General features: G+C 52.8%; 9 protein-coding genes and 1 long non-coding RNA gene across 50 annotated transcripts; 3 read left to right on the top strand and 7 right to left on the bottom strand.

Annotated features, from left to right (window-relative positions):
- Positions 1-8,449: 8,449 nt before the first annotated feature.
- On the bottom strand, positions 8,450-12,436 carry LAT (linker for activation of T cells). The gene is given in 12 exon segments (XM_037504550.2): positions 8,450-8,715; positions 8,871-8,957; positions 9,050-9,112; positions 9,312-9,374; positions 10,732-10,826; positions 10,902-10,978; positions 10,981-11,069; positions 11,151-11,215; positions 11,359-11,446; positions 11,686-11,717; positions 11,819-11,846; positions 12,030-12,436. Coding segments are annotated over 11 exon segments (783 nt in total). The 5' UTR covers positions 12,133-12,436; the 3' UTR covers positions 8,450-8,715; positions 8,871-8,877.
- A 583-nt stretch (positions 12,437-13,019) lies between these two features.
- SPNS1 (SPNS lysolipid transporter 1, lysophospholipid) lies at positions 13,020-20,983 on the bottom strand. 4 transcript variants are annotated; one of them, XM_037507377.2, is made up of 13 exons: positions 20,898-20,983; positions 20,373-20,664; positions 20,213-20,278; positions 18,175-18,311; positions 16,919-17,070; positions 16,754-16,820; positions 15,821-15,966; positions 15,368-15,523; positions 14,865-15,054; positions 14,457-14,522; positions 14,110-14,208; positions 13,635-13,806; positions 13,020-13,356 (listed from the first exon to the last, which is right to left on the bottom strand). In XM_037507377.2, exons 2-13 carry the CDS (start codon positions 20,611-20,613, stop codon positions 13,262-13,264), a joined length of 1,587 nt encoding a protein of 528 aa, XP_037363274.1. In that variant the 5' UTR covers positions 20,614-20,664; positions 20,898-20,983; the 3' UTR covers positions 13,020-13,261. The 4 variants fall into 4 exon arrangements, with proteins under 4 accessions (XP_037363274.1, XP_037363275.1, XP_054549752.1 ...); XM_037507378.2 differs by having other exon boundaries at positions 20,373-20,577; positions 20,898-20,970; XM_054693777.1 differs by lacking the exon at positions 20,898-20,983 and adding an exon at positions 20,665-20,867 and having other exon boundaries at positions 20,373-20,581.
- Positions 20,984-24,353: 3,370 nt separating this feature from the next.
- NFATC2IP (nuclear factor of activated T cells 2 interacting protein) lies at positions 24,354-34,130 on the bottom strand. Of its 5 annotated transcripts, XM_054693773.1 has the most exons (9): positions 33,744-34,130; positions 33,045-33,117; positions 30,359-30,473; positions 29,664-29,744; positions 29,397-29,583; positions 28,438-28,551; positions 28,284-28,317; positions 28,044-28,188; positions 27,889-27,927 (listed from the first exon to the last, which is right to left on the bottom strand). In XM_054693773.1, the coding sequence occupies exons 1-8, from the start codon at positions 34,128-34,130 to the stop codon at positions 28,052-28,054; spliced, it is 1,128 nt and encodes a 375-aa protein (XP_054549748.1). In that variant the 3' UTR covers positions 27,889-27,927; positions 28,044-28,051. The 5 variants fall into 5 exon arrangements, with proteins under 5 accessions (XP_037363272.1, XP_054549750.1, XP_054549751.1 ...); XM_037507375.2 differs by lacking the exons at positions 28,284-28,317; positions 28,438-28,551 and adding an exon at positions 24,354-26,683 and having other exon boundaries at positions 27,818-27,927; XM_054693774.1 differs by lacking the exon at positions 28,438-28,551.
- Positions 34,131-43,838: 9,708 nt separating this feature from the next.
- On the bottom strand, positions 43,839-50,054 carry CD19 (CD19 molecule). Its single transcript, XM_037507374.2, has 15 exons — positions 49,925-50,054; positions 49,427-49,684; positions 48,939-49,121; positions 48,514-48,807; positions 47,216-47,323; positions 46,903-46,951; positions 46,549-46,637; positions 45,904-46,017; positions 45,671-45,775; positions 45,523-45,591; positions 45,383-45,442; positions 45,158-45,214; positions 44,553-44,645; positions 44,360-44,460; positions 43,839-44,164 (listed from the first exon to the last, which is right to left on the bottom strand). The coding sequence occupies exons 1-14, from the start codon at positions 50,010-50,012 to the stop codon at positions 44,369-44,371; spliced, it is 1,659 nt and encodes a 552-aa protein (XP_037363271.1). The 5' UTR covers positions 50,013-50,054; the 3' UTR covers positions 43,839-44,164; positions 44,360-44,368.
- Positions 50,055-52,853: 2,799 nt separating this feature from the next.
- Positions 52,854-64,078, top strand: RABEP2 (rabaptin, RAB GTPase binding effector protein 2). Of its 2 annotated transcripts, XM_037507372.2 has the most exons (13): positions 52,858-53,511; positions 53,996-54,205; positions 56,289-56,446; positions 58,224-58,334; positions 58,421-58,771; positions 59,999-60,094; positions 60,190-60,288; positions 61,064-61,219; positions 62,219-62,396; positions 62,539-62,550; positions 62,647-62,702; positions 62,940-63,056; positions 63,422-64,078. In XM_037507372.2, exons 1-13 carry the CDS (start codon positions 53,451-53,453, stop codon positions 63,521-63,523), a joined length of 1,707 nt encoding a protein of 568 aa, XP_037363269.1. In that variant the 5' UTR covers positions 52,858-53,450; the 3' UTR covers positions 63,524-64,078. The 2 variants fall into 2 exon arrangements, with proteins under 2 accessions (XP_037363270.1, XP_037363269.1); XM_037507373.2 differs by lacking the exons at positions 62,940-63,056; positions 63,422-64,078 and adding an exon at positions 62,802-62,933 and having other exon boundaries at positions 52,854-53,511.
- On the bottom strand, positions 63,995-80,213 carry ATP2A1 (ATPase sarcoplasmic/endoplasmic reticulum Ca2+ transporting 1). 5 transcript variants are annotated; one of them, XM_037507359.2, is made up of 22 exons: positions 79,510-80,213; positions 79,172-79,189; positions 78,756-78,838; positions 77,410-77,514; positions 76,627-76,765; positions 74,939-75,019; positions 74,000-74,085; positions 73,548-73,845; positions 73,251-73,417; positions 70,505-70,593; positions 70,137-70,239; positions 69,764-69,895; positions 67,893-68,018; positions 67,578-67,796; positions 66,624-66,959; positions 66,200-66,420; positions 65,892-66,094; positions 65,687-65,772; positions 65,468-65,601; positions 65,236-65,353; positions 65,024-65,141; positions 63,995-64,277 (listed from the first exon to the last, which is right to left on the bottom strand). In XM_037507359.2, exons 1-22 carry the CDS (start codon positions 79,625-79,627, stop codon positions 64,252-64,254), a joined length of 3,006 nt encoding a protein of 1,001 aa, XP_037363256.1. In that variant the 5' UTR covers positions 79,628-80,213; the 3' UTR covers positions 63,995-64,251. The 5 variants fall into 5 exon arrangements, 4 of the variants coding, with proteins under 4 accessions (XP_037363256.1, XP_054549743.1, XP_037363255.1 ...); XR_005124370.2 differs by having other exon boundaries at positions 64,247-64,277; positions 64,708-65,141; XM_054693768.1 differs by lacking the exon at positions 63,995-64,277 and adding an exon at positions 64,541-64,751.
- A 2,013-nt stretch (positions 80,214-82,226) lies between these two features.
- Positions 82,227-83,828, top strand: LOC129145531 (uncharacterized). The gene is made up of 3 exons (XR_008551237.1): positions 82,227-82,762; positions 82,988-83,194; positions 83,352-83,828. It is a non-coding gene; the product is annotated as an uncharacterized LOC129145531 (long non-coding RNA).
- Positions 83,664-92,012, bottom strand: SH2B1 (SH2B adaptor protein 1). 9 transcript variants are annotated; one of them, XM_054693772.1, is made up of 10 exons: positions 91,227-91,633; positions 88,568-89,595; positions 88,215-88,316; positions 87,886-87,977; positions 87,600-87,775; positions 85,910-86,113; positions 85,497-85,708; positions 85,192-85,363; positions 84,636-84,735; positions 83,664-84,456 (listed from the first exon to the last, which is right to left on the bottom strand). In XM_054693772.1, exons 2-10 carry the CDS (start codon positions 89,504-89,506, stop codon positions 84,438-84,440), a joined length of 2,016 nt encoding a protein of 671 aa, XP_054549747.1. In that variant the 5' UTR covers positions 89,507-89,595; positions 91,227-91,633; the 3' UTR covers positions 83,664-84,437. The 9 variants fall into 9 exon arrangements, with proteins under 9 accessions (XP_054549747.1, XP_054549744.1, XP_037363261.1 ...); XM_054693769.1 differs by lacking the exons at positions 84,636-84,735; positions 91,227-91,633 and adding an exon at positions 91,909-92,012 and having other exon boundaries at positions 85,901-86,113; XM_037507364.2 differs by lacking the exon at positions 84,636-84,735 and having other exon boundaries at positions 85,901-86,113; positions 91,541-91,581.
- Positions 92,013-101,414: 9,402 nt separating this feature from the next.
- Positions 101,415-105,386, top strand: TUFM (Tu translation elongation factor, mitochondrial). The gene is made up of 10 exons (XM_037507357.2): positions 101,415-101,719; positions 101,816-102,010; positions 102,471-102,637; positions 102,900-103,004; positions 103,086-103,250; positions 103,381-103,513; positions 103,595-103,699; positions 103,818-103,969; positions 104,072-104,191; positions 105,028-105,386. The coding sequence occupies exons 1-10, from the start codon at positions 101,677-101,679 to the stop codon at positions 105,199-105,201; spliced, it is 1,359 nt and encodes a 452-aa protein (XP_037363254.1). The 5' UTR covers positions 101,415-101,676; the 3' UTR covers positions 105,202-105,386.
- Positions 105,387-107,315: 1,929 nt separating this feature from the next.
- ATXN2L (ataxin 2 like) lies at positions 107,316-120,401 on the bottom strand. Of its 21 annotated transcripts, none has more exons than XM_037507332.2 (24): positions 119,841-120,316; positions 118,285-118,315; positions 118,020-118,076; positions 117,855-117,926; positions 117,360-117,510; positions 116,842-116,966; positions 114,684-114,775; positions 114,226-114,426; positions 113,023-113,198; positions 112,762-112,872; positions 112,073-112,285; positions 111,915-111,986; positions 111,605-111,675; positions 111,120-111,415; positions 110,964-111,033; positions 110,497-110,640; positions 110,296-110,368; positions 110,007-110,197; positions 109,356-109,485; positions 109,148-109,269; positions 108,780-108,992; positions 108,378-108,621; positions 108,069-108,228; positions 107,771-107,800 (listed from the first exon to the last, which is right to left on the bottom strand). In XM_037507332.2, the coding sequence occupies exons 1-23, from the start codon at positions 120,134-120,136 to the stop codon at positions 108,074-108,076; spliced, it is 3,306 nt and encodes a 1,101-aa protein (XP_037363229.1). In that variant the 5' UTR covers positions 120,137-120,316; the 3' UTR covers positions 107,771-107,800; positions 108,069-108,073. The 21 variants fall into 21 exon arrangements, with proteins under 21 accessions (XP_037363240.1, XP_037363241.1, XP_037363244.1 ...); XM_037507331.2 differs by having other exon boundaries at positions 107,785-107,823; XM_037507343.2 differs by lacking the exon at positions 108,069-108,228 and having other exon boundaries at positions 107,316-107,823; positions 119,841-120,401.
- Between the last annotated feature and the right edge of the window lie 14,844 nt (positions 120,402-135,245).

Here is a 135,245-nt window from a genome sequence, read left to right as displayed (position 1 = left end):
GATACCAAGATTAACACGGCCCCGCACGAGGTGCCACGCAAATCTGTGCAAAGTTGTGAAGCGTTCAGTATTTTTAAATTAAGGCACCGCAGCCTGGAAAGAGGCTAAGGAAACGGAGCGAGGCTGGCTGTGGGGAGCTGCTCACCGCGGGTACACCTGTCCAGTGACTACGTCATATACCTGCAACTAAAATAACGTTCTATGTCAACTACACTTCAAAAATAAAAAAGGAATCCTAAAAAACAACTCAGCCAAAACAAAGCAAGTCATTAAATCTCAAATTGCCACCTGCACTGGGCTCTGGGCCTGCTGCATCTGTCGTCTGGGTGAAAAGGGAGGTGAGCGAGGGCCCTACACCCAAAAGCACCTCTCTCCAGCACCAGAATCACGAGTGAGGAAAATGACTGTTTCCCAGAAGCTTAGGTGAGTTGATGCTGCCTGTTTCAAATGGGTTGCCCCACCGGGACTGGGCCAATGACAATACAACCAACATCCTCTGAGTGCCGAGCTGTGTGGGCCTGGGCAGGTTACTCAACTTCTCTGGTTTCCCCATCGGTGAAGGAAAGTTAATAACCGTACCCGCTTCACAGGGCTGTTGCCAGGATTAAACCGGGGTCTAGTACACAGGTCTAGACTGAGAGGCGCTGAGCTCCTGTTAAATGAATAAGCCAGGGAAGGGCAGTGGGCCCGTGGGGCGGAAGGGCCCTGCGGTTCCTGGAGCACCCTGCTCTCCACCCCTCAGCAGCCCCAGCCAGCCTCTCTCTCAGACACCCCAGCGTGTGCCCTCCCTCCTGAGCCCCTGCTCCAGCCTGGCTGCTTGATTAAACCCTCAGGCAGCTCCGGGAAGTGGGGTCTTCACCCCAGTGCCCAGAGGGCAAGACTGGAGCCCAAAGAGGCTGCTCCGATTCCTCTGCCTGTCTCTGTGTGTGACAGGGTGAGGAGGAAGACGCAGAGGATGCTGGGCTTCCCCCACCCCATATATTATCTCTAGGCAGCAGCAGCTGAGCCTCCCGGTATCTCTCTGATCCCTCAAATTTCCGGTTCCCCAAAGACAACTCAGGATGTGGGGAGGGAGGGGCAGGGAGAGGAGGAGGGAGTCGGAGGACAAGAGAGATCACAGATAGAGACACAGATGAGAGAGCGGGAGGAAGGGAGAGACTCCAAAACAGAGAGACACACAAGACAAAGAGACCAACGAGAGACAGAACTTCCCAAGCCCAGAAGGCGCAGACTGAGGCTGGCAGAGGGGGAGAAACAGAAGCCCACGGACAGTACAGGAGACAAGAGGGCGAGGCCCAGGGACTGACCCAGGCAAAGACGAGGCAGCAAGTAGGATCAAAAGAGTCAGGGTTGGGGTGTGGGGGGGTACCCAGAAACAGAAAGGAAATCGGTGAATGTGAGAGCCAGGTGGGATGTGTGAGAAATGCTCAGCGGCCCACGCAGGTGGGGGGTGGGGGCGCAGGACAGGCACCCAGAGAGGGATGCCAAAGGGGGACGCCAGAGGCTCCTCTTTCTCAGACCTCCAGGGAGCCCTCATGCACCACAGATGGCCCAAGTGTCCATCCCTCACTGGGGCTCACACAGCCCCTGTATCCCCAAGGACTCAGCTTAGGCCCAGCCATGGGGACTCAGCTGCCACCCCTCTCAGGGAAAGAGGTGGACAGAGAGGCCCAAGAAGGCACTTGATGGACCCAGAAGGAGCCACTCAGAGGCAGGAACAGCGTTGGACCACACCAGGAGGGGCACCAGTGCCCTGCTTGGTCTGCCCACCCACACCTCTCCAAGCCTCAGTTTCCTCACTTGTGAGAACAACTAATGAGAACAACTTAGTCCGGGTCACAGGCAGGACCGAATGTATGCTAAGTGTGAGGCAGGGCTCACACATTCACACACGCTCCTGCACCCCCTCACAGCAAGCGCCTGAAGGTGGGCCCTGCTGAAGGTCGTTGCTCCACAGCATCCTGTCTAGATGAGTCAGGGCCCCTTCATTTGCAAATGACAGAAACGCAGCTGGAGCTGAGCCAAGGAAGGAAGGGTGCTAATTAACTTACATACCTGAAGAGCTCACGGGTGGATCCAGTTTCAGGAGCAAATGGATCCAGGACTTCACCCAGTTCTCAGGAGCCCTTCTCACTTCCATGCTGCTGTCTTTCTCCACAGTACCCTTCCCGTGGAGCCCTACAGCTTCAGACACATCCTCCTTGTTGAACGGTCCCAGAAGAGAGATCCTTATTCTCAAGAATTCTTGCAAAATTCCCCGTGCAAAGCACAGTTTGCTTTCTGTGGAATTTCTCTTTTGCTTTGCCTCTGTTTTGTCCTTTGTCCTTAGCCCCCCATCCCCTACCCCATAAGTAACTTTTTTTTTAAGATTTTTATTTATTTATATAAGAACCAGGGTACAGGCCAGATGTGCAGGAGGGTGAGAGGATTCACCAAAACAGAGCAGGGAACAGAACAGGCAGACTGACTGAAATACACTGCTGAGGGGAGCAGCGGGCGAGGCAGGAGAGGTCTGCTGCGCCATGTGGGTATCTCCATGGCCAACGGGGATCGATCCAGCACTGCAGAGGCTGCAGACAGATTCACAGCGCTGCGCTCAACCACCTGCGCCATCAGGGAGGCCCCATAAGTAACTTTCGAATTTGCTTTGTGACATTAAGCAAATTGCCTAAACTCTCTGAGTCTGTCTCCCCTCACACCTCATTGACAGGAGTGCTGGGAGACTCAGTGATGAGCCTGGCACCCAACCAGCGCACAGTATATGCGTCTCAGTGGTCACCTCCTTTCTGTCAGCAACAGCCCAGAATTTCCCCTGGGTGCCTTCCTGCTTCCAGTCCCTTAGGGGTGGAGATGAGGCATATGACACAGGCCTACATCAGCATATGGTGTTCTCCTGCCCGGGGACTGGCATGGGGAGTCATGTACCCCAAGACAGAGCAATTAGAGATGTGTAGGAGCTTTGCTGGAGATGCTGGGACATTTTGCCCCCCAGGATGGAAAGCTGGAAGGATGAGGTCCCCGGAGCTGCTAGCCCCGTGGCGTGGTCACACAGGGAGAGGCCGTGTGGAAATGGAGTCAGTGAGAAAGGAGGAAGGAAGAGAAACTAGAAGCTCTGATAACATTTAGGCCTCTGATTCCAGAAGATTTCCAGCCTTCTCAGCAACAAGGGAGCCTATTCTTTTCTTTTCACGAACAACTTTTGGGGGCCAGAAAACCAGAATGAGGTTTTAAAATGTAAGTCCAACATCTTCAAAGCCCAGAATGTAGTGGCAGGGTTAGGACTTCGTCTCCTCACTTGAACCCCAGTGTCCTTGCCACCAAATTCAGTTCCCTTTAGGAACCTTTACTCTTCAGCCTCGAGACTGGCAATACTAAGCACAGGGAGCAAAGGAAGGGAGGCTTTCCCTGCAGGATGAAGGCGGAAGCTGGGACACTGGGAGGTGTGTGGACAGAACCCTGTGGAGGGATGGATGGGTTACCTGCCAGCACATGCTCGCCCAGGTGGGTGTCTTTTTTTTTTTTTTTTTTTAAAGATTGATTTATTTATTTATACAAGCACTGGGTACAGTCAGAAGCGCGGAAGGTGAGAGAATTCACCAGAGCCAGAGCGGGGAGCAGAGCAGGCAGAAGGACCGAAGTACACTGCTGAGGGGAGCAGCGGGCAGCAGGAGAGGTCTGCGCGCCATGTGGGACCCTCCTCCGGTGGCCGGGGAGCAGCCGGGGATCGAACCAGCGCTGCAGAAGCTGCGCAGCTTTCGCAACCCAGCGCTCAACAGCTGCGCCACGGGGGGAGGCCCCAGGTGGGTGTCTTCATGGGCACTTAGAAGAGTTGTAGGGCGAGGGAAAGGTGAGTCTGGAAGTTTCTCACATTGGTTACCAAGGGCTCCTCACCAGCCCGGGCTGGCCTGAATGTAGTTGGGGCTTTGGTGGAAATGAGAGCAGCCATGATTATTGATTATTCACCAACAATCTTTTTGCTGCATGCGACAAAAAGCTTGGTTCAAACTGACCTAAACTTTAAAAAAAAAAAAAATTAACTCATCAAGGAGTCATCGCCCCAGGCACTGATCTGGGTGCTTGCACAGGCTTTCGGGACTCAGTTTCTCTATTTCCATTTCTGTGTACTTTGCTTTCCTCAGTGATGCTCTCGAGCTCAGGCAGGCTCTCTCTGAGCCGAAGAGTGAGAAATCACCACGTCTTTCTCAGCAGCTCAGGACCTGTGTGCCCGATGGCTAAAAAGCTTCTTTCCCTGTTAGTCCCAAAGAAACTCAGGAATGTGACTGATTGGCTTGATGGGGTCACGTGCCATAATCGACCAGTCAGATGGCCGGGGAGGAGGCTATACTGATTGGCCAATCCTGAGTCAGGTGTGCACTTAGCTGTAGGGCTGTCTGAGCTACCTACACTTTTCCAAAAGGAAATCTGATGGCATCATGGAAGAAGGAGGACTGAGTGTGGATGCTGGCATGGCGAAACGAGATGTCTTCTCTAGGTGTGAGAAAGTGTTCTGCAAAAATGCCAGTAATAGTGTTTTTTAAAGTCAAGTGTAGGGCCTCCCTGGTGGCGCAGGTGGTTGAGCGCAGCGCTGTGAAGCTGTCAGCAGCGCTGTTCGATCCAGGCCAGTGGGGGAGATACTCACATGGCACAGCAGACCTCTCCTGTCTTGCCTGCTGCTCCCCTCAGCAGTGCATTTCAGTCATTCTGCCTGCTCTGTGCCCCACTCTGTCTCTGGTGAATCCTCTTACCCCCCACACATCTGGCCTGTACCCTGGTTCTTGTATGCATGAATAAATAAATCTTTTAAAATAAATAAAGTCAAGTGTGTTTGGGAACTATAGGATGGGCAAAGGAGGAAAGTTATTTATCACAGGATCTCTCAGAGCCATTGACTTAATAACGCCCATCTCAACTCTTCAGGGGGCTCTTAGTGAAAACTGCTTTCCCCAAACTCTCCTGACCCCAGAATTCTCCCAGCACTCACGGACCACACAGTGCTGTTTGACAAAAATCACACTGAATACCACAAAGAGACCGAGCTCTTACAGTAGTCCTGTGCAGCCCTCCCTCCAGCGCCCCTCCCCAGCCCCTCTCTCCACTGCAGCAGCACTGCCTGTCCCAGCTGCGGGCACCTGGCTGCCTTTGCTCAGGGTGTTAGGGGGAAAAGGCGGTCCCAAAGCTAATTCCATACAGGCTTTGTGGACTCCACCCCCACCCCAGGTCAAAGCCAAAGACACTGGGAACTCCAAATCCCATCACCACAAAAGGGAAGGTGGCTGGGACCTGAGGGTGGGGTTAAGCAGCCAGGTGGATACAAAAGGCAGACACGTGGGCTTTGGGGGCTCTCTCCATTTTGGGGCGCTCGGCCAGCGCGGAGCCTCCGGCCAGCTCTGGGAGTGACTTTGGGTTTCCAGGTCGTCGGATCGGGTAGGACGCATTAAAGACTTTATTTCCCTATTTTCTCCCTGAGTTGTACATTTTCCTTATTTCCTTTCCTCTTGTAAATAAACCTTTTATTAACCCTTTTGTGTGTGTCTGTAGTAGAGTATTCATAAGTCCCTTTAAAGCGCGCGGGTGAGGACCCACAGCCAGGAACCCGTTTAATATCGGGGTTGCTCTATAACAAGGGCTTGTCTGGCTACCAGACTCACGGTGCCCTTATGAGTAGCAGGCCAGAAATTCTGGAGAATAACAGCACCCAGCATGCACGCGTGCCCTTCAGGTGGTATGGATAAATACCCCAGCTGCCCCCCCAGGCAGGATGGCCTAGGCTGGGCCCCAGGGTGCTGTCTATGCCCCACCTGTTGCAGAGGTGACCAGCTTCAGAACACCCCCTTTGTTGCCTGATCTCTCTTTGTCTCACTTCCCCACTCCCACCCCCCCAACCAGTGTTTTTCTGGGACCACCTCCCAAATAAACTACGGGCACTAGGATCCTGCTTTCAAGGATTGCTTCTGAAAGGACCCAAATCCAGAGAGCCTTGACCTCTAATCACCCAGATGTCTCCTCTTGCAACTCCAGAAAATGTTCAGATGTCCTCACTCAGCAGTAAATCCATCTTTCCTTCAACAGATTTCAAGAAAAAATCAATTTCTGCTCCCCAGTTTCCAATGAAACGGTTGTGCTAAGAAGCCCCATTCCCAGGCCCATAGGCCTCATTGAATTGCCTCTTTCTGTCTGTTCCCCCTTCCCCTATGCCCCCTCCCCTTCCTCGTCCTGGCTCACTCACCGAAGGAAGCAAAGCCTCATCCTCTTACTTGGTCCACGAAACCCAAATGGGAAGTTGCTCAGTGGCTCAGAGAATGCCCCTTCCCCACAGCTCATGGCCCCACGGCTCACGGCCAGCCCATCACCTTGTCTCCTGACTCTGCCGTCCAAACATTTCATTTGTCCACCTAGCCCCATCCACTTCTCCAACCAGCCTGCCGCCATTTCTCACCTGCCTGATGCCAACAGCCTCCTCACTGTTTCCCACCTCAGGGCCTTTGCATGTGCTGTTGCTAAGATCTAGATCACCAAATGTAATTCACCCACTTGGCACAGACAGACAAGCGACTCGGCCTCCTGTTTACCTGTCCTCCTGCCCCCGCCATTCCCTCCTTGGTCTCTCTTCTTGTTACAAGGGCCTTCAAAATTGCAAGTACGTTGAAGAATCCCATATCAAACACTTTTGTACCCTGCTGAAGAATAAGATGTTACACATGTCACTGAGGCCTTCCTGAGCTCCTTCCCGATATTTCACCCTCTGCCCTGCGATTACCACTCTCTTGAGACCCTTACATACATTTGTATTCCCCATTTTTTTTATATTTTAAACTTTATATAAATAAAGCACCTTGTGTTCCTTTTCTCGCTCCACTTCTGAGTAGTGCTTATCCGTGCTGGCAGGTGTAGCTTCAGGCCACTCACTTCTACGCGCTGGCGGGCAGCCGAGGTGTGGCTGGGATCCTGTGTCCCGTTGTCCTGGTGACCCGTCTGTGGCTCCCAGCCATGGGCCGTTGAACGCTAACCCGAGCCTTCCCGTGCCACCTCCTTGCCCGTGTGCTGGACTCGTCAGGCTTTATACCCACACGCTTGCTGAGTAAAAGGCCACGCCATCTTCAGCTGTACTGATCTTGCTAGATTATTCTTGCTGTTAAACCACTCTCTGCGCCTCAGCCCAGGCCTCTGCTTATATCTATTTCCTTCAAATAAAGTGATTAAACCCCACCTGTTGGCACCCAGCCTGTCGGGCACTGTCCCAACCTCCCTCTCCACTTCTCCAGCCGGGCCTCCCGCCACAGGGGGAATGCTGCGGCAGCGTGTGGAGGCCGACAGCCACAGAGCTAATTCCAGATTTGCCTCGGATTGTGGGCCTTTGGGCAAACCGTTTCTTCCTGAGCTGTGTTCTCTCATCTGCGAAATGGGGCCAGTCGACCACAGGGGCGTGCCCACGGCTAAGTGAGGTGAGGATGGAAATGCGGCAGCAGCTCCAGGAAGAGGAGCCGCTCCCATCACGTCTGGGACGCCACATAAGGGACACCAACCACTTGGGGTGTCAGTCAGGACTGCGCTGGTTGTGTGTGACAGAAACCCCAAGACAAGTTGATTGAAGGAAAATGGGAATTTATTGGCCATGTAAATGGGAAGCTGAGGGGGGTCCGTTTCGGGATGACTGGCTCCAGGAGTTCTGGCATCAAGAAGGTAGCCTTCCCATCTCCAGGCCACACTCCCCTCTTTGCTGGCGACATTCTCCAGCAGGCTCTCCAAGTGGGGGCTCCAGGGTACGTGGGCACATCCTTCCAGGCAAGCCACCGCCGTGAACAAAGAGCTTCTGTTCCCCGACACTTCCCACCCGATCCCCAGCCAGCCTCACTGGCCCAGGCAAGGCCCCATGCTGACAGGGCACCCACCAGGCCTGACTACTCAGCGTGCACTTCATGAGACAGCAGGGTCGGTGTCATCTGGGTGCACCTCTAAAATGCAGATCCCAGGCCCCACCCCAGGCCCACCAAGTCACACCTGCCTTGTAGGAAGACCTCCAGGGGAGCCGTCCACACATGGGACTTGGAAGAGTTCGGAGCTGCACATTCACTTTTTGGATGCTTAGACGATTTTTAAGTTTGGTTTTATCGAGAGCCACAAAAAGTCCTTTGAGGTCATCAAGCCCACCCCCTTGTTTTAAAGATTGAGAAACTGAAGGGCAAAGGCCTTGCCCCAGATATCCACTCCCCACCCTGTGCTCCCCCACGCCCTGCTCTCCCCTCATCACAGTCGGCCTGCACTGTCTCGTGGGGAGATACAGCTGAGTCCCAGAAGCACCGGCCTGGCTCAGATGTGCCACGTGCCAGCCACCCTTCAGTCACACGCGCAGCACCTGGAGCAGGGGCCCCTGTGGGGGATGGAGACCCACAGACACACAGGCCCTCAGGACAGCCCACCCCACCCTGACTCCGGCCCAAAGGCCCCCTCCCCAAGGCAAGAGCACTTACAGACCACACCAGCCTTTATTCTAACAGAGTAGGGCTGGGGTCAGAGTAGTTCATTCTCAGGCTGCATCAGAAGGTGCAGTGTTGGGGGAACACTGACTGTACCCCAAAGTGAAAATAAGTTAGGGGAAATTCTCAGGCTGTTGTCAGGCTAAGGCCAGGACGGGTGCCACGTGGAGCAGAGCCATTACATGGCTTCCGGCTTAGCTCTCTCAGGCGAGGCTGGTTCCAGGTCAGGCTTGGCCTTGCACTGAAACACAGCAGGGTGGGGAGAGAAGAAGGGACTATGGGATCAGGTGGACAATAGGAGACCCCAGAGTCAGAGAGGGTAGGGCTGAGACAGTGGGGAGGGAGGGTTAAGAGCCCACAGGCCCAGGACAAGGCTGGGCTGGTCAGGCCTCTTACCAGGCCCTCAGTTTAGCTCCTGCAGGTTCTCATAGTCTGGAAGTTCCTCTTCCTCCTCATCCTCCAGCTCCTGGGAATTCTTGGTGGCTATGAGGGGAGAGGGGGGCTGGTCTTTAGATCACTGATCACTGCCAACAGGCCACTCACCCAGCCATGCTCCCCCTGCACCAGGTACACACCACGCTCAGTCCTCGCTGGGGGCTGTAGCTCCTCAGACACATTCACATACTCCCGGCTCCCATCTGTGGGGACAAGTCAGAAAGAGGGATGGCCAGACAGAAAGGGGGGCAGGCCACCTCAGGGTGAGAGAGCAGGAGGACACCAGAGGGCAAGGGAGCCCCGAAAGGGGTGTGGGCTCCCAACTGAGAGCAGGAGTGGAGGCTGAGGGTGAGGAAGGGAGGGTGGGCACTCAGAGACACCAGGGGGGCACCAGCCACTCACCCAGAGACGCATTGCCACTCTCCTCACTCTCTTGAACGTTCACATAATCTTCTCCTGACTCCACTGCTGGAGAATTGGGAAACCAGAGAGCCCAGCATGGTTACCCAGCACCCTCAGGTGGAGCCCCAGAGCCCCACCACCACTGACATAACCAGCCTGAGTGTCTGCACAGACGCCCAGAGGTCGTGTCCACGGTCAGCTGGCCCCACAGGGAGGCAGAGCAGGTGCCCAGACTGCAGTGTGGGTGGCCTGGGCAAGGGCAAAGGGCAAAGTGACAGGGACGCCAGTGGGAAAGTAGGAGCAGAAAGAGCAGAGCCCAGCGTGGCCCAGGTTGGCGGGAGCTGAGTGACAGGGGCGGGGGGTGCCACTTGTTTCTCCACGAAGACGCGGGCAAGGCAGGCTCTGGAGCCCGGCCACCCGGCCGCCAACCTAGCTGCAGCCCTCACTAACCCGCCACCTCTGACAAGCTGCCTCGCTCGGTTTTCTCCACTGTGAAACAGGGTGAGGACCAACCACCTCACGGGGGTTGCGAGGATTAAAGCAGGGGCTAGTACAGCTGTGCCTGTCCTGCCCAAGCGCTGCCAGGCGTACGTCTGCCATTGCGCCGACGGGACAACTGAGGTGAGGAGGGAAGGGACAGGCAGACACCTGCGGGTTGCGAGCTCTCACACGTTAATGTTTGTCAAACTCTAAGGGGGGTATCGTCAGCCCTCCATAAACGAGGGCTCCTTTCTCAACTCTGGCTCCTTAGGTGTGTGTGCCGAGCCCCAGCCCAGCTGCGGCCTGGTCACCATGTTGAAAGAGCGAGGGAGGGGATGAAAAGAAGCAACAGACAGACCACCTGGAGGTCGGGCCAGAGGTGGTGAGCGGGAAACCAGATGGCAAATGAGGCCAGGCGCGCAAGCGCCGGCCCAGGCAAGTGCGCAGAGGAGAGCAACGGAAAACAGAGGCTCTCCAGGCCCTGCGATGCCTCTATGAGGAAGGATGAGGCCAAACAGGGAGGAAAGCAGCTCACAGGAAGCTGAGACAATGCAGGAAGAAGAAAATTTGCCCCAGGCTTTTTAAAAGACAGCCTATGAGCGACATCCTTTGAGGTGCCCTGGCTACGCTGCATGAAATGCAAACAGGAGGCGATGAGAAAGGCCCCCCCCCCAGACCAAGAAGGCATTTGGGGATAGGATAGGAGAGAGGACATTTCAGTGCACGGGTGGGAGGAAAAGAGTCGAGGCAACCTCACACAAAGAAAAGGGACAAAGAAAAGAGGAGAGAAAACGTAAGAACAGCAGATCAGAGCAGGAAGGATGGGAATCTGAAGGACAGGATTCTAGAAAGAGAAGAGGGACAGGCGACCTCAAAGCAATAATGCCAGGGGGAAGGGGGGGTGCAGCAGAGCGGGGGTGGGGTCAGAAGCGGGACTCACTGGAGAAGTTGCTGTCGCGGAGGCCGGTGTTGTTGGGCCCAGGAGCTGGCGGGACGGCGCTGACTGTGGCAGGGGTATTGTCAGGAAGCACCACCCTGAGGGGGGGTCAAGAATGGGTGAGCCAGACACCCGGGCCCCAGCCACGTCCCACCTCCTGCCTGGCTACTCACAAGTAGCCCTCGTTGTGCTCATCCTCCTCATCTTCATCCTTGTCCTCACAGACTGGCCCTGGGCAACAACACCAGGGTCAGCACAGCGGGTCAGGCCCCAGCCCTCCCCTCCCCCAGCACCCCGGGGCCTGGACGCACCCTGGTTCTCGTAGCTCGCCACACTGTTGGCTGGGGAGAGAGAAGGGGAGACTGGGTCAGCTCAGGCGGGGCCCATCCTCACTAGCAGCCTGGCTCCCACTCCCTGCTTACCACCATCTGAGTCCTGCCGGGGGGCTGGCATGCGGTGGGAGCTCCCAGAGGGCTGCGGGGATCTCCTGGGAGTCAGGGGTCAAAGGTCATTCCTAGGACTGAGTTCTGGGGCCAGGGGGGATTACAACAGGGAAAGAAGCCCCCGATACAAGGAGGTGAGGGAGTAAAGAGTAGGACTTGGAGGGCGAGGGACAAAAGGGCTACTCACGGGATGGGAAGCAGGTCTGGCTGGCTCAGGGGTGGATAGGAGGTAACAGGCGGGTAGGAAGTGACTGGTAGCCAGGGGCTGAGCGTGGCTGAGGACACAGGACCAACCTGAAGGAGCAGCTCCAGACACACACCCCTACCTCCACCTAACCCTCAAAGGCAGATGAATCCCCTCAACCCCCGTGCCCAGGAGGCACCCATTTCTCTCCCCACCCCCAGCTCAGGCCACAGCCATGTGGGAAGTCAGAAAGGGAGACACTGAGCAAAGGCACACGCTGTCTCAACAAGGCAGCCCCTACCCCCAATGGGGGTCCCTCCATGTACTCACCAGATGGTTTTATCAAGCCACCTGTAGTCAAACTGGCAGGAGAGACACAGCTTGGGTGGGGGGCCAGGAAAGGCTCCAACCCAGCCCAGGCGAGAGGTTGAGGGAGAGGCCGGGGCTGGGGGAGCAGACTTACCTATCCGAGGTAGCGCTGTCGTAGGAGCCTGGGGAGAGAGGGCCCATGAAACAGGAGTGCGGGTGACGGAAGGAGACGGGGATGGAGTCTGGGCACTGTGTGTCCGTTTGCAGGACAGAATTAGGGACGGTTCTAGACGGACTAAGGGGTTGGGGAAGGCGGTGAGGAGGCTGCTCAGCGTGTCCAGCTTCTGGTGATCCCCCCAGCTCACCTGGCAGGTCTCGGCAGCGCACACACAGTGCCATCAGCAACACGGCCAGGAGCGGCAGCAGCAGGAGGCCCAGCTCGTAGGAGAGCAGGGTGGCCGCCTCCATCGGCAGCGGAGGGCTGGGACCAGGCCTGGCTGCTAGCCGCTTGCCCCTCTAGCCCAGAGCTGCAGCAGGGCGAGGGCTGGGCCAGCAGGGGTATAAGGTCCAAGCGGACACCAGCTGGTGTTGGTGCTATGCCCTCCTGGGGGGCTCCCTGGGTCCCCTCCCCTTACAGGGCTAAATGGGGGCCAGCGTGGGTTCTGGATGACCTTTATCCCTGGGCGATCTGGGCAGGGCCCAGGCTGGAGTCTGGGGCACCAGCCACCCCTGCTCGGGCCCTGCGCCCCAGCCCTACCTGCCCCTGGGCTAGACGCCTGCCTCTCCTCAGCGCCTGCCCGCCTGTGGCAGGAAGCTGTGGTGAGCGCCGGGTGAGGGCAGGAAATCATCGGGCTCCTCAGGCTGCTGCACCCGCCCCCTTCCCACCCCCACCCAGCCAGTGGGGAGGGAGAGGAGACCTGAGACGGTACCTCAGGCCCCCCCAAGGACATGCTGGCCTCTAGGACCAGGGGCAATCCTATCCAGATAAGAGGAAGGACACCCCAGGCCAACCAGCAGCCAGAAAGCCAGTCACATCTGTGGGTCCGAAGAGGCAGCAAGGAGGCCCCAACACAGGAATTCCAAGGAGCCCAGGGCAGTGCCTTCCCCCACCTCACCCTGGCTGGCCTGTCCGGCTGAGGGGGGCTGGCTCCCAGGAAACACGTGTGACTCACAGTCACACCGAGCCAGCTCACTCCACTCTGGTTCGCCCAGCCCAGAGGGCAGGGATTTTACCAAGGCCCTACAGAAGTGACCCAACCATCCCCAGGGAACCCTGGTGCTGAGAGGAGCTCTCCCCTGCAGTCCAGGGGTCGGAAGTCATTAGCATGCAAAGAGACTCAAGCAGGCTCTTGGGGTCTGGCTACAAATTTTATTTAGTTACAAATAGCACCGAGCCCCTGGGGCTGCTCCGGGGGAGGAGCCCCCTCGTGGATCCCCGCTTCCTGCGCGCTTGGTTGCCCGTGTAGTGTTTGGGAGCTGGAACACAGCCCAGTGGTCCTCCTAGAAGTGGGGCCAGGCTGGGGGTTTGGGCCCAGCACCCACCGGGGTCAACCCAGAGTCAGCTATGGTGGGTGTGCAGACAGGTGAAGAGGGCCTCTCAGATGAGCACACTGGACACAGGGACCCTGGTGGAGCGGCCTCGCTGGGGCACCACAATCCGGTCATCTGCCGGCCTTGCCTCATGCAGCAGACCTGTAGGGGGAGGGGTCAGAACCAGGCTGGGTGCACAGACAGATGTGAGGGCAGGAAGGCGACAAACAGGCAACGGGAAACGGACAGGCAGCAGAGGCTGAGCTGTGGACACACAGGAGCACCAGCTTTTCAGACAGGAAGACCTGAAGCAGACGAGGGTAAGCTGGGGACTGAGACGGGTCAGGTACACAGGCCCGGGAAAGGCAGATGGGGTCCAGCAGAGGCATCATGAAGTGGGGCAAGGAGCTGTGGGCAGACCAACATAAGGCCCAACTGACCCTGTACATGCAGCTGGGCCCGCCGGCGGTCGTCCTCAATGACGATGGCGGTGCCCAGGAAGGCCGCGCCGCCCAGTGCCCCAACGAAGGCGCAGAGCATGAGTGAGAACTGCAATGCCCGGAACTCAGACAAGAAGGAGGGGGGCCAGCTCCGGCGAAGGCGATCGGAGATCTGCAGGGAGGGCAGGGAGGAGGCAGGACAAAGTCAGGCAGAGTAGACCCACCCTCCAGAAAAATTAAAAAACGCCAGTACCGCCAATGTGAGGTCCGTGCCTTCACTGTTGAGATCTGCAAAGACCTCCTTCTAGTCCAGCTGAGACGCCAAGGCCAAGGTCCTCTGGCACAGAGGACGTAGATGTCTAACTGGGGCCAGACCTTCCAGTTCTGCTCAGGCTCAGACCCTGGCCACTGGCCTGTATTGGGCATGCAGAACCCCCTGATCCCACCCCTGGCCTAGTCAAGGGGTAGTGCTTACCAGGCCGATGAGGTAGGGGCTCCCAGCATCACCCAACAGGTGGGACAGCACAATCTGGAAGGCCTCAGCAGTGGAGCGACGAGTGGGGATCACCACATACTGGGGGAGAAGAGGCAGGAGGCAGAGGGTGAGGACAGGGCCAAGGCTAAGGTCAGAGGTGGACCCCACTGCAGAAGTGGGACTGGGGGGCAGGGCAAGACAGGACCACAGGCCCATGACAAGACTCTGAAGTCAGTCTGGGCTGGGTTTTGAGGAAGGGGTAAGGGCTATCATTCAACGGCAAAGCAAGGGAGGCCTCCTGCCCCCATCCGCCTCTGGGCTAGCCCTGGAGCAGTCCCCCTACTCACCAGCAGAATGTCAGCCACAATGGCCCAGTTCATGGACAGCAAGGTCTCGCCAATAAAGATGAAAATCTGAGGAAAGGGGGGCCAGGCCTGTTGCTCTCATCACAAGAGCAAAGGTGAGCATTTCCCACAGGCCAGGCCTACCTAGTAACTCCCTCAATCCACACGACACCTCGATGAAATGGCCAATATTATGATTCCCATTTTACAGATGATAAAACAGCACAGAACAGTTCAGTCACTTGCCTAATGTCACACAGTTGGGAAAGGACAGAGATGAGATTCCAAACTGGGTATTCCTGTCCCAGAGTTGGCTCCAAATCACAACGCTGGCTGATCCCAGTCCTGCCCCCCGGTACCTTTACTCCACTCTGGAGCCAGAACACCCTCCTCAACCCGCCAGCTACTCACATAGGTGGCCACGATGCTACCACGAGCACAGGCGAGGGCCAGGAAGAGGAAAGGTGCGGAGCCTAGGAGGCCAGCAGCGCAGACCAGTGGGTCAGCCCGGGGGTTGGAGCGGCGGAGGCGGCGACTGATCTCCACGCCCAGGCCCACTCCTAGGACCCCCGTCAGGCAGGTGATGAGGCCGAAGATGAGGCTGAGGGAGGAGGGGTGAAGGGACTAGTCACTGTGCCTGCAAAGCCCCCAAGCCTTGTCCCGAAGGCCTGGAGAGAAAGATGGTTCATCCCAGCCACCCTCATAACGCAGGCCTATCCAGACACAGCACGCCATGGTTCACAAAGCTCCAAGAGAAGGCACTGTCTTATTTCTATTTCTCAGACCAGGAGTGAGACTCTGGGAGAGGAAGTATTTCTCGAAATTCAAACTCTTCTTGCCTGAGTTGAATCACTGTGTCTCCGCTCCAATCCCTTGCCACCAGCAGGCCACCCAGTCCCACCCCTTCCAAGCACCTGTCAGAGGAAGAACAGGAGTCTCCAGGAAGGCATGGCGGGGTCTCCCCCAAGACCACACGGGAACGCAGCAAGAATGCAGGAGCCCAAAGAGCCAGGGAGCCCGTGACAAAGGCTACCGCAGTGAAGCCAAGGGAAGACAGGATGAAACTAGGACTGTTGGACAGTTAAAAGGAAGGATGTCAGACTCCCCTGAGTGTCAGGGGAGGGGACATCCCTTGTTGGCTTATTTTATAAGGTCAGGGCACTGGATAAAGGGACTGTCTTGGGTCCCAGGACTTGGGCCTGTAATTCAGTCAGAAGTCACCAGGGAGCAGTCACAGCTGAATTCCTGGCCTGAGGTAGGTTTAGCAGGTGGGAAGGCAAAGACCAGACCCACTTAAAAATCTGAACCTAGATATCAGGTCTTCACTATGAGCCTCACAGATAGGGTTATGATGGAACTAAACTTACTTTCTAGCCAGAGCCCTCAGATCTGCCCACCACGAGGTGGGGGTCAGCGGTGGAGAGTCTGAGTGGCGCTCCACAGCTCCCCTTGGGGGCTCCCGTACTACCAAGAACAGCAACAGAACAGCCACCACTCCCAGACCTGGTGTTACCTGGGGAAAGAGTGGATTTCAGGACAGGCAGAAGCAGGGACACACCCAACCCATAGGGCTAGGAGAAAGTGAGGGTGGTAAAGGCAACTCAGGTCTAAGAGATCACACAGCCAGGTAAGGGCCTGCTCAAGGAAGCTGAACCTGCAGTCTTGGAGAGGGGCAACCATCACTTGGGGCCCCCATTTGTTAAGCCAAACTGCTACCTCTTTGGTAACAGCACCCTAAGTTTCTTTCAGGAAACCATTCCGTCCACTTCTCTCAATCCATGTGATTCAAATAGGGGAGGGCTTGTAACCCAGACTTGGCCAAGAGAGCAGAGCTAACCTCCTCAGCCTGTGACTAAATCCGTGGTAGGCATGTGATCCTCGTCCATCTAATCATTAACACATCATTCAGACCTATTGCTCAAGGAGCCAGGATGCCAATGTTTTTTAACAGAAAATGTCTGAAGCTTTCACTTGCTTGAGAATGAAGTTAACACAAAGGAAAGTAGAATTGAGGAAAGAATGATCAAATTCCTGTGACAGTGTGAAAGCCCTGGATCCAGCTCTACCTGGAGCTCACTAGAAACTTCCCATTTTGAGAACCAATACAGTACCATCTGGGGGCTTAGTTTTGCACTAGGTTTCTGTTACCTTTACGTTCTGTCTAGCACATAACTTTGAGGGGAGAGCAGTAAAGCTGCAGGTTTGGAAGAGTGCGTGCTGACTAAAAGCGGGGTGTCTAAGGGTAACAAGAGCACCTGTGAGAAGGTTGATGTCCTTTCCCCGGGCATGACCAGACTCACCCTCAGTGCCCAGTGCCAGTCCCCGGCCACATCCTTCACTTTGGAGCCTGCAATGTAACCCAGACCACTGGGGAGGAGGAGTAGGGAAGGAGAGGGGACAGCCAGTCAGTTATGTCCCCCACACCAGGCCCTTCTGCCTCGCCACCAAGTCCAAGGCCCGCTCACCTGCCCACTGGGATAGCAAAGTAGAAGACGCTGAGCATCCGGCTCCGCTGGTCAGCCACAAAGAGGTCAGCAATGAGCGTGGGTGCGATAGTGGAGTAACTGGCCTCTCCAACTCCCACCAGGCCCCGGGTCAGGAGCAGCAGCCAGAATCGCTGAGGAATAAGACATGGCGAGGGTGGCACCAACCCTGCGGCCAGCCCCCCTGCCTACCTCACCAGCTGGCTCTGGAGAGGCGGCAGGGATGGCAGGAGAAGTCTAGATTTTAGAAGCAGACAGACCTGAGCTTGAATCCTGGCTCCACTACTTACTTACTAGCTGTGACTTTGGAAAAGCAACTTAACCTCTCTGAGCCTCAGTTTCCTCATCTGCAAAAGGGGATAATAACAACTGTTCACACAACTATTGTGAGGTTTGGACAATATAAGGTTTACCCCATTACCTTGTACCAGCAAGTGCTTAATTTTTATCTTACCCACCTACCCAACACACCCCAATGTTGAATAATGATCCCAGGTGGGGGTTCATTTGTCGATCAAAGACACCTGAAGCTAAGGACAAGGTGTAATCACCTGAGGAGAGTCTGGAGTGCCTGGGACAGAGGACAGAGTTTCAGGGCAGGGAGTGAGGCACAGAGGATATTTCAAAGGGGCAAAGAAGAAACGGGCAGGGAGGCAGAAGGAAAAGCAGGAGTGGTGTCACAGACGTTCAAAGAGAATTTCCGGAAGAAAGTGGGTCAACTGAGCCAGAGGCTCACAGGAGATCTAGTGAGAACAGGACTAGGAAGTAGGAGCTACATTTAGCACCCAAAAGGTCACTGTTGACTTTGGCACTGGAGTGGTGGGGGAGGTCAGCTGGCAGTGCTCAACAGGCAAGAGGGGAGAGGAAGTGCAGGCACAGTGAGAGCCTCTCCTGGCTGCTCTTTCACCCAGACTGGAGGCGGGTCAAGGGGGCCTTGCGGGAAATCTGACTAGGAAGCAGGGGAGAGGCCATCCAGGTATGGTCTTTTCCACAGTCGAGAAATGTTTTCGTGTGAGTGGAAAGAGTCAGTGCTCAGCGGGAACAGGGATGATGGCTAGAAGGTGATTCTGGAAGATGGGAAGAGGACTGGGTGGGCAGATCAACTCAGGCAAGCAACAGGTATAAGATGCACAGGTTCCCCGGGCCCAGGCTGTAAAGACCCCAAGGGGCAACAGTAAAGATCAGTGGTTGAGTCGGGGGTGGGGTGGGAAGAAGCAGGAGCCAGCTTGAGGTCTCACCTCTCTGGGGATGTAAGATGACCCCAGTGTCACCAGGGACCAGAAGGCAATACCCCCGCACATGAGGTACTTCCGATTGTACCGGTCACCCAGGTAGCCAAACACAGGTGCCAACACCATGTAACTGGAGATGAACACTAGGAGGAAGCAGAGAGTCACAGCCCAGCCCTGGCACCATCATCCCACCTGGGAGACAGGGGAGAATGGATTGGGCAGGAATAATTCTAACTCGATTAGATCTTCCTGCCAGAGGACAGTCCAGCCCCATCTTCAATGCATTTCAAACTTGCCATTGTAGAATGGATGATCCAGATGACTCTTCACTTCCGCCGACCCAACCAAGAACAAAACCCAAACTGCATACTATGGCCCATAGTGAGCTACCAGAGCCAGTACCCCCGCCCCAACCTTATGCTCCCTACTTTCTCTTCCCTGCACCCCAACAGCCCAATTGCCAAGCCCAATACCATCTTAGGGGTTCTGAGACCTGCTGTCCCCACTATCTGGAACATTTTCTCAGCTCCCTGAGCATAACAGAGTTTAGTTTCTTCAGGTTCCAGCTCAGATACCATCACAACCCCCACACATCCAGCCCCCTTCTCTCACTGCACTGTTTTCTTTCATTTAACATTTAGTTTATGCGGAGTAGAATACCAGCTCCCAGAAGCCAAGGTCTGTACTGGCCACGACTATGTTTCCATCACCTAACACATGGCTTAGCATGAAACATGCTCGATAAACACACGTTGAATGAAAAAAGGAAGAAATGGGTTTGCTAATGAAGTCTTAGTGCTTCTCGAATTCAACAACTCTTTAGGGCTTTGCAGACTTTGACCTATGATCCCATTCTCATTCCCCCAGACAACCCTAACTATCTCCAGTTCCTTTTTGGCCTGAAGTCGCATAAGGAACACTGCAAGACCTGGTTTCAAATCCTTGTTTTGCCTCTAAGTTGTGTGACTCCGGGTGAGACGTCACTCATTTTCAAGACTGTTTCTTTATGAAATGTAGGTCATCCTACCTCTTTTCTCTATAAACTAAGAATAAGAACACCTAGTCCTTGGCTGATGGAACACAACAGTCATTAAAGTGTTGGGGCCTCCTTGGGCCTCCCCTGGTGACGCAGCGGTTGAGAGCTGGGCTGCAAGGCTGCCCGCAGCCTCTGCAGCGCCAGTTGGTTCCCTGGCCGCCGGCAAGGGTCCCACAAAAAAAAAATAAAATGTTGGGGCCTCCATGGTGGCACAAAGATGCAGCACTATGAAGCAATGCGCAGCCACTGCAGCACAAGTTCAATCCCCAGCCAGGTAGCTACCCACATAGCAAAGCAGACCTCTCCTGACTCGCCCGCTGCTTCCCTCAGCAGTGTATTCTCATCAATCCGCCTGCTCTGTTCCCCACTCTGTCTCTGGTGAATCCTCTCATCCCCCACATCTCTGGCCTGTACCCCAGTTCTTGTATGCATAAATATTTTTTTAAAGATAAAATAAAATGTTATCAACACCTTTTCCAGAAAGTGCTCATAATGGCTGCTCAGAAACATTCAAGAAATGACTGAAAGAGGGGAGGGAGGATTTGGCCCTCCTTTGACTTCTCCCACAAATCCAATGTTCTCAACAAGTGAAATGCAGTTCTCCCCATTCCAGACATCCTCTCCTACCATGTTCCCAACACTGCACTCTGCATGTCACAAGCCTTATGTCACCTACTCATACTGTCCAGGTGATCTGGGTTATTACTAGTTCAAGTCTCATCGACAAAGAAATGGGCTTAGAGAGGCGGAGGGTCGTGCCCACCATCACACATTGCGTACGTGGAAAACTGAGACTTCAAACCAGGCCTGTCTTAACCATTACACTAAAGCAACTCCCCTTTAAATTTGCTATCCCAACTGAACACGGCTGCCCCAGAGTGGAATCAGTCTTTTGCTCCCCTCGCTGCAGCTGCTAGATCATTTGGGACGCCCCAGACACTCCAGCAGGCGGCCCGCGACTAGAAAGGGAAGAAGGGCTGCTGTGTGCCTGGAAGGGCCCCTACTCACCGGTCTGGATGAGGCCGGAGCTACTATCTCCGATGCCAAAGAACTGCTCGATGTCCGGAAGGACACCTGGGAAGGAGAAGATTCAGGGTGCGCTCCTCAACGAAGCTCCACCCCCGGGACCCCGCTCCCTTCCCCGCGTCTTCTTCCCAGAAGTCGGTACCAGCCACGGTGAAGCGGTCCATGTAGTTGAGGAGGTTGATGTAGCACAGCACAGCCACTATGAGAGCGGAACGGCTCGCGGACAAGCCCGTGATGCGCTGCAGCCCCTCCCGGTCCGGGATCTCCGGATCCTCGGACTTCGGTTTCCCCATGATCCCCGGCAACCCTGGGGTGCCAGGCACCGGCCCGTCGTCCGTGTCATCCGCCTGGCTGAGGAAGGGCGCGGTGTCGGACCCGGCCATGGTCCCCGGGGACCGCGCCCGCCCGCGCTGCGGTCCCACCGACGATCCCACCTGCGAGGGGAGGAGGCTGGAGAAACGAGGATGGAGGGAACCCAGGCGAGGGCGGTGCGCCCAGACACGGGAAGGAGCTTGCCCCCGAGCACAGAGCACGGCTGGGATGAAACCCGGGCCCCGTCACGCCTCCCCGTCCTGCGGTGGGGAATTCGGGTGATGTCGGGGAGCTGCGGGTTGAGGAGGGCCCGAACCGCCCTGCGCCCCCGCCCCAGGTTAAGGCCGCCCCTCACCCCGGGTAGAAGCCACTACACTGGCTGTCGCTCAGCCCCGGCGCTGCACCACGGCCGCCGCCATGTTGGCTTGGGGCCGGTCATGTGACGCTGGAGCCGGGCGGTGGGCGCCTGGGCCCACAAGCCCTCCACACGTGACCCGCGCCCGGGTACGGAAGCCGCGGCGCCCGGCCGAGCCCGCCCCTTGGGCTCCTCCGCCTGCTCCCCCATCACGTGACCGGCGGCCGGTCGCTGAGTAACCCGGACCAGCGCGTCAGCCTGCGGCTGCGTTCCGTCGGGGACTGCCCCCCGAGAGGCCGTCTCGGAGAAGCAGTAAGTCCCCTCGGGCCCCGATCTCGGCTTCCTAATGTGCGACACTGACCCTCCTGGCCGGCTTCTTCCCAAACGAGATCGTGGGACTTCACAAGGTCCTGGAAGTGGTCTCTAGAAATGTCAGCGAACAGATCTGGCTCCCGGTAACCGTTCCCTTCCTCACGCCTGGTGTGGGTTTCCACCGCTCAGTGTTGAATGAATGAATGTTGAGCAGCGGCCCCCAGCCTCGGCCTGGCACTGCCCCCTGCCCTACAATTTGGATTCCTCTACCCAGCCAACCCCTTGAGCGCTCCCTGTAGACACTGAAGCATCCCCAGAACCCCGCCAGCCACGTCTGGAGTTGGCTTTTCCTCCCCACCAACTCAAGTCCTTGCGCCCTCTCGTGGTGTCCCTGCGGGCAGGCGGAGGCAGGTGAGGTGCTTTGGGCATGGAGATGCTATGGGATGAAGGAGGTGTCATTAAGAATAAAACTAAGTTTCTGGGGCCTCCCCGGTGGCGCAGGGGTTGAACGCTGGGTTGCGAAGCTGCCCGCGGCCTCTGAGGCGCCGGTTCGATCCCCGGCTGCTCCCCCGCCACCGGAGGAGGGTCCCACATGGCGCGCAGGCCTCTCCTGCCGCCCGCTGCTCCCCTCAGCAGTGTACTTCGGTCCTTCTGCCTGCTCTGCTCCCAGTTCTGGCTCTGGTGAATTCTCTCACCCTCCCGCGCTTCTGACTGTACCCAATGCATGCATAAACAAAAATAAATAAATAAAATAAATAAATAAATAAATAAATAAATAAAACATACCTCTATTTAAAAAAAAAAAGAAAAGTAGTAAAACTAAGTTTTGGACGGTGATACTTTGGGATTCTTGGGACAAGGAACTTAATGTATTCATTCAACAAACATGTTAGGTAACCACTATTTGTCATACACAAAGAGTAGGGATCTTTGAGAACAAGATACAAAGAATGACACAGATCAATGAATGTATGGGTGTACTGAGCTCGACTCCATTCCCAGCTGAGATGGGACCCACAAGAACATGTCGTCAGTCACACGGACTCTGTGGAGGAAGTTGGAGCATTGGAATGGCAGGGCTGGGCAGACACAAGGCTTTAAAGGTGCAAAGCTGCAAGAAAAATGCAAAAATAGCATCTTGCTAAAAAGCGTGGTCAGGGACCTCCCCGGTGGCGCAGCGGTTGAGCGCTGGGTTGCGAAGCTGCCCGCAGCCTCCGCGGCGCCGGTTCGATCCCCGGCTGCTCCCCGGCCACCGGAGGAGGGTCCCACATGGCGCGCAGGCCTCTCCTGCCGCCCGCTGCTCCCCTCAGCAGTGTACTTCGGTCCTTCTGCCTGCTCTGCTCCCCGCTCTGGCTCTGGTGGATTCTCTCACCCTCCCGCATTTCTGACTGTACCCAGTGCTTGTATAAATAAATAAATAATAAATCTTTAAATAAAAAAAAAAAGAATTATGTCAGGCTACCTGGTTCCACATCCAGCTTTACATTAGGTGGCTGTGTGGTCTGGGGCAGGTTAATAAATCTTTCTAAGCTTCTTTCTCTTCTGTAAGATGGGAATAATTCTTCTACCTACCTCAGTTCTTGTATGCATAAATAAATAAATCTAAAAAAAAAAAACAAAAAACGGGTTCTGTTACCTACCCTAGAAAGAAGAATGGATAAGGGACAACTAATTGTCTCAGGGGACATGGTGGGGGGGGGGGTCCTCATGAGGGTCACAAAGACAGAAGTCCTCAAGTATACACAAGTTGCTCCAAGGAGGAATGATATGATGAAAATTTCCAAGCTTAGTATACAGCACTGAGTCAGGGCTTATTATAGTTTCCAAGATTTCTAATCAAGGGAGTTTGTGATAAATCACATGATAGGTGATCAATCTCCTTGATCAAAAGGAAGAGTAATCTCTTATCATGGAAGAAATGTAAATTATTTTACAGTAAAGTCTTTCCCATATCCTATCCAGATTGTTGGGGGAGATCAGAGGAAAGTGGAACCTTCCAGCTCTTGGTAATGGACTTATAGAGGTCCAAGTCCTTTGACGAGTAATTTGATAGAACAGTTAGTCCCTGGTTTCTACAAGGGACTGGTTCTAGCACCCCAGGGAATACCAAAATCAAGGTGCTCAAGTTCCTTATATATAGTATTTTCATATAATCTATATACATCTACACTTTAAATCATCTCTAGATTACTTATAACCCCTTGTATGCTGTAAAAGCTATGTAAATAGTTGTTATACTATATTGTGTAAGGAGTAATGACAAGAAAAAAGACAGTACATGTTCAGTACAGATGCAACCATTACAGACCTAACCGTATAGCACTCATTTTTGACCCACAGAAATCCACCCATGGGGGACCCACAGATGTAGAGAGTGACTGTACTCAAGACTGGCTAGGACATGTTCAACATGCATTGATTCCACGCCTGGAAATAAACCTGAGAAAATCTCACCTAGGTGTCCAGACAGATCACTATATTATCATTGGGAATACCAATCTCCCAGGGCTAGAACCAGGTTTGGTTAGAAGGGACAGAAATCCTCAAATAGCAGTGATTTAAAGATACTGGTTCCCCATTCCCAGAAGAGCCCAGAGGTCAGCAATGTGGGGCCACTAAGACACATGGTGGCTGAAACCTAGGCTTTCCTCTCCCTTGTCCTCTCCTACGTGGCTTCCTTCCCAGGGTCACCTCATGTCAGTGGGGTTGTTCCACTTCCAGTCAGCAGCAGGAAGACAGCAAAGGAGAGGGGGACATGTGTCACTAACAGACACATCCTTTTCCCTCCCACAGACTCTCCTCATTCTGAACTCTCTGTGCTTTGCTAATAACCAGGGTTTCTAGGGGCCTCCCTGGTGACGCAAGGGGTTGAGATGCAGCCTATGAAGCTATCGGCAGCCACAGCAGCATGAGTTCGATCCCCAGGCAGGGAGCAACCAACATGGTGCAGCAGACCTCTCCTGACTCGCCCGCTGCTCCCCTCAGCAGTGTATTTCAGTCAGTCTGCCTGTTCTGTTCCCCGTTCTGTCTTGGGTGAATCCTCTCACCTCCTCCCAACACTTCTGGCCTGTACCCCAGTTCTTGTATGCATAAATAAATAAATCTTTAAAAAAAAAAAACAGGGGTTCTGTTACCTACCCTAGAAAAAAGAATGGATGAGGGACAACTAATTGTCTCAGGGGACATGGGGAGGGGGTCCTCGTGAGGGTCACAAAGACAGAAGTCCTCAAGTATACACAAGTTGAATGTATTTCCATTTATTCTGTTGAGACAGAATACATTAATGTATTCAAACAACGAACATAAGAAATCTGAAGGAAAAAAAAAGGGTTACACCATATCATGGACTATTTAAATGTGATAAAGCTCTCTATTTTTTCCCCCGCATTATAAGTACAAAGGAATGCCACATTCCAACAAAAAAAAATTTTAGGAAGGTAACATACTTTTGCCAAAATTATACATCAGTGGAAAATTAATGGCTTTATTAGTAGACAGCACTCAGAAAACTGGCTCATCATATGGCAAAAATAAAACCTGGCTCCCGCAAAGGTATAAATGATCAATAATTTAGAAGTCATAGGTCAATTTTTAGCAGCCAATACAGCTTGGCATCAACCAATGAGAATAGTTGTTTGACCGTGCAGACCAGATGGCAGCCAGCACACGCACCAGCACACACACCAGCACACCCACCAGCACACACACCAGCACACGCACCAGCACATGCTGGACTTCAGCCCTCATGAGCGCGTGAATATGAAAGGAGAAACTAGTAAGCTAACAGGAAAAAATGTAAAATAACTACTTTTTTTGTGTGTGTGGTCATATTATATATTCTACATTACTCTTTTTATAAGACAAATTCCTATTAGCTTTTAATTACCTTATCCTGATAATTACTTTTAAATAAGAAATCCAAAAGCAACAAATGACAAAATAACTAATTCATCTACATTAAAAATTTCTGTGCAATGAAGGATACCCCTAGGTATACAAGGACAAGTACCAACTGCCCAGAAACATAAGAGCAACTCTTGAGAATAAACTAAAAAAATAACAGGAAGCCCCTATAAGAAAATAAGCAAAGATAAATGAGCAGTTTAGAGAAAGGGAAACCAGAAGATTGATAGATGAAGAAATTCCCAAAATTACCAGTTATTAGAGGAATGTACATTAAAACACCGTACCACTTTATACCCATTAAACTGGCAAAAATTAGGAAGTGGGGCAATAGCAAGTGCTAGAGAGGATGAGATGTGGGGTGTCTCAGTGGGGATGAGGGGTGTCAATGATCATGCTAAAAAGAAATTAGAAACTAACCAGTATGGCCCACCATTCCCTCCTGGGTACCTGGGCCAGAGAACTTTTCACACTAGCACAGGAGGCAACACATGACAGGGTGGCCTTGCATATGTGTCGGGGATTTGGAAGCCGCAGGGGTCCACAACCTAGCAAAGGTGCAAGTACAACACAGGGACCCCACTGTAGAAACACCACAGGGCAGTTCAAAGCAACAAAGCAGATGCAAAATAAGCAACAGCGTAATGTCTACAAAATGATGAAACATGTAAAAAGTAGTCACACTAATAACACATTTTACAAGGATACATTCATATTCAAAAGCCTGTAATTAACACTCTAGAATGGGTGCTTATGGGTGAGGACGGTGTGAAGAAAGCAAAGCCATAAAAGTGGAAAAGCTTTGCATGGACCATAATCCTGAGACTTAAAACAAAAAGGTGGAATGTGTTGATATGCCTTAAAGAATGTGTGTGTACCAGGAAGGCAGCTGAGAAAGATAACCAAGACTGAGGGCCACAGAGTAGCCCACTGTCTGCCTATGCTTAAGCTAACGCACATGTGAGCAGGACCATGGATTTTCTGCAAGCTAAGGACCCACATCTGTACATGCACTGCAAGCAAACTTCACCCTCTGCCCCCAAACAACACTAAGGCCGTGGCCTGGAACCCCATACCCAACCCTCATATATTTCAGTTCACTCTTTAAATATGAGCAGCTTCATAGGACAGACGTTTCAATGAAGGAAAGGGTGACGGTAGACATGAAAAGTGAGGGAAGACATCTCTGTGTCCCAAGAGGCTGCAAAGCTCAGTACATCATGGCTGGAGCCACAGTCCACCCAGAGTAACAACCCCACAATAAACCAGGGAACTAATGGCTTAAAGCCAGGGTCAGAGGAGAGGAGGCCAAAGATCACTCCTGCTGCATCAGCTTATGTCAGCCCTTATAGGGCCATAGAGGGAGAGTCCCCCCCAAGTCCAGGCTGGGCCTGCAAACAGGGAGTGGGGTTTCAGCCCCAGACCTCAATGAGGTCCCCAGATTCCATGCCCAGATCAGTTGGCCGCTCCTTGCCTGAGAGCTTTGTCCCATCAAAGAAGAAGGAGAGCTTGTGGCCTGAGAGTCCCATGGCCTCCTCGTAGCGGCACATGAGGGTCTTGAGAGGAGAATCCTGAAGAGGAAAAAGTGGATGTTAAGAATTGGAAAAGAGGAGTTGGGGAACATGTAGGGACAGAGGACTGGGGACAGGGAGGACAAGGACTGAGTCAAGTCAGTCCACCAAAGGGAAGGCAAGTAGGCAGAGAAGCCAGTAGTTGGTTTCCTCTAGAAAATGGGTCATAGAGCACCAAGCTTAGAAGTGGGGGCTCTGGGTCAAACAGCTCCTCCAGGGCCCAGCTCCTGACTCACCAATGGAGACTCGCATTACAGTGAGAAGCGGCTCCATCTGAGCTCGATCTACACTGGAGGCTGGGCTCTCCGGCTTTACTAGATGTGACCTTAGTTACGGGTTTGAATTACTTCCCCACAAAAAGATACCTGTGGTCCTATCTAACCTCTGGTGCCTCTAAATGTGACTTTTTGGGAAGCAGGGCCTTTGCTGATATAATTCAGTTACTATAAGGTCACACTCATAGGTGGATATTAAGTCACGAGGAGAGGCCACCAGGTAGTGACAGAGGTAGAGACTAGCATGATGAGGGCAACAAGTCAAGGAAACTCCAGACACCACCAGAAGCTACAAAAGGCAAGAAAGGATTCCACCCAGAGTCCAGGAAGCATGTCCCTGTGATGCCTCAATTTTAGGCCTCTGGCCTGAAAATTGTAAAGAATAAATTTCTGCTTTATGCCACCTAGTCTGCATTTTTTACAGCAGCTCTGGGAAGCAAACATAGCAAGTCACTCTACCTCTCTAGACCTCAGTTTTCTAATTTGTTAAATGGGGTAACAACAGTGCTTTCCTGTAAGACTGCTGTGAACTTAAACAACACCCTGAATGTAGCTATTCTCACTTAGCACAGAGACGGTCTTGCAGAAATGTAGCTGTGTTATCTTCACCGGGCTTATTTGTTCCTGTGCATTTTAATCAGAAGAAGAGTTAGGAAACAGAGAATGCACAGACCAGAGCAGAGTTTCTCCTCAAAGCGGGGAAGGAAGCTGAACCATGGGATTTTTCCACTATCCAGGATGAGAGCTGGAACACCCAGACCACCGAGGCATTAGGATTAGGAGGCATCTATCCAAGTCCTGTCTGACAAGAAACAGTGCAGAAAGGAGGAAGTGCATGGACAAAGTCCCTCCCACTCACTGGAGACAGCGAGACTTCCAGCATCTGGTGTTTCTCCTTCCCCTGCACCCGCAGCTGGAGCACCTGGGATGTCTCTGTAGCCTCCGGAGAACTTGCTAGCACCACACAGTCTGTGGAAGGTGGATGAGGAGGCCAAGTCTCAGTCTGGGGGTGGGGAGGGGGAACCCCCTTCTGGGCCTTCCCCAAATTTTCCCCCTGTGGTTCCACCTCCTTGTCATCCTCTCACCGATGATGTCAGCCACTCCAAGCTTTAGGGTCCTGGGAGTGGCAGTAGGGGGCAGCTCTGTCTCTCCAAAGAGCAAGAGGATCCTGCTTGGGGACACCCCAAGGTGGGCAGCCATGTGGTCCACCACACTCTGTAGGGGCTCCGACTGGGAAGGGGGAGAAGAAACAATGAGGGCTTTCTGCCTAATGTGCCCTACCCCACCCCACTCCCCAAAACAAGTTTCTGGCCTTTGCTACTTGCTCAGCTCCTGAGGTGTGAAGTTCATCATATTTACCTGGCAAGAGAGAGAATAAAATGTCAGTAAAGGGGTTCAGGCAAGTAACACAAAGAGATGAAGCAGCTGTGGATTAGGAGAAAAAGAGAGAGTGGCGGGGACTGTAGCAAACGAACTCACATGCCCCCCCTGAACAGGCAGCTGTTCTGCAGCGCCCGCGGATTGGCACCACATGGGAACACGGGCTGGGATGACTACATCTTCCTCCTGAAGAGAAGTCAGACGGCTGGACCTCTGTATGAAACCCCCCACTGTAAAGGTTGGCCACGAACTCCTATACTTTAAAAGCACTCTACAGAGCAAAACAAGATATGCCTCCAATGAGGCTACAGGGTCACAGCTTGCCACCCTGGCTCAGCTGTGTGCCCAATGCAGGGTTACTGCTCAACAAATGGTCATTTGTTGTTCTTGGTTTGGAATCAGGGTGTTCCCTACTGTAACAATAGTCTCCACCAGGAATGTGGGGGAGCTCAGAATGACTGAGTGACATCAGTGCCTGTAATGCAGCAAGAGCAAGCACAGGTCCCAGGGAAGGGAAGCGGGAGAGGACGCACCCCTCAGGAGGGAACGACCAAGCAAAGCTCTTAGGATGCTTAAGCAGAGCCTTGATGAATGGACAGGATGTTTGTCAGAAAGAGTTGGGGTGAGGAACACCCCGACAAAGGGAAGAGCAAGCTCACAGGCAAGAGAACAGGAAGGGGCAAGAAAGCAGCCTCTGCTGCCCAGACACCACAGTGCCACCTCAGGCAGCTCCCAGGACCTCCTCCCACAGGCCCTTCAGGCACTTACCATTCTTTTTTTTTTTTTTTAAAAAGATTTATTTATTTATGCATACAAGAACCGCGGTACAGGCCAGAGGTGCTGGGGGTGAGAAGATTCACTAGAGACAGTGTGGAACAGAACAGGCAGACTGACTGAAGTACACTGCTGAGGGGAGCAGCAGGCAAGACAGGAGAGGTCTGCTGTGCCATGTGGGTAGCTCCCAGGCCAGGGATCAAACTTGTGCTGCAGAGGCTGCGGATAACTTCATAGTGCTGTGCTTACCCCTTGCGCCACGAGGGAGGCCCCAAGGCACTTACCATTCTGACAGGCAATCTGACCACGTCAGTCCGGCAACGGATTTTGAGGGGGAAGAGGCGGGGATTCTCGGGAAGGGTGGGCCCCTCCACTAGGACCACCTCGTCCTCTTGGCTCAGGAGGTCCTGGCCCCGGCGCTGCTTAGGACTCAGGCAGGATCGGAGATCTTGGAGGCGCTTGTTCACCTCCCTAAGTGTACAAGGACTTTGGGTCAGCACTCCCCAGACTGCCGCGTTCCAACCCAGCCAGCGTCCCCCTGCCCTTGGCACCTTAGCTTCTGGAGTGCCCGAGTATGTTTTCTGCTTTTGGTCCTTGACAAAGGTGTGGGCAGTGGCGAGACATCTTGAGACCTGCAGAGAGAAGAGAAGGGGGATGGAAGAAGAGGTTATGAGTTGTAGGCCCCTGGGCGCTAGAGCTAGACATCAGAGGAAGCACTTCTGGCAACATTCTTCCTACTGGAAGACAGCAGGTGGGGAAGCCAAGGAAAATCTGAGTCATCATTTTTATACTTATATGACCCAACTATTAGGAAGGAAAATAAATCCAGCTTTTATGATACATCACTTCTTGGGTGAGAGATAACATCCAACACACCCCAGCACTCTCATATGCCCAGTAAACTCTGGAACCACTCAGAACCTCTCTGACACAGCTGCTAATCCCACCCCCAGGTACACAAGAGGAAAGGGAAGCATGGAGAGCACAGGCGAGGGCAGGTAAGAGACAGCTGGCCACCGGGACAGCATACCCTTAACCCCACACTGCCCAGGGGGCCCTGAAGGAGCGCTGTCATCCTCCGGAGATGTCAACCCCACCTCCTCTCCCCAGAGCTTTCCCTCACCTGAGCCTCAGGCTCCTTCCAACCTTTCACCTTACCCTTTCAGGAGCCACCCACAGGTCCTGCCCACCTCAGCCTACTTCCAACTCCCTTTATGCTCCTATGGCCCTGCGCCCCCGTACTCACAGAAATATTGTTTTCTTCTCTTCTTCATCCTCGTTCCTTAGCTGCTTCTTCCAGGGATAATCTAGCAAAGGGGGCTCCTCAGCACGGGAACTATTAGACTCTGCCATGTCTGTGTCTGGAGGCAGAGGAGAAAGTGGAAAGGGTAAGCCAAGGAGGGGAAAGGGAGCTGAGGAGAAACAAGTCAGGGGATTCCAAAGGTCCTGAAAAAGGAGACAGCAGGACCCCCTGATACACAGAGACGAATACTGGAGGGAGGTTCAAGAGATGTCAGTCAAGAGGGAAACAGCTAACTCAGAGAAAGGGATGAGCTGGAGTTTGTCAGGTCAGAGCTGCGAGTGTCCTAGCCTCATGCTAAGGTGGGAGATGGCATGCTGAACAGGAGCAGTCAGCAAGAGGCCTGCTCCAGCTGAAGCAGGGTGCTCTCTCTCACTTGTTTGGTCACATGCACCCCACCAATAAAAACTACTGAGCACACAACCCAGAAACTAGATCTGTACTATACTACTATGTGTGTTATGGGACATACAGTAAAACAGGTTTTGTCAAAGGATGATTTTTTTTAATGTTTAATTTTCTTCCCGTGCTCAATTTGGTGAGTATAGAGAGATTATGTGAGTCTAGGGTGGGTGGGGAGGCTGAAGCAGGGAGGGAGTAAGGTGTAGAGATAAGTACAGGCCCTGAAACCCATGTTTCTCAAATTTCATCTGTGTGAGTGTTATTATCACATTCTGCTATATCTCTGTATTGTTACTCAATGCTTTGCTTTAAATCACTCCTTTTTTTTTTAAAGTTTTTTTTTTTTTTTTTTATAGAGGCATGCTTTTTATTTATTTGTTTGCTGGTTTGTTTGTTTGTTTTTGTTTATACATGCACTGGGTACAGTCAGAAGCGCGGGAGGGCGAGAGAATTCACCAGAGCCAGAGCGGGGAGCAGAGCAGGCAGAAGGACCGAAGTACACTGCTGAGGGGAGCAGCGGGCGGCAGGAGAGGTCTGCGCGCCATGTGGGACCCTCCTCTGGTGGCCGGGGAGCAGCCGGGGATCGAACCGGCGCCGCAGAGGCCGCGCGCAGCTTCGCAACCCAGCGCTCAACCGCTGCGCCACCGGGGAGGCCCTAAATCACTCCTTTTAACTTAAAATTCTTATAAAAGAAAATCAAGTTTTATTCTCAAATATAGAAGCTCTTTCTATTTGCTTGCCATCCATAAAGATCATCACTAACCATAAAAATAAATACTGTGAAAATAAATCCTAGATGAGAGGTTTGCAACCAGCGGCAATTTTGCCTCCCAGGAGACATGTGGCAAGGTCTGGAGAATATTCTGGTTGTCACAATGAGGGGGAGGGGTTTGGAATCTAGCTGGTAGAGGCAGGATGCTGTTAAACTCCCTGCAATACACAAGTCCCACACAACAAAGAACTCTCCAGTGCAAAATGTTAGTACTGAAGCTAAGAAATTCTGTCCTAGCCAAATATGGCATTTGCCAGAGGCCTGAGATTCTGCATCACTGACAAGCTCTAGGGAGATACCCAACACTACTAAACCCAAATAGCAAAAACAGAGGAATCTTTTCAGTAATGCTTCTCCATTTCAGTTACCATCCTAAACCAAATAAGGAGCCCAAAAGAAAGTTCTCTATATATTCTCTTTAATTACTGCTCATCAAAATTGACATAGGTCTAAGATTACTCCCATTTTCCAGTTGAGGAATTGAAGCACCAAGAGAGTAATAACCTTGACTAACTTCACACAGCTATGAAGGAGGTAGAGCTGAGATCCAATTCCAGACCAACTGGTTCCTAAATCTGTTATTCATCATCCCACCATTCTCCCTCATGGCACAGAAATCTTGGTCCAAGTCTGCATCTGCCCACTGGATCACCTTATTATACTTGATTCCCATTCACTGCTTTTTTTTTTTTTAAAGGTTTTTTTTTTTTTTAAGATTTAAATTTATTTTTATATAAGAGCTGGGGTATAGGCCAGAGGCACAGAAGGGTGAGAGGATTCACCAGAGACAGAGCAGGGAGCAGAACAGGCAGATGGACCGAAACACACTGTTGAGAGGAGCAGTGGGCGAGACAGAAGAGGTCTGTCACACCATGTGGGAATCTCCCTGGCCGGGCAGGAATCGAACTGGCAATGCAAAGGCTGCAGATAGCTTCACAGTGCTGGGCTCAACCCACTGTGCCACTGGGGTGGCTCCCCCATTCACTGCTTTGAAAGATTTGCAAAAATCACACCACTGGGGTTGGGGGGACAATACCGGGGAGCCCTGATAGGATTAAAAGAACACCCTGGTGGCTCCTGAACATTCCCAAGGAACCTGCGCAGATGTGATAAGATGCTACAGATTCTTAGCAACCTCCCCCCTTCCATGCCCGCCCACCACCACCACCACCACCAAAGGATTACAGAATCAGAATCTCAGAATCTCAGTGGCACTTGGAAATCCATGTATTAGCACACGCTTATGCCTGTGAAAGTTGGGAAAGGCATTTCCTGTACCTTTTCGGTTAAAAGCCAACTCCTTTCAAGAGCTTTTTTCTGGCTAGGAAGCAGAAGTCACCTCTCCTGTGCCCTTCCCCTGAGTCTCAGGAAACAACTAAATGCAGGGACGTAAACTCCAGAAGGTCACACCTCAGAGAGGCCAGCTCTGGGTGCCTCTCCCAGAAAGTCCTCCCTTACCTTCCTCAGTCCCTGGGGGGCAGAGTTTCAGGAGGGGCAGGTGATCTGGGATGAGATGGAGGCTGCTTTTCACCTGCAAAGACAAAGGTGGGACAATGTGCCTGGGTGCTTCTCTCTCACAAGGGTTTCTCCCAACTCCCAAGATCTCCCTGAGGATGCAAACACCACAGCCCCCTCCTGGGGATTCGGGAGCACAGCTTCCCAGGAGGCAAAATTGGAATACCCCCCCACCCCCCCACCCCCCCACACACACACTCCCTTTCCCTGAAGTACTCTGAGGATGCAGCTTAGTTCTTTTTTACCAGGCTGCTGGCCATGTCTTTATCTCGCACCCTGGGGAACCCAGCCCCACAGCTCACCCTACCACCGCAGGACCCCAACCTCTTGGTCCTCTCCGAGCCTCCGGCACCCAATACCCCAGCTTCGTGGACCTCCTGCGATGGTTCCCTAACTAGAAATCCAACACGCCCCAAACCCCAGTCCCAGCTCCCCTCAGCCCCCTTAGTCCCGACGCTCCCCGGAGTCCCAAACTCTCAACACACGACAAACCCCTGAATCACCCCGGAATCCTACACCTCTCTACCCTCAAGACCCTAGACCCTGCTTCTGTTTAGTCCCCCGAGACCTACCTCCGAACCCTCTCCTCAGCACCCCTAGCCCCAGCCCTCCCGCGCTCGCCCTCCCGGGACTTGGCAGCACCTTCCCCGAGTACACCGGAACCGCCGGCGCCTCCCCGGGATCCAGCAGCAGCCGTCGCCGCCGCCGCACCGGGGCCCGGGGGGCGTCATCCGGCCGTGCGTCCGCCCCTTCGCTGTCGCTGTCGCTGTCGCCCCGAGGCGCGGCCGGCACCGGGGGCTCCGGGAGCGGGACCTCGGGCGGGTCCGCGGCGCCGCGCGCCGCTTCGACCTCCACGATATCCTCATCGCTCTCGCTGACCAAGTCCACCAGCACCGAGTCCAAGGTGCGCCGGGCCGGAGACCGCTGCGTGCGAGGACGCCGGCCCCGGCCGCCCCGGGCCCCGCGAGCACCGCGGCCGGCCCCGCCGGCTCGGGGCCGCCGCCCGCGCTTCCTCAGGGGCTCCGCCATGGCACACACCCGTCCTCCACAGTTGCCCGCCTCTACTCCTCTCGCCCGGCCCCCTCCAGCGGCTTCTGCCCCTTATTGGGCGAACGAGCTGCTAATCAACATGTCTCCCCGCCCACACTATCTAGATTCGCCTCCCGCCTTTCCATTGGCCGCTAGACCCGCCCATCACGCAGCCACCACTGAGACCAAGGCGCCAAAGATTCTAATCGGCCTCCGCGCAATCAGTGGAGGTGTGGGCTCCGCCGGGCTCCCCATTGGCCGGGCGGCCGCTCTTCTTGACAGACTTGCTCCCAGGCCCGCCCAACTGGAGAGATCCGTTTTCGTGGTTGGTGGAAAAACCGAGCATCCTGGGAATTGTAGTCCTCAAGCCCTAGAGCCACAAAGGGCGAAAGCGGGGTGGGAATTGCTTTTGGAAGCTGTGGAGTTGGGCGGCAGACGTCACGAGCTGCCACTTTCTTGTGCCTCCCAACCGCGTCGTGGGCCTGAGTGACTCCTCTGAACCCCGCCCCCTCCTGCACGCCCCCGCTCACGTGCAGAATCCTCGCGTGCACACCCCAGACCAAGTCTTCGCTCACCAGGGAGAAGTACCTACAGCAACACACTGACCCTCCCTCACACCAGACCACCGGCCGGACACATGTGAGCCACAAAGTCAGCACACAAGCCTCACAGACAACATCTGGAAGGACAAACACAAATGAAAAATGAGAAGCTTAATCCCCCTTAACCTCCTGAGGTGCCTCCCCGGTGGCACAGCAGGTTGAGCGCAGCGCTGTGAGTCTGGCCGCAGCCTCTGCAACGCCGGTTCGATTCCCAGCCGGCCAGGGAGAGACCCGGTTCGAGTCCCGACCCGAGTCCCGGCCGGCCAGGGGGATACCCACGTGGTGTGGCAGACCTCTCCTGCTCTGCCCGCTGCTCCCCTCAGCAGTGTCTTTGGTCCGTCTGCCTGTTCTGCTCCCCGCTCTTTCTCTGGTGAATCCTCTTACCCTTCCTGCCTCTAACCTGTACCCCAGTTCTTGTATAAATAAATAAATCTTAAAAAAAAAAAAAAAGAAAAGAAGTTATGAGACTTCTCTCCCCAACCGACTTGCCAGCCCTTTTCTTTCCCTGTCCTTTTCAAATGTATCATCAGCCTACAATTTAAAAAACTAGGATGAGGGGCACCAAACATTTATTTATTATTTGGAGTCAAAAAGTTGCAATTCAGGGAGCACAGATTCCTGGAGATACCCAAATAGTGTCCTATGGAGGAACCGAAGTCAAGAATTTTTATGGGATAAAAAAAAGTGGGAGAAGATGAGGTAAATGGTTAAAAGAAGAATTCTTTCGTACTAACAGGCATAAGCTATTCTTGGCTAATCGTAACTGGTTACTGACGCAATCCACTGGCAACAAGTCCACAGTCACCACCAGTCCTTGTGCTCCTGGTGACCAAGATCTCTATTTAAACAATTGCTTGATGGTTTCTTAAAACAGTTGTACTTTGACACAGTGCAAACATCTGGCCTATTCCAACAAGCCAAACAAAGCTGCTTCTCTGTAATGGCACGGTCCTACTCCCTTTAAAAATGGCTCCACTTAGGTAAGATTTTACATTTCTCTTTCTGATAGAGAGTTTTCTATGAAAGCATCACTGATCAATAACTAGAAAGCATTGCTAATTTTTTTTTTTCACTATGAGATTCCTCCTTGCCAGGAAGACACATTCCACATATGGCATGACCTTGTTGGAGGGAAAGTCTGTGGGCCACATTTGAGCAAAAAGAGTGCTGCAGCAGAGAGAGGCCTTACCTCCGTGATCCTTGAAGTTCCTCACGTGTGGTCTCATAAGCCTTAGCAATCATTTCAAAGTTCTGGGCAACCATTACCTAATGGCGGTTTTTATGACCCCAAGTCACAAAAAAGAAACAAAATTTTACAAAAAATATCTTTTTTAAGATTTGTTTTTATTTATTTATGCATACAAGAACTGGGGTACAGGCCAGAGGTGCGAGAGGAGTAGCGGGTGAAAGGATCACCAGAGACAGAGTGGGGAGCAGAACAGGCAGAGCTACGGAAAAACACTGCTGAGGGGATCAGCGGGCGAGACAGGAGAGGACTTCTGTGCCATGTGGGTCAACTCCCTGGCTGGGGATTGAACTCATGATGCAGTGGCTGGTGATAGCTTGATAGCACTGAGACTTTAACTCCTGAATCACCAGGGAGGCCCCAAATAATATTTCTATAATAAACAGAATCCTAAATCCAACTTGAAGAATAAACCTAAACAAGGAGTCTGAACAGGGCAGCCCATTAAAGAGGTCAAAGAGCCAGTGGGCACCACAATTAACCATTTAATCTGTGCCCATTTTTTGTTTGGTTGTGTCTGCATCACCAAAGATATTTTCTTACATACCCTAAGAGGTATTTACGATAGAACAAACTCCATGTTTACAGAATACAAGCATAATTCTGTTGTCTAATACAATTCTTGCAAGGGAATTCAAACATTTGGGTGTCGGGGGAGTGGCTATTACTTTAGCATCAGACTCAGCAATATCCCATAACGTTAGGTGAGTTTCTGATCATATGCCTAGGCAAGGGAAAAATAGTCCGTCCAATATGGCAGCTTCACTGATATTGAGACTGCGAGGTTTGCCAAACTTCAATCGTTTCTACAGGGGTTAGTCTGTTAGGGAGAAGTTTGGCATCCAGTTCCTACCATATCCTGTGATAGGAATCCCCTAAGTTGTCATTTAGTCTGTAACTATGGGAAGTTTAAAATGTTCTGAGACCTTTCGTGCCGCAGACCAGCCCCAGTGAACAGGGTTGAGGTGAGGGATCAGAAAGAAATTAGAAACAAAGAATTGACAGACACAAAATAGAGTTTAAGAGAAGCGGGACCCAGGGGACGCAAGGCTTCTCAGTACAAGGGCAAGCGTCGCGAGTGTCAGGAGCAACTCCTATTTCTTGAGACAGACCGCCCCCTAGGTTAGTTACAATACAATGGTTTATTCTGTTATTTCTTAGTATTCAGCATTATTCAGGCACACATATACCGCCAAGGTTCTGCTTTCTAATCTAGTTTGTTTCCCAGTCTCCCGACCTGTGCTGGCCAGTCTTAGCCATGGCCAGTCTCCCAGTCATGACCTTGTCTCAGCACTTTCCGCCTTAGGGGTCTCCAACACTGTCAGGGGCCAGAAAGAGTAACTCATCTGAAATCAAATGTCCTAAGGACTTTATTTGAGTATGAAAAATAGAAGTTTTTTTCTTTAGAGACCCTTTGACCTTTGTTAATAATCTGAGGAGGTGAACACTGTGCTCTTTATGTGCTTCCCTGGAAGTAGAACAAAGGAGATCATCCACATACTGTAAACAAGTTGAACCACTTGAAAAGGTTAAATGTGCCTTCAAAATCTGTGGAAAGTAGAAAGGGCTCTCAGTGTGGCATGTGGCATCACAGTTCAAGTTCATTGTTGACCTTCTCATTTAAAAGGCAAATAAAATGTGGCACTCAGGGTCTATAGGTATGCTGAAGGAAGCACTGCAGGGGTCAGTGACAGTAAAGAATGTGCCCTCCCTCCATGGGAATAGAAGTCAAGAGAGTAAGCAGGTTAGGGATAAAAGGGTGTTGGGAAATGACAGTATTATTTATGGCCCTGGATGACTATCCATCCTCATCCATCAGATGTCTTTACTGGGAGAATGATTATATTGCCGACACTAGTGCAGGGAATTATAATACCTTGAGTCTTAATTCCTGCAAGGGCTTTAGGATTCAAAAGATACTGTCTGATGTTAGGGAGAGATTTGCTAGAATTAACCTGAATTTTTATGAGGGGAGCTGAATGAATCTGCCTGACATCTGATATGATTTCATCCAGGTTCTTGGGAACTGCTCTAAGAGGGCTGAGCTCTTGTAATTCCTGTTGATCGGTTGAAGGACAAAAACAGAGGTGCTGAAGGACTTTTGATGCTCCCAGCAAAACTGGGGGTTGAGTCAATCTTGAGAATTTTCCCCCTTTTTTAGAAAAGAAGACGGTAGCCTGTTATTACTGTAAACCTATCTCTCCCTAATAAATGAACATGAGATGGGGCGGGGTGGGGGGGGTTGGTAAGGGGACACATCTGGAGGGATGGTTGTCCTATAGAGGGCCTAATGGAAAATGCAGTCCTTTCCCTAAAGGACTTGGAGGCACTTGGGGTTTACTAGAGATACCCACCATCTGGATTTTTCAGTACTCTGAGAAAGGGGCTATTTGGAGCACAGATAGAGTTGCCCCAGTTGTTACAGGGCAGGCCCAATACAAAACCGGTTGCCTGACTGTGGGTCCTCACCCGCGCGCTTAAAAGGACTTATCATCCTTTCCCCCAACACAGTGTCCGTCAAAATGGTGAGATCAGGCCTCCCTGGTGACGCAGGGGTTAAGATGCAACCTATGAAGCTAACCGCAGCCACTGTAGCACAAGTTTGATCCCCAGCCAGGGAGCAAGCCACATGGCACAGCAGACCTCACCCACTGCTCCCCTCAGCAGTGTATTTCAGTCAATCTACCTGTTCTGTTTCCCACTCTGTCTCTGGTGAATCTTCTCACCCCCACAACCCCCGTACTCCTGGCCTGTACCCCAGTTCTTGTAAACATAAATAAATCTTAAAAAAAAAAATGGTGAGATCTCATTTCCAGTCGCAGAAACGTTTATCCTCGTTGATTCAGAGGTTACGTAACATTGGAAAAAAAACCCTTGTTTATCCTCGGAGCAGCCTCAGGCTGCTTGGAGAGGCTGAGGGCTGGGTTTTTTTGGGCTGCTTCAGAAAGTTTAGTTTAGGGCAGCCCTCCCCATGGCCAGGTCCTTTGCAGAAATGATAAGTGTTCCTAGGATTACTAGTTGGTCTGGATTTAGGTTGCCATGGCTGATTGGAAGAGGTAGACAACTGTTGCAGATTTCTTCTGCTGTCCTTTTAGATATAGCAACAAATCTCCAGGCTATAATTGGTTAATTAGGCTGATCAGATCAGAGGTGGAAGATGTTTCCCATTCCATTCTAGTTCTTTTAAGAAGAAGGTAAAGGTCACGGTTTTTTACAGGCAGAGTTCAAGGCAAATGCAAACAGGAAGAGACATAGCTCCCTACCTCCCAGCTCCTGGAGGAGAATAACAGCCTAGCCTCTATGGAGGCCTTGCTGCAGTCTACAAAACTACCTCAAGTCATAAAAACAAGTTTGTCCCTCAGGTAAAAGGCAGTTGGCTAACACAGTGGTGCCTCCATTATATTGACTGGTAGGGTGCACTGTGGATGATTTGTCAAGTCTCTTGCTTGAGTCCTTGTTGTTCTTCTAGACAACAAGACATGGGTCTTGAGATTTTATCTTGAAAACAAGATAACAGGTTGTATCGGCTTGACTATATAAAAGGGTGTGATCTCTTTCTGCCTTTGCAATGTCTTGGTGGATTTTGTGTGTGGTCACATCCCATGCTGATGCAATGCTTACGCAATAACAAAACTGTTTTCTGTCTCTGCTATCTCCTTGGAGAGATTTTCTGGCATGGGGAGAAGATTTTGGTTTTAATTGTATTTATTTCCCTCACACACCCACCACCAACATAGAGCACCTCAGAGGCTACATCTACCTCATTTGACACTCCTGCACAATATACACCTCAATGCAGCACAGACACACACTTTCAGCACTTTTAGCCTCCAACTACATGTGTCCTGACACCTCACAACTTATAGCACCCCACGCTTCACACACAAGACCCACACAGCCTCCCCCCAACACCACATGTCTCTCACATTCATGTTCACATAACCCATACCTCACACATCCAACTAGCACAACACATCCACCATCACTGGCATCCCATCCGCCCCATCACACTGATATCCCCCATACAAACAATCCAACTCAAATCCTTCAGGCTGACTCAGCCCAGCACAGACTGAGGTGAGAACCCCCAGTAGGTGGGGCTGTTTCCCAAGGAACAATGGCTCCCAAACTCTAGTCCAGGGGACTTCAAGGCCTTCCCAGCCCCAGGAAATCTTCAGCCTCTCTTTGTAACCAGTTGGAAGCAGAGAGATGGCAACAAAGGCCCTCCTCCTCCCAGCTGTGAACCCCACTGGGAAGGTTGCTGCCAACTGGGGACACAGAGAGTGACCCAGAAGGCTTCCCTCCAGCCTCCTCCTCGCCCTACCCCCTGCCAAAAAAAATGGGTCCTACCCCCTGCCAAAAAAACAGGTCTTGGGTGGGAAATTGAGACGCTTGGGAGCGTGGCTTCCTTCCATGTGGGTCTTGCCCAGGAGGAAGCCCAAATCTAATGGTGTCAATGGCTTTGGTGTGCTTTACTTTTCATTAAAGTAGTTTTTCTTATTATTGCTAATGTCACAGACCAGGAGAATGCAGTCAGTTAGAAGGAGAGGAAGCTAGCAATCACACCCAAATAGATTCCAGCACTGCGCTGGAGCTAATACACCTCTGTTCCTCAACCTCCCCAAGACTTCCCTGACTGGCCAAGTTCCAGGACTGGCTCCATTCTCTGTACCCTAAATCGCGAGACCTTCACAATCCTTCCTTCACTGCTTCCCCCACTCATTTCCTGAGCTCCTGATCTTGGTCATGAGTTCCTGGTCAATCCCTAGCTGGGGCAGAGAAGACCCAGGCACAGATTAATTCTCAAGAAAGCAGGATGTCTTCACCAGGTACCACATACTCAAATGTTTCAGGGGAGGAGGAATCAAACAAAGCTTCCCTGGAGATATCACCATGGGAGAATTCACCCCACTCTAGGCCCGAGTGACCATTCTACACCTCCTCCCTAACGCTATTTTACAATTGGGGAAACAGAGGGTCATTGAATGAGTGGCCTGGAAAAAAGGTAATAGGGAATGGTGGGGACTATTTTCTTTTTTTTTTTTTTTTTTTTTTAAGATTTTTTTTTTTTTTAATAGAGGCATGTTTATTTATTTATTTATTTGTTTGTTTGTTTGTTTTGTTTATACATGCACTGGGTACAGTCAGAAGCGCAGGAGGGTGAAAGAATTCACCAGGCCAGAGTAGGGAGCAGAGCAGGCAGAAGGACTGAAGTACACTGCTGAGGGGAGCAGTGGGCGGCAGGAGAGGTCTGCGCGCCATGTGGGACCCTCCTCCGGTGGCCGGGGAGCAGCCAGGGATCGAACCGGCGCCGCAGAGGCCGCGGGCAGCTTTGCAACCCAGCACTCTACCGCTGCACCACCTGGGAGGCCCTGGTGGGGACTATTTTAACTGAATGTGGAGAGCTTATTTTTTTAAAGATTTGTTTTTATTTACTTATGCATACAAGAACTGGGGTGTAGGCCAGAGGTGTCAGGGGTAAGGGGATTCACCAGAGACAGAGTGGGAAACAGAACAGGCAGATGTACTGAAATACACCGCTGAGGGGAGCAGCAGGCAAGACAGGAGAGGTCTGCTGTGCCATGTGGGCCAGCTCCTCAGCTGGGGATCAAACTCATGGTTGAGTGGCTGCCGAAAGCTTGATAGCACTGAGACTTTAACACCTGTGCCACCAGGGAGGCCCTGGAGAGCTTATTTTAACTGAAGGGAAAATGGGGAGTAAATCCTGGGCTGGATGTGGTTTGTTTTGTTGTGTTTGTCTTTTGTTTTTTGCCATAATGACCTGTCCAAGGAAATGCTGGCGATTCACGTCCCACCTCCTGCACCCCCAACATACACAAAGCAAAATAAAAAAAAGGAGCATTGCTTCTTATGTGCTTTTCTTTTTAATAGCTGGGCTCCAAAGCAAAGATCTTTCTGGTGCTAGAAATAAAGAAGGAAATCAAAGCCACAGTAGTGGAAGGGGCTGAAGTCAAGCAGCCCAGGGTGGGGTTGGAGGGGAAGATTCTCGGGACTGGAGTTTTAACACCCACCCGGGAACAATGGTTAAGACAGAGGCCCAAGAACAATAGAGAGCTGTGACTGAGTGTCCTGCACAGAGCAGGGAGGGGGGCATCTCTGCTGGGCATAGAAAACCAAGGAAAAAATCCATCTGCAGGCCCTGGGACAGCATGGAAGCAAGTCCCCCAAGAGGCAGCAGATACAGAAAGTCGCTGAGGGAAATCAGAATCACCAGGCTCAGCCACCTGTCGGCTTGGATTCAGACCAAACCTCTGGGGCCAGAACCTGCTCTGGAAAACTCATGAATAAAATGGTTAGAAACCTGTGCAACCTGTAAGACTGGGGCAGAAGCCAAAGCACGCTGCCCCCAGGGGGTATCAGTGGGGCTCAGGGAACTCATGGGACTCCTGCAGGCAGAGGAACAAAGAATCAAACAAACCTTCCCTGGAGATATCACCATGGGAGAATTCACCCCACTCCAGGCCCCAGTGACCATTCCACACCTCCTCCCTAACGCTATTTTACAGTTGGGGAAACAGAGGGTCATTGAGCTTTAGGTCAGTTAGCAGTTGAAGGAGTGAACTTCTCGGGGCTCAGTCTCCTCAGCTGTTCGACTTTCCTCACAGGCCTCTGGTAAAGCTGAGGGAGGCACTGCTCAGGGAGCACTTAGAGCCATTCCTGATCCATAATGACAGTGTTAATACTAAATAAGTTCCAAAGATTCAGGGGTGGGGCCTCCCTGGTGGCGCAGCAGGTTGAGCGCAACGCCGTGAGGCTGTCCATAGCCTCTGTGGCGTGGTTCGATTCCCAGTCGACCAGGCCGGCCAGGGAGATTCCCATATGGCGCGACTGACCTCTCCTGTCACGCCTGCTGCTCCCTTCAGCAGTGCTTTCAGTCTGTCTGCCTGTCTTGCTCCCCATTCTGTCTCTGGTGAATTCTCTCACCCTCCCGCACCTCTGGCCTGTGCCCCAGCTCTTGTATAAATTAAATAAATAAATAAATCTTAAAACAAACAAACAAAAAGATTCAGAGATGAAAAAAGAACAGTCTTCAAAACAAAAACAGGGTGTTCTGAAGAGTTGACACATTAAGAAATTCCAGAAATAAAAATGTAGATACTGAAAAAAATCTCGTCAGTCTAGAAAGTCCTGACTCTTCCCGAGCAGATGAGGGACCAGGTTTCAGAGGATCCCTGGAGGGGAAGACAGCCTTAGGCACCCAGCAGAGACACCAGATCAGTCACTGATCCCGCCTGTGCCTGAGACAAGAATGTGGGTGTAGTAGCGATTGCTGCCTGACATTTCCAGGGCCCGGGGACTTGTAACTCTGCAATGTTTGTGTTCAGGGTTTTTGGCAGGAGTGGGCACAGTTTGTCAGGTGCTGGCACAGTGGCTACAGCTGCTGTCAGATTTCTGGAGCCACATCCAGCTTGACGTAGTGCTAGCCGTGTGCACTTGGACATGTGCCTCGGCCTCTGGCCCTGAAGCCCATCCTCCTAAGAAGGGAGGGTGGCGATGGTGAGTCCAGGCTCTGGAATTAGACTGCCAGAGTCCGAGTACTGGTCCCACGAGGCGAGCGTTAGCTTCTCGAACTCAGTCTTCTCACACAAAAAAAGAGTCTTCGTGAAGACAAAATGAGCTAATACACATGTACATAAAATACTGTGCTGCCATCCCAGCCCATAAGTGCCCAAGGATTAGGTGAGTTAATTGACGTGAGAGCATAGTAGATCCTCGATAAATGTCAGCAGCAGCTTCTAACTCCTGGATGGCTTCTGCCCTGGGCACCCAGCACGCAAGTGCTGAATGAGCAATGACTGAATAACTGGACGCTAGGAATGGCGGGCAAGTGAGGAAATGGGTCAGGTCAAGGCCCAGGAGGGAAAGTCTTTTGTGCCCTGGATGCAGCTCTCCCTCCTCATCTTGCCTTCCCCTCACACACAGGCCGCTATGTCACAGGATTAGAAGAGCTCATTGAGTTTATTTGGGTAGTGCCAAGGGGGTATTTATATACACACAGGTCCATTTATATACACACACGAGTGTGCACACACACATACACGTACACACACATGCAGAGATATGCGCATCCTGAGTCATGCTGCTCAGAGATTGACATGGTCTACTTGGGGTCCCAAGATTTCAGAGTTAGGTGTGGATCTCAGGGGTCTGAGGAGGACCAGGCTCTGTAGAAGAAATGGTGATGGATTGGGGTTCAGGAGCCCTCTTCCTGCCCAGCAGGCCTTGGGAACCCCTTCCCCTCTGCCCCTTGAGAGCTGTACTCTACTTCTATCCCTGCACATCTCCTTTCTTTTTTTTTTTTTTTTTTTTTTCACATCTCCTTTCTTGTCCCCTTCCTTACAGGGTATTTCCTAGCTCACCTGAAGGAATCACCTTGTGCTCCAGGTGCCCATGCTGCTCCCTCCTCCCCAGACTGGTTCTGGCCCATCTGGGTTATCCATGTTCTCATAAGAGTCTGCATCTGGTTAGGACAAGGAAGAAGGTAAAGCTGGAAGTAGACTGGGAAGGGCTCAGCCTCAGAGGACCTCAGGAGACAACAAGAGAAACACCCACCTTCCTCATGATTGGCACCAGGCTGGGCCCGAAGGGAGCGAAGCTGTGGGGCTGCATACAGGATCCCTCTCATGTCTTCATAGGACTGGGACCCTGCTTGGGCAGGGGATGGAGAGTTGGAGGCCTGGGAGCCATGCTTGGGGCACAGGGAAGGGAAGTACAGCTTAAGAAATGGAGGGAGCACCCATGTGGCACTAGGAAGGAGTGATTAGGGTTAGCATCTGGTTCCGGGTCCTTGTTAGTTGTAAGACTAGGTCAAGCGTGAGTCAGTTTATGGCCATGAGCAGAAAAAGGGCAAGAACAGACTGAAGGAGTCAAAGTCATGGTTATAAGGCGTTATAGAGAGAGCTAGAGTCAAAGCAGAGGTCTGCACTGGGCCTGGGGTGAGATGGAGGTCAAAGCCAAGGTTGGAACCGGAATGGGATCTGTAATGACGTTCCCAGTTTGGGATGGGTAAATACTGGGGTAAGGAATGGGGCTGGGTGGGTACTGAGGTTAAGATCAGGCTTGGGGTCAAAGTTAAGGTAAAGGTTGAGCCTGGAGTCAGAGCTGAGGCCAGGTCAGCCCAATCTGGGCAAAGCAGAGATTTTCCTAGCATTTCTTACCAAGGGAGGTTGCCTCCTGGCTGGGGTCCCAGCCTTGCCGGTAGGGGCTCAGGAAGTCTGGAGCAAGGGGAAGGAAGTCACTGTTCCTTCTGGCTTCCAAGTTTCTCTCTCTCTCTTTCTTTCTCTCTCTCTCTCTCTCTCTCTCTCTCTCTCTCTCTCTCACACACACACACACACACACACACACACCCTGCCCCATGGGAATGTAACCGTCCTCACACACACCTATTTTCCTGGTGACTGGCTGAGTGGGCGCTTCATCCTCATTCTCATAAGACTCAGCTGCTGCAGAAAGAAGAGAACTCCAAAGACTACTCCTGCTTTGCAGGGGCTCCCCTGCCCAGTTCCACAAGGAACCCAATTACCGTTGGAGAAGGAATCATCATCCTCAGGATCCAAGGTCCCATCCTCAGGGTTCTCGTAGCCGCTGCCATCTGGTGGACAACAGGGTTCCAGCGAGGGCCCCAAGCCCCCCTCAGAAGGTGGGGAAGCCCTGGAGGAAGGCGGTCTTACCCTGGGAGAGTTGGTCCTGTTCAAGGTTGGAGTCGTTCTCGTAGAACTGGGAGCCCTCCTCACTGTCCGGCTCCTCATAAGCCTCTCCTTCCTCTTCTTCTGGGCCTGGGGTTTTGGGGATGGGGCTGGGAACCGAGTCACCAGCCCCCTCTTCCTGGACCCAGACTACTATTCCTGCCACAGAGCGCTCCAACACCCTCCTCCCGTGTAAGTAACAACCACCCCCAAATTACCCGCTCCCAGGGGGCTGCGGGAGGCTGCGGCTCCGGCCTCCTGGACGTCGCTGAGCTGGTGTCCGTTGGACTGCATGGCTGCCCCCAGGGCCGCAGCCCAGCGCTGGGTGCGTCCTGGCGAGAGGGGCGTCGCAGGGGGGCAGGTGAGAAGAGATGGGGACCGTCATGAGTAAGGCTCTGCGCAAGGCAGGGCAAGAGCAGAGTGCTCCGGGCAGTGCGGGAGGACTCGGGGTTTGGGCACCGGGCTCTGAGCCAAGTGACTGGGCTTCAATCTTGGGGGGCAGACGTCTCAGGTGAGGTTCTGCTTGCAGAACACTGCAGCGCAGGGGGACCCGCGCCTGGGGGCGGAGCTATGTACCCGGAGGGCGGGGCTATGTGTCATGGGGCGGGGCTTGATCTGGGCGGGACTTCGCACCCAGGGGCGGGGTCTCTCCAAAAGACGGAAGCCTCGGGGATTGGGGAGGCGGGGCGGGGCGGGGCGGGGCGGGGGGGGGGGGGCGGGGGACGGGGGGGACGGGGGCGGGGGCGGGGCGGGGGCGGGGGCGGGGCGGGCGGGGCGGGGGGACGGGGGGACGGGGGGACGGGGGGACGGGGGGGGGACGGGGGTGGGGCTGCGCGGCAGGGAGAGCCGGCGGTGCCTCCTACCGGTGCCGGCGCTGGGCCCGGGAAGGGACAGCACGTTCCCGTACTGGTTCTGGGCCCCGCTTCCCGGGGGAGGCGTCACCTTGAAGAACCTGGCGGAGAAGGGGGAGACGCACTGTGAGGCCAGTCCTGGGGGGTACTGGCGGACACCCCAGAGTCAGGCCCGGCTGCAGGGCCTAGATTACTCTGAGGGGGTTCAGGGGAGGTAGTTAGGAGCTGAGCTTTGAAGGGTGGGCCCTATTTCAGCCTCAGAGATGGAGAAAAAGACACTCTGAGGAGAAGAAACTAAGCGCGAAGCATAAAGTAAAAGTGCAGGAGTGAGAGACAGAGGGGGTGGGGGCGTCATTGCAGCTTTACCTTCTGGCGGGGTCAGTCATGCGCTTTCTTTTCCTCCTCCGAATCAGGGCTGGTGGGATTTAAGGGGGGGGGCGGTGATTAGAGGAGGGGCCTCTTGGCAGATTTAGGGGATGCTGGGGAAGTCACTTGGTTCATTGGAGGAGATGGGAGTTGGAGTTCAAATTCCAAAGGACTCAGGAAGGTTATGGGATGAGAGGAGTGAGGGGCAGGTTCCGAGGTCTGTGGGGGTAGTAGGGTAGGAGAGAAAGATGAGGGTCAAACTGAGGGTTCTACCAAGGAAGATGAGATTGGGTTTGGGCAGAACATAACTCACTTCTTCGAAGTTGAAGAAAGCACAGCAGGGAAGCCAGGCAGAAGATCAGATAAATTAAAGTCACAGCAGGGACTTTCCAGCTACCAGTCTCCAGCAGCCAATGCCATACTGCCAGGGGGAAGAAGCTGTGAGATGAGGCCCCTGGCTGGCTTCTTATGTTCCAATCTCAGAACCGCCAAGGGCCTTAAGTGTGGGGGACAGGAGCAAGACACAGGTCTTCCAAGTCTCAAGCCACAAGGAAGGCTCGCCTCTCTCCTCTGAGGACAGGTACTGTGTACCACTGAGCCCAACATGGGACCTGGGACAGACTCTGTTGAGCAACCCATGACCATAGCAACCCATGACCATGGTCAGAGGCAATGTTAGGAGTAAGGGGAACAAAACAATCAGCTTCCTGCTGCAGGAAACAGAGTTGACCTGCTACGGTCCAAGTGAAGGTGAGTGGTTAGGATGCAACAGTGTGCCGAGATCAGGTGTGGAGTGACAGCTGAGGCTGAGTGTGATAACTCTGGTTAGGGTAGGATTGTATTAAGGAAGACAGAATGGGCAGAATGTTGTAACCAATTTGATGGACGGAGGAAAAGGAAGGCTGCCCAGGTTCCTGACTTCAGTTCGTGCCAATTGGTCATGCCCTTGACTTATACAGAGCCACCCAGAATACTATGCTTGGGGAAGATGTTGAGTCAGAGTTTATATATGTTGAGCCCATATGTTGCACACGAGACATCAAATGGCAGTTCCAGGAGATGAAAAGTTGGGGGGGGGGGCATGGAGCCTGGAACTGAGCCACCAAGGCACTGTAGCCCAAGGAGCCATGGAGTAATGGAGGTCCAGTAGGAAGGGTGTGTAGACAAGGATGAGTATAGACAGGGTAAGAAGAGGGTGGTTCTGAATAAGTGAAGGGCTTGATCACCTGCCCACATACCCAAGTCAGGACCTGGACATCCATCTTTCCTTTCCCTGTCCATCAAATTGGTTACAATATCCTGCCCAGTCTGTCTTCTTTAGTCCAACCCTACCATACTACCCTAGCCACAGTTCTTAAACATAAGTTCCACTTGCATTCCACGAGTGAGGAGTCAGGGAGAAGTGGGGAAGGAAGAGATTGATGGGAAGAGCAGCCAGTGGTAAGAGAAAACCCAGAAAAGTAATATGTTAGAAGCCATGGAGGGAAGAGTTGAAGTCTGTATTCATTCTAGAGGTTGGGGGTTCAGGATGAGGCTGGTACTAGCCCTCAGGTTGGAGGGTGCCAAGTTTGACTGGCTTCCTATTCTTCCCACAATTGGGAGAAACCCTACCTGACTGGGCAGTGACCTCCAGCTGCATCTTGATGGTCCTGTTGCCAAGGTGACATTGATAGATGCCTGCACTTTGAGCAGTAACCTGGGGCAATAACAGAGTAGCCCCTCCCTTGAGGACGCTCAGGACCCACTTCTGTGTGTCTGGGTGATTCTCCCACAGTTCTAGGTGCAGCAATGTGTTGTTAGGCTTCTCAGGGCGCACATGAGTCCAGAAGATGGGGTATCTGGCGCCAGAGTCAGGGGGCATCTTACAGGGCAGCCAGAGTGTGGAGCCAGGGACCACGGTGAGCTCTGGGACAGGGAGAGCCAAGGCTAAGAAAGCATAATCCTTGGGATCTCATCTCCTCCCCCCAAATCTGCCAGTTCCCAACACCAACCCCTGGCCCTGGCCCCCCTATGCTGGCATTTCCCCAGCACCTTACCATGTTTGAGGGTTTGGTTTCTCCTGTCCCTTTTTGGAGTACATGCAGGGCCCCAGTCTTCAGCGTGGTCTTGGCCCCACACATACAGCTTGGGGTTTATGGCCCCGGGACCCTCTGAGGACCTGTTTCCCAAGCCACAGTCTAGATCATGTGGGTCTAAAGCGTCCCACAAGAACAGCTCCCCTGGGAAGAGACATAGTTCCAGATCCAGAGATATCCAGGAGAGAAAGAGACAACCTAAAACCCAGACAGGCAGAGACAAAGACAGAAGGAGGGGGGATGGGAGGGGGAGAAAGAGGAAGGGGAGGAGAAACAAAGGTGGGTAGAATGTGGTGAGACAGAAATGGGGTGGAAGACAAAGCCGCAGGAATTTTTAGGAATAGCCGTTCCAGCCCCCTCTCCTGATCCCTTTTAGCTACTGGTCTTCCTCCACCCGCAGCAGGCCGCCCTCTTCTCATCAGCCCTCCCTACCCCAGCTTGCACCTCACCGCTGCCCTCCACGCTGACTGCCCAGCCAGACTGCTCTGAAGGATGCCCCAGCTCGCACAGGTGGAAGCCCCCCATCTGCCTAGAGATATTGAGGAAGAACAGCCAGGAGATCTGGGGCCCCTTCTCGATGCCCAAGCCTGGTGATCCTTGGTTCAATGCCAAGAAGGATTCTTCCTGGGACATCCGAGACCAGTTCAGCTGCTTGGAGCCATCATCTGGGGGGTCTTTGAGGCACTGCAACAGAGCATTATCTCCCTCTGTGGAGAGAGGGGGGGAGCAAGAGGAGCCCCTAGCCCCTTCACTCCTCACACTGGATTTTAAACCTAAGGACCCCACCAGCTGGGAATGGACAAGTCCGCAGAGCCCTTCCAACTCCTCCCTGAATTTTACAAGCAAGAAAATGGAGGCTCAGAGAGGGTATGTTACTTGGCCAAGGGCACCCAGCCAGACCCAGATTTCCAGCCCCAATTCCTTCCATCTGTGCCCTTCGCACATACCTGTAACCTTCACCAGCCGTGCTTCCTGAGGCCTGATTCCCACAGGGGCAAGGAAGAGGAGGGAGAAGAGCAAGAGAGGAGCTGGCATGGTGGCCAGACTCCCCAGGGCACAGCCTCACTCGCAAGGGATGCTGGGGCAGGCAGGGGGCCTCCTGAGCACTGAACCATGAGCATCTGTGGGGGCGGGCGTGCGGGCAGTCCCCTCGGGAAGGAAGGGGTGGTTATGCCTCAGGCCTCCTCCATGCACCCCTCCAGACCCACAAAACTCACCTCCTCCCTGCTATGCTGTTTTATTTTCATCCTAGGCCTTACCACCCTGTGAAATTATCTTATTTGTGTGTCTACTTGCTCACTTTCTGTTCCCCCCTGCGGCAGAGACGGCCTTGCTCGCCACTGGATACACAGCGCCCCAGAACAGTGCTGGGCACATTGTAGGCGCCCAGTTTGTTGAATGAGTGGATCCAGTTCTCCAGGTGTTCCCTCCTCCCTCCTTCAACTTCAGGCTCTACATCCGTTTCCCTTGGCACACTTGCCCCTTCCTTCTCTCAACCCACCTCTTTTGGACCGCCTCCCACCTCCATACAAGCAGCCCTGTCCCCTACTCTGGGGCCTGGCAGACCTGGATTTCAATTCTCCCCCTCCACCCCTTGCCTAAATTTCTCTCTAAGTGTCGGCTTCTTTCCCTATAAACTGGGGGCACTAGTAGTACTATTACAACAGTGTTTGTGCCGATTAAACAGGGCCATATAGATACGGCACTTTTAGCCCAGCACCCAGCTCCGGGTCGGCCAGCCGCTCATGAGACAGCCTCGAGCAACAGCTTAGGCCCCAGGCAGATGCAGTGCTCTTGAGAAATGACAAATACTCTGCCCCTCTCTCTCCCATTTCTTCCCAGGGAAGCCCCCGCTTCGCTCTTGGAAAGCACCCATTTGGATATGGGGACACTGAGGTCCCCAAAGGCAGGGTGTTGCCTGAGATCACATGTTGAGTGGATGTGAAAGGAGCGTAGCCTTTTAAATGTGTTCTTCTGGACCCTTGCGCCCCCTTCATGTGTATATATGTATATATATGGGGCCAGGGGACCCAGGAGACCTGCTTTCTCGGTTGCTGGTTCCCAGGCCCTTCTCACTTGGCTGTGCTTCCTGTTTGCCTCAGGCAAACCCCAGGGGACCCTTCAGCTGCCCGGGCCCTCACTTCCCTTTGGTCGGGTTGGGGTGGCTAGGAGGCGGAAGAGTGGGCACTGGAGAATGGAGAGGATGAGGCGGCAGGATCCCCATTTGCCTTTCACTCAACCAAATCTCTCTAATACCCTTCATTAGCTTCCCTGCTGCTTCATGTGCTAGAGCCTTCACGGGCCCATCCCCTGCGCAGAACATTAAGAACATTATTTCATTGACCTAAAATAAACACTGCAAACCATGCCTCGGAGGCCTGAGTGATGCAGCCCCATCTACATTTTCTACCCCTACCTTCCCACTGTCCCCCTCGCTGGGGGTAGGGCTTTGCCCTCACTGCTCTTCCTTCTGGATCTCTCTGCTATGCGTTTGGCTCCTTTCCATCGCTCAGGTCTCAGTTCAAATGTGACTTCCTCAGAGAGATTTCCCTGAGTCCCCAGGTACTTTTGATCTCACACCTCTGTTTCCTGTACTTCCCAGCAAATGCCCAAATCTCACAGCATGCTTGTTTATTTCTTGGTCTTCTCCTTGGCCTCTTGCCCCAGAATGTTCACTCTGCACCAACAGGGATCTTGACTGTTGCTCAAAGGTAGCAGGTGTATTTGTTGTATGAAGAAAGAAAGTTAGAAAGAGGGAAAGAAATCTTTTCTCGTTACAGTCACCAACAGTAGTCCATTTTCTATCCTTTCTAGAATCAACTCTCCTCTTTTTTGGACTCTTCCCTTCAAGCAGAACCATTTCAGCAGCCTCTGCCCTGTGTCTCTTTTAATTCCATCCACACTCCGCACAACAGCTTCCTTGACATTAGTCGTGTGCTGCCCTGTTCAACAGCCCTCAATGGCTCCTAGGGCTGGCAGAACAAAATCCAAGCCTGAGAGTTGATCAGACCCCTGATATAGTCATCATTTCATCCCCTTCTTGAGAAATCCTGCCAAAGATTCAAGGAATCTGGACTTAGTTCTGAAGGCAGGGACCTTTTGGGATTTATGAACCAGGAGTTGACCGGACCAGATTTGTGTTTTCTGAAACTTCCTTCCCCCTTTTGTGGTGGAGGGGGGAGGTGGAGAAAGGAAATAAGGAAAATGCTCACATTTACTATTATATTTATCCACCAGGCACTGTGCTAGCCGGGGGAAATAGGTGAAAAGAAAGATAAGATTCCTAATCTCCTAGAGCTTCCATTCGAGTTTCTGAGGCCATGGAAGGGTAGAGGGAGACTGGTAATAAAGAACTTAGACAATCAACAAAACACCAAGCAAGATGGTGAGAAGTCTCCCATGTAATCTAATGGTGGACAGATGTAGAGGGGCTACTTTAGACAGGGTGGTCAGGGAAGACCTGGAGAAGGAGGTAACATTTGAGTGGAGACTTGGTGTGTTCAAGTAAGGACATGTTTAGTTTGTTAGAAGCATTGTGGATGTTCAGGAGAGTACTGGGGCTGGTGTTGGCGCAGGAGAAGAAAATGACATTCTGGAATACTCAGTTCATTGTAGGTAGAGCTTGTAGAACTTTCAGGAGGACACTAAGAATAAGGACTTCCAAATTCCTGGAGTTAGTTATTTTAAAGAGGGAGAAACGGGTTTGGGAAAGCGGAATTGAGAGTCTGGACTTTGAGTTGCTTGTCGTCCAAGGTCAGGTTGGAGGGAGAGGTCACTGATAATTATTTGACTAGGCCAGTGGCCTAGGGAGGTGAAGGGGGATTTAAGAGGCACTGGAAGGGGAGGGGGGATTAGAAGGAAGCGGTGACTGGTTGAATAGCAAAGTGGGGGTGGGAACATGGAAGTTCCTGATTTCTATGACCGCCAACGCTGGGAAGTCAGACGCCCCAAAAGAGGCGAAGCCGACCCAGCCCTGCCCAGGCCTCTCCACGAGGGCGGAGGCGCAGGAAAACCTGGCCACAACTCGCTGTAATGTGAGCCTGGCTCCCGCGAAGGGCGACAGGGGTAGAGCAAGGAACTGGCTCCGGAGCTGGGGAGAGACTGGGGGCGCTTCTCCCTTCGTGGGCTGAGGCCGGCGGGCGTCCCGGAGGAGGTGTAATTTGAGCAGAGCATCCAAGGTCACGCGGAGACGTCAGGGGGGCTCTGATGAAAGAACTTCTTAGGGGTTTTGAAGAACAGGCGTCCCTCTCACACAGCGCAGCCCAACACAGACGGAGAGGGGCGGGTCCCGAGGCCGCGGCCGGGTGTCCGCTCGGGAATCTTCGGCTCGGCAGTGCCCCCATCTCCGGCCTCGGCCTCGAGCCCAGGGCCGATCCGGAAACAGCCGAGCGGATCCGGAAACAGCCGAGCGGACCCGGAAGCGGTGAGCGCCGTCACTAGGGAGTGCGGGAATCCGCCGTTTGCGCGGAGGCAATGGCGGCTGCTGCGCCGGCGGCCGCGGGCGAGGATGGCCGGGGACGACGGCTGGGGGCCGGTACGTGAGGGCGCGCCCGTGCACGCGAGGGGCAACGAAGCTGGAGGCGGAGCTGAGCTCGGCAGCCGGCGGATGGGGGATGGTGGGGGGGGGGACTGAGGAAAGGGGCGGGGCCACCCCGCCGAGAAAGAGAGGGCGGGGCCCGGCGCCACCGGCGAAGGGGGCGTGGCCCGACATTCCCGGGGTAGGCCAGGGACAGGTGAGGGGGCGGGGCCAGGTGCGCAGGGGGCGGGGCCCTTGGAAGGGAGGGGTCGTGTCAGGAAAAGGATTGGGTGAACCAGGGAACGGGAAAGGGGCGGGGCTACAGGCGACAACCCGCGCTGGGTGAGAAGGGGCGGGGTAAGGGGCGTGGCCAGGTGAGCGGGTCGGGCTAGGTGAAGGTTGGGGTGCTGCTGTGCTAGCTTGCAGGTCTTGCAGATTTGATGACCTGGGGTATTGGGTATCCGAGTGTGATGGGAAGAGAGCTGATACCTGTCCCCCACAGCACTGGACCCTCAGCCTCAGGAGGGGCCCAAGGTGGAGGCTGAGTCAGGGGAGCTCGGCCGGCTTCGGGCTGAGCTGGCAGGTGCCCTGGCGGAAATGGAGACCATGAAGGCGGTGGCAGAGGTGAGCGAGAGCACGAAGGCAGAGGCTGTGGCTGCAGTTCGGCGGCAATGCCAAGAGGAGGTGGCCTCGCTGCAGGCCATTTTGAAAGGTGAGACGGGGACTCCAAGACTCCCACTCATAAGGGGAGTGGGAGGCACTCCCACATAAGTGGGTGGGAGGAATGATAAGCTATAGAGTGGGTTAGCAGGGCTACCAGCACAGGGCAGGCCCGTGGGCCCAGAGAAAGGGGCACCCTTTTGGTACTGACATGGAGGTGCCGCAAGTGCTAGCCCCACTCCATCCCTTTCAGCTAAGTTTCACTCCAGACTTCTACCTGTTCCCTTGCTCAGTGTCATTTCTAGTCACTCACTGGCGACTGGTCAACCCTGAAGATGAGCAACTTCTGTTTTCTGAACCAGCATCATTTGAGCCTCTGGGTTACAGACTCAGCCCCAGGCCCAGTCACAGAGTCTAATGCTCTGGTTTCCTTCCTTCCCCAGCCACTTCTACACACACACACACGCACGTGCACTGACTTCCCTCTGTCCAGCTCCCATTCTTTGTATTGGGATGCATCAGCTCGTGTTGCCTCAGATTCCCTGGCTTTTCTTCTTTCTGCCTTCTCCTTTGGGAGAACAGCCTCTGAAATAGCCTCGAGATCTTCTCACCCCTCTGCTGCTGATGATGTCATGCTCTGGTGGGGTCCTCAACTTCCCGGGACTGTTTCCTTCTCACAGGTCTCCCTCTCGAGTCTGGTCTGGCCTTGGTGTTGGCTTCCAGAGGAAACTTCCCAAAATCCCATCCCACCATGTTACTTTTGTAACAGCCACTCCTGGCTCCAGATCTCTCCCCAACCCTGTCTCCCACATTTCAGGATCCCCATTCCACCTGTCTCCTCCTGCAGCTCACCCAGTTATCTACTTCATGTTTGTTCTTTAAATAGATCTTTGTTATTTTTTGGTGTTAAATAGATCTTTTTAAAAAAAACTCATAGTGGTGTAATATGGGTTAAGTTGGGGGTGGGTACACTATGGTGTTGTACCCTTACATTACCTCAAAAATATAATAAAAAATAAATTAAAAAAAATCTTTGTATGTAATCTCTAAAATAAAAACGTAAACTCACATAGAGTTATTTTAAAGGATATGTTATGTCTCTAAGAGAAACTGTGTCCTAAATAGCTCACATTTATTGAGTTACTTATTATATGGCACTGAGCTAAATGCTTTATGAATATTTAATCTTCATAACAAACTCTGTAGGATAGGAACTATTATCCATTTCCATTTTACAGAGGAAGCTCTAAGGCCCAGAAAAGTGAGCTAACTTGCCCAAGGTCACACAGCTAGAAAGCAGCAAAAGATTTTAACACAGCTGCTCTGGCAGCAAAATCTTTATATGTAATGCTGGTACATGTTAAAATAACTATGCAAGTAAAAAATGCTACTGCTCCACCCAACACCACCTCCATCTCTCACTGACCAGCAGAATAAATACCAAACTCCTTGGCGTGGCATTCAAGGCCTGAGGGGCCATTCACTGCCATCCTCCCCTTTTCCACCATCTCCCCACCATGCCCCAGACTTGCCATCCACTTTCTCACCTCTGAGCCTTTGCTCCTGCTGGTCCTGCTGAGGTATCCTTACCCTCCTCTACACCTGCTCGTGGCCTCTTCTGGCCAGGCCGACAGAGTGAGGGACTCTTTCCTCTGGCTCTGCATGCCCAGGCATGAGCCTCTCTCGGCTTCTCACGCTGCTTCCCCACCACTTCCACGGCTGCCTTCCCCACTGTACGATGGGTTTTTGGAGTCAGGGTCTCTGTTTGGTTAACTTTTCTATATCCAGAACCCAGCAGGCAGTCTGGTCTACAGTAAATATCTATTATTAGTGATTGGTATTGGTGCATAGTAACAAGAATAGGTCTCATATCTTCAGCATTTGTTATGTACCAGCAAGAAAGCTGAACCCCTTTTTAGATATCAGCTCTTTGATCCTCCAACAAACCAGTGGGTTATCATTAGTGTCCCCACTTTGCAGCTGAGGACACTGATGCAGGAGGCTACTTGATTGTCCAGGACCAGCTTGCCACTAAGTCCGCTGTCTTAGCCGCTGTGGTAAACTCCCTGGCAGAGAGCATTAATGATGGAGAGCGCATTGACCCTCCCTCTCCTCCGCCCATTCTGCCCCACCAGACTCCATCAGCAGCTACGAAGCCCAGATCACTTCTCTGAAGCAGGAGCGGCAGCAGCAGCAGCAGGACTGTGAGGAGAAGGAGCGGGAGCTGGGTCGCCTGAAGCAGCTGCTGTCCCGGGCTCACCCCCTGGATTCCTTGGAGAAGCAGATGGAAAAGGTTGGGGGTGGGGATGGCCTGCCCCTCCACATTTGGAAAGATTTTGAGGCAGCCAAAGGTGACCAGAGAGGGGTTTGGTGTCCCATTTCCAGATCAGGGGGAGCAGGGAACCCAGAAATCATGCTGGCTCTAGCACGCAATTACCATGACTTACTGAATGCTTGGCTCCATACTGGGCGAGGTCTAGCCCTTTGTGTACCTCCAAAATTAAGGGAGGGCATGTAGGGGAAGGGAGCTGACACTTGAGGATACCTCTCCTGCACGAGACACCATGCTAACTGCTTTGAAGACTCAGTTTCCCCGTTCATTCCCCTATAAGAGAGACCCACTACATCCATTTCCCAGATGAGTCCAAAGAGGCTCAGAGATGTTCAGCAGTTCTCCCTGGGTTACGCACACCAGATGGAACAGAGATAAGATTTAAAAATCTAAGCAGTCTGGTTCTACAGTTTCGTTCCATATCCACTGGTCTATCACCTTCTTGGTGATTGCTGTTATTAACAATAAGAGGAAGCACATATTACCAAACGCTGCATCTTTCAAAGGGAGACTCCTCACCTCATTCAGTCCTCACAGCAGCCCTGGGGGGTGGGTACTCACCTTATTTTATGCAGGAGGAAACTGCAGCTGAGGGGCATGGAGTAAATCGAATGATGGAAAGATAAAGATCAGCACAGGAGCCCAGGGAAGGAAAGCTTCCAGCCCACAGCTTCCCGGCAAAGGCCACCACTGCCTCAGAGTGTCCTCACAGAGGAGTCCCACAGGGCGGCCCTGTGAATTAAAGCCACCTGCTGCAGCACAGGAGTCAGGTGGTTCCCGTCCTGGCCCGACACTGCACTTGACACGGGCATCTACAGAACATGTATTCCAGGGCTTCAAAGGGGACCAGAGGTGTTTTGTTTAGGCCACTCAGGCCCAAAAAGGTGCTGGCCCTTGCACCTGCCTGTTGCAGCTGTTCACGGAAGAGATTTGGAGGACTAAATGGGGCTTCTTTGAGGCTGGTTTTTAAAGGCTTCAAGAGGTAGAAATGAACTGAAAGTGAGTGGGTGGCTGGCAGATCTCTGCCTTGGACAGCTGGCTGATAGCAGGGCCCCTCACTGACCTCGAGCTTGTGGAAAGAGAAATGGCATCATGAGCCATTTCAGATTTGACTATTAGGTTAGAGGAGCCTGTGTGACATCCAAGTGGAGATGTCCAGAGGATGTTGACCGTGTGAGCTCGGCAGGATCCCATCTGAGAGACATTCAGGACTGATGTGGCAGCCCAGCAAGTTTTTAGGAATTGGGCTCCTCCTATGTTGTTTTGCCACAGGTACTTTATTGCCTCATGGTTCAAGATGATTGCTTGAGAGCCTGCCATTACGTCCACATTCTAGCAGCAAGAGTAGAGTACATCCTCTGCCTTTAGGGACTTGCAAGTTGCACCTGGCACATCTGCTTACATCTCATTAGCTAGAACTTAGTCACAGGACCTGCTTAGTTGTAGGGAAGCTGAGAAATGTAGATGGTATTCTAGAATTTAGGCTGTGTGCCCAACTAGAACTGTGAGGTTCCTTGATAAAAGAAATGGATTTAGAGGAAGAAAAGTATGGTGAGCGAGCAGACAACAGGAAGACACAGCGTGAAGTCACATGACCTCACGGGGTCTCTGTGTTCTTCTAAGATGGGGGTGGACAGCGCCTTCTTGGGAGGAATAGAAGAGAAAGCACTGAACAGGCCCAAGGGGTTCCCCGGTCGGGAGTGGGGACAGCCACTGCCTAAATTCCCCCTTCCTGCAGGCCCACGAGGACTCGGAGAAGCTGCGGGAGATTGTGCTGCCCATGGAGCAGGAGATTGAGGAGCTGAAGGCGAAACTGCTGCGGGCAGAGGAGCTGATTCAAGAGATCCAAGTGAGGAGGCAGCCAGGGGTGCTGAGGGGAGAAGGGGCGCCAGAATACCCCGGACCCCCAGCCTATTCCCTTCCCCTTTTTCCTAGAGACGGCCCCGGCAGCCTCCTTCCCTGCATGGCTCCACGGAGCTGCTGCCCCTGTCCCGGGACCCATCTCCCCCGCTGGAGCCTCTCGAGGAGCTGAGTGGAGATGGGGGGGCGGCCGCGGAGGCCTTCGCCCACAACTGTGACGACAGCGCTTCCATCTCCTCCTTCTCCCTTGGCGGTGGGGCCGGCAGCAGTGCCTCCCTACCCCGGCCCCGCCAAGGCCTAAGCCCCGAGCAGGAGGAGACAGCCTCGCTGGTGTCCACGGGCACCTTGGTCCCCGAGGGCATCTACTTGCCCCCTCCTGGTTACCAGCTGGTCCCAGACAACCAGTGGGAGCAGCTGCAAGTGGAGGTGAGTAGAGTGGGAAGAGCGGCCCGCGTCCCTCTCCTTTAGCAAATGCTGCCGAGTAGCTGCCACTGGGCCCTGAGCTGGAGCTGGGCATCTAGTGCCAGCGAGCACAGGGCAGGCTCCCTGTGGAGTCAGGCAGACGGGTCAAGGAAATGCTCTCTCAGGGAACCAGGCACGCCAGGCAGGGAGGCTGGCACGGACCGGGCAGGGGGGCTAGGAGGCAGGCAGGCAACTGGGCCGCCCAGCCCCACACCAGTCTGCTCTCTCCCTGGGCTCTGGCGTTCGCTCATGGCCTCACCTCTTCTGTAGCCATGCTGCTCGTCCTCCCGTAGCTGCCTCCTGAGTGATGCCACCTTTATAGTTCTGCCTTTACGGTGCAGGTGTGCCCACTTACTCATGCCCACACCATAGTTCAGGTGTCCACAATCAGCCCCGCATGCCCCAGGCTCACGCTCCCAAGCGCCTTCTGCATTACTGCGATTGAGGCTGCAGGTGATAGCCACAGAAGCTAGTGGCGCAAAAAGCCTGACCAATTCCTTTACCCCACACACGGTGAAGAAGGAAATGCCTCCACCCTCCTAGTGCTACCTCCTAGGGAGGGAAGCAGACCCAAGCCAGTCCATGGGAAGATGAGCTCACAGTGGGTAGAGACTGGCAGTGCAGGAGAGCAAGACCTGCATGGGGAAAATGAGGTGCTTTTCAAAGATTGGAGACAGAAGCAACTGCAAGTTCAAAGGCCCACATGATGCCCATGTGTGTCTGAGGACCAGAAAGGCCACCACGGGGGAGAGAGATGAGCTTGGAAAGCAGACAGGGGCCTGCGTGGCCCTAGGTTTGCGATGGGGACCAGTAGGGAGCCTGTGTGGGTTTAAGGCCAAGAGAGGCCTGCTCTGCTTTAGGCTTGGGCTTCGGTGGGAATGGACATAGTGAGGGGAGCGGGCAACTGAAGCCGGGTGGCTGGTTAGGGGAGGTTTGATACACTTTAGAAGGAGTGCCTGGGACCAGGAGATGGCAGCAGAGATGGAGAGAAGAGGACAGGTTTAGAATCCTCTTTGGCGGTAGAGCTGGCAGGGCCTGCTGCTGGGTTGCTAGTAGGGAGTGGGGGAAAGAGAAGAGTCAGTATCAGTTCCTAGGCCGTGGTGTGAGCTGCTGCACCCATGATGTCACCGTCTGCTGAGATGCAGGAGGAAAGGTGGCAGAGGTGGAAACTGAGGCCAGGGTCTGTGGCAGGGGCGGCAGCTGCAGAAGGATCTGGAGAGCCTCAGTCGTGAGCGAGATGAGCTGCAAGAAGGCTTAAGACGGAGCAATGAGGACTGCGCCAAGCAGGTGGGTCCTGCTTCTGCTCCAGTTCCCACAGTAAGGGCTCCGGCCGCCTTCCTCCTCCTGGGCCCCGACCTCATTCTCACCCCTTCCTCCCACAGATGCAGGTGCTCCTGGCCCAGGTCCAGAACTCAGAGCAGCTGCTGCGGACCCTGCAGGGGACCGTGAGCCAGGCCCAGGAGCGGGTTCAGCTGCAGATGGTGAGGGCTGGGGGGCGGGGGGAGAGGGGAGGAGCGTGATGGGAATTGGCTGAGGGGGACACCTGGTAGGAAAGTTAAGGCACCTGACCTGCACCCCAGCCATCGGGGCTGTACCCTGGAGTTGGGGCCAGGTGAGTAAAAGGGTTTCCAGGGCACCAGGTGCTGGGCCAGAGCAGGGCGTCTGCGGTCAGACAGCACCCACCGTGACCTCCCTGTGTGGTTATGAGCTGATCCCTCCAGCTCAGAGCCTCAACCTCACCTCAAAACTGAGATAATCTAACCTAGCTGACAGAGCCGTGAGGATTCAAAGCAAGTTTGCAGGATCAGACGCTTCCCAAGACTAGACGGGAGGTATAAATGATGAGTTGGGCCAGGTGGGAGGTAGGCAGCAGACCCTGACCCCCGCCCCGCCGCTCACCGCCATGTGGAAACACGGCTCACTGCTGCCAGCTTGTCAGATTTGTCAAGAGGAGCCAGAGACCTGGATGTTTTTTGTGTCGTCTTTAAAGTTGGCAATTAAAGTCAAAGAAAAAGCCACATGGACCAAATAAAACACCTGACGTGACCCGTGGCTGCCACTGTGTGGCCTCCAGCCGAGAAGGGTGTTTGATGAACCTGGGAGCAGAAGACAACGAAGGGTGTTTCTCCTTGCTCGGCAAGGAGGCAGGAGTGGGCTTTCTGACGGTCAGCACCGTGCGAGCAGAGTTCAGGGGCTGACCTTACAGGACACTGGAGACACTGCTCGCTTTCATCTCCTCACGCTGTCCATCCCCAGGCGGAGCTGGCCACCTCCCACAAGTGCCTGAGCCATGAGGTAAAGCGGCTGACTGAAGAAAACCAAGGGCTCCGGGCTGAGCAGCCGTCATCTGCTGCCCCACAGGGCCTGGAGCAGGAGGAGGGCCCTGAGGAGTCACTGCCCAGCTCAGTGCCGGTAAGGGGTGAGCTGCTGCTGAGAGCCTGGGGCCACCTGTCAGCCCTGCTCCTCAGGCAGAGCAAAGCACTGGGACCCGGGGGCCCAGGGACAGGCCCAGGCAGTGTCTGTCACCTCAGTTTCCTCCCCTGAAAAATGGGACCATACTGCCTTCCAGCATTGGCATGAGGAGAAAATGAGCTAACAGAATGCCGGATGCAACGGAAGCAGTGATTTAGTTTCTTATTTTGAAGTGATGAGATCCACACAATTGAATTCCCATAGTCTTTGGTTCATAACAAGCTCTCATCATCAATCCGTGAGTGACCTTGGTTGACTGGCTTTTTTTTTTTTAAAGATTCATTTATTTATGCATATAAGAATTGGGGTACAGGTCAGAGGTGTGGGGGGGTGAGAGGATTCACCAGAGACAGAGTGGGGAGCTGAACAGGTGGATCTACTGAAATACACTGCTGAGGGGAGCAGAAGGTGAGACAGGGGAGGTCTGCTGCGCCATGTGGGTCAGCTCCCTGGCTGGGGATGGGAACTCGTGCTGTAGTGGCTGTGGACAGCTTCATAGTGCTGCGTCTGAACCCCTTGCACCGCCAGGGAGGCCATGATTGGCTTTCTTGATAACATAGATCATCTTGAGCCCTTGCCTACCCTGAGAACTGCAGCTCCCATTTCTTGGGTGCACCCCCATATTCCTTGGCTCTGTCTACCCTCCTCAGCATGATCCCCTTGCTGCTTTTTAGCATCGTTTTCATTACATGTCTGCCCCCACAATGGAGTGCTAGCATTAGCTGATTTTAATCTTTATCAAAAGGTAACTTCCCGGCCCTGTCCCTCAGCACCATTCCCGAGGGCCCTCCACTGCAGCTGCCGTGGCTGTCCTTGTCCACACTCCCGTGATGGGCACCTGGTCATTGCCCTTCCGAACGCTTTTCTTTCCCCACCCCACGGTCCCCATCTGTGGCCTCTGCCCCTCCGGCCCCCTCAGCAGGCCCTCACTGCTTCCAGGAGCTGCAGCAGCTGGTGCGCCGCACACAGCAGGAGGCGCGGGCCCATCAGCAGGCCCAGGAGCACAAGGCTGAGCGCCTGCGGATCGAGATCGTGACGCTGCGGGAGGCGCTGGAGGAGGAGACGGCAGCCAGGGCCAGCCTGGAGGGCCAGCTGAGGGTACAGCGGGAGGAGACAGGTGAGGTGGGAGAGGGCCCCCCCATCCCTACTCCCCTGAAGGCTGGGCTCCCCACTGGGGCACCAGGAGTGGGGAGAGGAAACCGTGCCAGCTTGTCGGATTTGTCAAGGCCTTGACCACTCTTTCTTTCCTTTCCACACAGAGGTGCTGGAAGGTGAGTATGGGCTGCAGCCCCGCGGCAAGCAGCAGGCGGGGGTGGGGCAGGAGAGCGGGCGTGGGCCTGATATCTGGCCCCTGCCTGACTTCCCAGCCTCCCTGTGCAGCCTGAGGACGGAGATGGAGCGTGTCCAGCAGGAACAGAACAAGGTGAGGCAGAACTGGGGCCAGGCGGGGGTGGCGGGCTCGGGGTGGCAGTGTGGAGAAGGCCCTAACCGGCCCCTCTTGCCCTTTGTGTCTCTGGACCAGGCGGCAGGAAGCCTGCACTGAAGAGGTCAGAGTGGGGGTGGTATAAAAGGGGATCCCCCGTCTACAAGTCCCCTTTCTTTGGTCACACACCCTCATCTGGCTGAGCCAAGGCCCCAGCGCAGTGTCCTGCTCCCCCAGGCCCAGCTCACAGACCTCCTCTCAGAACAGAGGGCCAAGGTGCTGCGGCTGCAGGCTGAGCTGGAGACCAGTGAACAGGTGCAGAGGGATTTTGTCCGGCTGTCCCAGGCCCTGCAGGTATGGCCTGTCCCCTCCCCACCTGGCTGACCTGACTCCAGGTGACTTGTGCTGGGTCTTGGGAGCCTAATAGAGGGCATCCTCTTCCTCCTGGGACTGGCACGGGCCGTCTTCCTGAGCTCTTGCTCCCCAGATGTCGATCTTGTGTGTGCATGTTTGTCAGAGCTGAAGCCCCTGCCCACACTTCCTCAGGCTCCTCTTTCAGGACCCACTTCTTTCCTGGAACCCCATTTCTCCAAGGGCAGGGGTGGGAGGTGCCCCTGGGTACAGTGGTCACAGGCCCTTGCCCCTCTGGGGACTGGCAGTTGGGGTAGGGGCTGCGTCTCTTCACCAAGGGCCCCTGCTTCCCTTGCTGGACCCCGCAGGTGCGCCTGGAACGGATTCGTCAGGCGGAGAATCTGGAGCAAGTGCAGAGAATCATGGACGAGGCGCCCCTCCGGGACATCAGAGACATCAAGGACACCTGAGGCGTCCGCGGGGGAACCCACCTGCCCAGGGAGACTGGTTTTCTCCACCGCAGACCATGAGTCTCAGGCTTCCGGGGTCTCAGGCTCATCTTCTCCCTCTATAAACTGGGGTTCGGTGGTGGGGCTGCTACCGCCCTGTCCCTCCGGTGCCTCTTCCTAGGGTGGCTGGGCCTTTTGCTTTCAAGGATGCCACCTGGGCGAGGGGCTCCCCCAGGAACCAAAGGTGCAGGTGCAGCCCTGTGACTTTCTGGCTGTCCTGCTTCACGCCCCCCAGCCAGACGCACAGGCTCGCCAGGCACGGCCAGGCCCCTTCCCCGGGCACGGCCAAGCCGTGAAGGGTGGTGGAGCCTCCAGTCCAGGTCAGCCGGGTCCCTCCACATATGCGCCCCAAGACAGGCAGCTGCTTTCTGGACTGCATGACACTAAGATGCTTGTGCCCCAGGATGCAGGCCCGAAGATGCACACAGAGGCAAGGCCAGACTTTTCTGTCATTTATTTTCAATAAATAAGCAGCTCAGCTCAATCGGTCGCCTTGTCCCTGCAAGCCCCATGGGGTTGGGGGGGAGAGTTTACAAGGGCAAAAGGGAGGGTAGAGGGGAGGAAAAGGGAAGGGGACATTGTGTTTATAAACAGAAAAAGTTGGGGGGAGTCAAGGGAACATGGGGGTTGTGCCACAGCTCTGGCTGAAGATGCATCACTATGGGGCGGGGGAGGGGCGGAAGGGCTGGTTACTTCCTTCTTTCATCTTCGGGATCTGGAAGGAGAAAGGGAAGGGATGAAGCAGGTGGTGGGGCACAGGCGGGGTCAGGAAATGGCCCCCCCAGGTCCCCTGTCCTGGCCCCTGGCATACTCACCTGGAAGGTCACCCAGGCCCTCCCCGTACTCACCTGGGTGCCCAGATCCCACTCCTCCCAACCACTGCAGTCCCAGCGGCAGACAGCTCAGCGCCAGCCAGCGCAGCGCAGCGCAGCCCAGCAGACACCGGGGTGCCAGGGGCGGGCAGTGCGGAGCCAGGGGGGGTGGTGGCCCACCCGCCTGGAAGCGCGCCAGTGGCAGACAGCAGTGGCTCCAGGTGGAGCCATGAGCGCAGGTGGAGTTGCGAGCGCAAGTGACCCTGGGTGCAGAGGGGGAGACAGGAGGGCGGGAGCAGCAGCTGGGGGCGAGGGCAAGAGGGGGCGTGATACCTGTGACACGGTCAAAGAGATGGAGGAGGGGGGAACGGGTTATCCTACGGCCAGAGAGGACAGAGACAGCCGTTATCGAGGGAGGAGGAGAGGTAGGCCTGAAGGGCCAAGAGGGCTGAGGAGGCGGTAGGGGGCCAAGGAGAAGGTCTGTACCAAGTGCCGAGAGGTGGGCAAAGGAGGAGCGGGACCCTGGTCCCAGGGGACCGAGGACACACCCACCTGAAAGGGAATGGGGGCAGGCGCCTTCGCAGCGCAGGGCACGGGGGCTGTGCTCAGGGCCAGGGTTGGCGGGGCCCGGAGGAAGGGAGCAGCTTACCCTCCAGATAGTTCCGGGCAACGAACTTGAGGAGTTCGTCCAGTCCGATGACTGGAAGGGAGATCTTCAGGACCATGAGCCACTGGGTTACGTCCAGGGGCCGGAGCTTGAAGATCATCTGGGGGGCAGGCACAAGGCAGTGAGAGGATGTACCCCCTCTGGGGAGGGGCAGGCAGAGGCCCCTAGTTGACCACTCCCTCCTCCCTGCTCACCGGCAGGGGGTCCACATAGAGGATGAGGAAATGGAGGGACATGGAGAGACAGATGGAGCCCACCAGCCAGATGTTCACCCAGGGTGGCATCCGCACGAGGGACTGGTTCTCAGACAGGCTGCAGGGGGAAGCCAGGCAGAGCCCAGGGTGGGAGACATGAAAAGAGAGCAGTGGTGAGGAGAGGCTGGAGGACGAAGCAGCGGCCTCGGGAAGGTGGGGGGGGGGTGCCCACCTGTTGAGGGCATTGCACATCTCGATGGTGACCAGCACAGACAAGGCCATGGTCATAGGCTCGGGGGCCTCAAAGACCTCACAGTCCACACCCTCAAAGTCAGGGCTTTCCTCGTTGCACTGCATGAAGTGAGTCTGCAGGGGAGGGAGAGGAACTGGGAATCCCACGGAAGCCTCCATGTCACCTGTGGGTGCCCTCCCCCTTCTCTCTCCACCCTACCAGCTGGCTGTAGGAGACATGAGGCCCATCATCCGCATACAAGAACCACCAGGCAGCAGCCCCCACAGTGGCTGCACCCACGTAGCCTGAGGTAGAGAGAAGATGGGAGTCAGGGGTATAAGGGGACCACGGTCATGAACAGTGGTCCCAAAGAAGGACTCAGTCCTGGGGGTTGGGGAGGACTGTGGGGCCCCATCCTGCTTACCCCCAATTGCCAAGTAACGGAAGAAGAGCCAGCCACTGATAAGGGGCTCCTTGGGGCTCCGGGGGGGCCGGTCCATGATGTCCAGGTCTGGTGGGTTGAAACCCAGGGCTGTGGCCGGGAGCCCATCAGTCACCAAGTTCACCCACAGCAGCTGCACGGGGATCAGGGCCTCAGGCAGCCCCAAGGCGGCCGTCAGGAAGATGCTGCCAGAAGGAGGTGATCACACATTCACCCTGCCTCCCAGACCCGTGGTCCTCCCGCCAGCCCGAGTTCCTCCTGGATGCGTGCCCACCCACCCGGCTGCTCACCAGACCACCTCGCCCACGTTGGAGGAGATGAGGTAGCGGATGAACTGCTTCATGTTGTTGTAGATGGCACGGCCTTCCTCCACAGCCGCCACGATGGTGGAGAAGTTGTCGTCGGCCAGCACCATCTCAGAGGCAGTCTTGGCCACGGCAGTGCCAGAACCCATGGCAATGCCAATCTCAGCCTTCTTCAGGGCAGGGGCATCATTGACACCATCACCTGTCTGAGGGAAGAAGCGGGGCCACTTTCATAACCCCTCCTTGAGCCTTCCGGGGTATCTGAACCGCTCGCTGCCTTCTGCGCATCTCATCAGGGTCTGGGCTCAGCCCCGCCCTCTCTGGACCCCAGGTCCCAACAGGCACGAAAAGGACTGCCCCCCGCCAGACTCCACCTGTGCCCAGCGTGGGCCAGCCCAGGCCTCCTCACCATAGCTGTGATCTCATCGAAGGACTGCAGAAACTCCACGATCTTTGACTTATGGGAGGGCTCGACGCGGGCAAAGCAGCAGGCGCGACGGCAGGCATCCCGCTGATCAGCCAGGGGCAGGTCATCAAACTCCCGGCCAGTGTAGGCTCGGTCCGTCACCTCCTCGTTCTCTCCGAAGATACCAATTCGCCGGCAGATGGCAATGGCTGTGCCCTTGTTGTCCCCGGTGATCATGATTACTCTGATGCCGGCATCACGGCACAGCTGGATAGAGCCCGTGACCTCCTTGCGGGGCGGGTCCAGCATGCCCACCACACCAACGAAGGTCAGGTCGGCCTGAAGAGACAGAGAGCCACAGCGTCAGGGAGGGGCTTGGAAAATGGACTCCTCCCAGGGGCGGTGGGGGCATGGTAAGTGAGCAAGGGCAGAGCTGACCCTAGGCCTAGAATTCAGACCTCAGCAGGGCCTTGAAGACTGAGGAAAGTTTCTTATTCAGATGTGAACCTGCACTAGGGACAGACGGTGTCTTTCAGAGAATTTGAGCAGGAAGTTATGGGGATGGTTTCTGCTTTTAGCAGGTCCACTCACTTCCTGTCCAGCTTTGAGCAAATCATGCTACCTGCAGGGGCACAGTCTCCCCTTGCTAAGATGAGGGAGTACTTTGATGCTATGCAGACAGCCAGTCCGCTACAAGGTAAGGAGCTTGTGCCAAAATGCAAGCTGCTTCTCCCCAGAGAAGACATGTCAGCTGAGCCTGACAATGAGCTTAGAGACACAGTAGACATCTGCTCTGGGCAAGTGTCCCCTCACAGAAAGGCCCAGGGATCACACACAGCAGCACCAGGCTAGATGATCCCCAAGGTCTCACAATAACATCCTGCCATTCCAGGACCCGTGACAAGGTGGCAGAGGTGAGGCACCAGGTCTAGGACCACGGGAAGCTGGGTTGCCCACCTCATACTCCATGAACCTGGCGGAGTCATCCAGGATCAGGTCCTCTCGCTTGGGGGGGGTGTCCCGGGTGGCCAGGGCCAGGCAGCGCAGGGTGTCCCGGCCAGTCCCCCACTCCTTGATCACAGACAAGATTTTCTCCTTCGCTGGGCCTGTCATTGGCACCCTGGTGGTACCCACTCGCACGTAGTTACAGCGGTCGATGACCCCCTCAGGGGCACCCTAGGAAATCAGAACATTCAGAGACCATGGCCTGCCTTGCAGGACACAGGGAGACAGGCTCAGCATTAGGAAGAGAGGCACATTCTGATTTCTGACCTTGACAAACATTTTGTTGCCCACAGCAGCCCGGGAGGATTTGGCTGGAGAGCAGTAGACAGACATGGACTTCCTGTCCCGGGAGAACTCCAGGGTGAACTCCTTCTTCATTAGCTGACGGATCACCTGGGAGCCAGAGGGGGCAAGTGGGGAGGTAGGGGCCAGATGTGAGATGGGTGGGAAAAGAACCATGATGCTGCACTACAAGGGAAAGTCCCAGAGTCCTTACAACAGTCAAAAAGGATCTGGGGGTCAGAGCGCACCCCATACTGAGACTGAGACTAAGCTAATTCTGCCTACAGGAGCAGGGGAGTGAGCCCCAAGGCTAACGTGGCTACTGTCCTCCAGTGTCCAGCTTAAAGCGCAACAGAAACAGGAGGGCCCAGTGTGCGGTGGCGCGAGGAATGTCCTAGAGTCTGAACCGACCAACAGGGTGCAAGTGAGCGATGGCTGCTGAGCAGGAGAAATGTGCTGAGGCAGGAGTTTCCACTTTGATCAAACTGTAGTTTAAATTTAAATAACTGGGCCTCCCAGGTGGCACAGTGGTTGAGTGCTGGGCTGAGAAGCTGCCCGCAGCCTCTGTAGCAGCAGTTCAATCCCCAGGCGCCAGGCGAGGGTCCCACATGGCGCGCAGACCTCTCCTGCCGCCCGCTGCTCCCCTCAGCAGTGTACCTTGGTCCTTCTGCCTGCTCTGCTCCCTGCTCTGGCTCTGGTGAATTCTCTCACCCTCCCGCACTTCTGACTGTACCCAGTGCTTGTATAAATAAATAAATCTTCAAACAAACAAACTAACAAACAAATAAATAAATAAATTGAAACAACCACCTGTGTGCTTCTCCAGACGTGCGCTATAGCACAGAGCAGAATGGCGCCTGGCACAGGGCACTAAGTACTCCATGCAAGGGCCTGAGTCTTTTGTCACCAGATGCATCATGACTATTTCTCCATAAACAAAAATAACAGGGGCCCCCCGGTGGCGCAGCGGGTTGAGCACAGTGCTGTGAAAGTGTCCGCAGCCTCTGCAGCGCGGGTTCAATTCCCGGCCGGCCAGGGAAATTCCTACATGGCACGGCAGACCTCTCCTGCCTCGCCTGCTGCTCCCCTCAGCAGGGCTTTCTGTCTGCCTGCTCTGCTCCCCACTCTGTCTCTGGTGAATCCTCTCACCCTCCCGCACCTCTGACCGGTACCCCAGCTATTGCATAAATAAAAAATAAATGTTAAAAAAAAAAAACAATAAAAAAAGTGAGTGGTGTCTACACTATCTGTTTCACAATTCTTAAATTAAGTCCTCTATGGATATTCAGGTTGCTTTCGTTTTTGTTGTATTAAATAAAGCAGCGATGGGCATCTTGCATATACAAAAGAATAAAAAAGGTGAGCGAGGTGGGGAATGCAGCACCCCAGAGGGCCTGTGTGGCCATTCAGTACATATTAGCAGCAAGAGCGCAGAGTAAGGGGGCGAGCTGGGCTAGTCGCCTGCACAAGGGGACGTGGAAGAATACACAGCCATCAGTTCCCAAGCGCCAAATCAGATTTGAGATTTGACAAAGACAAGTCACAGCTAGAGACAAAGGGTAACAGCTGGCATCAAGGCTGCCCCTTTATGATGGGTCCCTTGAGGTTTGTGTCCAATTTCGTCCATTCCAACTAGGGATGCAGCAGGAAGAACTGACTTAAGTTCATCACAGGGGCAGCAGCCAGGTGGCAGGCCGAAAGAGCGGTGAAACTCCAGGCCTACTCCTAGCCAAAGTCAGCGGGGAAGAGAAAAGCTGCGGGGAGGAGCATCTATTTTGCTGGTGGGGTCTGGGGTACAATGCTGTGTCCAGAAGGGGGCTTCTGCCTTCTAGGATTCCTGGGTGACCCTGACTCACCGAGTTGCAGGCATTGGCCCTCTCCACCTTCGAAAGGTTTCTCACGTCAGTGTTGAATACATTCATCTTCTCCACCAGGGTGGTGAGTGCTGTCTCGGTGGCCTCACCCACCTTCTCATAGACACCTTTGGCCTGAGAGGGCAGAGGAGGAGGAGGAAGTCAGTGCCCTGGGCTCTTCACCCCTGTCTCCCACCGAGCAGACCCATCTTCCACCTAGAAGGGCAAGGGAACTAGCCACTCCCTTCCCCATGCCTCCAGGAAAGGACATAGACATAGGACCCCTTCCCAGGACCCCTTCCTCACGGCCTGCCAAGGAGGCCAGAACGCTGAGCAGTTGGAAGGAAGAGAGCTGCCTTCGGAGCAGAGGGGTTACCTCGTTGAAGTCCAAGGAGGAGTCATTGCAGAGAGCACAGATGGTGGCCAGCTCCACCAGCCCATCGTACTGCCCTGCCCGGACTGGCTTATCATTCTTCAAGCTGGCGGCGGTGGGGGTGGTGGTGGGGAGGGGAAGAAGGAAGGGAAAGAGACAGGCAGAGAAGAATAGGGGGTGAGATGCAGAGAGAGCATGGAGAAAACAGTGAGGGGCAGTTGGGGAGCGGGCAACTGACCAGGAGATGCAGCGGGAGAGAACAAGGTGAGGGAAAGAGGAAGAAGATAAAACCAGAAGGTGGCCCTAAGGAACGGGGCAGGGGTGTGGAGGGGGGCATGAGATACAGAGGAAAGACTTGAGGAGGGACTTACACCTCTCCTTCTGGAGCATAAGTGGAACCAGTGATAGAGAACTCGTTCAGGACACAGGAATCTCCGTCCACCTTGTCAATGATAAACATCTGCAGGGGAGAAGGCACCATACAGATGTCTAATGCTCCCAGAGAGGGGCCCTGCTCTTAGTGGTGAGCACCCGCTCTCTGCCCAGGTCTCTGGGCAAACTCACCAGCTTCCCACCACCGCCCCCTCACCTGGCCTTTCTCCTCTTTGCCTCCCCCTCTCTCCCACCTCTCCCTTGCCATCATTCTGTGTTCTGTGTTAGTGGCCTTACAACAAAAGTCCCTGCAGGGGCCACCGGAGGCCCCTTAGATCAGTCAATAAGACAAGGTGTGCACAGCATGGTATGGTGGGGACTGCGGTGACCAGTCTGTCCCTTAGCACAGGGCCCAGTGACAGTTCCAGCTGCATGTGGCCAGACTTTCCAGTTTAGCAGGAAGAGCTAGAAATTCAAGTTATTTTCCTATGAAATCTCTTGACTTTCAAATATGGCATCCATTTGTGTTTACGAAACATGACAAGAACCGGGCTGCAGGAGCCTGTGGTCTGGTTTTGAAGCCTGTGCTTTAGAGGATACCACGCCCGGAGGGAAGCAGCCCAGGGCCAGGGCTGTTCCAAGACAAACAGCTCTGGGCCTCCCTGGTGGCGCAGGCGGTTGAGCTTAGCGCTGCGAAGCTGTCCGCAGCCTCTGCAGAGCCGGTTTGATCCCTGCCGGCCGTGGAGATACCCATATGGTGAGCAGACCTCTCCTGTCTCGCCCGCTGCTCCCCTCAACAGTGTGTTTCGGTCGGTCTGCCTGTTCTGTTCCCCGTTCTGCCTTTGGTGAATCCTCTCACCCTCCCGCACATCTGGCCTGTACCCCAGTTCTTATATAATTTTTTTTTTTAAATCTTTAAAAAATAATTACCAAGACAAACAGCTCTGGGGTCAAGTTAGTTTAGGACGTTCAGTATTAAACAAAGCACAATCCATCCTCTTTACAGCCAGTCTTCTCTGAGGCTTTCAAATGCCAACAGGTATGTTGGGTCTCCCCAAGGGACTAGGGATACAGCCTTTCTCACCCTGATCTGGCCACATAGCCCTCTCTTCTCAGAACACCAATTGATATTTCATGCTACTCTGCAGAACTCTGCTTAGGGCAGCGGTTCTCTGCCTGGAGTCCATGATCAGTGTCCCGCTCCCCAAGAAGCCTGTGATCTTGGGATGGCAAAAAAAAAAATTAAGTCTTTTATTTCGTTTTTAACTGATATTTAGCGCTTTCTTCCAATTATGAATGCAGGCAATGGTCCATATTAGTATTAGCAAAACTTGTGATTTCGCCACCAATATGATCATAGGCATGTTCCTGTCACACTGTAATGTTGCAGGTCTTTCAAAATAGCATTTACACTCATCACTACTTCAATATTATGGAAGTTCATACGCCCACTACCAGAACCTGCTATTTAATGTGCCACTAAAAATAAGAAAGCATAGATAGATAGTACCAAATGCAAACTTTGTTTTTAAAAGGTTTTGGTAGCAGGGCCTCCCTGGTGGCCTAGGGGTTAAGTCTCAGCGCTACCACCTCGAAGGCTTAAGTTCAATCCCCGACCAGGGAGCTGACCCACATATGGCACAGCAGACCTCTCCTGTCTCACCCGCTGCTCCCCTCAGCAGTGTATTTCAGTAGATCTGCCTGTTCTGCTCCCCTCTCTCTCTCTGGTGAATCTTCTCACCCCCTACACCTCTGGCCTACACCCCAGTACTTGTATGCATAAATAAAAAAAATCTTTAAAAAAAAGATTTGGTCGCTATATTTCAATCATTGGTTTCCTCTATAATCTGATGATTTTTTAAAAGATTTTTTTAAAGATTTATTTATTTATTTTATACAAGAGCTGGGGTACAGGCCAGAGGTGCAGGAGAGTGAGAGGATTCACCAGAGACAGAGCGGGGAGCAGAACAGGGCGATGACCAAAATACACTCCTGTGGGGAGCAGCGGGCGCGACAGGAGAGGTCTGCCACGCCATGTGGGAATCTCCCTGGGGGGCTGGGAATCGAACCAGCGCTGCAAAGGTTGCAGACAGCTTCATAGCACTGTGCACCACCAAGGAGGCCCCCATAATCTGATGATTTTTTTAAACAGAAGCCTATGTGTTTTGTTTTATACATTTATAATAAAGAGTTTCCAGACTGTCTAAGAGTATGAGGCACAGAAAAGATGAAGAACCCTGCTTTAGAAAATTCTGTTCTAGATGTAAAAAATATATAAAACAAAAAATATAAGAAAAAAAGAAAATGCTATTCTAGACAAACAGGGCCAGGGCCCCCAGGCCCATCATGGGGGGCCATTCTGGAGGGCAGCCTGATGCACAGGCTCCACACCAGACAGAGATTTGGGTTTGAAACTCAATTCCACTACTTATTATACGTATTGTGCACTGAGTCTCCCAGGGTCTCAGCTTCCTCCTCTAAAAAATGGGGTTAATGAGACTCCCCAGAAGGGGCTGTTGTTCAGAACTAGAGGCAACCACGCAGGTGGTGTCTGACACACCGAACATAGCCAGAGGGAGCTGAATGGCCAGGGCAGAGGGGCCTCTTGAATCCCTTTCACAGCAGGCAGGATGGCATTCCCTCTGCCCTCTGAGCATTTCCCAGGCCCAAAGGAGAAGTTGCCAGTGATAAAGGGGCAACCCCATCTTGGGAGGGCACTTTCCACCCCAAAGGCAGTCTGCTGACCTTGCAGACAGACATCTGGTTGGTGGTAAGGGTGCCTGTCTTGTCGGAGCAGATGACAGAGGTGCAGCCCAGGGTCTCCACAGAGGGCAGGCTCCTCACAATCGCGTTTTTCTTTGCCATGCGGCGTGTGCCCAAGGCCAGGCAGGTGGTAATGACTGCAGGAAGGCCTGTGGGGAGGGAGAAGAGGGATAAGGGAATAACAATGGGGGAAGGAGGCCCCCCAAATCCATCGGGGATTTGGAAAAGGGGTCCTTGTAGATGAGATTAGAAAGTGGGAGGAGAAAGAGGCTGCCATACCTTCTGGGATGGCAGCCACAGCCAGGGCCACAGCAATCTTAAAGTAGTAGATGGCACCTCGGAACCAGGAGCCCCCATGGACGGGATCGTTGAAGTGGCCAATGTTGATAAGCCAGACGGCCACGCAGATGAGGGAGATGACCTTGGAGAGCTGCTCCCCAAACTCATCCAGCTTCTGCTGCAGGGGGGTCTTGTCCTGCTCCGTAGCGGCCATTTGGTCGCGGATCTTCCCAATCTCGGTGCTCACGCCGGTCGTGGCGACGATGCCCACGGCCTTGCCGGCTGCGATGTTGGTGCCCTGGGAATGTGAAAACAAGGCCAGCAATCAGGCAGGCAGTGACGCTCATACCACACATGCCCAACAGCAGGCTTCCTCTTGCCCCCCGCCGCCATGTGTCTCCCAGGCCAGGCCTCCAGCTGCAGCGCACAACAGCCAGCCCTGGAAGGCTCACCGAGAAGAGCATGTTCTTCTTGTCCTGGTTGACAGCTCGGGGGTCAGGGACAGGGTCAGTGTGCTTGATGACAGATACAGACTCGCCTGTAGAGAAGGGGCTTTCAAATGACATCATGTCCTTCTCCCACACTTCCTACCTCTAACCTGCACCCTGCATGGCAGGACAGAGCCCTGAGGACCAAGAAACCATCCTGGTTGAGTTCTGGAAGAAGTCACTGCAGGCAAATGGGAAATTCGCTGCACTTAAAGAGACCTTGACTTATGTCCCAGCTTGATCATTTCTAAGCTGCGTGACTTTGGGCCACTTAACCTGTTTGCTCCTCCGTAAAACAGGGACAGTAATATATACCCTGAGGAACGAGGACCGGTGAAAGTCAAAGCAGCTGCCTGGTGTGAAAGAACACTGTCAACTGTGCAGCGCATGCTGGGGAGGCCCCTGCTGGGCACCTTGAGTCCCTCACTGAATGGCAGTGCTCAGAGAGTCAGCCTGGGCCCACCCAGCCTTGCCTCTTTGGACCACGGGGAATGCTCACGGGCTCATCACCGTCTCCCAGTGGAGAAAGAGGCAGCTACTTTCTTAAGTGCATCCAAACCCCCAGTTCGAATCTATAGTTGCTCACATGGTGACTTTTGAGGAGACAGGGCAGCTAAGCTGTTTTGCTGCACGTCCCTGTGAAGGGGTGGGTGGAGGACCATCTGCAGGATGGGCACAAGCCTCGCGCTATCTCCCACATCCCATGTTTCAGGCTGTGACAAGGAAGCTGAGCTGAGCAAAGCTGACATCAGAGCCGTCGGGGGGGCGGGTGGGGGCGGGACTGACTACTGGGGGTACTCCTGTGTCCACCTGTAACATCATCCCTGTCTCTGCCCACCCAGCTCCTCCCTCGTCAAATGTGCATCCCACTTTCCCTGATGCATCCCACCCGGGCCCCCAGACCTGTCAGGATGGACTGGTCAACCCGGAGGGTGGTGGACTTGATAGAAAGGATTCGGATATCTGCAGGGACTTTGTCTCCCACTGTGGAAAGAGGAGAGAGGAGTGTTGTCAATTGAGAAGAGAGTTTTCTTCCTTAACACAACCAATCTTTACAAGTGCCTTGCCTCTTCCTTCAGTCTCAGGAGGTCACCCTGGCCTGCCCTCCTGTCACTAGATAGAACTCAAGAGAATAGGGTACCTCAGGTAGACATGGCATTAGGGGAAGAGAATGAAGTGGAATGCTGGGAAGGTGAGGAGAAAATACGGGAATTGAGAAAACCAGTGTCAGCCAAGATAAATGGTGCAGCAAGAAGCAGGAGAAAGTGAGCAAGAGGGAAGTGTGGGAAAGGAAGAGGCAGGAAGAGAGGAGGCCGAGGTGTACATCAGAAACCCACGGGCCCTGGTCCCTGGACAGAAGCCACATGAGTGAGCTGGGGGGCCAGGCAGGAGAAAAGGGTAGGGCTGCAGGAAGCAAGCAAGATTTGGGGCGCAGGGGAGTCATTACAACCCCACCTCAGAGAGCTGAGTAAGAAGGCAGGGAAGATCGAGGGACATGCACAGATGGGAGCAGGTCAGTATGGGAAACCACCCCGGGGTTGGCCTGTGGGTGTCCAGCAGACTCAGGGGTCCTGGAGGGGGCAGAAGGCCACCCAGAGCCTTGGCCACATCTTGCTAGTCCATGGATGGGACTAGGGACAGGGTTCCACCACCTTCCTTCCCCTGTTTCTAAGGTTCTTCCTCCTGTGCCAGAGGAAGCTGACCAGGAGGGAGGCGGCCAGCGGTGCAGTCGGGCGGTGCACCCTGACACCCAAGCCGAAGCGGTATTTATAGACATTCGTGGCACTGACTCCACTGCCACCGTAGCAGGACGGCCCAGTGACGGGCACTGGGGGCTTCAGCCCATGTGCCCTCCCCCTCCCCGAGCTTCCCGTGGTGGGACATGGGTGCCTGGCCGAGGGAAGCAGGCCCAGAAAGAGACATTCCCCTGTGCCAGTGGACTGCAGATGTGGCACGGCCTGTGCAGGGCAAACGTGAAAACCGCTGAAGGGGCAGAATCCCAGTCATCTCAGCCACCACCCCCACTCCTCCCTGGCCAGGCATTAAGTGTCCCTCACCAGAGAGGCGGGGCCCTCCTTGAACTCCCCTCCTCCCAAGTCCCGTGCTCTCCTCTGGGGCCTGAGTTTCCCTTACATGGCTGGGGGCTTGAGCCTTCGGCCTCCCTCCTCCCTTCTACCCTCACTCTTTCCCCTTTGAGAGGCCTCAAGGACACAGAGGTCAAGACTTAAAGCTGACCAAGCTTGGGGGTGGGTGGAAGGAGAGGGAAGCCAGGCCTCGGGAGGGGGTGGAGATGGGGCCATTGGCAGCGACTGGCTTCCACCTGTTGCTTGCAAGTGCTGGGTGAGAAGAGGGGGAGCAGGGGGTCTGTCTGCAGCTTCAGGGACAGGACTGGCTGTTCCTGCTGAGACTCTGACTGGGAGGGGGTGCTGTGGCCAGAGTGCCCTGGAGTGACCTCCTGAGGAGTCTGGGAAGGAAAAGCAGAGTCTCCACCATCCTGGCTACCTCCCTGGACACCAAGATCAGGGCCCACCAGCCTCCAGCCCCAACACATGTAGCTTGGCCTCAAAACCTGAGCCCTTTGCATCACTCACCAGCCACCTCCACAATGTCCCCAGGGACAATGTCTCGAGCCTTGATCCTCTGCACTGACTTGCGGTCAGCCCGGTAGACCTTCCCCATCTCTGGTTCATATTCCTTCAGGGCCTCGATGGCATTCTCCGCGTTACGCTCCTGGGATGACAAGGCGGAGGAGAGGAGGGTCAGCAGAAGGAGTAAGGTCGCGGACTGGGAAGGGACTTGTAGGGAGGGCGCGGGGAGAGGTGAAGAGCTAGAGGAGCAGGGTCTAGAGTCCCAGGGGGAAAGCGGCTACCACAGAGGTGGAGGCAGGTGGCCAGTCATGGGGAAGACAACCTCCGCCTGAGGACAGGGGTCTCTGGGTGAGGAAACCATTACAGCGGAAACAGGGAGGCTAGGAAAGAGGAGTCAAGGAAAAGCAGAAAGCTGGGGACAGGAAAAGTCAAGGGTGGTAAGAGAAGAAGGATCAAAGTAGCAGGTACTGAACGCCAATCAGGCCAGGCCAGAGCCGGGGTTTTGTGGCCCCTGCTTGTTCAAGTTCGCCACGCCTCTGCGGGGCAGGATCATGATGCTCATCTTATGAATGAGAAAAGTGAGGTTCAGAGAGAAGGAACTTCTCTGACAGTGGGAACGCAGGCCTCCCACCTCCAGCACTCTGTCCCTTTTTCAAACTGGGCAATAGGACTAGGGAACAAGGCAAGTCCAGGGGAAGTGACGGAGGAGGAGAGGGAGAGGCAGCGGGAGGTTGGCCTCGTGTTCAGCGCTGGGATGTGAAGGAGTGAGGCTGGGCCTGCGCAAACCTGCCAAACTCCCACGATGGCGTTGGCAATGAGGATCAACAGGATGACAAAGGGTTCGACAAAGGCAGTGATGGTCTCTTCGCCTTCCTCAAACCAGGCCAACACCTGGGAAGGAGAATAACAGGTAAGAAACCCCCTGTGGTAAAAATGGAAGTGGTGGAGAGAACAAGAGTACAGAAAAGGTACAGGGCATCATGGGGGTTCTGCAACCCCTTCGGTGAGGTGCTACACGCTCCAGGCGCTGCTCTTTTTCAGTGGGAACAGGTGGGCACAGGCAGGCACAACTCGGGAATTAGCTGGGAATGCTTTCAGGTTTCCCTGGCCAAGTGGTTGGCTTGTAAACAAAGTTCAGGGAATACCCAGGCCAACTACCCCCATGGCTGCATCCATCTTGGGGAGCCAAAATTCAATAGGAAGAACCCTGTGGTCCTCACAGCGCTGGCCCACCCATAGCCCTCCCCCACAGCCCAAGGCTGGGAAGCTCCAATTTCATGCAGGAGCAGGAGAGGCGGGATAGTGTTACGGGGCCTCCTGTACACACCCCACCCCAGCTGTTGCCACTGCCAGGCAACAGCCAAAGGCAAATGTCAAGGAGCAAATCTGAGAAGGGGGAAGTGCGGTCCAGCCAGTTAGTACTCAGGGGCCAGCTGGAGGATTTTTTGCCTCCAGTGGTCGTGGCGCAGCACTGAAGTGCTAAGAGAGCCACCCCAAAATGCCCCAGACAGAGGAGGTGGCAGGGCCTTGAGGAAGGGGTGGGGGCAGCCCTCAGGCTGTGAGGGGCCTGGGGAAGGAGGCAGGTCAGCAGGGGGTGAGGCGGGAGACCCCATGAGTTCCACGCCCGAATGGGGGCGGGGTGGGGTGGCGGGTCTGAGAGGACTGGGCCGAGCGGCTGGGAGTCGCCCTCACACCCGCAGCTCTTTGCCGCCTCCGGGAGGGAGTCTCTCTCTGAGCCAATCAGCGTCGGGAGGGCGGGGCCGGGGGGCCAGGAGGCTCGGGGATTGGCGGAGCGCAGCCTGTGCCCCAGGGCATGCCGGGAATAGTGGTGGCCCGGGAGCAGCAGCCCAGGCTGAGCCCTCAAAGCCCTTGAAGTTGCGGGGGAGGCTTAGCTTCAGTGTTTTGGCTGAGAACGCCCTTAAAGCTTAAAATAAAACCTGCTTGCAGGGTGTGGGGGGAGGGTGGCGGAGGACGCAGTTCAGCGGCCCCCTAGCTCCCTCAGTTATGGTCTGTAGTGGAGGATTTTGGGGCTAGAGGACTGATGAGTCCAACACCCCCAGCCCCCAGCAGACTCTCCAGATCCCCACAAACTACACCCCCAGCCAAACCCCAGGATGCCTTTCCGCACTTACGAAGGAAATGCAGGCGGCCAGGAGAAGGATCCGCACCAGGAGGTCTTCAAACTGCTCTACCACCAACTCCCACAGGGACTTCCCTGGGGGAAGAGGCAAGCAGAGGGCCCCCTAGGATTAAGGTCTAGAGGATGAACGTGTGGGACTCCAGCCTAGAGCGGGAATGGGGTGATAGGCACCTTGATACCGACAGAAGGGTGGAGGGAACTTGCCAGGAGTCAAAAACAGGCTCCCAAAGTGATGGGCAGTTGTTCAAGGGCTGGATATCGCAAAGAGAAAGTGCCTGGAAACTTCTGCCCCCAGCCAGACTCTAACCTGTGGGGAGGGCCGTTTGTCCTGGGAGTCGTAGGGAGAAGGGAGTGGGGTACAGAGGAGACGGGGTCATTGATGAGAACTCAGGGAGTCCAGTAACTTACCTTCCTCAGCCGGGAGCTCTACCCAGGGAAAAAGAAGAAAAGGACACATTCATTTGGGGTTCATTCTAATACTACCCCACCACCACCACCAGGACTTATGCCTAAAGTAAGGGCACCAGGCCACCAAAAGGGCACCTGAGGTTCACCAAGGTCATCCCATAAAGCCTCCCCAAACTCTGAGTCTCAGGGCCCTCCCCTCCCCTGCAATCTGTAGCATGAGCCACTTCCTCCCTGGGGTACTCTGGAGGGAGCGCCCCTGTGTGCATCTGCGTGTGTGCATGTGTGTGCGCTACAGTGCTATGAGAGGGCCCTGCCAGTCTCCTCCAAGGGACACTCACCATTGGGGCCGTATTTCTCCAGATGCCGCTTAACTTGGTCCGGGGTGAGGCCTGTTGTCTCGCTTACCCCAAAATGGGCCAAACATTCCTCTGTGGTCTTGGAGTGTGCGGCCTCCATTGTGCTCCCTTCCTGGGGGCCAGGGGGAGGTGTGTTCCTTCTAGGGGGACTCTCACACGTGGGGGGCCTTCCTCAGTGTGTCCACCTGCCTGTTTGTCTGTTTCTTCCTTTTCTCTCCTACCCCCCCAGGTTTTTCTTCCCTCCACGAAGCTCTGACCCCCGTCCCACTTGCAGCAGCCGGCCACCCCCCCAGCCCCCAGCAGGTCCTTATGAGGGAGTAGGGGAGGCCAGGCTCCCCCCTCCCCCAGGTCAGGGATTGGCTGGCTGAGACTCCAGCAGGAGGGGTCAGGAGAGAGATATTTCTGCTGACAGAGGGGGAACAGTGGGGCTGCAGCCTGAGATGTCACTCACGAGGGAGCTAAGGTGGCTCCAGCCCCAGGGGAGGGGGGCAGGGAAAGACACTGCTTTCTGTCTTCTGCTATGACTCCTCCCCCAACTGCCTCGACTTCCTCAGTTACACTTAATTTCCTATTCCTGTTCTTTCCCTGAACTGACTCCTCTCAGACCTTCACATTCACTCCCCTGGCACCTCTTCCCAGTTCGCCCAACCTGACCCCGTTTCTATTGCCACAGTTCTCCTTCCTCCTCACCTACTTTACAGAAAAGGTAGCAGAGATACTCCAACTTTTAGGGGATCGAAGAGAAGAAGGACATCCTTTGAGGGCCAGAGGAAGTGGCTCTAGAGGAACAAGGGGAAGTAGGGAGCGAGAGGGTCAAAGGGACAGGGCAGAAGATGGTAACTCTACCCTTGGGAGGGGTTGCCACAGCCATCAACAAGGGATTTAGTGTCCAGGCCCTGTGATCAAAGCCAGGACTGCCTGTCTCTCCCCTAAACTCCCCCCCCATCATCGCTCTAACTGAGCCTCTGAGAACATGGCCTTCAGGGTTCCCCCATCCCCGACAGGGAATCCCCCCCCCCTACAAGAAAATGGGATACCCAGGCAGTTGGGTAACCCAAGAGGCTACAGAATGTGCTGATGGCAGAGAGGGAGAGATGTCTCAGGATGGGGGTAGGGTCACCCCAAGTCATGTATTGAGGGTCACCTCACCCCACACTGTGCTCTTTAACCCAGGGTTTACAGAGGTGGTGTGTGGTTTGCAATGCACTCTGGTCCCGAGTATCTGTCAAGGGTACAGAGGTGTGCAGTTGTGTGCTCAACCCCACTGGAAGAGACAAGCGGAAGGGCACAAGGAGAGGGGCCTGGGGGCACTGGATAAGGCAGAGGCTGCAGCCCCAAGGAATGGGCACAGCAGGTCTAGGGGAAAGGACAGAACAGAGCCAGAGCCGGGGGAGCAGAGGGGGCTGCAGAGTTAGAGGAGGGGGTCTGAGGTGCAGTGGGAAAAGGGGTAGCCCAGAGGTGGGGGGGAGCAGCCAGGGGGTGGGGGCGGGGCCAGGGCTGGGTGCAAAGCCACAAGTTGTTGCTGAGCGGCTGGCCTTGGCGTCAGCTTCCTCAGAGAAGCAGCTGCTCTGAGCCCCCCACCCCCCGGCCCCACCCCTGCTTGGGGATGAGGGCCTTTTGGTTCCTATCAGGGCAGCTGCTGGAGGAGCAGACAGGGTAGACAGGGTGTGGGTAGGGGAGGCAAGGAGGGCCGAGAGGCTCATGGAGAATCCTGGGAAAGGTCAGTGAGGGGAAGCACATTTTGACCCTGTCCTCCAGCCCTAACTCCATCTCGGCCTGCTCCCTGAATGATGAGAGACACAGAAGAGGGCAGGCAAAAGAAAGGGAAACCCCACTTTTGGGGAGTGGGTAGGTCAACAGGGATGGGGTGGGTGGCACTTAAGGATTTAGCTCCCCTCATACTCACCCCTTCTACTCCCTGAGCTTGGGGGAGGGGCAGCCTCCAGGGTGAGTTAAGGACACGGTGCTCCTCCCCTCCCTCCCTTCCCCCCCTTTACAGGGTTCCCAAACCCCTCCCCTGAAGCAGAATCCTGCTGTGACCCATTAGTGGGAGGGGGGCGGTCAGACAATGGGATGTGTCCAGGTCATGTCAACAGGCACCTCCACCTGGTCTAGCACCCACCTTCTCAGGCCAGAGCCAGGCATAGCATGTGCCAAGCTTTTGGGGGCTGGCTGGCTTCTCCCCACCACCACCTGGAGGAGTGACAGGGGCACTGTCTTAAAGGAGCAGGAATGCCCATACATGGAGGAGAGACTGCAGAGATCACAGCTTCAAGGAAGTTGCGAGCAAGAGACCCAGGAAAGGAGGCTTTACAGGCCACTGCTGCCAGCAGGGCCCTTTAAGGTTCTCCATCTCTACCACCCCCAGCTTCCCAGAGGGGGACTGAAGCCAGAGAGGGAAGGGCCCCAGCCAAGGGCTGCCAAAGAATCGCCATCAGGGATGAAGGCTGCCTAATGAAGCTGACTATCTCCCACCCAGGGTCTCTAAGCTCTAAGTTCAGAGCTGGAAGATTTTCTTCTCTCCTATGAGGGCTGTGTGGGAGCCACGTTCTGAAGGACATCAATGCAGAGCCAGGCCAGTCCCTGGCCAATTTCAAACTTCAGTTCAACCACCCATTGAGAAAGACTTAGAAGGAAAGTCTCTTAGGTGTCTCTAGCCATGCAAATGGCTAGAGGCTCTTAGGTGTCTCAACATGCAAATCTTGGTGGGGTAGGGGGGTATCCCTGTATACCTCTCCCCAACCCATCTTCAGAAGGCAGGTCCCTGAAAGCTGGCAAGCTGGCAGGGTTTCAGGGAAGGGGGAAGCCTCACAGCACCAGGACCTGCCAGAGGAGGAGGATCAGGTCCTGCTAACTGGGGAGTGGGGGGGTGTGAGTAAGGAGGGAGACAGATACCACAGCCTTTACTGCCCTCACTTTAAGAACGCAGCACCCAGATCCCCAAACCATTCCTCCCTTTTCAAGGCCAACTCTATCCCCAGATTCCAGAGGCCAAGGTTTAGGGGAGCCCCGGGGATCATCTAAAACAGGGAGAGCCAGCAGACTCCCCCACTCTACCTCAGCCTGGGTGGCCTGTGAGCCCAGCTGTCTCCTGTCCATCTCCCAATAGGACACAAAGCCCAGAATAGCAAGGTCATAAGCGTGGGTAGGGCCTCCTGGAAGTGGGGGCAGTGGCTGGGGGGCACCTGGGAAGGAAAGCAAAAGGCAGGATGGTAAGAGGCAGAGCTGGATAGAGGTGAGCGGGCCAAGCAATTTAAGTAGGATTCTTCAGTACCCCATCCCTCCTAGTTGGTACCCACCACCCCAGAGCTGGGAAGTCCAGGGGTGCCCTCTGTTGGAGAGCAAAATCACAGTTCAGTTCAGAGGGTGGAGCCTGGGCTTAACGGAGGGCCCTGAGGAGGAGCCAGAGCGCTGCAAACTCAAATGCCCACAGGGGCCAAGAAGTCATGTGACTTTTTAGGTGGGTGGAAAGAAGGCAACGTGGAAGATGAACTCCGTGAGGCTGGATCTTCTGATTTCAAGAGAAGCCGGTAATCTGTGAACTCCAGTGGAAACATCATCCAGGCCAGGCCAATCACGTCAGCAGCTCCGACCCAGATGTGACTCCTGTTTCACAGATGTGTCCCCACGCGGTATCCTGAGTCGGGGAATGCTACACCTTGCCCAGGTAACAGAGTAAATAACAGGCAAAGCCAGGTGCTCTTTGCCTTCCATCCCCCGCTGGGCCTTGAGGGGCTGTCAGCCTGCCCTGGGCCCTCTCCCCACACAGACGCCATGGCCCTGCCGCCCACTCCCGGCGGTCTCCCTGCCTGCTTTCTCCCTAGGGTAGGAAGCCTTAACCAGAGACTCCACAGCAGGAAAGGCCCCTGAAGACTGGCAACCCCGCTGTTCACCATCCTGTCCCATTAAGGGAAGTTGCCCAGAGACCCTGAGAAGAGGGTTTCGGCTCTGCACTTACGGCTCGACCACCATCACAGCCCGTGAGGAGCGGGGGCTGGAAGCACAAGGCTGGAGAGCAACAGGGACTCGACCTGACCCTGCTTCCCAGCCTCGTAGCTCTGGCGCTGACAACACTGAGTGGGCTGCTTTCCTGACCCGCCTGGCCCAGCCCCCACCGCAAACACTGGCCACAGCCATCACGATGGAACTGAGATAAATCCTTTTATTTATGCGTCTCCATTTTGTTTAAAACAACAACAACAACCACCTTAATATAACTGACAGCCCTTCCCCTGCACCCTTCCTTGGGCTGGGGAGGGGTGGTTAATGGGGAAATGGCCCCCAGGGGTGGGGCTGATCATAGAGCCCCTTAGGGAGGTAATGGAGCCCGAATCCCCTGCCTAGGGGACAGGGCACCTGTAGTGTATGAACTGGGGAGTTAACAGGGCTCGTCAACCTTTTCTTGTACCATCATACATGCCCTTGGCCTTCAAGGGTCAGGAAGCATGTGGGAGGGGATTCCTACTGCTCCTCTTTGTCCTTACCCAGTCCCAATCTCACCAACCGAGGGCTGGGGAGCAAGAAGAGTGGAGAAAGAGTGGGATGGGGTGCCTCACACGAAGGAGTACTGGTTATTAATGGCTCTGGGATGGCCCCCTTCTTCTCCATCGCCCCCTAGTGGCAACTGCTGGAGCTGCACCATCAGGGTCACCCCAGGATCCCCACCAGATCCAGAGACTCCCTGGGCCTCCGTGCCAGGTGCTATGGCCTCTTCCAATTCAACCACGGGGACCAGCTCAACCACGGGGACCAGCTCTTCCTGGACCCCTCCACTGCCCGCTTTCTCTTTCTCTTGCCTCTCTTTGGCTGCTGCGGCGGTTGCTGCCGCCACTTCTGGCGCCCCCGACGCCTCTTCTGCCCCAGGTTGTGGGGGATCTGTCCATGAAGGGGGTTCAGGGGGCTGGGGTAGGTCATGGGAGGTGTTCGGTTCTAGACAGGAATGGTAAGAAGACAGACTGATTGTGGATGGAGGCAAGCTCCTGCAGCGGCCTTCCCTTCGCTCATCCCCCCAGGAGCCATGTGCTATCTCCCCCACGTCCCATCTCCTGACAACCCCCCATCCATGGAAGATGGATCATGGGCGGCAGTGAGAGGAGGACCACACTTACACACAGTCACTCGCTCCGAAGGGCATGAGGGTGGAGGAGGCATCGGGGTAGCATCGATCTCCCTCGCACACCCCTGCATGGCTCCCGGCCTGCTCCCGGCCTGGGGGGGAGGGGCAATGTGGGGACAGATGGGACGTTGGGGTGGGGAAAAGGGAGAGATCAGACAGGGACATCAGACATGGGGGGGAGGAAGGGGATCAGCCCGAGTGTCCCCAAGAAGGGCAGGCCAAAGGCAAGGATGTGAAGAAGGGCAAAGACAAGGCAGGGAGGATGGGCCTAGGAGACAGACAAATGATGGCACAGAGGAGCTGGATGGAATGGGGATGACCCGCCCGACTTAGCTTCCTCCCTGGCTCCCCCAGGAGCCCTCTGCCTGCCTACATCCTCTCAGTGTGCTTCTTCCCTCCAAAACCCCAACGCTCTGGGGCCTTCTCCACCCTGCTCCCCTAACAGCACTTTCCTCCTCACAGCCCCCCACCCCATCTTTCTGGCACACACACCTCCTCACTTCTTGGGTGCACGGGCACCTCCTCCCCTGCAGACCTGCTCTGCTCACCCTGCTGTCGCTGGGAGGATACGACATAGCTGACAAGGACAACGTCACTGGGGCCTCCAGACTCCAGAGGGATGGGGTGCACCCGGAAATGCTCGAGCATATCGAAAATGGACTGGAACCACAGGTGCTGGACCCGGCACTGACCCTCCTCATTCAGCGACAAACGCAGGTGCTGAGGGTAGGAGGAGCCAGGTGAAGCGGGAGTCTAAGCCCCTGCCAGTTACAGAGCGCTCTCCCCGACAGCAGTGTGCCCGCGCCGCCTGCAAGCTCGCTGCATGGAACACAGCCTTGTTCTAGTCACTCACCTTAGCCTTGCCCTGGAAGTTGAAAGTGAGGACATACTCGCCCCGCCTTGTCTCACTCTGTCGTACCAGGAAGACACCGTGGGAGCCAGCACCTCCCGCCAGCACTAGCTGGGCAGCCTTGAGTCGAGAGAGCATCCCGTGGAACCAAGGATACCCTGAGAGGGGCTGGTCCCCCTCACCTCCCTCCGACTCCCCCTGGAACAGGAATGACCCTTCAGGAAGGAGAGAGGGAGGGAAACTGGGATCAGGGATGCCTCCCCCATCCTGGGGGAAGAAAAGTCTTGCTTTCCCCTCGTGTGTCACTCCCACCCCTACCCCCCCGCCCCCCAGGCAGGTGCCTCAGGAGGCCAAGATAGCTTCAGGGAGGCAGGCAGCTGGGCCTGGAGGCAGACACACACTCACACCTCTGGTACCTGTGGCTGTCTCCGGAGTGTCCAGGGGTGGGTAAGGGGCTGAGAGGGGATGAACCGCCCCCGCTGGGGGTCCCTCTTCAATGGGCATTCGGGGGGGCAACTCTGGGGGAAGTAGTTCCATTGAGTCAAAATGGGAGGCAGCAATGGAGGCAGAACTGGGGGAGATGGATGCCGAGGGGCGGTCTGAGAGGCCACCATATGCTCCTAGGGGGGAAAAAAACCAAACCGGGAGTGAGCAGAGTTGAGAACTCCAGAAGCTCCCTTTGGCAGGACTGTTCTGCCTGGGTACACGTCACCACCAGCCAGCTGACCCCCAGTCAGCTGGCCAGGGTGCTGGGTCCTTCTTTAGGTTTTATTGACCCCTGATGGGTTTATTGATGACTAACTTAGATTTCCTGCAGTGCTGAGGGAACTGCAGTCACTGCAGAGGAGTCCTCGACTCAAACGCGCCTATGCCTTCTCTGCATCACTAGCTGAACTTACAGCTATTGTTGCAGAAGTGGGGGTAGAATCCCACATGCATTTTCACTTTACAAATAGGTTCTTTTCCTGCCTACAGCACAATGCCCTCAACTCTTGGGGCTAGTAATCCTAGGAATCCCAACTCAACTGACTTGACCTTCAGTCAACCTGTATTCATGTATCCCCTGCTTGAGCCCAGTCATCCCATATGATTTTTCCATATCTGGGCTCTCCCCATCTCACGTCTCTGTTCTTGACGGCTGCTCGTGCAAGCCACACTCTTTTCTCTCATCTCCCCGTCTAGCCTGACTCCACCAGGGTCCTACCCCTCTGAGCCCCCAAGGCCTCTATGCCCGAGTTCCTCTTTCCACTTGGATGTCTTGTGAGCCCATGGAGGGCACTGAGCTCATCTCAGGCATCTCTGTGTTCCCCACCCTGCCCAACGCAGGGCCAGGCATGTGCGAGGGTATTCCTGAGTGTCTGCTGACTGGCAGTCCAGGCCTACAGGTATGGTCAGTGCTCAGAGCTAAGTAGAAGAAAGCACAGAGAACAGCCGCTCGGCTATCAGGCTGGCGTAGCCCGTCTTTGTCAGTGACTCTCAGGTGACCCAAAAAAAGTCATTTCCACCCCTTTACCACCACAAGGTCTTAGCTGCCTGAGAAACAAGGAGATTGGAACTTATAAGGTTCATTTTAGCGCTCAGATTCTCTAATTCATTTGTTCACTCACTGAATACAGCCTGCATGCTATGAAGCTGAATTACTGTGAAGCTGCACCAGAGGATCAGGAAGAAAAGGTGTAGTCGAGTCCTGTAATGTGAGCTGCGAGTTTATGTGGTGAGCTGGACATGCATGTGTTTAGTCAGCTGAGAAATACTGGCACAAATGCAGGCAGACACAGTTTAAGAGCAAAACAAAGACATCTATAAAATGTTCTGGAAGCTTGGAGAAATGTCTAGCCAGAGTGGTGGCCTGTATAAGACTTATGGGAAAGTGGGTCAGGCTGGGCACAGACGGGTGGACAGGAGTTTGCTTAGGACTCAGATGATGGTGGTGGTGATCTGATGGTTCTAACTGGCTTCCTATGTTCAGGAACAAAAGATAAAACATTGGGGGACGGAAGTGGGAGTAGGCAGCTGAGAAGCAGGACTGGGGTGCCCTGGAATGGAGTCTGGACAGAGGGCCTGGGCCTAACAGAGGCTGGGCTTGTACAAAGGCGCCACCCTTACCCTGTGACAGACGGTCGTTGCTCTCGCTGGGGCCCAGCAGCAGATCCTGGCTGGGCAGACTCTCTGAGTGATTGAGGCAAGGCGGCTCCAGGTTGTCTGTGTTCTCCCTTGTAAGGAATGAGGTCCCAGGGGCCAGAGGGAGGGTCATAGGACGAGGACTGGTAGCAGGGCAGGGTCTGCACAACAGAAAAATGGTGCTGGGAGGCAAGTCACCAGGTGAGAGGCACAAAGCTGCTCCCCATCCCCGCCCCCAGCATCTCTCACAGCCAGAAGTCAAGTTCCTCACCCTGGGCTCAGGCATTCTTGGATGTCAGACACCCAGGCCTTTACATGTAGAGCGTCAGCCGTCTCCAGGATATATTCTGAAGGGCCTTCCACCTACAGGAGCAAGAGGAGGTTCAAAGGCCACTTCTGGGTCCTGAGACCTTCATCTTCCCCCAACAACCAGAGCATCCTCCTGCTCTTCCTTCCTCCCAGAAAAGCCGTGGCCCTCAGGGACACACTCTCAGGGTACCTGACACCTACACTTTCTTCCACCAATGCCCCCTGTTTGTTTGCTAACGGCTTTCTCCCCAACACAAGTGCCCCAAGAGGGCAGGGGGCCAGGGCTCCTACCTTAACCACAAATGTGTTCTCTCGGTCAGGCATCTCCAGGGCCGTGGCTGTCCGCACATCAGTGATAGTAGAGCAGGGGATGCTAAGTCGCGGCCGGGACGCCTAGGTTGGGAGGGAGCGAAGGGCAGGTATTTGGTGCACAGAAACCATCCTTCTTCTACACCCTAGTTAGACTCAAGCAAATGACTATTTTTTCAGTCCTTGCCCACAGCTACTAACCCAAAGCCGGGAGTAAGCTTTAAAAACAGTACACAGAGCCATGTGCAAGGGCGGGCAAGCCCCCCGGCCTATCTGCAGGGCCCAGCCACCACTCTGGTGGCTCAGTCACTTGCTCCCCACCCCCACCACCTCACCTTGGGTGGTACAAAGAACTCCAGGCGACTTCCTCCTCCTCCTTCTCCTTCACTCCGAAGCAGCAAGCGACACTTCTGCCACTGAGGTTGCCCTCCTCCCCCTGAGGTAGGCCCAGCTGCCCCTCCCCCCCGGCCCACTCCAGCTGGGTCAGGGGCTGCCTCTTCAGCCCCCATGAAACTCAGCAGCTCTTCCCTCTGCACCATCCCTGCTGCATCCTTCAAGGTCCCCCCACCCCGACTGAGTCTCAGCCTCTCAAAACGGTGAGTCCATCTGTCCCCGGGGGAGGTTCCATCACTAACCAGTCCCCTGCCAATGGTCCCAGCCCCACCAGAGGAGTTGGAGTTGCTGTTTCCACCTAAGACTGGGGGGCCTGTCGAGGTCTCTAGGGGCCCAGCTGGGGAAGGAGGGTCAACAGCCCCCCGCCACTGCAGGATGCCACGGACTGAACCACGGACGGAGCGACCCACTGAACGGAGGGAGAAGCGTTTCTTTAGCTTCGGCTTCGAGGAGGTCGTAGAAGAGGAAGAGACCGAGGAAGGGAGGGGGCCGGCCAGGTCCTCAGATGATCGAGAAGGGCCCAGCACAGCCAGGGGCCCGCCCACCCTGCAGCTCTCAAGGGACAGGTCATGTGGCGGGATCTCCACACCAGGACTCAGGGGAGCCAGGATGGGTGGTGAGAGGGAGCCAGAGGCCCGGGCCACCTCGGCTTCAAAGTGCTGCAGGAAGAGCTCAGCAAAACGGCGGGAAAAGGCGGCCTCAGCGCCTGGCCCTGCATACTGGGGGTGGGAGGCCAGGTAGAGGCGAAAACGGCGGGCAAAGTCCAGGGCAGCAGCCCGGGCATGGGACTCGCAGAACTCCCGCCAACTAGGAGGAGGGGGCGGTGGCAAGGGGGGAGGGGAAGGGGAGGCCCCATCCTCTGGGGAAGGGGCACCATTCATGATGGTCCCCAGGAGGTGGAGAGAGGGAGCCTATAGGGAGGGGCAGCAAAGAGGGAAGCGGCCAGAAGACACGGGGTGAGCGGCAGCAGCTGCAGAAGGAAGAGAGGCACATACAGAGTCACTGCTGAGGTGGCGCTGGGGGCTCAGCCCCACCCCAAGCCACACTCCGTTCTCTGCTCTAGAGTCTTCAGAGAGCCCGGGGAAGGACATCAAACTGCCTCCCTCCCAGGTCCTCACACCCCACACACCCCAGTCAAGCAGCTCCCCATGTCTAGCCTGCGCTATCCTGCTGCTTCCCAGCCCACTGTCCCTGGCATTGGTTCCAGGAGCAATGTGGAGCACCTTCCTCTAAAAAGGAATCTCTTTCACTGCACCTCGCTTCTCTACAATGACTCCTTACGTGTTTTCCATGTGCTGCTCTTACCTTTCCAAGTGAGAGGACTTAGTAACCTCTACAACAGATAAGACTGAAGCTCAGAAAACTTTCAGAACTCCAAGTCTACTGTTTTTCCCACTGCATAGTCCTTGTCCCCAGGGACTGGCTGGACCAGCCTCAGTCATGGTCCCACTGGCCCCTCACTGCCTGGCTCAGGGAGCCCTCAGGGGAGCTTGGCCTGCAGAGCTGACAGATCCTGCCTCATGCACCCTGAGGGCCAGCTCTGAGGAGGGAGGTTGGATGAATGATGGATTAAAACAGCAATTGTCTTGAAAGCTGATCCCAGGATCTAGCACCCAAGTGCTGTGTGAAGGAGAATGGCCTTCTTGGAATGCCACTTGGAATGGCCACAGCCCACTTCTTTGGTGCCCTTCAGGCTGGGGCCAGAGACAGCAGCATCAGATAAGGAAAGACTGTGGGTTGGATCAGGGCAAGTCTTTGATGGCCACAAAGTAAAAAACAACAACAACAGGGAGCTGGGACCCTAGGACTTATCACCATCTCCCTCCTCTCTTGCTGGGGAGTGTGCCCTAAAGGCTGGTTAGTACAGTAGTTAAGGCCATAGGTTCTGGAGTCAGACTTGGGAAGAATTTCCAGCTCTGCCACCTATTAGCAGTGTGATCTTGAACAAATGATATGTCCCTCCTGAGCTTCGGTTTTCACATCTACAAAACAAAGTTAACAATTCCTAACCCATAGAATTGTTGGGAGAACTAAATGGAACACGTCAGCACTTGACACAAAGTAAGCACACAATAAGTGACTGCCATTATTACTATCTTCACGGGTTCCAATTTTCTAACAGAGAAAGCCTTCCCAAGGTGGAGGAGCTGGGCATGTGGCTAGCCCACAGCTTTTCCCCATATTACACTGGAAGATGACTGGCTCCAGGACTGGGGTGAGGGCAGCTCAGGAAAATCGTCCTAAATCCTCAAAGACCTCAGACTCCAGCTCAGACCCACAGTCATCCACTCCTCCCCCTCCTCCTGCCCTAAGCCCTACACACTTAGATGGCTCCAATCACGGGAACCACTCCAAGCCAACGAGAAAAAACCAGGAGGTGCAAGAATCATGGAGCACAGGGGAACCGAGCCAAGAGGTGCAGACACAGCAGAGACCAATCTCCAGGCAGAGGCCACCTCAGCTCACGCCGGCCCACCCAACCCTCTGCACCACAGGCAGACCCAGCCCCCTTCAGGCCCGCTGACCCTGCGGCTCCTGAGCTGGTGACTCAGTTTCTCTTCTGCCAGGCAGGACTCAGACACATTTTCCCGGTGCACCTGCCTCTTGGCTCAGTTCTGATATTTCCCGAAGGGCGGGTGGTGGAGTGTGCAGGCTCCGCTCCCGGCTCGGACCCTCCCGGCCCGCTGGTCCATCCACTCCGACCCGACCCTCCTCCCTGGACACCCTCTACCCGCCCATTCTCCCGGGCCGCAGCCTCCTCGGGATCAGCCCTGTCGGCTGCACTCTCGGGGGCCGGGCGTCCCTCCTGCCTCGGGCCCCACGCCCGCCCCCACCCAGGGACCCCCGCAGGCGCCGGGCCGGGTCGCAGAGAGGGAAGAGGTACTTGAAGAGGGGGGTTCCGGTTCCGGTCCCACCTGCATCTCGGTCCCCGCGGTTAGCTCCGGCGGCGGCAGCGGCAGCTCCCGCTCCCTGCCCCCTCCCTCCACGACTAGCGCCCAGGTCGCTTCTGCGCACGCGCCGAGACCCCATTTCCCGTCACCAAAGGAAGCGACCATAGAGAAGAAGGGCGGGAGAGCGGCCCCTTCGCGCTCACTTCCGCCACCCTCCTCCGCGCAGACCCTGCGAGAGCTGGGAGGGCGTGAGTCTCGAGGACTCAGCGACTTCTCCAGTTGCACCTAAAAGGGACTGTAGAAGCAGCCCTGTGAAGAGGCTGCATCCCAGCTGGACGTATTCCTGGAAAAAATGCGGGAAAAAGGAGAGAAGTCAACCATAGAGAAGCCACCTTAGGGGACGGAGTCCCGAGCTCTTGTTGACGGCTAGAGGAGCCACCGGCTGCCGGCAACCAGCGAGATGAGAAGGCTTTTTGAAGGGCCCGCTGCAGCCTAGAGCGCCGGCCCCCAGCCCCAGCCGCTTTGCGAAGACACCGCCCCCAAGGAGCGGGGCGAGGGAAGACGCGGGTGACCTTGGTGAGGCCCCCCTCAAGGAGGCGGAGCCCGAGCTTACTATCATTGCCTCTTTGAGGGGAGGAACTGGAGGTTCCATCACTGAAATAAATACGGGAGGTAGAAATAATGAGGTCAGTTGTAGATGGGTGTGGAATATCAGGACGGTGGACCTACAGTCTAAAGCTCAAGGGAGACATCCAGGCCGATACAGACGTTGAGAATCATTACGGTAAAGAGGGTATTTGAAATGAGCGTGATGAAAGCCTCTATCAATTCGGTCTTTCATTGACCCAGCTCCAACTGGCCTAGGCAGTAAGGGAATTTATTGGCTCAAGCAAGTTAAAAATCCAGAGTCTATCAAGCTTCTTCAAAACAGCTGAATAAAAGGACCAAAAAATTCCAGGAACCTGTGGTTCGTCACCAGGCCTTGCTTTCCCCATTCATTTGACTTTACTCTCAGGCACACTGCCCTCTCATACTGGTAAGATAGCTTCTCATAGCTCCAAACAAGTCCTCATAGCTCCAAACAAGTCCTCTAGTAAAACGAATATACCTCTTTTCTGAGATTTTCAGTAGAATTTCCAGAACTGACATTAACTAATTTGGGTCAAGTAGTCATCCTGGAACACAGAGGCAAGTGACCCAAAAGATTGGAGATAAAATGTCCTGATTCACATAAGAATATTCTGGACTGAGGTTGCCAGATGGAGTTGGAAAAATTCATTGTGTGAGGGCAAGTTCTAGCCTAGTCAGCCTTAACCCTCCATCCCTATCCCTGTCTTAACCAAACTCACATCAGTTCACAGATGGCCTTTGTTAAGGTCTTCATCACCATCTTGGTGTATGTAGTGCAACCAACCCATTCCGGGTAGGTTTATTAACGGTTCTAGCAGCCACATGCTCTTCGCCGTTGTTTGTAGTCGCCGTACTCCTCCGTATACTCCACTGCACTCCTCCACCCTCGACACCGCGCCACCACCACACCGCACTCTGCTGCGCCACCCTTATAAACCAGTCTCTTAGCTCAGGTGTACCCACCTACGCATGCCCACACCCTACTCCAGGTGCCCGCCATCAGTCATGCATTCAGGACCGCAGGGTTCCGTCATCCATCCTAATGGCGGGAGGGCAGAAAAGCCTGATATCTTTTGCCTACCCTACAGTGTATCATCCATCTCTCCAGTTCAGAGGAGGATCTCAGTGGAAAAATACTCTATTTCTATGGTCATTCCCCTCTTCCCTGATAACCTTTTCTTCGTAGTCAGCCTATCATTTTCTAGTAGACAGACAGTTGAGGAATACAGAAAGGGCCAATGATGAGTTAGTTTGGAAATGTGTCTAAGCTGTCCAATAAAATGCCTGAAATGTTATAGCCACTAGCCACATGTGGCCATTGAGTACTTGAAATATGGCTAGTGTGACTAAGGAACTGAAGTCGTCATTAAAATTAGCCACATATGGCTGGTGACCACTTTTTTTTTTTTAATTTATTTATGCATACAAGAACTGGGGTACAGGCCAGATGTGCAGGAGGTGAGAAGATTCACCAGAGACAGAGTGGGGAACAGAACAAGCAGACTGACTGAAAAACACTGCTGAGGGGAGCTGTGGGTGAGACAGCAGAGGTCTGCTACGCCATTTGGGTAGCTCCCTGGACAGCCAGGGATCGAACTCGTGCAGCAGAGGCTGCAGATAGCTTCACAGTGCTGTGCTTAACCCCTTGGGCTACCAGGGAGGCCCTGGTGACCACTTTATTAGACAGTAGTATAGGAGGTATCTATGGACAAGTAGTGGAGCTGTCCAGCAGATGATTCACACTCTGAGTTGCACTAAGTTCAGTGGGGATCAGACATGAATAATGGTTGATGCGTGGACATGAGTGAGATTGTCCATATAATATGTGTAGAGAGAAGAGAGCACAGGTCCTAATTCTAGGGAACAAACAAATTTAACACTAGACCAAGAAAGAGGAATAGGACGTGCTGAAATGATGTCTGGGTAAGGTTTCCCAGAATCCAACCCTGAGATGAGGATTTGTATGCTACTGATTTTTTTTTTTTTTAAGTTCTAACAGGAGAAATCAGTGAGGAAATGGGAGAAAGGGAAGCAGAGAAAACCAAGCAAGTTTGTAATCTCAGGCAGAGAATAATTTACCTTGATCCTGCAGGAGTACTCCAGATGTAATTTTTATCTCAGATTTGCCTGGAAGCAAGGGAGCTAGGCATTTCATAGAACAACATTCTTCAGTCCTTCAACCATTTACTTTAATTCCCAGGCACTGAAGGCAAAGCTTTCAATACTCTCAAGTTCTAACTGTTGGATGAGAACTCACACATCAAAGACCAGGGTGCTGGGAGTGTGTGTGGGATGGGGTGGGACTGGACATATTATAAATTATAAAAAGGGATCCACAGCACTGCCATTGTCTCCTATGGAAAAAACTAATGACTATAGTGACTGAGTGACTATGGTGAGAATAAATTTAGGAAGTGGTGGGTGCAGAAGACAAAATAGAAGGTAAAGTAGGAGGAAGAATGTACAGAGCTGTCCTACAGTTTGGCCAAAAAGAGAAGGAAAGAGGGCCTCCCCGATGGCACAGCGGTTGAGCGCTGGGTTGCGAAGCTGCCCAGGGCCTCTGCGGCGCCGGTTCAATCCCCGGCTGCTCCCCGGTCACCAGAGGAGGGTCCCACATGGCTCACAGACCTATCCTGCCACCCGCAGTGTACTTTGGTCTTTCTGCCTGCTCTGCTCCCCGCTCTGGCTCTGGTGAATTCTCTCACCCTCCCGCGCTTCTGACTGTACCCAGTGCATGTATAAACAAAAACAAACAAACAAACAAATAAATAAAACATGCCTCTATTAAAAAAAAAAAGAGAGAAGGAAAGAGATAGGGCTGGTTGTAGCTTGAGAGGGTGGAAAGGTTTGCTTGTTTTGTTTATATCCTGCGAGAGACCTAATTATGTCAGAAGTCTAAAGGACAAGGGACCAGTTGAGAGGATGGTCATTGAAGGAGTGAAGTTGGGAAATGAGGGAAGGATAGAAGCCAGGACCCAGGTTAAACCAAGGTATTAATATGAAAGGGAGAAACACTTCTTCCTCAGGAACCGGGGATGCAGTAGGATGCCTTCAGCTACAAGTAAGAGAAAGCCCAATTTAATGTAGTTTAAATATGAAAAGAGGGCCTTCCCAGTTGAACGCTGGGTTGCGAAGCTGCCCGCGGCCTCTGCAGCACCGGTTCGATCCCCGGCTGCTCCCCGGCCACCGGAGGAGGGTCCCACATGGCGCACAGACCTCTCCTGCTGCCCGCTGCTCCCCTCAGCAGTGTACTTCGGTCCCTCTGCCTGCTCTGCTCCCCGCTCTGGCTCTGGTGAATTCTCACACTCTCCCGCGCTTCTGACTGTACCCAGTGCTTGTATAAACAAATAAACAAACAAATAAATAAATCATGCCTCTATAAAAAAATAAATAAATAAATATGAAAAGAAGGGGATCTCATCGGTGCACACAGTCTCAAACAACCTCTATTTGAATATGGCCCCAGTCTCTCAGCTTTGCTTTCCCCTGGATTGTGTTCATTCTCAGGCAGGTTGTCCCCTCATAGGTAGCAAGATGGCTACCAATGGCTCCAAGCTTACAATTTACCAGTTTAACAACCCTAGCTGGAAAAGATCGTAGCTTTCCCAATAGCTCCAGCAAATGCAACAGGGTTGAGTCCATCAGTTCAGTTTGGGTAACCCAATGACCTACTGTTGTGTAATAAAGATTTCATCTTCATCCCACATGGCAGGGCTTTAAAAATATTTGTAATTTCCCAAGTGATGGATGTTTCTGTTATTCATGAACCCCTTAGAAGACACCCGAGTTTTTGCTAAGGAGGTAACACATGGCAGGCGCCTAGATAGTTTCAGGATGGGGGCTGGTCACCACAAAAATCAACCTTGTGATTAGAAGGTTGGAATTTCATGCCAAGTTGACCTCCATGGAGGGGAGAGGTCCTGGGGATGGAGTCCAGTCACATGGCAATGATTTAATCAATCAGGTGTAATTAATGAGACCCCAGTAAAAACTCAGGATAATGAAACTCAACGGGGCTTCCTGATTGGCGACTACATTGATGTGCCAATAGGGTAGCAGGCCCCGATTACATGGGGAGAGAGCATTTGGACCCTCCCATACCTCACCCTACCTGTCCCTTTATTTGGCTGTATGCTTTGTTGTATAACTGTGTGTAGTGCTTTCCTGAACTATACTGGCAAATTACCAAACCCAAAGGTCATAATGGGAAACTCCCAGATCTGCAGCAGTTGGTGAGAATGCAGGTGGTATCTGAACTGGAGGCAGTCTTGTGGAGGACTGAATCTGGAACTTGGGGGGTTCATGCTAACTCTGGGCAGTTAGTGCCAGAAGCGGACTTCAGTATACCAGTCAGGATCGAAACAATACGAACCCTGAACCAACAGTTATGACCACGATGGCGGGATTATGCTGATTAATAAACACGGGCTCACAGAACCATGATCTGAGACTGGGATGGACTCAGCTCCAACTGAACGCCACATACTGAGCACGGCAAGGGTGGCTCTTCACAAGAAAATGAAGGGCCTCTGACTGCAGGGGAAGTAGTGGCTTGTGGGATTCTTTCAGAGGTCACCTTGACGCTCCCTCATTCCCAAGAGATGGGGAGATTTCTCTTCCTCTGTCTTCTTTTCTGGGATGTCAGATTCAGCCATGGTACTTTGACATGGACATCCTGCCCCCCAAAGCACACCTGCTCAGTCAGGACATTTTGACAGCCCGAAATAATCCAGCTTCTTTTGACTGTGCCTCTGAGCCCACGCCCTCACTTTGGTTACTCTTCCACCCTCCGCTTTAGGCTTCAAAGTGTGGCCTCCTCAGAAAGCCATGCCAGTCCACCTAGGCACCTCTCAAATGCCTTTTACTTAGTAGCTTTTGTGTGATATTCACGAAATGAAGAGGAGGGACATGTTGGAGCCAGAGAGAGGTGGTCTCATCTCGGCCCTAGTCCCCCATTTTCCATTAAGTTGCAAGCCAGCCCAGAACTCACTTTTCTAGAAGTTAGTGCTATAAGAAATCTTAGAGATCACATACTTTAACCTCTTCACTCCATCCCCACTTTGTAGATAATAAAGCAGAGACACAAAAAGTTAGAGTAGCTCACCTTTATTTGTAAAATGAATGTGAATACAAAGTTTACTTTCCATCCAAAACACTGGGAAACTTTGTAAGCCCAACACAAGTGCTCAAGTGAAATGACTCAACATGTAGTTCTTTCAACAAACACTATTCACCTAAGGCGCTGTGCTTAAAGCTCTTACTGGGGGTAGAAGAGGATGCCTGTCATCAGCTGGGGGGGCGGGGGGTGGGGGGGGTGGGGAATGAGGTAATTTTGAATATTCAGGTACAGTGGACAACTGATAAAGAGGGTAACTTGGGGCCACTGTAGGTGGAAGAGGTGGGACATGAATGATGAGAAGAACAAGCCACGGGGCAGGCTACATGGACAAGTATTCCAGGAGGAGGGAGGAACTGCCAAAACCTGAGGTAGAAACAACTATAAGATGTCGGCAGGATGGCCAGTGTGGCCGGAGAGGAAAGGACAGTCACCGTAGATGTGGTCAAAGGACTGGGCGGGGCCAGGTCATTTAGGCCTTGTGGGCCACAGGGAGAAGTCTGGATTTATTTTTAATGTTTTTGGATTATTATAACAGCTTTATTGAGATACAATTCTTCTGCCATGCAATTCACCCATTTAAATTCACCAGGCCTTCCTGGTGGGGCAGGAGTTAGTCTCAGCACTGCCAAGCTACTGCCAGTCACTAAGGCATGGATTTGATCCCTGGCCAGGGAGCTGACCCGCATGGCACAGCAGACCTCTCCTGTCTCATCCACTGCTCCCCTCAGCAGTGCATTTCAGTGGAGCTGCCTGTTCTGCTCCCCACTGTCTGGTGAATCCTCTCACCCCCCGCACCTCTGGCCTACACCCCAGTTCTTGTATGCATAAATGAATAAAAATAAATCTTTAAAAAAAATTAAGAGTTTGGGTTTTATTCTAAGGGTCATAAGGAGTCCTTGAGGGAGGATTAATGGCTGATTGACCTTTAAAGCTTGATTTGCTGTTGTGGGGAGGATGGAAATGACAGATATTGAGAATAACAGAGTTGGCAGAGCATCATGGGAGAGGTGACCCCCATGTTGAACCACACTGTTGCCAGCGGAGCTAGAGAGAGATGGTCACATTCCCAATACATTTTGGAGAAAGAACCAGCAGGTCTGGGTCATAGGTTAGAATTGGGTGGAGGGGAAGGGAGAATGGCCATGCCATTGATGCCAATGTGTAAGAAGCAAGTGGAAGGAAAGAGCCTTGTGCCATAAGGGTGGCATTCCTTCAGTTTGGAAGGCTCGTTAACAGTTTAAGTACAAACATTCAGAGGTCACTGTGGCCAGGCACAGAGGATACAGAGAGAAGGGAAGCCCAGTTCCCACCCTATTCAAGTCACCCAGATTTAGACAAGTGAAACCAAGAAATATGTCTCGGTCTGCCAAGTGCTGTCAGACAGAGGATGTGTCAGGATGCACTTGGCTGCAAATAACAGACAACTCTGACACACAATCTGGCTTAAACAATAAGGACTTTGTCATCTCACACCACGAGGAATCCAGTCTTCTAAGATCCTCTTCGCTTTGCCCTCTTCTGGATTTTGGCTTCATCATCAAGTGAGAGCAGGATGGGCACAGTAATTCCAGGCTTCCCATCCAGCAGCAACATCCAGAAGGATGAGAGGGAGGGCCATCTCTTTGGTGTCTTCTTCTTAAGAGTGAGGGACTTTCTTGGTGGCCCTCTCAAGCCTGTCTCCTCTTACCAATTACTGGCCCCAAAAGAGTCATGCCACCAACCCTAAACAAACACCCTGGCAAGAAATGGGCTCAACGTGCCAGGATTTATTTCTGGAAGTGGGGAAAGGACCACCTTGAACAAAATCAGGGTTCTGCTGTTGCAGGAAGATGGAAAGGTGGCCATTAAGCAGCAGCTCAAAGTGTCTGCCATGTAGCAGAATGAACCAGCTGCTAGGGAGAACCCAGAGGGCTGTTTGACTTCTTCTTTTTTAAGATTTATTTTCTTTATGCATGCAAGAACTTGGGTGTAGGCCAGAGGACTCACCAGAGACAGAGTGGGGAGCAGAAACAGGCAGATCCACTGAAATACACTGCTGAGGGGAGCAGCGGGCAAAACAAGAGAGGTCTGCTGCACCATGAGGGTCAGTTCAAACTCATGCCTTAGTGGCCAGCAATAGCTTGACAGCACTGAGACTTAAGCCCTTGCACCACCAGAGAGGCCCAGGCTGATTTCAAGAGCATCTTTTTTAAAAAGCTCAAGATTCCACATGAAGAACTTTTCTTTAACTGGAATCACATAAAGTGAATGTTTGAATTACAGAAAATCTCTGTCCTCCAAGCAAATTTAGCTGCTAAAGTCACGGTTGTTTTCAACTCCCCTTGCCCCCACCCCTACCCCCACCTTGCACATATGCCACTGTTCTACAGTAGCTAGCCTGCCTTCCTCATTTAACACTGCTCACAAGCATTCTCACAGGTGGCTGGCTCCCCTTGTCTCTAACTCTGAGCCCACTCCATTAATATTTCATTTCATAACTATGCCTAATTTCATGCTACTATATCCACACGCTGGACATTTGTGTCACTCTGCCCTTTCACTGTGATATTGGTCAGATCACAACGCTCAGATGTTCCGGTGACTGGACGTATGGGGAAATTCTCTGCTGTCAGTCCTGCTCCACAACACCAAAGTTAGAATACATCTCTCAGCCTCCTCTGATACCACAACACTGACACATGATGATCTAGGCTTCTTGGATCACACTCATGTGAGGCTTTGGATTTGCCTGACTCTGGGGTCAGAGATGAGATAAGGTCACTTTCTTGATGCAGAAGTTGTTTCAGTGCCAGCTGCTACAGACAAGTCTCAAGTTGGAAACGGTGGCAGCAACAGTTTTCATATCAGGTCAGATCAGTTCTGTGGCTTCTATTTCTCCAGCCTGCCTCACAATTATACAAAGCTTATACAAAGCTGCCTACCTCTTGTAAACAAGTCTGTTTTCTGCTTAAGCCTGTTAAGATAAATTCCGTTTTCCATAAATCAAGACTCCTAACTATTATATGATACAACCAGTGGTTATACAAACATTTTGCTCCCTTTGGGCTCTTTTCTGAACAGTTTCCCAAATTTCAGTCATTCAGGTACCACCTTCCCCGAAATCTGCCATACATTCATAATGGTCCACCATATTACCCACCATGTAACATTTCAAAAATTAATTTTTAAAACTCAAGTTACTTATGCCAGTCTTTTTTCCCCAAACAAATAAATATATAATGTGTAAGTAATATAAAATTTGAAACAACATTATCAACTGAGTCTTAGGATCTGATGACTTTCGGAAACATTAATCAACATTAAGCAACTGCTATTTTTATCCCAGGGTGAAGTCTGGAAGCTGTGATGAGATGACGGATGTTAAAGTTAAAGGTCATTTGCTATCCTTACACTCATTCATTCAGTCAACAGACATTTATTGAGCACTCACTAGGTGAGTTACCTCTGTTAGAATGCTGGGGACACGGCACAAGAATGACTGGGGCTACCTTAAAGCTGAGGTTGGCCCTCCACGCTCAGAGTCTTCTGTAAAACAGGGTGGGTGGAGCGACGATGAAGGGAGTTACTCTGGGGCGAGGGGCTACGGCAAAGCTTTGTCGACTTGGGGGTGAGGGTGGGGGGTCCGGCCAGGTGAGATAGGCAGCACAGAGCGCCCGCAGGCTGTGAGCCAAAGAGTGGGCATTTGAGAATCAGTGACTATGGGACTTGGGCTCCAGGGCCCCACTTCTGAGAGCAAGAAGCCAGTCCCTCTCTGAAGCAGATACTACTATTCCCATTTTACAGATAAGAACACAAAAACTCGGAGGAGAAATGGGTCACCCTCGGGCCCCGCTCCCCACAAACACCCATGACCATCTTCCTCAGCGTGGTGCTGGGGCCCACCCTACCTCCAGCCCCGGCACCAGGGCCGCGAGGCCTCCCGTCAGACCCGCGCAGTGGATGCCAGGACATTTCGGAGAAGTCAGCGCCGGGTCGCCTCTGTGGTCTCCGGGCCACGACCGCCCTTCCGGCCCCCGCCTAACCAGCACCCAGAGTGCAGACACAGCCGGCCGCCCCAGGAACTACAAGGCCCAGGAGCCTTCGGGGCGCTGGTGCATCATGGGACGCTCACATGCTCCGTCCCCTCCGCGCCGTCGCCGGCGTCGCCAGGGAGAACCTTGTTCCCTCACCCGCGAGAATCTTCCTCCACCCATCCCCGCCCCCAGACCCTAGTACCTTCCTTGACGTCTTCCTTCCCGCACCCGGAAGTCAAAGATGACCATAAAAACGGGCGGCTAGAGGCGCCCAGACTTGCCCTCCCGGCCTTGACTTCCGCCGGAAGTGACCTCCCGCGGCCAGTGCCCTTTTCTTACTACACGCGCGGGCACCTGGTACCGGGTACTCGGTACTCGGGTCGCGAGTAAAGACCAGAATGGCGGCCGCCACCCTCCTGCGCGCGACGCCCCTCTTCAGCGGTGAGGGGGCGGGGAGGGCGATGGCAGCCGGGACGCCTGGGGGTGCGTGGCGTGCGCCGACCCGCGCGCCCTGACTCTGCGCCTCTGCCCCGGCAGGTTTGGGCGCCGGCCCGACCCCATTACTGCAGGGTGTGCTGCGGCCGCTGAAGGTCTCGGCACTGCCCGTTTTGTGCCGCGGCCTGGCCGTGGAGGCCAAGAAGACCTATGTGCGCGACAAGCCCCACGTGAACGTGGGTACCATCGGGCATGTGGACCACGGCAAGACCACACTCACCGCGGCCATCACGAAAAGTAAGCGGGGATGGAAACGCGGCGTCCGGCAGCGCGCCTGCCCTGCCGCTGGGACCTGGCGCCAGGGGGTGGGGCCCCAGAGTTGCTGCTGGAGGTGTTCAGTGTGACCCCTCGAGGGGGAACTCGGGCGGACAGTGAGGTAGAAGATCCAGGAGACAGATTTCCCCGAGCGTGAACTTCGTGGTGTGTAAACGGGGCGCTCCAAGTGGTCTCCCCTGGCAGGAAGTGCTCTGCAAGCAGAGGCTTTACCTTAAAGAAGTTGCAGAGCCGGACTTTGAAACCCTTTGGCATTTCTCTGGCCCGAAGTCACCGCTGCTGGAGGAACTGAGGGAGAAGGCCACGGAAGCTTTAGTCTCCAGGCTGCCGTTTGTTTAGGTGGGAGGGACCCGGGGGTGTGGCCTGAACCTGACCTCTACCTCTGGAACTTCAGCTGAGAGGTAAATTTTCTTCCCGCCTTTAGTATTAGCCGAGGGAGGTGGGGCCAAATTCAAGAAGTACGAGGAGATTGACAATGCCCCGGAGGAGCGAGCCCGCGGCATCACGATCAACGCGGCCCACGTGGAGTATAGCACTGCTGCCCGCCACTATGCCCACACTGACTGCCCGGGGCACGCAGATTATGTTAAGGTGAGAGTCTGTATCGCTGGTGACAGGGCCAGGAGCTGCCTCCTGTCAGGAAAAATGTTCGGCCGGTGGAGAGGAAGTTAAGATATTCAAGGTGCATGGTTTTGAGATTCTGCATTTATGGGCATGGCCTCTCAAACTGGTGGTGGTAAACAGATGAAGAGAAGAATGGGCCTCAGTTCCTAATTGTTATGCTCGACTAGGTGAATGTAGAGTTGAGGTCATTGAATTAACTCAGCTGAGTGTTTCCTCTCCTCTTCCCCAGAATATGATCACAGGCACTGCCCCTCTAGATGGCTGCATCCTGGTGGTGGCAGCCAACGACGGCCCCATGCCCCAGACCCGAGAGCACTTACTGCTGGCCAAACAGGTACTCAGAGCCTCTGTAGGAGTGACAGAGTCAGGAGTTCAGTCACTCTGGACACCGTCTCAGCCTTTTTCCTATCTGCAGATTGGAGTAGAGCACGTTGTGGTGTATGTGAACAAGGCAGATGCTGTCCAAGATGCCGAGATGGTGGAGCTGGTGGAGCTGGAGATCCGGGAACTGCTCACTGAGTTTGGCTACAAAGGGGAGGAGACCCCAGTGATTGTAGGCTCTGCCCTCTGTGCTCTCGAGGTGAATGCAGGGTCGGGCAGGGACTGCTGCTGCAGTCGGGGTGGATAGTCAGAGCTCTGCTCTGAGTTTGGGGAGCTCTTGGTAAATAAGAGAATGGAGACTTCAGGGTCCTATTAACCTGTCCCCATAGCAACGTGACCCTGAACTAGGCCTGAAGTCTGTGCAGAAGTTATTGGATGCTGTGGACACTTACATCCCAGTGCCCACCCGCGACCTGGAGAAACCTTTCCTGCTCCCTGTAGAGTCGGTTTACTCTATTCCTGGTGAGGACTGTATGCATTCCAACTCCCTCTCCCTAGCAGTAGCCTCCCCCCCTTGGTTCCTGATGCCCTGTTTCCTCTCAGGCCGGGGCACAGTGGTGACAGGAACGCTAGAGCGTGGTGTGTTGAAGAAGGGAGACGAGTGTGAATTCCTGGGACACAGCAAGAACATTCGCACTGTGGTAACAGGTATAGGAAGCAAGGCTTGGGCCCCAGGAACTGGCTCCTGGATGCCCTTGCCCTTTCTAGATCCATTGTGCCTTTCCTCTGCCCAGACAGGCCCTTGTCCCTTTTCCCTCCCTCCTAGGCATTGAGATGTTCCACAAGAGCCTGGAGAGGGCAGAGGCAGGGGATAATCTTGGCGCCTTGGTTCGAGGTTTGAAGCGGGAGGACCTGAGGCGTGGCCTGGTCATGGCTAAGCCAGGTTCCATCCAACCGCACCAGAAGGTGGAGGCACAGGTGAGGGCTCCAGGTGACGGACAGGGCTGAGCCCAACTGACCCCTGCAGAGGGGCAGTGCTTTGGCCAAGCCCATCTGTACCCCCACTGCTTTCTCTCTCAGGTTTACATCCTCAGCAAGGAGGAAGGTGGCCGTCACAAACCCTTTGTGTCCCACTTCATGCCTGTCATGTTCTCCCTCACTTGGGACATGGCCTGCCGTGTGCTCTTGCCTCCAGGGAAGGTATTGTGATTATAGGGAGTGTGGAGAATGAGGGGGGGGGGCACAGTTCATCTGAGCTATGCCTCAATCACATTTCCAGGGAAGGGGGGTGTTTTTCCTTGAGTGAAGAGCTGGTGGGTGATGCAGGGGAAACTAGTGACTGAAGGGCATGGACTTAGAAGAGTTAAGTCCTCGTCCATTATGCCTTAGTCTTAAGTAGGTTAAAAACTCAGCTCTGGGGCCTCCCCGTGCCACTGCAGGTTGAGCGCTGCACTGTAAAGCTACCCGCAGCCTCTGCAGCGCAGGTTCGATTCCTGGCCGGCAAGGGAGATTCCCACATGGCACGGCAGATCTCTCCTGTCTTGCCCGCTGCTCCCCTCAGCAGTGTCTTTGGCCCTTCTGCCTTTTCTGCTCCCTGCTCTGTCTTTGGTGAATCCTCTCACCCTCCTGTGTCTCTGACCTGTGCCCCGGTTCTTGTATAAATTTTTTTTAATGTAAAAACTTTAAAAAAAAAACGAAACTCAGCTCTTCCAAGACTTGCCCAGAGATTCCCCAAAGAAGGGTTCCCCTTGCTTGTTTTACGGTGTAAGTGTGTAGAGAAGTCCTTGACTAAGAAACCTGCATGATCCAAAATTTCCTCAACATGAATTTTCAAGAATGCACCCTTGGAACACTGATCGCCGGCCCTCTTCTACCTTGTACATGCTGTTTGCTGCTGCCTGACGGCAGGGATGAGGCTGTCCCCAGAAGGGCTCATTGCCCTGCTGTCTTCCTGTAATGCGTAGCCTCTTTGGTAGCCAGCAGTTAGCAGAATCAAGGCAACCCGAAGGTCATGCCTGATCTCTCTGCCCCTCCAGGAGCTGGCCATGCCTGGGGAGGACCTGAAGCTCAGCCTAATCTTGCGGCAGCCAATGATCTTAGAAAAAGGGCAGCGTTTCACCTTGCGGGACGGCAACCGCACCATCGGCACTGGCCTCGTCACCGACACGCCGGCCATGACAGAGGAGGACAAGAACCTCAAGTGGAGTTGAATGTGGGCTTCCACTCACGTGGTCTCGCATTCAGGCTGGCCAGCGTCGTCCTGCTTCTGGTGCCCCCCTCCGAGGGCACATGCTGCAGCCCAGTAGAGCGCAGCTAGACTGACACATCTCCCCTGTGGAAGGGGCCCGTGATCTGCCAGGGGAGGTAGGTCAATAAACTGTTCTGTGAATAGTAAAGCTAGTCTGTGTCGTGTCCTTTGTGTAAGCCGGACAATGGAGTATAAAAGTGGTGCTGTAGGCCAGATGAGTGTGATAACCTCAAGCCTGTGCTCTGAAAAAGCTCAACTTGACACACAGAAGAGAAGTCATAGGAGAAAGCCAGTCTGAACTTCGCACGGCTCACCTGGTAAAATGCCACAGGATGTTGAACAGCCTCCTGGCAGGTCCTGGGGAGGGATTTGGTTATCACTTGGAGGCAGCGTAGGCTCAGCTCTGGTGCCAAACCCACTTCATTTCCTCGGAGTAGAGAGGTACGTGATAAAATTCTCTGCTTGGTGGGTGGCGACTGCTGGTATCGCCACTACCAGAGTGAGAAGCCGTGATACGATTTCAACATTTACTGAGATTTTTTTCAAAAGGCGGTTCATCAGTGCTGAGTAGTAAAACTTAGAGTGACCGGCCAGGATGCTGACCCTGAACACAGAAAGGTTAACACCTGGCAGGGATTAGTGGGCACCCATTCCACACTTGGATCCTGACAAGTACATTCAGGACAGCTCGGAGAGAGGAGGCCCTTGGACTCAAATTGAGAAACTCTGCAAACAGCAGCAGGCTAGAGGGAAGAACACAAGGATCTCACACACAGTGCTGTCCAACCAAAGAGCAGGCTGCTTCTACCCTTCCTCAGTGTCCGAGCAAGGCCAGAACTCCTGGCTGCATAAGGACTAAGTTTCCTTTTGATCTTGAAAGAGTAAGTTGTAAGCAACCTGCAATCCTCCCAATAAAGCGGTGAAAGCACAACTCAGCGACATCTGCAGTTCCATCTCATACCACAAATCTGGCCCTTCTGCACTTCAGACATCCCAGAAGGTGCTGCTACCATCATTACACCCCCACCAACCCCTACTGACATCCCCTAAAACAAGCTCTTTCCTTGGGACCCCAACCAACCTGTTCATTTTGAGCCCTCAGTTGGCTGGTACAGGCCTTTTTCTACTTACCTAACACCATTATTCCCCTCCACAACCCACGCCTACCAACTTCCGTTTCAGACCCACACACCTGAGAATTCTATCAACTATTTATTCTGTCCTGGTTCAGCAAGCTCTGGCTTGGGTTGGAGCTGAAACACCCTGGCCCACCGGTGAACGCTAGCACCGTCCTCACGATCCTATACAGATCAAATGTCTACTTGACAAGGAAACCAAACCAGGCCAGTTGGAATTCCAAGCTGCCTTGAGAAAAACGCCTCATCTGAAGCCTATTTCTACATCTCATTCTGGCTGTAACCCCTAGTTTTGCTCCTGCTTCCCTTCACCTCGCTCAACCCAGACCTCTTCCCCCACTAGCAGCTTCACCTTCATAGCTCCCATCCAGACCCAAGACATCACAGGTGTTCTTGTGTCCAGTGCCCAGACACCCAAGTGTTTTTTTTTTTTAAAGATTTATTTTATTTATTTATACAAGCACTGGGTACAGTCAGAAGCGCGGGAGGGTAAGAGAATTCACCAGAGCCAGAGCGGGGAGCAGAGCAGGCAGAAGGACCAAAGTACACTGCTGAGGGGAGCAGCGGGCGGCAGGAGAGGTCCGCGCGCCATGTGGGACCCTCCTCCGGTGGCCGGGGAGCAGCCGGGGATCGAACCTGCGCTGCAGAGGCTGCGGGCAGCTTCACAACCCAGCGCTCAACCCCTGCGCCACCGGGGAGGACCCCAAGTGTTTTTCATGTAAAGAAGATACAATTCCAGAGACACCTTAGAAATGAAAACTTCACCCATCAAGACGAGGCCTATTTTAGGCTGGAATGGTCACGGGCGTCCGGCTGACCGCTAAGATGTGGGAGCCCAAGGGCAGCCCCTGCAGACTGCACCGCTCCCCCAGGTCAAAGCCACATGAGACGTGACAGCTATGCCCCACCTCTACTCTCCAAAGAGGAAACTATAGGCAGGTTAAGTTAGTTTAAAATTTTATTTTTTTTAATTTTTTTTAATATTTTTATGTAATAAAAAGTAAAAGTCCTTGTCCAACCATCCTTAGGGGGCATCTGTCTGTCTCACGCAGATCACTCAAGTTAATGGGGAAGAAAGAACAGGGGGGCCCAAGTCTGAGGTTATAAATAATAGAAAATAAAAGATCTTCCGTTTCCAGCGGGGGATAGATGAGAGGATGGGAGGGCAAGATAGGGTGGGGACGGGCAAGGGCAGAGCAGGAACCCCCCGCCCCCGCTGGACCCTGGCCCTGCCCACTTTGAGGCCCTTCCCATTCAAGGTGCTTGGCAGGATCTCCCCAGCTCCCCCGGGGAAAGGGGGGTTGGGGGGGCTGGGACTGGTCCGAGCTGCTGGGGGAAGAGACATAGATCACTCTTCCCTCCACTCATGGAGGTCTCAGGTCGCGGCCAGGACAATCTTCAGTTCCCCGGGGGGTGGAAGGGGAGCTGCTGGGAGGGATGAGATTGAACTGGTTGGAGGGGAAAGAGAAGAGAGCAGGAGCATTAGAACCCAAGCAGCTGTCCCTTCATCCAATGCCGTCCAGTGTGGGGTGTGGGGGGAGTGTTTGGGTAGGAGCGGCCTCCTCAAGGTGTCTCATGGGGCTGTCAGAAGCACAGATCAATCGCTGTTTCCCAGTGAGCCAGTGCCCTTACTCGTGTGCCCAGCTCAGCCCCCCACACCCCAGCCTGGCCCTGTCTGCTGCGCTGACCTTACCTCGGCTAAGTCAGGAGACAGTCGGGGTCACTGAGAGCTGGGGAGGCAGTGGGGAGGGGGGCTGCTGGATCACAACTGAGCGAGGACGGAGGGAAGCAAAGGACAGAGCCAGGAGCAAGCCCCTGGCGGCGGCGACTGTGGCTTCTGCCCACCCTACATACTTCACAGACAGGTGCAGGTCGGCGGGCGCCCTGTGGGACAGCCCTGCCTCCAAGACCCCTCACTCCCCACCCAGAACCCGTGCATCCTGCCCCACCTGCAGCCCATCAGCTCTTCCATGCCAAATTCCCCCAGCTAACGAGAACTCACGAATCCTGTCATCGGCTCCTCCTGGAAATCCAGGCGCCTGGCCAGGCTGCTCACCTTGGGGGTGTCCGATGTAGGGGTAGGGTGAGGGTGTGGAAGCTGAGAGTGCAGGCACCCCACTCTGGGGCACCGCGCCTTGGGGGGGGCCCCCATGGCTCTGGGGTGGGTGCAGCAGCATCACCTGGGGCGGGTGGGGAGCCCCAGGGTGAGGGGGCGGGGCTGCTGTGATTCCAGTTTGGACATGGGCCTGCAGAGAACAAAAAGGAGCTGGGAGCACCACAGAAGTTGAGCTGAGCTCTGAGAACCCTAGTGCTGGGGTGTGGAAGACACCAGAGATCCTGGATGGGAAAGTCCCACAGCTTGGGTTCACAGGGCAACAGAGAAGTGAGTCCCTTGGGCTCTTACCTGGGTAACATGGGCCATGTTGGTGAAACCGTGGGGCAGCTGCTGATGGGCATGGATGGCATACACAGCGGCAGGTTGGGGAAAACTGCTCTGGGGGGACTGGGCAGAAGGTCCCGGTGGCAGAGAAGGCGGCGTGCCTGTCAGGGCCCCTGGGTGGTACAGATTCTGCTGTGGCTGTCCACTGCCCAGGTGTGGGGCCTGCCCCGCCTGGTGCTGTCAGGGGGAGGGGAAGGGTGAGTACCACCCACTCCTCTGGTACCCAGGCCCACCAACCCCAATCCTCCCCCACTGAGCAATGATCCCTAGTTCTATCCCTCTTCCAGCCACCTATATCCTGCCCCCGCTACTTGGATCCCCCAGGCAGGCACCTGGACAGGACTGGGGGCCGCATGCTGGGACTGCGGCTGGCTCCCAGTAGGCGTGGTGGCCGGCTGCGGCTGGTGGGCATGGAGCTGCGTGGCATGGTGTGGATAGGACTGGTGAACAGTGGCTACAGCAACGAAGAGGGAGAGGATCAGTGTCAAGCACAGGAGGAGCTGAGCACAGCCTGGAAGGGGCAGGCACAGCACAACTCACCATAAAGGGCTTGGGGGGTGGGCTGCTCTGCAGAAGGGTACTGAGGGGTGGACGACGACACAATGGCCTGGGGATGGCTCCCCGACGTCAGCATGCGTGGGTTGCTTTGAAGCATGGGGGCAAACACCGGCTGCAAGGAGGAGGAGATGGAGCAGTCAGCACTGAGTAGGACTTGGGAGACGATGCTGCCCAATGACCTATGCTCAGCACCACTCTGGTCTGGTCACAACTACCTTTAATATCTGCATGAACAAGTGACAGCTTCAATGCCACTTTGGATATAGTATCACACCTGGAGGACTTCTCATGCTATCAGAAAAGGTCACAGCATTTTCAGATAGAATGTATACGGGGTGTTTCTCTATGACAGATACATCCCCAATGCGGCAGGGGAAAGGTGGAGTAGCATTTGCAATAATCATACTAAGGAGATGCAATTTTACCTACACTCTTCAGACAAAACTAAGGCTCAAGTGTTCACCGCCTTGCCACAGGCTGTACCAGAGCCAGGATTCAAGCCTGAGCCTGCCACCACCACTCCAACCACTGCCTGCCTCTCATCCAGGCCAAGTCTAGGCGGTGGAGAAGACAACCACCGGCAGGTGCTCGTACGTACCACCCTCCGTCCCGTCCCTCCCGTGCCTCTGTCACCTGTGAGGGGTAGTGGGCCATGGGCTGCATCATGGCGGGCTGGCCTGGGAACTGCTGAGGGTTGTAGGGGATGTAGGAAGAATACGGTGTGGCAGCCACTAGAGGGGGGCCGGCAGCGGCGGCAGCGGCCTGCATCATTGGAGGGGCTGAGGCTGGCTGGTGTTGGTCCGAGCGCTGGGGGGGCAGGGAGCCTAGGGGTGGGGGAAAAATAGCGCAGAGCTCCAGCTCCGTTTTCCAGCAGGCACTCAGCAGTGCCCTCCCCCTCCACTGCACCCCCCCGTCTGCTCACCTTTGGCTCCCCGGTACTTGCCCTGCTGTCCAGGCACTGAGTTGGATACAGGATATGGATACATTTGAGGTGCCTAGAAATAACAGCACAGACAAGGCTGAATGGTTTGCTTACAAATGCCCCAAATAGGCGTGACCTGGTCCCTCAGGTCAGCCCAACCAAACTTCTTAGCCTGGGCACAACTCGGTTTCCCTCTCATACCTGAACAGCTGGTCCCATATGGATCTGAGGTATGTAGGAAATGTACTGGGGGCTATACAGCCCACTCTGGCCTGTCAGCACCGGGATGGAGGGAGTTGAATGAGTCCGGGGTCCTGGAGAAGTTGGGGTACTAGTGGACTTATTCTGTAAAGGACGAGAGAGGACACGTATAAAGTATTTTATGATTCCTGTATCCCACCTCCCACACCCATACCCACAATTCAGTGTCCTGTGTGCCAAACACATTCAATACTGTATCTTGATTAAACCTAAACCAAACACCAAGCCCTACAATAGATTTCTCAAATTACAGGTGAGAAAGCTGAACCAGAGGTGAAGTGGCTCGCTCAAGATTACAAGCTTTTAAGTACAGGGCTTCAGGCCAAATCCCCTTCCGTGGCTCTTTGACCCCACTGCCAAGTCCCCCTCACGAAAACCAAGTCGACATCCTCCCATCCCATTCTCACCACAGACAGCAAGGGCTTTGTGGGATTAAACTCCTTGGCATTGGGGTTCAAAGTTGACTTCTTCACTTGTCTAGGAGAGAAAAATAAAATAAATCCTCATGTTTTGCCATGTCTTTCACCTGTTCCAACATCCCCCCAGCTCCCCATCCTACTCACTCAGCAACGGGACCCTCATCCTTGTCATCTCCCTTAATGAGGCCCACTGGGGGGCTGCCAGTTTGGCTTGGGCAAGATGGTGAGGGCTGCTCTGGCCCCTCAGTGCCTCCTGCTGATGGCAGAGGTGGTTTGTCCTCCTTATCCGATACGGACTCCGTCTTGGAGGAGACTGGGGACCCCATGGGCTCTGAGGTCAAGAGACCATCAACCTCCTTCTCCTTCCCTTTGGCCTCCTCCTTTAAGATCCGGGGAGGAAAAGGATCCAGACTGGTATCAGGAGAGCTACTGGGTTGAAGCTGAAAGGAGAAAAACAAACAGTACTATGTGGTCCAGACCCCAGGCTCTGCTTCCTTCTTTCACCTCATTTGCACTCATCTCCTCTGTTCTAGTTCCGTGCTGCTTCCGTAAAACCCCATAGCCTCCTCCCACCCCCACAGCACCACCTATCCTGCTAACATCCGAGCCCATTCCCATGCTTTTCTTACCTTAAACTGGGCCCCAAACTTTCTCAGTTCTTCCAGTTGAAAGCGTTTCTGTTCATTCTGCAGGCCAGGGACTATGAGAAACAATAAGAAAAAGGAAATACACACTTTTTCTTCTCAAAGGCTGACTACGGTGCCAGTAGCCAAAAGGACCAAGAAACCAAGGGAAAGAAAGGAACTCCTAAAAATCCTGTAAGAAAAATTAAGATCAAAAGGCTAACAGGCATTCTATTTCCAAATTCCAGCAACTTTCTTAGCTGAAATGCTCTCCTAATCAGAGTAATAGACCTCTGCAGAAAAAAAGAAAACTCACCTTTCCCAGCTATCCGGGACAACTCCTGGGACTCCAGAGTTCTCCCAGGTTCCTTGGCCGGAAGTTCTTTTACTGAGCAAGAAGAGAGACACCTGAAGGTCCTTCTGTCCAGAACCATACTTCACTTTGTACACAGCCCTCAACTGTTGGGCTCTTACCATCTGTGGGGGCGAGTGAGATCTTTGGAGAAGCTGGGGAAATGGAGCCTACTCCAGGATCCACAACTGATGATGTCACAGGGATGGAAGCTGAAGAGGTTGGTACCGCTGAGCCGATGGGAGGCTCAGGACAGGAAGCTGAGATTGGGGCAGGGGCAGCAGACTTGGGAGAGCGTGGTGGGTACATCCGGCCCACTGGAAGAAAAGGGAAAGCTGTACGATGGTTACTGCTGGTCAATAAGCAATGAATATAGATGACTTATTAGAAAAATCAAGAGAAAACCGCCCACTTCCTTATGCAGTATTGCACACCTATACACACAGAAAGGCAGGGCAGGTAACAGTAACATAAGCAGGTAAAATGGTTTCATGGGCACCATGAAACCCTTGAGAGGTTAAAGGGAGCACTCATGGTGAATTCCACCTCCCTAAGCTATGCAACGCTGGCACAACTTTGTGTCTGTCAAGAGGAAACTGGAAATATTCTATTTCTCCTGCCAGATAACCTATACTGGGATTTCTACATGAGGAAAATGGAAAAATTCTTCTCTAAAAAGCATAAATTCAACTCCCCAAATCATGTCATATCTTAAAACAGTCTCCTAAATCAGTACTCCAACAAGTGGCATATTTATATCCCTTTACAAATTTCTTATCAATTTCTTCATATAACACTGCTGAAATCTTACCTGCAGGAGGAGGTGGAACAGAAGTTTCTCCAGAAGGCCTACCACTGGGTGAAGACAGAGTCTTAGCACCTCTCACAGGCCGCTGTGCCTTAGGGGACATGCGGGAAGGGCCTATTTTTTAAAAAAGATGGGGGAAAAAAAACAAGAGGCAGTTATAACATTACCACCACCAAAATGACTATCCTTCCAATAGTTTTAAACCTTTCAATTATCCTTCCCACTTCATTACCACCTCAAACAAAAGTTTGCTTCATCACTCACCTCCATTGATGCCACGTGTCTCAGAACCTGGGCCAGGGCTGCTGTTGTCAAGATGGTGAGGGCCACGAGGTGGCAAAGAGCTAAGGCCAGGTCGGCCACCCCGAGAACTACTGCAGCGAACTCCTCCCCGGGGACCTTCCCGAACTCGTTGGGGTAGAGGGATGTATTTTCCCTCCCTGGGGGCGGGGAAAGAGTTCAAAGAAGGTCAAATAACCAGACACGAAATTTACACATTTCAGCAATTAATTGTTCCTTTAAAAATCTACCTCCTGGGGCCTCCCCGGTGGCGCAGCGGTTGAGCGCTGGGCTGCAAAGCTGCCCACAGCCTCTGCGGCACCAGTTTGATCCCCGGCCGCCAGGTGAGGGTCCCACATGGCATGCAGACCTCTCCTGCCACCTGATGCTCCCCTCAGCAGTGTACTTCGGTCCTTCTGCCTGCTCTGGCTCTGGTGAATTCTCTCACCCTCCCGCGCTTCTGACTGTACCCAGCACTTATATAAATAAATAAATCTTAAAAAAAAAAAAATCTATCTCCTGGGGCTTCCCTGGTGGAGCAAGGAGTTAAGATGCAACATCTGAAGCTAGTCACAGCCACTGCAGCACAAGTTCAATCCCTGGCCAGGGAGGTGACCCACATGGCGCAGCAGACCTCTCCTGACTTACCCACTGTTCCCCTCAGCAGTGTATTTCAGTCAATCTGCCTGTTCTGCCCCCCACTCTGTCTCTGGTGACTCCTCTCACCCCCCACACCTCTGGCCTGTACCCCACTTCTTGAATGCATAAATAAATCTTAAAAAAAAAGGAACTACCTCCTGCCCAACACCCCATGCACACACACGCATGGTTCCAGCTTTCCACACTATCCCACTGGAAGATCTGTCCTACCTAAATGTTGCGTGCTTATAGTTAAACCTAACCTATCTTTCATAAAGAGAAAAAGAGTACACACAACATGCAGAAAATAAAAGACCAAGAATATTTTAAAAATCTGAAAAGAACTTTATAAATACCTAAGTTTAGGCCTTGTTACCTTGGGCAAATTACATAACTAGGCTTCAATCTCCTAAACCTAAGTTGTCAACAATTATGTATTAATGGCAATCTCATAGATTTACGAGGCTAAAACAAGAGATATAAAGCTCGTGGCCCAAGCCCTAGACCACACAATGAGCCCAAAATGATTGCGCTGCCCCCATCAGTCACCTGGATGCCAAGCTGGGGCTCTCCCGCCCAGAACCCTGGCGCTGGACCGCGCTGTGCTTCTCCTCCTCAGTGCGCCCGTCATCATTCTCCATGGCAATCCGCAGGCGGTACTGGGGGCTTGATTCAATCTCTCGAGCCAACTGGGCTGCACGCAGCTCCCGTTGACGAAACTCCTCTGAATTGTCTTTCTCTAAGGGCACCCTGAGAGGAGCAGCAGAACCACCGTCATGCCCGAAAATGAGAGGGAAAAGGAGAAACATGTCTATCAGTCCTATCACCATCTCAGAGATGTGGATGTTCAACCCCTTCAACAACTCAGCATATACTTAATGGGCAGGTCAGAAATGGGGTGAGGCCAACCTGGACACAGAAAACATGAACAAAGCTATAGTCCACCTAAAGACCTGCCTTCTGCTGCTCACCCCACACCTCAGGTTGCACCACACCTAGACACTCACGTATAAGACGAAAGACTGCTATCATAGGTGGTCTTTACACCGTAGTTCTCCTCATTGAACTTGAACATTTCATTGGGGTCCCATCCATTGGACTAGGGAGAAGGAGAATGTTTTAAAAACTCAGCAAGGAATGCAACAATGACCTATCATTCTCCACCAGGCTGAAAAATTTAAAAATCCCAACAAACCAAGAGCAGAAAAGTAGGAATATGGCTGATGGAAATACCAACTTATGAAAGCAATTACAGCGCATATTGGTAATAATTGGTAAAAGTGAAACCTTAAGACATCACAAATCCATTTCCAGGTTTATATCCTAAAGAAGTTTTGGCATATGTGCATGGGGATGCATGTTTTAAAAACTCAGTAAGGTGGGCCTCCCTGGTGGCACAAGGGGTTAAGGCGCAGCACTATGAAGCTACCCACAGCCACTGCAGCACAAGTTCAATCCCCAACCAGGGAGGTGACCCCACATGATGCAGCAGACCTCTCCTGCCTTGCCTGCCGCTTGCCTCAGCAGTGTATTTGAGTCAATATGCCTGTTCTGTTCCCCACTCTGTCTCTGGTGAATCCTCTTCACCCTCCGCACCTCTAGCCTGTATCCAGTTCTTTTTTTTTTTTTTTTTAATAGAGGCATGTTTATTTATTTATTTATTTGTTTGTTTGTTTGTTTTTGTTTATACATGCACTGGGTACAGTCAGAAGTGCGGGAGGGTGAGAGAATTCACCAGAGCCAGAGCGGGAAGCAGAGCAGGCAGAAGGACTGAAGTACACTGCTGAGGGGAGCAGCGGGCGGCAGGAGAGGTCTGCGCGCCATGTGGGACCCTCGCTGGTGGCCGGGGAGCAGCTGGGGATTGAACCGGCGCCGCCGAGGCCGCGGGCAGCTTCGCAACCCAGTGCTCAACCGCTGCGCCACCGGGGAGGCCCTGTATCCAGTTCTTGTTTGCATAAATAAATAAATCTTTGGAAAAAACCCAAACTCAATAAGGTGGGCTTCCCTGGTGGCACACCAGCCCCTGTGGAGCTTTAAACCCGGCCACTGCGGCATGAGTTCGATCCCCGGCCAGCCAGGGAACTGACCCACATGGCACAGCAGACCTCTCCTCTCTTGCCCCCGCTCCCCTCAGCAATATATTTCAGTAGATCTGCCTGTTCTGCTCCCCACTCTATCTCTGGTGAATCTTCTCACCTCCCCCACACCTCTGGCCTACACCCCAGTTTTTGTATGCACAAATAAATAGATCTTAAAAAAAAAAAAAAAAAAACTCAATAAAGCACATTTTCAATAGCAAAATAATGGCATGGCAACAAAACAATCACAAAGGGAAAATTTTGTGAGTATATGATTAAGATAGTATACAGTAATTAAAAGCAACAAATTAGATCTATGTACCAATGTGGAAAAGCCAAAAACAGGCAGGAATAGTGTATTTCTGTGTAAGTCACACATAGCGAAATGATGACACACTTGCTCATAAAGCATTTTGAATGCATCTAAGTAGTTGCTTTGAAAAAGGAAAAGGGCCTACAAAATAATCAATGTCATCTATAATATGTTAAACTGACAACAAAAAATACTTCAAACAATTGTTGTCATCACACATGATGAGAACAGGTATTTTTGTTATTTTCTGTGCCTTTCAATTTGAAAATTCACTGCCATCAATTCACTAACCAGTCTGGCTATCTTAACATTATGACTGTGTTGCTTTGATTACTGTAGCTTTAAAATACTTGAAATTATCTAGTTGTTGCCCTCTACAGTTTTGGTTTTTTTTTTTTTTTTTTGAGATTTATTTATTTATGCATACAAGAGCTAGGGTACAGGCCAGAGGTGGGGGTGTGTGGGTGTGTGTGAGAAGATTCACCAGAGACAGAGTAGGGAAGAGAACAGGCAGACTGACTGAAATACACTGCTGAGGGGAGCAACGGGCGAGTTAGAAGAGATCTGCTGCACCATGTGGGTTGCTCCCTGGCCGGGGATCGAACTCATGCTGCAGTGGTTGCCAACAGCTTCATAGGTTGTGTCTTAACCCCTTGCGCCACCAGGGAGGCCCGCAAAGCAAATCTTGGCTCCAAAAACGATGTCACTGTCTACACCCACACTCTGGAAGCAGAGCTGCCCAGTTCTTGAAGTTCTGGGGGAAGAAAACTGTACCATGTCAGACTCCAGGTCGTAGTCATCACTGTTGCTGTCACCGCCCTCCCAGCGCTGGAGCACCTTCTCTTTGTGCTCACCATTCACCTTCGAGTTCATGGCAATGGCTGAATCAGTGAACTTGTCTGCGGGGGAAGAGTTGAAGATCAGGAGTCAGGTGATTATTTCACAGCCTTCTTTCCAGCACCCACCACCCCCAAATGGCTCAGTAGCAAAAAAAAGTTTATTATAGGAGCTTGTATGTGTGACATAGTTGGGGGTTAAGAGATAACAATATGAAGAGCTTCATCTTAATAGCTTAACAGGAGCAAGGAGTTTAAAATACAGCAAAGCAATTACAAAGAACCACCACACAGGTTGGAACTCATCCATTCCACAATATTTTAAGACATTAAGACCTATTCCAGAAAAAAATCCAATCATCTGTCAGAAAAAAAGAGGAGGGGAATCCAAATCATGTAGCTGCTCTCTGCCCTCTATTCACAAAGTGACTCTGACCTAACAGCCTGGCACAATACCTTTAGTAGCATAATTGAAGTCAACATTTCGGAAGTGAACAAGCATGACATCATTTGGCTTAAACACCATGGTGTCCACAATGTCTTCCCGACGAGGGCCACCTGCTGGCTCAGAAGCTTTCCGGTGCACAGCATCTACTGCTAGTTCAAACTACAAACACCCCATTTCAGTATCAAGAAATGTCAAGGCAAAAATATAACTACACTTTTCCCAGCACCACATTCTCATGTGCAGAATTTTCTCAACATGAGCCACAGGAATCAACGAAAGTTCCAAACTTCAAAACTTAGTTTTGAAGCACTTTAACATTAAAGTGCCCTCAAATTTGAGACCCACATCTTTTATTGATTGAAGCACTACTGCCGCATACACCTACAGTAACGAGTGGGAGTCACAATGTTGTACAACATTACTCCGTTCACATCTTTAGTGAGTCTGTTTCATTCTCCTCCTTCCTTGCAAATCCAAAAATCAGCTAATTTGAGTACACTGACCTTTGAGCTTAGAGTCTTGAAGATACCTTCATAGGTGGTGCCATTCTTCACCTTTACATCACAAGTGGAGCCCTAAGAATGGGGGGGGGGGGGAGAAGAAGAGTGATTCCAGCAAACTGATGCATTACATTTCCCCAAACACTGACCGAGGGATTACCCACTTACCACAACAGCTGTAAGGAAATGCAGCATTCTGGAATTGTTATAGACACCTTCAAATACCTGCCAGTAACACAGACAAAGAAACCAAGTGCAGATCAGCATCTCACCTTCCTTCTAAATGCCCCAAACCCACTCACACCCATCTTGTATATGCTGTGTCCCCATCTTCTGCGTCCATCTGATCATTTCTGCTCCTAATTTCCCCCTATATTCTCATATCTACACCTTTCAGGTTTCTGCATAGTAGAGAGGAAAAGAAGGCACTCACCGGTGGGGGTCCCTTTCCTGTGCTTTGTCCCCTATAAAAAGGAAACAAATTAGTTCAATCTGTTCAATCTTGCACACAATTAGTTTCAAAGGACTTGTATCCTAGAATCACATACCAAGTAAAGATGCTGATACAGGCTACAAACCAATTAAAAAACAAGGTTTTCAAATCCTCACCTTATAGAGGAAGGAATAGGCATTAAAAGGCAGTAAACACGTTTCCTCCAAATGCCAACAGAATACACTTCAATCAACAGTTGTCAACTGTTTTAAGAACCAATTCAACACAACATTTTCACGATGGGCCAGGGATGCATGCTTTTACCCGACCCAATTATGCAGTATTCTGTACCCAACAGCACACCCCTGATGTAAAGGCGGCCCCTCACTGAATGCAGGTTTGGCACCCCGTAGTTCAGGGTCATTACCTCCCAAACAGAAAGGGCATAATCATTTTCAGCAGCCTTATGCCCCAAATCCTGGAAAGAGGGCACTCCCTCTGAACCCACCCTTCTCGACCCCATTACTCATTAGGCCTGCTACCCACAAGGAGGGCACAGGGACGTGTCGGTGCCACCAACCGCCCGGTAACCCTGCTTTTCACCGGCTGATGTAACCGGCGGTTGAGGAGGGCGATGAGGGGGCCGTTGGCGGGGCTGGGGGACAGCGCAGCCGCAAAAGCCATCCGCCGGGAGGCCTCGCCCGCTCTGCGCCTGCGCACTAAGACCCACGGGCCTCTTCAAAATCCCCCCCCCCCCCGCGACCAGAACCCACTGCGCCTGCGTCTACCCTCGCTCAGAAGCAGCCGAGCGGGCGTCCGCCGCTCTTCCCCAAACACCGGGCGAGCCCTCCACGCACGCCCCAGGCCCCTGCCCTCAATGTTACCCGAGGCTCGCGAATGCCCGGGTCACAAGACAGAGCATCCGCGCGCACGTACGGGAAGAGCGCGCGCGCACTGGAGGTTCCCGGCCCGCAGTCCTCCCAGGTCCCTCCTTCCGTCCCCCCGCCCGCCCCGCTCCCCTCCTACTGGCCAGACCGCGAAGGGGGAGGCAGCAGCCCGCTCCCAAGTCCCTCCCTCCCCATTGGCCCAACTGTGGGCCGCGCGCCCCCCTCCATTGGCTACGGCCGGGGACCCCTTCCTGCAGCTGACTCCCCATTGGCTGAAGCCGGGGACCGCGAGACCCTTCGTGGTAATGGAGCCGGGGACCCCCATCACCTCTTCACCCCCCCCCCCATTCCTCCTTCCGACGGCGCTGGCGGGATGCACCCCGCCTGTCCGCGAAGCCCGGGCCCCGAGCCCAGACTAGGCGCCCATGAGCCGAGGGCAGCCCCCAAATGCCCCGGTGCCACCCAGGAGCCCTTTCCTTCTGTCAGGACCTGTTAGAACCTGAGGGGTCCCACCCCCAGCTTCGCCGGGTGTTCCCACTCTCCCCGCCGCCCTCAAAGGTGGCCGGGCCAGGGGCCCGCCTCGCGCGGCGTGCGCTTATCCCGGCCCCGGGCCGGAACCGCGGAGCGACGCCTCCCGCAGCCCGGGCTCCGGCCCCCGCCCTTCCTCACCTGGCGCTGCCGATGGCCGCTGCCCCCGGCCTCTCCTGGTGTTGCGGCGGCGGCGGCTGCGGCGCCAAGATGCCCTCGGCTCCCCGGCGGAGCCCGCTCCCGGCCGCGGCTGCAGGCCCCAGGCAGGGGGAAGCGGCCACGGGCGGCCCTGGGGGAGCCGAGGCGGCGGCCAGGGGCCCCGGGAGGCCGCCGTTGGGAGGGCTGGTGCCCCCGGGGGGCCGGCGGGCCACGGCCTGTTGCGCGGGGGGCGGCTGCTGGGGCTGGGAGGTCTGTTGTGGCGGCTGAGGCTTCAACATGATGGCAGCGTCCGGAAGGGGAATTCGGGGGAAGGGTGGGAGCGAGGAGGCAGGGGCTAGGCCCCCGCCGGAGAGCGCGGGAAGCGAGGGGGATTGGGAAGCTGGGGACCCGCCGTTGGCGGGCGGGGGGAAGCCCCGCGGTGTCGGGGGTGGATCGAGAAGACCGCGGCGCGAGGAAGCGCCGCGAGGCGGAAGGGGAGGGGGGTCTCGCGGGCCGGAGGAAAGCGAGAGGGCGCGAGCCGGCCTGGCGCGCGTGCGCGTCGCCGGGAAAGGGGAGGGGGAGGAGCGCGCGGGCGGGAGCGCCCGAAGGGGGAGGGGCAGGGCGGAGGGAGCGGCGGCGCGAGGGGTCCGCGCGCGCCGGGGCGGTTGGCTCCGGGCGGGAGAGGAGAGGAAGGAAAGGTGACCCTCGCGCCCTGGCCTTTAGGGTGGGGAGGGAGAAGCGCGGGCGCTCACGCACGCCAAGGATTTAGGGTCTCTAAAGCTCAAACAGCCTTAGAAGCCGGCGGCCGCTGTCGCTTCACAATGAGCGTGTGAAGCGCTGGGGGAGGAGCCCGAGCAGCAGAGAGGAAGGAAGGGCCGGCCGCCCCGCCCACGCCGCCGGCGCTGCGCTGGGATACCTCCGCGGCGGTGTGAGATGTCACGACGTTGCGTGCAGTTCTTCCGCCGCTCAGGGGCCCAGAGGCGGAGTCTAAATGCAAAAAAAATCCCGGGACGAGACTAACCAAGCGGCTGCCCCTCAGAGGCGGGTGGTAGGTTTTGGGGGTAGTGAGTCTCCACCTTGTCTGCTTCAAATAAAAGACTGATGGGCATTAAAGTTATCCGTTTGAGAATGTTGATCTTTGCGGATAAAGGTATGCCTAGTCCTAAATTATTTTAATTTTCAATGTATTTAAACCGAAATGGGTTTTCACTGCCGTTGAATGAGCCTTTGAACTGTGGTAACAGAGACTGAGGCCCAGAGTTCCTACGGTCTAGTTCAAAACCCTTCATCCAACTCTGCAGATGAAGGCAACTTTCAGTCCTGCAAAATAGTTGGACACTAGGACATCAGGTTAAATGCTTTGGATACAGCCCTACTAAACCACAGGCCCGCAGGAGTTCATGCTAGTGGTAGATTAGGACATTTTAGATGAGCTCCATTAGGTGAATTCAGCACAGGGAGACAGAAGTGGATCTAATCCTGCGCTGGGTAACATGTGAAATGATAAGAGGGTAAGAAGATGGGTTTCTAGGCAGGGAAACAGGATGTGCAATCTAAGAAAACTTCAAAGCAGGGCCGAGGAACTTAATATTCAAGAGGAAGGAGATTAAGCAATGAGATTGGGAAGGTAGGTGACCTGAGACCAGATTTTAAAAGGGACTTGGACATTCTCCTCGAAGCAGTGGGGGGCCTTTTGCAGACCGTCAAGAAATCAGATTTGCATTCTAAAGGATTGCCCTTTGCAATGTGGAGAATGAAGACCCAGTGATGGGTCTGTAGTCTTAGTCCCAACAAATCTCTCAATATCTCAAACTCTGCACTCGAGGTATTGGCATAGGAACTCTTTCCAAGCCCTCCCTGCCAAACGTGTACCACCTAACTAAAAGTCTGTAGCTAAATACCACCCTCTGGGAAGTATTTCTTCACCCCTGCCTGGCACCTAGCTTCAAGTGCACTAGGTTCTCTTCCTGTGTGATTGCCCAGCAACTGCCCCCACTTTGTTTCTAACAGCTGCTTTAATTCTGTCTTCCTGCCAGTATCTGCTCCCTAGGGAGGGGAATCTTGTCTCTTACTCATCACTCTCTCTGCAGTATTTAGCACTGCACAGGAAGCCAATGAAATACTTTGGGAGGTGAATGGATCCAAGGGGTACCTTAAAGACCATGACTCCTGGATGTCATGGTCTGAATTTCCTGGCATTACCTGTACCGCCGGATGCCGTGCCATCTCTCCAGCCTCATGGACATTCCTGTCCCCTGACATCCACGTCCTCCTCTTACGTTCAACTTCTGAGTTTTCACCCCATTAAAATCCATTTCCACAAGGTGACTTGTCCTCAATCAGCTTTGCCTTTGTGCATGCCGTTCCTTACCTGCTTTCTCATGCTCCAAGTCAGCTGTCAGCCCTTCCAAACATCATAGTATGAACTCCCTCCCAGAGCAGTGAGCTGGTGTTTATAGGGTTGTCCTTTCCAGTAGAGTCGTAGGTCATAAAAGGCAGTGACTAGGGCTGTATTTTACTCATTTCCCTATCCTGCATGTCCACCTCAGTGGCTGGTGCACAGTCACTCAGTAAATTGGTAAACAGAATGTTGTCTTATATGCAATTTAGAAATTACATCACTGTGATTTGATATGGAGTGATTTCCAGGGTACATTGCTAAGTGAAGAAAGCAAAGTTCAAATGTTTATATGTAAACTATACCTCTTGTGCAAGAGGAAATAAGAAAACAAATACATCTGCAAATTTCTAAGAAAAACACAAGAATAAACCAAAAATTAATAAAATTGGTTATCAATGAAAGATAAGGGGAGGGTCTTCCTGGTGGCGCAAGTGGTTGAGTGCAGCACTGTGAAGCTGTCTGAAGCCTCTGCAGCACAGGTTCAATCCTGGCCAGGGAGATACCCTCATGGCACGGCAGACCTCTCCTGTCTCACCCACTGCTCCCCTCAGCAGTGTATTTCAGTCAGTCTGCCTGTTCTGTTCCCCACTCTGTCTCTGGTGAATCCTCTCACCCTCTGGCACATCTGGTCTGTACCCCGGTTCTTGTATAAATAAATAAATCTTTAAAAAAAAAAAGAAAGAAAGATAAGGGGAAATGAGGATTCTTTGGTTGCTGGGTAACATTCTTTTTGTTGACAGCAACAACTCAGATTGGGGAAAGGGAGACACTTCTTTGAGTAGTCCCTTTTTCATAAAGTTTTGATCATGTTAATTGTTCTCCTATTCAAAAAGTGAATGATCAAGCAAATTAACAGTTAGTGAATTGAGATAAATACTGAAGTTCTTGGTAATCTTTCAACTTCCCTTTCAAACACATCTTTGAAATTGTTTTCAAAATAAGGAATTTGCACATAAATACATATTTATAATTTATAAGTATTATAATTTTGATAAGTACATTTATAATATACTTATAAATAAGGGGTCTCCCTGGTGGTGCAAGGAGTTAAGTCTCAGCACTTAAAAAAAAATAAATAAGTAAAAATTGATACCTCTAAAGTTAGGGAGTGTAACTCATCTAATTATGTATATCGAACATCCACAAACCCATGATAAAACTGTGAGCACTTTGTGGCTCTCAGAAGTACCCCTAGGCATAGCCTAGTGTTCACTGCATTTTACCAAAGTGTAGCTAAGGAGAAGGAATACCAGAGAGAGGCTCACTGATACTGGGGCCACATTGATACAAATAACGAGGCCGTACACCTCACTTAAGACATGACCTCTTCCAGGGATAGTGTCTGGAAGCATGCAGAATGGCCTGACTCTGACATCCCTTACTTCAGCCTCCAACAGCACTGTCCCAAGCCCTGTAATAAAATCATTTACATTTATACCAAGAAGGTTGGGAGAGCACCAAATCCACAGGTGGCCAGTGCCCAGGCCAATCTCAAGGTGTTGCGAGACCTGAAGTTCTTTTTTTTTTTAAGATTTATTTATTTATGCACACAAGAACTGGGGTACAGGCCAGAGGTGTGGGAGGTGAGAGGATTCACCAGGGACAGAGTGGGAAACAGAACAGGAGACTGACTGAAATATACTGCTGATGGGAGCAGTGGGCAAGACAGGAGAGGTCTGCTCCGCCATGTGAGTCACCTCCCTGGCCTGGGATCAAATTCATTCTGCAGTAGCTGTGGATAGCTTCACAGTGCTGATGCTTAACCCCTTGTGCCACCAGGGAGGCCCTGAGACCTGAAGTTCTTATAAGCTTGTCTGGGACAAAAACCAATGTGAAGGCCTGAGGTTGTTCCACAAGTGCTAATGTGTCCCACACCCAATCAAGTACCCTTTTCTTAACAAGGAGCAGAAATCATTGGGGAAGTGTTGAAAGCACAAGCATAGACTCAGGAAGCTAAATGAAAAACGAAACTTTTATGAGTAATAAAAAAAGTCCAAAGAATGGCCGGTACCACAAGATGAGACATTCACCATGTCAACTACTCCCCAACACACATCCTGTGGGGATAATTTTCCTTCTTAAAGGCCTGAACCCTTCCCAAGAGGCACCATCTGGTAGCAGAAAGAACAGAGTATGTCCCGGGAGGGAATTCTAGCTCGCCTTTGTTTCTTACCTACTAGGGGAAGTGATTGGGCCTCTGGGGCTCCAGTCTCAATGTGCAAAGGGAAGAACTGGATTGGAGGAACTGGATTGGAGGAGAGACGCCAAGCTCTGGCCTGCAGGAGACAGAGTGTGAACCAAGCAGGCATGGGGCAAACTGGAGAGCGTGCCTTGTCCCATGAGGTGTCTGTCTCACCTCCAACAAACTTCTGCCAGGTAGGGATGTGTCCCAGGGCTAGCACAGATCTCAATTTTTTTTAAAAAATAGGCATGAAGTTTGGGTTTTTTTGTTGAAATCTCCCATTTTTTCCTCCCCCCTCTGGAGATAATCTGTGTGTCAAGTACAAGTCCATAAGTCACCAGTGACTATCCACTGGGTTGAATTAATTCCAATATCTGCCATTCTCCTTAACCAGTTAGAGTATAAGCCTATAATCAATGTCTTTCCAGTATCTTCTGCCTGTGTTTCTTTCTACTGTTGACAAAAAATATCTTTGACATCAAAATATGGTAGGAGGACCTGCTTTAGGCTTCATCAAGGAAAGTAGGCATACCCTCACCGTGCTTTGCAGCCATTTTGTGAATATGTTTCTTTTATGACATCTTTTCTTTCCTTTCTAGAAGAAGATCTTGCCATTCTCGTTTTTGTTAACTACCTGGATAGGAAATAGAAATTCCAGAGGCTTTCACACCCAGCTGCCATGTTCTCACTCCTTGGGCCAGAGAGCCAATATGGGCATCTGACAGTTGCCAGAGGTGTCTACTCCAATTATACTCTTGGGAAGTTGGAAATAACCACTGGGCAGAACTGTGGACCAGCTGAGCCCTCTGCAAGCTGGACTTGAGCTAAGAATCTATGTATTACCTGACCAACTTCAGCTGACACTTTGATTAGGGGGGCACCATGGGATTTGGATCCCTAGGAATTAGCATCAATTCAGAGCCAATCTCTAGTAATCCTCAAAAGATGTGTGGGCCTCCCCTGGTGGTGCAGGCGGTTGAACGCCGCGCTGTGAAGCTGTCTGCAGCCTCTGCAGCACCAGTTTGATCCTTGGCCAGCCGGCGAGGGTCCCATATGGCGAGACAGACTTTCCTGTCTCACCCACTGCTCCCCTCAGCAGTGTACTTCATCAGTCTGCCTGTTCTGTTCTCTGCTCTGTCTCTGGTGAATCCTGTCACCCTCCCACAGATCTGGCCTGTACCCCGGTTCTTGTATAAAATAAATAAATCTTTAAAAAAAAAAAAAGAATCTGGTGCATTCTCCTTCCTAATGCACAGGCAAGTAAAAAAGCCACAGTTCCTTTCTCAAGGTGATCCACCCTCCCTTTCAATCAAGGTGCTCTGGCTCAAGAGGACTAGAGACTGGGAGAGAGATCATGACTCTCCACTTAAGATTACTGCTACCAAAGCAAGATATTTTTTTGTCTGATACATAGATCAAGTAGATTTTTAGTAGGCTGCTCATCTATTTGTTCTAAGGAACAAGATGAGCAATTAGCCACTGCCAAAGATTGCTCTGAGCCAGGGCATTTTGATTACTGATGCCCAGTACTGCAGATACATTGGCTTGTCTTTGATAATATACTATCATGTGGCCTCTCCTATCTCAGGTTTCCATGATGCCATTAAAATCAGGGAGCCTGTTGCAATGGCAGCATCCTCCATGGAAATACCTGGTTTACACAAACACAGAGCAACAGCAGAGCTTTCAAATAATGCAGGTGCTTTCCTCACTAATGTATTTCCCAATGCTTTTCCTGGAGGAAGTGTCTTCTAGGCCTCCTTATGAGATGTAGGTAGGAGGTGAATATATTGACTGCACATGATCAGTCTATTCTGATAGTCCTATCTCCCTATGTCTTTAGATTCCCTACTCCACATCACAGCAGGGAAATTGTGGCATCTCAACTTCCTTAAATGTAGAACATTCTTGAGTTCAAATTTCAGTCAACTTACCAGATTTACTGTTTGAGCCACTTCAAGTTGCATGAGCCAACACACAAAATCCAAACTTGCTAATAAGGGGCCTCCCTGGTGCACAAGCGGTTAAGCACAGCACTATGAAGCTGTTCCCAGCACTGCAGCAGGAGTTCAATCAATCCCTGGCTGGCCAGGGAGCTACCCACATGGCACAGCAGACTTCTCCTGCCTGCCCGCTGCTCCCCTCAGCAGTGTACTTTGGTCAATCTGCCTGTTCTGTTCCCCACTCTGTCTCTGGTGAATCTTCTCACTCCCCGCACCTCTGGCCTGTACCCCAGCTCTTGTATGCATAAATAAATAAATCTTAAAAAAAAAAAAAGGCAGATGGACAGAAAGCACTGCTGAGGGGAGCAGCAGGAACAACAGAAGAGGTCTGCAGCGCCATGTGGGAATCTTCCTGGCCAGGCAGGAATTGAACCCGCACTGCCGAGGCTGCGGACAGCTTCACAACGCTGTGCTCAACCCGCTGTACCACTGGGGAGGGCCATCTTTTTTTTTTAAACATTTATTTATTTATTTATTTATACAAGCACTGGGTACAGTCAGAAGCACGGGAGGGTGAGAGAATTCACCAGAGCCAGTGCGGGGAGCAGAACAGGCAGAAGAACCAAAGTACACTGCTGAGGGGAGCAGCGGGCGGCGTCAGGAGAGGTCTGTGCACCATGTGGGACCCTCCTCCGGTGGCCGGGGAGCAGCCGGGAATCGAACCAGCGCTGCAAAGGCTGCGGGCAGCTCAACCGCTGCGCCACCAGGGGAGGCCCATCTTTTTAATTTTTTCATGAAGAAATTCTGCAGTGGTGAAATTGTCTATATTCTTTTTTTTTTTGACTGTTGCTTTCCTGTGAGGTAAGATTATGATGAGTACTTGATCTGGTAAAATCAACATAAATTGTATTTTTCTAGCACCCCTTTAGCATTAGTAAATAAAAACGTTTTGCCATCAAGTTCAATAACAAAATAATCTACACTTGAGTCACACTTTACCCTTCTTATTTTGGAAAAAAAAACTGGTCTTTTTTTAATTAAGTCACAGTATAATATGCATGAAAACACTGTCCCAGTCAATAAACTGCCCTTGTGATTTGCAGTGTCCCCAAAGTTGATGAGAGGCCAGCCCACACACTCTAGCCAAACCGCTTAGTTTTGCTGATACAGCTCAACAGCAGTGATAGACAATAAGTAAACGACTAGGTTTGTCTGTTTTGGCAAAACTTTGTAGACACTGAAATTTGAATTTAATATAATTTTCATATCTTTTTTTTCCAACCAACCAAAATTGTAAAAATCATTCTTGGTTCTCAGCCACACAGAAACAGGTAGTAGGCTAGATTTAGCCTGCGGGCTCTAGTTTGCCAACCTCTGATCTAAGCATTGATGACTCACAAATGCATATCTCAAGTCATAATTTGTACTCTGAACTCCATGCTTACATATGCAACTGCCTTTTTGACATGTCTATTTGCATCCTATGGGTATATAAAAGAGAAACCATTCAATTAGTCTTGGTTATGTTTTTACCAAAATTTTATAATGAAAAACTTTAAAAGCACAAAATAGTTGAAGGGAAAATTTGGTGTACAACTGAATACCCACAAGCAAGATTTGCTCAATAACATTTTGCTATACTTCTCTTATCACATAGCTATCCATCTATATTCCATTTACGCTTGTCAAAGTTAACTGAGTAAACTCAGTACATTTCACCCTAAATATGTCAGCATGTATATGTTTATGTAGAGTTCAATGTTTATTTGATAGTTTTTTTTCCTTTCATGGTAAAATTCACATATAATGTTCTCAAGTTTTATGTAAATAAAATCAACAATATGCATTCTTTTTTTTTTTTTTTTTGTCTAGCTTCTTTCACTTGGAACTAATGTTTTGAGATTAATCCAAGGTATCAATAATTTGTCCTTCTTATTGTGGAGTAATATTCCATCTTATAAGTATTTCACAATTTGTTTATTCACTCACCTATTGATGGAAATTTGGGTTTTCAGTTTTTTGCTGCTATAAGAAACATTTTTTTTAAAGATTTATTTTATTGATACAATAGATGGGATACAGGCCAAAGGCATGGGAGGGTGAGAGGATTCACCAGAGACAGAGTAGGGGGCAGAACAGGCAGACAGACTGAAAGCACTGCTGAGGGGAGCAGTGGGCGAGACAGGAGAGGTCTGCTGCGCCATGTGGGTATCTCCCTAGCCGGCCGGGAATTGAACCCACACTGCAGAGGCTGTGGACAGCTTCACAGCGCTGCACTCAACCCACTGCGCCACTAGGGAGGCCCTATGTTAACATTTTTATGAACATTGCCAAACAAGACTTTTAACAACATGTATTTCACTTTCTTTTCAATAAATACTAAACTTAGAATAGCTGGATCACAGGGTAGGAGTATGTCTAACTTTTCAAGAAACTGCAAAACTCTTTCTACTGACCACATGTGAGAGTTTGAGATGCTTTACTTCCTTGTCAATGTTTTTAACTGCAATCTTTAAATTTGGCATAGTTTCTCATTGTGCTTTCTTCTGGAAGTGTTACAGTCTTAGATTTTACATTTAGGTCTGTGATCCATTTTGAGTTACTTTGTGCATATGGAATGAAGTAAGGATTGGAGTCTCAGAAGGTGGAGAGATGGAGATCTTTTGAAGCACCATTTGTTGAAAAGGCTATTGTGTCTCTATTGCACTGTGTCAGTGCCTTTGTCACAAGTCAGTTTCCAAATAGGTGTGGATTTGTTTCTGAATTCCCTAATCTGTTTAACTGACCAGTCTGACTATCGTAACATTATGACTGTGTTGCTTTGATTACTGTAGCTTTATAATATTTGAAATTATCTAGTTGTTGCCCTCTATGGTTTTTTTTTTTTTAAAGATTTATTTATTTATGCATACAAGAGCTGGGGTACAGGCCAAAGGTGTGGGGGTGGGGGTGAGAGGATTCACCAGAGACAGAGTGGGGAGCAGAACAGGCAGACTGATAGAAATACACTGTTCAGGGGAGCAGCGGGTGAGACAGGAGAGGTCTGCTGCGCCATGTGGGTAGCTCCCTGGCTGGGGATCGAACTCATGCTGCAGTGCCTGCGGATAGCTTCATAGGTTGTGTCTTAACCCCTTGCACCACCAGGAAGGCCCTGTTGCCCTCTACTTTGTTCTTTTTCACAGTTGTGTGGCTACTCTAGGTACTTTGCCTTTCCACAGACATTTTTAAAATAACGTCGATTTCTACCAAGCAGTCTGCTGGGATTTAGTTTGGTGTTACATTGGTCTGTAGACTAATTGAGAATTGTTATTATAACAATATTGAGTCGGGGCCTCCCCAGTGGCGCAGCAGTAGAGTGCTGGGCTGCGAAGCTGCCTGCAACCTCTGCAGCGCTGGTTCGATCCCTGGCCACCGGCGAGAGTCCCACATGGCACGCAGACCTCTCCTGCCGCCCGCTGCTCCCCTCAGCAGTGTACTTTGGTCCTTCTGCCTGTTCTGCTCCCCGCTCTGGCTCTGGTGAATTCTCTCACCCTCCCACGTTTCTGACTGTACCCAGTGCTTGTATAAATAAATAAAAAAACAAACAAACAAACAATATTGAGTCTTCCAATAGATGAACAAAGTATAACTCTCCTAGCATAACTCTTAATTTGTTGACATTATTTTCTTTTACTTTCTCTCAGATACATTTTGTAGTTTTCAGTGTATATGTCTCTCACAACTATTGTTAGATTTATACATAAGTATTTCATATTTTTGATACTATTGTATATATATTTCAATTTCAATTTCAATTGATTTTTGTACCTTGATATTGTATTCTACAAACTTGCCAAATTTAACTGCTAGTTCTAATAGCATTTTTGTGGATTCGTGGATTTTACATGTAGTCTGTGGGGAAAAAAATTATTTCTTCCTAATAGGACAAATCTGATTCCTGTCATTCTATCTTGACTGAGAACAGAATTCCTCCAAATTTTTATTTTTTATTCTAAGCAAAATCAACATTGTGGCTATAAGAAATAATAGTTTTAGAGGTATAAGAAAGCATTCTGGTTCTGACATCATGAGTGAGCCTGAGAGCTGAGCTTGTAATTTCTCTCTAAGAGATCCAGTGCATTTAGAATAATCCACCCCACATCACACTCCTTATACTCATCATTTCTGGTATTAATCAAATGCAGCATTCAAAATGAAGAAAAAATTATCATTTTTCAAGTTGGGTATCTGGTAGATAATTTTTTTAAAAATGAACTAATTAAGCCTGCCATACCAAGGGCAAAAAATTGACAGTGCTTGTTACCAATGACAAAATTCTACTTTTTAAGTGAAAATTAGAATTTTCAAAACTTTGTGGGCCTCCCTGGTGGTGCAAGGGGTTAAGACACAGCACTATGAAGCGCTCCACAGCCACTGCAGCACAAGTTCGATCCCTGGCCTGGAAGCTGACTCACATGGCGCAACAAACCTCTCCTGTCTTGCCCGCTGCTCCCCTCAGAAATGTATTTCAGTCTGTCTGTCTGTCCTGTTCCCCACTCTGTCTCTGGTGAATCCTAATCCTCTCATCACCTCCAGACCTCTGGCCTACACCCCAGCTCTTTTATGCATAAATCAATCAATCAATCTTTTTTTTTTTTTTTTGGTTCAGAGAAACTAAAAGTTTATTGATGAGAAAAGGAACAGAAATAAAGTGGGACTCCCAGGCTGGCCAGGGAATCAGGCCATAGAGGGGCAAGGAAGCTCAATAAATCAATCTTTTTTTTTTTTTTTTTTTTTTTGTGGGACCTCGCCGGCGGCCGGGGAACGAACCGGCGCTGCAGAGGCTTCGGGCAGCCTCGCAGCTCAGCGCTCAACCACTGCGCTATGATGCAAAAGAAAAATAAAATCCCAAAACTTTGTCTCTATTATCATGAACTTGATGACTTATCAATACTTAAAGATTAAAGAACCACAGATTGAGACTGGCAAGCTGGAAGTTGAATGCACTGGGTGTCCTATGGAGAACTACCTGCCATCAGCAGGGAAAACTCCCCAGAGAAACCAAGAGATGCCCTTTCTTCCCAGTGTCCCGTCAGCGCCACCTAGTGGCAAAGAAGAAATGTTTTACCAGTTCCATAGCAGCAAGCAGAGCAATGAATGGATTTGGAATTGGTAACTGTCACCCTGTACTAGTAGTCATTGTATTTTACCAGTTTGCACTGAGGGGGGAAAAAAAAAATGCCATTTCCACTTAAGCATGTTTTTGTTGAAGCAGTAAAAATAATCAATTTTATTAAATCTCAATCTAATACGTATCTTTTAATATTCTGTGTATCAAAATGGGAAGTGCAGAAAAGTACTTATCTTACATAGTGAACTACAGCTGTTATCTCAAGGATAACCTATGGGGCTGTGCGTGTGAAGTCTTGTGAGATGTAATGGTAAGCTGAACTGACTTTTTTAAAAAAAGGTTTATTTATGCATATAAGAGCTGGAGTGAAGGCCAGAGGTGCAAGGTGGTGAGAGGATTCACCAGAGACAGAGTGAGGAGCAGAACAGGCAGATCTACTGAAATACACTGCTGAGGGAGCAGCAAGGCAGGAGAGGTCTGCTGCGCCATGTGGGTCACCTCCCTGGACAGGGATCAAACCCGTGCTGCCGTGGCTGCGAATAGTTTCATAATGGTGCATCTTAACCCTTTGCACCACCAGGAAGGCCTCGCTTTTACCTTTTTTTTTTCTAGTTACTCTGGTTCAAATTTCTAAGATGCTAAATCACAGTAAATATGGGCATCCTTGTCTTGTTCCTGATCTTGGGGAAGAGGGGAGCTTTCAGTGTTTTAGCCACTGAGTATGTTTGTTGTCAGTTTTTCTATTACCACATTGTTTCCTTCTATTCCTGGTTTTCTAGTGTCTTATCATGAAAACACACTGGAATTTTTTTTTTTTTAAGATTTATTTATTTACACATACAAGAGCTGGGGTACAGGCCAGAGGTGTTGGGGGGAGGGTGAGAGGATTCACCAGAGACAGAGTGGGCAACAGAATGGGCAGACTGACTGAAATACACTGCTGAGGGGAGCAGCAGGCAAGTAAGGAGAGGTCTGCCACGTCATGTGTGTTGCTCCCTGGCCGGCTGGGGATCGAACTCGTGCTGCAGAAGTTGCGGATAGCTTCATAGGCTGTGTCTTAACTCCTTGTGCCACAGTAAATCTGGATCATTTCCTGGACATTTTAATATTATTAGACTAGATTGTTAAAATCACCTTACAGGTCCTCCCTGGTGGGGAGGGGTTAAGCACCGCACTGTGAAGCAATCTGCAGCCCCTACAGCACAAGTTTGATCCCTGGCCTGCCAGGGAGCTACCCACGTGGCACAGCAGACCTCTCCTGTCTCACCCACTGCTCCCCTCAGCAATGTATTTCAGTCTATCTACCTGTTCTGCTCCCCACTGTCTCTGGTGAATTCTCTCACCTCCACACTTCTGGCCTGTACCGCAGTTCTTATATGCACAAATAAATAAATCTTAAAAAAAAAAAACATTTCAAGCCAGAGATGTGGGAGTGGGGGGTGTGATGAGAGGATTCACCAGGGAGAGCAGAGAGCAGAACAGGCAGATCTACTGAAACACACTGCTGAGGGGAACAGCAGGCGAGACAGGAGAGGTCTGCTGCATCATGTGGGTCACCTCCCTGGCCAGGGATCGAACTCGTGCTGCAGTGGCTGGTGACAGCCTCACCGTGCTGTCTAACCCCTGCGCCACCAGGGAAGCCCCAAATTTTCTTTTTAAAACTATTTGTAGAGGGCCTCCCCAGTGGTGCAGCGGTTGAGCGCTGGATTGCGAAGCTGCCCGCAGCCTCTGCAGCGCCGGTTTGATCCCCGGCTGCTCTCCGGCCACCAGAGGAGGGTCCCACATGGTGCGCAGACCTCTCCTGCCGCCCGCTGCTCCCCTCAGCAGTGTACTTCGGTCCTTCTGCCTGCTCTGCTCCCCACTCTGGCTCTGGTGAATTCTCTCACCCTCCCATGCTTCTGACTGTACCCAGTGTTTGTATAAATAAATCTTTTAAAAAAATAAAATAAAACTATTTGTAGGGCCTCCCCTAGTGGCACAGCAGTTGAGCACTGGGCTGCGAAGCTGCCTGCAGCCTCTGTAGCCCCAGTTCAATCCCCAGCCACCAGCGAGGGTCCCACATGGTGCGCGGACCTCTCCTGCCATGCCCGCTGCTCCCCTCAGCAGTGTATTTCGTCAGTCTGCCTGTTCTGTTCCCTGCTCTGGCTCTGGTGAGTTCTCTCACCCTCCCGCGCTTCTGACTGTACTCAGTGCTTGTATAAATATCAAAAAAAAAAAAAAAAATTGGGATAAAGGGATTATTTCTTAAAAAAAAAAAAACTATTTGTGAGTCTTTTATTTACAAAGTTACTGTTTCAGTTATTTTCTCAAATCACTTTGAAATTTTTTTTTTTTTTTTTTTTTTTTTTTTGTGGGACCCTCGCAGGCGGCCGGGGAAGGAATGGTGCTGCAGAGGCTGCGGGCAGCCTCGCAGTTCAGCGCTCAACCACTGTGCCACCAGGGGAGGCCCTGAAATTTACCTTTTTTAAAAAAAATTTTCATTTATTCATGCATACAAGAACTGGGATACAGGCCAAAGGCGTTGGGGGCGAGAAGACCCACCAGAGACAGAGCGGGGAACAGAACAGGCAGATCCACTGAAATACACTGCTGAGGGGATCAGCGGGTGAACCAGAAGAGGTTTGCCTCGCCATGTGGGTTGCTCCCTGGCTGGCCGGGGATCGAACTCGTGCTGCAGTGGCCGAGGAGAGCTTCATAGTTTGTGTCTCAACCCCTTAGGCCACCAGGGAGGCCCGAAATTTACCTTTTAAGAAAAACTGAATTTGAACTTTTCATTAAAACTGAAGCATATGCATTGGGAAAGTTTCTTTTGCCTCCTCCAGGTCAGAACTGCGGGGAAGGCAAGCACAACTTATTCTAGGCCTCTGTACCACGTCATCCAGTTTCAAGGGGCACTACCTGCTTTGTATCTAGGGCAGAGAGTAGGTCTGTTTTGTATGCTCAGTTTTTTAATAAGGGATTTTACATTTTCAGTAAGTTGTTAAAAAAAAGTGTCACAGATCATATGGGGCCCACCAAGTTTCAAATATTTACTATCTAGCCCTGGACAGAAAGAGTTCTGACAAACCTGTTGATGGTCACCATGCACAGACTAGACAATGAAAGGCACTCCCTGGACTTGGGCAACAGTGAATGCAGTCTACCAAAAGGTACACCCAACTCTACAAGGCAGCCCAGCCCAGAGATTCTGTTTCTTCCAGTTTCCATCACCTGCTGCCTCTGTGCCCTGGTTCTGTTCCTCCTCTTGCCACTGCTCTCTCTGGCTTCCCTTTCACCCCTCATATGTTAATAGTTCAGTCCTTAGCCTTCTTCTCTTCTATATTGCCCATTCCAGAGACATAATCAGCACTAAGTGCAACGATTAAGAACTAGGATGATAGAGTCAGGCTGTCTTAGCATATACCTCTATGTCCCTCACTTCCTAGTTCCATGATTTTATGCAAATCACTTAACCTTTAAGCTACATCTTTCCCATCTGTAAACAGAGATAACAAGATTATTTTAAGAGGATTAATTGAGGCAAGGTATGTAAAGTACCCAGCTCACTTGGAAATCTTTTGTGCTTCCCTTTCTGTGACAGACTGATAGTTGTCCCCCAGTGCCTGCTTTCCCCTTCTTTTAGTAACAGAACGCAACAAGTTTAAAGGAATCTACAACCTTCCAGTTAGAGGTGTTTTAGTCTTCACCACAGAGTGATAAGAATATGAGACTAAGTTCTGGACAATGGGATTGGTGCAATTTCCAAGCCCTCTACTTCTTTCCTAGGGGCCTG

This window comes from Talpa occidentalis, unplaced genomic scaffold, assembly GCF_014898055.3.
Source record: "Talpa occidentalis isolate TD23 unplaced genomic scaffold, MPIMG_talOcc4v2.1 talOcc4.12, whole genome shotgun sequence".
Lineage (NCBI taxonomy): Eukaryota > Metazoa > Chordata > Mammalia > Eulipotyphla > Talpidae > Talpa > Talpa occidentalis.
The sequence above is the reverse complement of the archived record's forward strand: the minus strand, read 5'-3'. Positions and strand labels throughout refer to the sequence as shown.

What these genes read in the sequence shown, in the direction of transcription:
- ATXN2L (XM_037507332.2), bottom strand. Translation starts at nt 120,136, where the DNA reads ATGTTGAAGCCTCAGCCGCCACAACAGACCTCCCAGCCCCAGCAGCCG. An exon ending in CAGGAAAGGGACCCCCACCG is followed by an intron (nt 118,077 to 118,284) that starts GTGAGTGCCTTC and finishes TGTTACTGGCAG; the next exon opens with GTATTTGAAGGTGTCTATAA. An exon ending in CTCACTCGCCCCCACAGATG is followed by an intron (nt 111,987 to 112,072) that starts GTAAGAGCCCAA and finishes CTTCTTGCTCAG; the next exon opens with TAAAAGAACTTCCGGCCAAG.
- SH2B1 (XM_054693769.1), bottom strand. Translation starts at nt 89,506, where the DNA reads ATGAATGGTGCCCCTTCCCCAGAGGATGGGGCCTCCCCTTCCCCTCCC. An exon ending in AGAACACATTTGTGGTTAAG is followed by an intron (nt 87,978 to 88,214) that starts GTAGGAGCCCTG and finishes TTGCTCCTGTAG; the next exon opens with GTGGAAGGCCCTTCAGAATA. An exon ending in ACTTCCAGGGCAAGGCTAAG is followed by an intron (nt 85,364 to 85,496) that starts GTGAGTGACTAG and finishes TCCTACCCTCAG; the next exon opens with CACCTGCGTTTGTCGCTGAA.
- CD19 (XM_037507374.2), bottom strand. Translation starts at nt 50,012, where the DNA reads ATGCCAGCTCCTCTCTTGCTCTTCTCCCTCCTCTTCCTTGCCCCTGTG. An exon ending in AGTCAGCGTGGAGGGCAGCG is followed by an intron (nt 49,122 to 49,426) that starts GTGAGGTGCAAG and finishes GTCTCTTCCCAG; the next exon opens with GGGAGCTGTTCTTGTGGGAC. An exon ending in ACAGGACCAACTCTCCCAGG is followed by an intron (nt 45,592 to 45,670) that starts GTAAGACCGCCT and finishes GTTGTCCACCAG; the next exon opens with ATGGCAGCGGCTACGAGAAC.
- TUFM (XM_037507357.2), top strand. Translation starts at nt 101,677, where the DNA reads ATGGCGGCCGCCACCCTCCTGCGCGCGACGCCCCTCTTCAGCG. An exon ending in CGCGACGCCCCTCTTCAGCG is followed by an intron (nt 101,720 to 101,815) that starts GTGAGGGGGCGG and finishes CTGCCCCGGCAG; the next exon opens with GTTTGGGCGCCGGCCCGACC. An exon ending in ACTTACTGCTGGCCAAACAG is followed by an intron (nt 103,005 to 103,085) that starts GTACTCAGAGCC and finishes TCCTATCTGCAG; the next exon opens with ATTGGAGTAGAGCACGTTGT.
- NFATC2IP (XM_037507375.2), bottom strand. Translation starts at nt 34,130, where the DNA reads ATGGCGGAGCCCCTGAGGAAGCGCGGGCGGCGGCCCCGAGCCGGCGGG. An exon ending in CGGGCACTCCAGAAGCTAAG is followed by an intron (nt 29,584 to 29,663) that starts GTGCCAAGGGCA and finishes TTGTACACTTAG; the next exon opens with GGAGGTGAACAAGCGCCTCC. An exon ending in TGGAAGTCTCGCTGTCTCCA is followed by an intron (nt 26,684 to 27,817) that starts GTGAGTGGGAGG and finishes TTTCCTCTTCAG; the next exon opens with GATTCTCCTCTCAAGACCCT.
- ATP2A1 (XM_037507358.2), bottom strand. Translation starts at nt 79,627, where the DNA reads ATGGAGGCCGCACACTCCAAGACCACAGAGGAATGTTTGGCCCATTTT. An exon ending in GCAACAAAATGTTTGTCAAG is followed by an intron (nt 67,797 to 67,892) that starts GTCAGAAATCAG and finishes CTGATTTCCTAG; the next exon opens with GGTGCCCCTGAGGGGGTCAT. An exon ending in CCGTTACTTGGCAATTGGGG is followed by an intron (nt 65,773 to 65,891) that starts GTAAGCAGGATG and finishes TCTCTACCTCAG; the next exon opens with GCTACGTGGGTGCAGCCACT.
- SPNS1 (XM_037507377.2), bottom strand. Translation starts at nt 20,613, where the DNA reads ATGGCCGGGTCCGACACCGCGCCCTTCCTCAGCCAGGCGGATGACACG. An exon ending in CATCTTACATCCCCAGAGAG is followed by an intron (nt 17,071 to 18,174) that starts GTGAGACCTCAA and finishes CTTATTCCTCAG; the next exon opens with CGATTCTGGCTGCTGCTCCT. An exon ending in TCCTGTTCTTCCTCTGACAG is followed by an intron (nt 15,055 to 15,367) that starts GTGCTTGGAAGG and finishes CTCCTCCCTCAG; the next exon opens with CCTCATCTTCGGCCTCATCA.
- RABEP2 (XM_037507372.2), top strand. Translation starts at nt 53,451, where the DNA reads ATGGCGGCTGCTGCGCCGGCGGCCGCGGGCGAGGATGGCCGGGGACGA. An exon ending in AGCTGATTCAAGAGATCCAA is followed by an intron (nt 58,335 to 58,420) that starts GTGAGGAGGCAG and finishes CCTTTTTCCTAG; the next exon opens with AGACGGCCCCGGCAGCCTCC. An exon ending in TCCAGCAGGAACAGAACAAG is followed by an intron (nt 62,703 to 62,939) that starts GTGAGGCAGAAC and finishes CTGCTCCCCCAG; the next exon opens with GCCCAGCTCACAGACCTCCT.